Genomic DNA, 144,179 nt, shown 5'->3' on the forward strand with positions numbered 1-144,179 from the left:
TTCCTCCCCGTCACGCCTCTGACAGGCGTGTGACGTTCCCGCGGGGTGCCGCGGCAGGCGTCATATTGATCGCGGGGGGGGGGGGGTTGCGACTCGAGGAAGAAAGCGCTGTGTCTTTGGGGGGTTAATGGGGAGCACGCCGCTGTTTTCTGGCCCAGGACACGGGGCGGGAGGTTATTCCTTTCAATTTACTCCCCGCCCCGCCGCTGAGTGACAGGTCCATACAGGGCTTACTCTACTGGGCATTGTTGCCGGCGCGCTGGCATGTATATTTCATTCTCAGAGTATGTGCAGGTGTCAGGGCAGGGAGTCGGCATTTGACGGTCAGTAATAAAAATCCCCCCCCCCCCCTTTTTCCCTGTGAACGCGTGTGTCCGTGTTGCGTGTGCTGGCTGTGTGTTTCCCTGGCAGGAGCGGAACGATCCGGAATCTTTGGCGTCTTTCTCGCGTAGGTGGAGAGGCGGCTCGCTGTGGCAGTGGAGGGGTCCCAGGCGGATGGCGGATTAGCGGATGGGGGAGCACAAACAGCGTGTTTCACCAATCAAACATCAATACAGCGGGAAGGGGGGGGGCCTGTGGTGAAGGGGTGGAGGGGGGGGTTCTGCCAGCACAGCCTGGAGGGCGTGATTTGTTCCGTTCCATGTTCAACATGAAAGGCCTTTGTGCAGTGTGCGGAGATGGGATGGGGGTTGTTTGCAAAATCCAATCATTCTGGTCACTTGGTTTTTGGGGGAGGTGTCGGAGGGGGGGGGGGGGGGTGTACACAAAGGCACACAATCGTCCTTTGGTGGAAATGGGCGCGTCCGCTTTTCCAATTCGATTAAAGACAACGTTGTTCAGCGCAGATAAAGCTCCGTCCGCTTCCCCTGACCCCCCCTGGCGAGGCCCCCCGAAGGTCCGCGAAAAGCCGGTGAGAACATTGATAAGAGAAATGTCATTTATTCGAAGGGTTAACCTACATCCGAACGCTGTCGTAATCAAAATCAATAATCACCTCAGGACAAAAAAAAAACAGAAAAGAAAAAAAAACACAACAAGCTAATAACCGGATGTTAATGAGCTCTAGAGAAGGTCAAGTCTAAACAAAAGATTTCCCCTCATAAATATTTAACTGTGATTACCATTACAGGAACAGGTAATTAAGTCATCAGAAAGGAGGCTCGTTCAGGACAGACAATGGGCTTGGCGCGGCTTGATTAGCTCTCTCGGAGATTAGTTCACTTGAGTGAAGCATCCTTGCACGCAGGCTAATGAGCCTCTGAGCCGACCTGGGCGGGTTTGGATGCCCCCCCCCCCCCCCCCCCCCCCGCCCCAAACATCGCCCTGGACCGGAACCCGACCTGAAAACTAAACCAGGGTCAGGCTGTCATTGACTATGAGACCACGCGGTCGCAGACTGCCACGCGGTCAAACACTGCCGCTGACCTTGCCCTCGCACGGTCGCAGACCGCCATCGACCCCCGTGTCTGCGCCCCCTGGGCCCCCGCCACGGTGGCGGCCTCGCGATTCGTCTCGCCGATCCATCCTCCCCCGCCCCGTCGCTGGGAACGACCGCGTGACGAGGGGACCCCGTCGGTTCGATGTCACCACTGTCATCTCTGTCCAAATGATCTTTAACTTCCCGCAATCTTTCATCTCTCGGCCGTGTTTTCCATTCTGATTCCGCTCGGCGTTTCAAACGACATCACAGGTGCAGATGTTCCCAAATGCGAACAGGGACAGGCATATAACTGCACATAATCCTGAACATCACAGCACTACATCAGCATCAGCTTAACTGTCAAACATTAAATCTGAAATGTACAAAATATATTTATAAACATCATACATCATTCCACAAAAGACTACAACAGAAACTACAACCTCTGTCACATATATATTACAGTATATTTTTCCAAGCTGCAGAAAATAGGCACATTTGTCAACACGTGTATTAAATTTCATGCACAAACATACCAATGTATATATCATGCAATATGCGCCGTTTTGAGACGCGATAAAATATATTTAATACATCAGAGATTTTCCATTCTAGGGGGGAGGGAAGGAGAGAAATGGAGTATGTTTCCATTTGCAGAGGAAGCCTGGTTTTAAGGAGAGGGAGCACTCTGGAGCATGATTCAGAAACAGGGGAGTGCAGCCGTTGGCGGGGGGGAGGGGGTCATTCAGAGAGGGAGAGGGAGAGAGAGGGAGAGAAATCGTTTTCACGGCCATAGGGATCAGGTAAACTGGGATCCCATTTTCCGGCTGGAAGGATTTCTGCTGGTCTCTCTAACAGGTTTAGTGGCCCACTGGCTCATAAGATTAATACGCTTCTGACCCGTGGTATATTTGGTATATTTGTGTGTGTTTTTTTTCCTGAATCGGACTCGTTTTATTCGCGCGGTGATTTGTGCTTGCCTTTCTGGGACCAGGGAGGCGAGGACAGACACATGGGTTTTGGACGGACAGGGCCACTTGCAGGCCACCCTCAAGGTCACCGCCCCACTCGGGCAAAACACTATCTTGGCACTGACGCTGAAGTTCATTACTGTGTTCTGATCTCGGGGAGGGGGGGGGGGGTGATGTTTATCGATCTCTATACAAACATTGCCTGGATCTGTAGGAGAAGTATAGATTCAGCTTCACGCAAGAGTGTGTGTGTGAGCGTGTGTGTGTGTGAGCGCGCATGTGTGTGTGCGTGTGTGAAGTGTGCGTGAAGGACATTTGTGCCTCGCGTGTGCGCGTGTGTGTGTAAGAACGCTTTCATGCCTGTGTGTGCATGCTTGGCTTCTTGTGACACGAAGCAGACGAGACGTCAAAGTCAATCACCGGTCCTCTGACCCACTTTGGCCCCGTAATTCTGCAGCAAGCTGCACAGAGACAGTACTACCGTCTTTGATTCAGTGCAACAGGGGACTGAGTCCATTGCATACCGGCGCTACTGCAGACATTGTAACAGCAGCACATCATTGCCTTCCAGCGGCGACGTCCGGCTCTGATATGATCAAAGCACCACTGCATCCCTCTCAAAGCTCAGCAAGCAAGTCAGCCAAACCGACGAACAAGCAAAGGCTCAATAAAGAGAAATCCCTGCTTGATAATGAAGTGAATTAAGGGACACTGGCCTTGTCACACAGGGCTGATAAGGATCAGCTGAAGAGCTAATGCATCGGAGCCTCTCCCAGCCACTCTCATCTGTTATTGGGCAATCATATCCCTCCAGCCGGCCTCCCATTGGTCCACATTACGACAGTGGGATTATGGTTCTTGCATTACTTAGCCGTGTTCAATTCACCCCGCACACTCCAAACCCTATGCAGAATTACATGATCTCCAATTAAAATAAATGTTGCAGGGAAACTTAACAGGTCAATTAGAGTAACCTTTGAGTAGAAAAAAATGTGTTTTAAATCTTACGGACAAATTTATACCGGGCCTTACACGAATGTAGAGGTTACATATGCAAGGTGTACGTATCCTGCTGGTAATATTAATGTTGTTTCTGGAATAATTATGCAGGTTCTGATTGGCGGCAGGGCTAAGATCGGAGAGGCCGCTGATAGAGAGAGAGGAGAGAGGCGCGGAGTTAATAAATAATTGGAGGAAGATGTTGGAGGATGTTGCGGCGTGATGAATTGAGCCATCAGGCTAACGGGGCCGGTGGAGGGGGCTGCCATCTGCCTCGCCATCAAAATAATGAACTGCGTGTCGCCAGCACGCCTCAGCCCTCCAAAACAGAGGCGCGTAACGGGAGCGGGTCTTCTAGTGTGTGTGCGGGTGCGTGCGTGCGTCTGTGTATATGTGTGTGTGTGTGAGTGTGTGTGACGGTCTGCCCTGGAGCGCAGATCTGGGGACTCCTCCGAACAGACGTTTCACACCTCATTGGCCGCCGAAGAAGCGCCGCTCTCTGGGGCTCGCCCCGCCTCGCGTTCACGGGACCGGAGTGCTGATTCGACAGGTTTCATTGGCAAACCGTGCAGATTCGCACACATCACAGAAAGAGAGTAAAAGAGAGAGAGAAAGAGGGAAGGAGAGAGAGAGAGAGAGAGAGAGAGAGAGAGAGAGATGGAAGGAGGGAAAAGGAGGAGAGAGGCAGAGGGAGGAAGAGATAGTGAACTTCAAATCCTGTCATGTTTAGTCAGGCAAGCGTGATGAACTTTTTTGACTGATTTTTGTTATCTCAGCTGCTGGTTTTGCTTACAGATAACATTTTTAAAATTACTTTCTGTATTCAACCTCTAGTGTTTCATGTGAAGCACCTGCCTTTAACGTGGTGTCTCTCTGAATATGGCGGGAGAATGCAGCTGTCCATGAGAGCATCTGACAGCTTTGTCAATAAAACGCCAAAAGCAAGCGAGGAGAGGGCTTGATTGGGGAATCCCATCATGCTTTGCCCGCCGCTCAGGCCGGAGCGACCGGCGACTCCCAGAGCGCCGGGAGGCTGAGAGCCTAATCCCCCTCCGCGGAGTGGCTCTCATCGATTTCAGAGAGAAGGAGAACAAATCTGTGGAAGGACAGCAGTTTCGCAGCGGACAGTGGGCCCGCAATCGGGGCAAGCCATCAGAGGAGCGAGGGAGAGAGGGAGGGAGATAGAGGCCAGAGAAAGAAGGGGATATGGAGAGATAGAGTGGGGGGCTTGGGAGAGAAAGAGAGAGCGAGACGTGCTGTTTCAGTTTAACCGTTCTCTCTCCAGAGCAAAGCGGGATCGTGGAAGCCCAGACAATGAGAGGTGAGAGCGTTGCGTAAGAGAGGTGCAGAGACGGATTCACCTTTGAGTCGCCGATATCATCTTTACAATGGTGTGAGAGCGAGAGGGAGGGAGAGAGGGAGGGAGAGAGAGAGGCGGGAGGGAGGGGGTGCGTGGGACAGATAAGCACCCAGCTCTGGATCTGATAAACACGGCGAATGGATGAAGAATGGGAGATTACACAGAGCGGGAAGAGAATGAAAGGATTGCTCTGGGAAGAGGACAGAGGGGCTGGGGGGGGTTACAGGGGATTCTCCTTTAAAAGGATGCGCCCGTTGTGCGCCGACTGTGCCAGGCAAACTGAAGAGCGCATACTGAAGGGGGGCTGGCGGCAAAATTAAAAAGAGAGAGATGAGAGGATTACACACATGGAAGCAAAGGGAATGGGAAGCTCAGACACACGTCACCATATCCCCTCCTCTCTCTGAATCTCTCTCTCTCATTCTCTCCTGGCAATATCCTGAAACCGTTTCTGGATTGGCCCGCCATGTGATGTAATTCTGACCCCTTTATAGAACCGCGGTCCAAAGTTGCAGAGTGGAAGGGTGGCTGGACCGTGGCTATAGCCAAATGTCCCAGGACTACTGATCATTCCTGCTTCCTGGTTTCCTACAGGCATGTCCCTGAGGAGCACATTTCCTCCTTTGGGAATGTTGAGATGGCAAAGTATGTTCCTGATATACTAGAGCAGTGTTTCTCAACCCTCTCCTGGAGGACCACCTGCCCTGCATGTTTTAGATCTCTCCCTGCTCCAACACAGCTGATTCAAATGATCAACTCGTTATGAACTCCTGAAGCTGCTTAATGACAAGCTGATCATTTGAATCAGCTGTGTTGGAGCAGGGAGAGATCTAAAACATGCAGGGCAGGGGGTACTCCAGGAGAGGGTTGAGAAACACTGTACTAGAGCATGTGTATAGTAAGCTGTATATGACAAACATTTGGTTATTATGCCAAGGATAAACTATACAAACTGACAAGTTAATTACCACAACCTGGTAGCAAGGAAATATTACAGCTTCCTATATATAGATACTATATGGACAAAAGTATTTGGCCACACCTGTTTTTCAGGGTTTAGGCTAGGCCCCTTATCTCCACTGAAGGGCAATCTTAATGCTTCAGCATACCAAGATATTTTGCACAATGCTATGCTTCCAACTTTGTGGCAACAGTTTGGGGAAGGCCCTTTTCTGTTCCAACATGACTGTGCCCCAATGCACAAAGCAAGGACTATAAAGACATGGTTTGATGAGTTTGGTGTGGAAGAACTTGACTGGCCCGCACAGAGCCCTGACCTCAACCCCATCGAGCAACTTTGGGATGAACTGGAACGGAGATTGCGAGCCAACGTCAGTGCCTGACCTCATAAATGCTCTACAGAATGAATGAGCACAAATTCCCACAGAAACATTCCAAAATCTTGTGGAAAGCCTTCCAAGAAGAGTGGACGCTGTTATAGCTGCAAAAGGGGGACCAACTCCATATTAAAGTATATGTATTTGAATACAATGTCATTACAATGTAACGGTCAGGCATCCGAATACTTTTGTCCATATAGTGTATATGAATAGATTTGAAAATGCATATAGCAACATAGAAGAAATTCACTATAACAGAGAGAATTAAAACCATGTGCCATCCAGAGCCAGAAACATTGTGTCCATGGATGTGTAACGTGATGAAATGGGAACTGGTTGTTTGGTCGCTGGGGAACTTGCGGTCAATCCAGGGAGACAGAAAGGGTTGGCCGCTAAGTACAGAAGGACAGCACTGAGCTTACACAGACGGATTAGACCAGCTCTGTGTTAATCACAGGAAAAGGGAGTCACGGACACACAATACCCATCTGGCAAGGTCAACCAAATACATCAATTCCCACACTCCTCCGTAAAGGAAGGAAAATAAAACTGCGCACACGGCCACAGGAATGCCACCAGTCACTAGATGGTTTTCATTGCTTCCAGTTCTTTGTTCCGGCAGCTACGCCGGGTGAAAATGAAACGGTCATCTCCTATTGTGCTAATCATTAGCCGCACGTGGTGCTGAAGCACTGGGCTGTTTGGACACCGACTTTAATTCTTGCATTTCGAATGCCTCCGCTTTGTATTATTCCATGTGTGAAAGTCGGCGGCATGGGCTGACAGTTCATTAGAAGGCGAGACACTACTGGTGAAGGTTGAGCTTCACGGACGTGGCTGTCATCACGTTCAATCCCTGATAATTATCTCACTTTCACATGCCAGACTGCAGTACCAGTACATCCTCCAGTCACTACACTTTGATTTCCAGAAGGCTTTATGAGTTGTGTTGAGCTATTGTCCTAGATTAACCCCATTGTATGACAACTTGTTTTTAATTGTTCTAATAAATGAAACATATAAACCTGCTACGGTGATGGTGCTGACTTGGAGCACTGCGCATTGAGGTGTTAGCAGTGAAGGTGCGATATCTGTTTGACCCCCCCAGTTGTACTTAAGTCCTTCTGTGATGTGTGTTCTTGCCTTAATCGGACCCGATGGTCCATTGCATGCTTGTGTGTCATTTCTTTGTAATGAAGGTTTTACGTTTTATTCATCATCTCGTCACTGAATTACCTATCCTGTTAAGAGCTTTTGATTGGTACATCCTTTTATGTGCAAAAACAGAAAAAAAAACTCAGAAATGATCACAAAAAAAGCCTTGCTATATGGACAGGACAGCCCAGTTGGGGGCCTCAGAACATTAGTGTCATACCCCCGTTACTGGTCACATCCTCAGTCAGAGAGAAGACTCTGTCTTCGTCATTAGGGAGTGATGTCATCAAAAAGAGAGATAAAGACAACATGAGCTGAAGGCCTGATGTCATTGTTTCCGGACACCTCATAGGGGGTTTTAATGACCATCTCCAGGAGGGGGGGGGGGGGGGGGGGGGGGGGGTCAGTGTGATTCAGAGAAGGAGCAGGAGATCACACACACACACACAAACACACACACACCTGCTGACCTCATCATTTCCTCCCCTTTTTCACCTATTCACACAAAACCAGAAGGGAATGCAATTTCACAGCTGGCCATGCTTTCAATCGTGTGATCTTTAAAAATTAGTTTTATTCTTCAGTAGCGCATGTCTGAAAGGCAGGGTGACTCAGTTCTAGCTCTTGTTTCAGATCACCTGAGACACTAAGACCCTGAATATAGGAGAAATCAGCACTGGTATGCTCATACACATAGTAATGTGGCTTGATCAGAGGGAGCTCACCCCCTTCAGGCAGTGGTAGTTGTGACAGGCAAGGTGAGATCGCCCCCTTCAGGCTGTTAGAAACATGGAGGTCACTGTAGACAGGCAGACGTGTCCAAAAAGATAAATTCACACTGAGACGTCGTCATGCCAGAGGCTGGCCACTGGCTTTTTCAACATTTTACACAGGCCTGAAGACACTGGAGAGTATTTTCCTGACTATAGGCTTAAGGAGAAGCGCGTGTGTGTGCGCACGCGCACACACACACACACACACACACACACACACACACACACTAATCTTCAGCAGTACATGCAGTGCTAGGGGCAGAGGACAGCATAGTGAAATCAGGGCGATTCCCAGGGACTGTGAGAGGAATAAGGAGGGAAAATCTGCCTAGTAACCATGAAATTTACAACACGACTACAAGATTTACAGTAAATCCTCAGGGGGATTGAGCCTTCCCACTTTTAATGTCTCCAGTCTCATTGGAGCAGTTTAAGCATGCCAGTTAGTTCAGATCTGAGGACTAAATTTAAGCTTCTGAGAGAGAGTGATAAGAGTATTTCAGACAGGACCTCAGGGAGAAATATACCTCTGTTCTCTGTGATGGACATGGTTCTTACTGTGAAATATGGACTTGTGTTTTCTGTTCCGGACATGGTTCTTACTGGGGAGGATCACACTTCTTTTCTCTGTTATGGACATGGTTTTTATTGTGAAAGATGCACTTCTGTTCTCTGTGATGGACATGGTTTTCACTGTTCTTTGTGATGGACCTGGTTTTCATTGGGAAGGAAAATTTCTGTTCTCTGTGATGGATATGATTCTAACCATGACGTATGCATTTCTGTTCTCTGTGAGGAACACACTCTCAGAGAGGGCAGAGCAGTCCTCTTTGAGCTCAGTGAGGGACGCGCTTTGTGACGTGCCCATGATCTGTGAAAGACACACTCCTTTGGGGGGGGGGGGGTGCCTGTTCCTTCTGTGATCTGTGAATGATACATTTCTCTTTTGTGCTCTGTGAGGGACACACCCTGTGAGGAAGTCATTCCCATTCTCTGTGCTCAGTGAGGGACAGACTTTTTGAAGGCGACATGCCTGTTCTTTCTGCGATCTGTGAAAGACACACCTCTCTTTTGTGCTCTGTGAGGGACGAACCGCGAGGGAGTCATTCCCGTTCTCCCTGTGCTCTGTGAAGGACGCGCTCCCGTCCTCTCTGTTACAGAGCCTCCGCGGTCCCGCAGAGACCCTCACCGAGACAAAGGAAAGGCCCTCCAGTGAGATCCGACAAAGGAAAAAAAAAACACACATTCAGACACGGGCGCGTGTGCAGAGAATGTATTATTGATAGGACATGTTCAGTGGCAATTACAACATATTTTCATTGTTTTTTCCTCATGTGCCAGACTGGTTGCGGATCATCGTGCAGATCAAAACAAAGCAAGCGACTATGCCTTCAACATCGCGCGCACACACACACACACACACAGACGGGATGAACAGCGAATGCCCAAAAGGAAGCAGAACCGTCACAATAAGCGAAACACGCACACGCAGACAAAAAGAACTGTTTTATTCCCGATGCGTGGTGAAGGAGAGAAAGAGGAAGTGTGGAAGGGCCCTGCTGCTGGGTGCTGCTGGTATCGTCTGGTAGGGGTTCCCTCGGATTGGTTTCAACAGACGGGCCTGCTTTCTTGCACACTGGAACCGGACCGGACGCTTGGTCTGCTTCCAGATGTCGCAGGGAATGAGTGTTTTGTGTTGCGTTACAGATCTCCTGTGTGGCGGTGAAGCAATTACACCCCCCCCTGCTCCAACCCCATGTTGAGTAGCTAGGTTGGGAGGGAGCAGGGAGTCGCGACCCTGTTCTCTCTTCCTTGTAGAGCAAGGGGAGAGAGACAGGGGGGTGGGATAGAGTGCGGTGAACCTGTTCTCCTGCTGGGGAGTATGCAGCGGGTGGCGGGCAGTGAACCTAATTCCCCTAAAAGAAGGGAGAGGTAGACAGGGAGTAGTGAGAAGTAAACCTATTGACCTTTACAAGAAGGGAGAGGTAGACAGGAAGTAGTGGAACGTGAACATATTTTCCCTTTACAAACGAGGGAGAAATAGACAGGCAGTAGTGGGAAGTGAACCTATTTCCTCTTTGTAAAGAAGGGAGAGGTAGACAGGGAGTAGTGGGAAGTGAACTGGTTCCCCCCTCGCGGAGTAGAGAGAGGTGGACAGAGAGCAGCGGGTCGTGAACCTAATCCCCCCCCCGGTGGAGCAAGGACAGGCAAACGGGTAGCCGGGGATCCCTCCTTCTGGCTGCTTTGTTCTGAGTCTCTGGTCTGGTCTCCTGGGTCGGGTGTGTCTCTGGTCGTGACTGTCCTCCTCCTGGTCAATAACGGTAACGCCATCGCAAAAAAAGAGGCGCGGCTGCTCCTTGATAGCGCAGGGCGCTAACCTCCTGTCCTCATCTTGTTCTGTGGAGAAAAAGACAAGAGAGAACACTCACAGGGTGAGAGAGGGCGGGATGGACAAAGAGAGGGTGGGAAGGAGGGAGGTCAAGAGGGAGGAAGGTATAAAGGGAGAGAAAGGGAGGTAGAGAGGGGGAGAGAGAGCAAAAGAGAGAGACAGGAAGGTGCAGACAGAGGCATAAGAAGTGAGAGGGAGGCAGGGAGAAAGAGAGAGGAAAGTAAGGAGAGAGTAGGGTTGTAGGATAAAGAGGGAGAAAGAAGAAGGTAGAGAGGGAGAGAGGGGAGGTTAGAGGCAGAGAGGGAGGGAGGGATGTAGAGACCAACGGAGAGCGAGAGAGGAGAGGTATAGAGAGAGAGAGAGAGGCAGAGAGAGCCAGTGTGCTCCATGCTGGCGATAAGCGTGGCCACCTATTCCTGTCACGCAGGCCTCCCTGTCGATATGCATTTGATACAGGCTATTGCATTTGATATCAGGGAATATAACTCCCACAATGCCGAGGGCCGTGATGGGCTGACGCAGGGGAGGGAGGGAGGCCGAGAGAAGGGGAGTGAAAGAGAGATGTTAAAGAAGCATGAATTGAGAGGGGGAAGTGTACAGAGACCGGGGGGGGGGGGGGGTGGAGGGATAAAGGCAAACAGCAATTAGACTGCTATGCTTATTTCACCTCGCTACCCACCCACCATCGAGCGGTTCATTTTCAAGCTCGCATTAAATTTATCCCCAGTCGATGGGCCTGGTGTTCAACAACCTGAGCGGGATCTATTTAATTACCCGAACGGGGTAAACAACTCCGATCCCACTTCGCTGAGTTTAAATCTTTCTGCCAGGCTGAAGCAGGCTGAAGCAGGCTTCGGCAAGGCGGTCACACCCCGCTTAAAAAGACCTTTCAAGAGACGACGAGTTCAGGGAAAGAAAAAAAAAAAAAAAAACTCCTCGGGTGACAGGCGGGGGTCTGATCCAAAGGTCGAACCCGACAAACTCCAGCGGCGGTCAAGGGCAATGCCGGCGCCATCAGACAGTCTCAAGTCTCAGACAGGCCGAGGCTGCGGTCCCCTCGAGCCAAGAACCCTGCCTTTCAACCTCCACCACGAGAGCACGGTTACATAAATGGATTATGGAGAGAGCAAAACGCGGGCATGTAAGAGCTGTCTGATTACAAGGGCAAGGAGAAAGGCACCTGTTAAGCACTTTCCCCCGTAACTCTCAGTCCAAACACTGGTTTTAGCTCTTGGCTCATTGCTGGCCGGAGCAATTTCAATAATCCTTACACTTCCAGCGGGCTCTTCAGAGGGAGAGAAAAAAAATATCCAAATAAAAAATTAATTTGGGTTAATTATAATTAAATTTACTGCAATAATGCATCTACTACTTTTATGTCTTAATGATGATGAATTACTCAAATCAGTCAGAAAGGCAGAAGACTGGAGGCTTGTAATTAATTACATAGGCTGCAGATGTCCCGTCTGATGTGCTGTTATTTATACCAAGTTTACTTATGGTGTTGATGGCAATTCTGAGCGCGAGACGGAGACACATCTCCCGGCATTTCCTGAGCCTTCTGTTTCTGGCCAGAAGTTTAGTATAGTGGTAAGGAGCAGGGCGCGCAACCGAAAGGTTGCTGGTTCGATTCCCCCCTGGGGCACTGCTGCTGTACCCTTGGACAAGGTACTTCATTCAGAATTGCCTCAGTAAATATCCAGCTGTACAAATGGGTAACGTAAAAATTGTAACCTATATCAGCGTTTCCCAACCCTGCTCCTGAAGGCACACCGTCCTGCATATCTTCTATCTATCCCTGCTCTACCTACCTGACTGAACTCATCAGTGGCACTTTTGATTAGCTGAGCACACCTGATTTAGTCAAGCAGGAAGGATACATAGAAGATATGCAGGACAGTGTGCCTCCAGGAGCAGGGTTGGGAAACACGGACCTATATAATTCGCTCTGGATAAGAGTGTCTGCTAAATGTCAGTAACGTAATGTAGTGAAATGTGCCTTTATCTTCTTGGCCCTGTGTTCCCGGAGGAGCGAACACCTGCAAGAGTCCTTGCGTCGCGGGGGTGACCCGTCTGAGCGACAGCCTTGACGGGGGCAGAGGATGCACCCCCACAAACCCCTCCCTGACTACCCCACTCCGTGATAAATCACGTTTTCAAGTGAAGGGGATTTCAATCTGTCCTTGTTTTAGCCTGCAGCGCTTTGGGTACTCGGGGTTTTTTTTTTTTTTTTTTATTAAGTGGGAGAAATACGAGGGACAGCCAGGCCTCACCGTTATCTCGACACAGCGATAATGAAGGTGGTAATTATTGCCGTGAGATTAACACTGCAAGTGACGGAGCCTGGGCTGCTCCTCCAATCACACCTTACATCTCTCTCCGCTCCTCTTAACGTCTCTTTATCTCGCCCTCTCTCTCTGGCTTTGCATCTCTCCTTTCATGCTGCTCACCTCTTTCTCTCTCTCGCCGCTCCTGTGTCTCTCCTTTTCTCTCACCTGACATCACTATCTCTCTCTCTCTCTCATCTCTCTCCATAGATCTCTCACACCTCATCCTTCTCCTCCTCTCATTCTCTCAGTATCTGTTGCCATTCACATCTTGCATATCTCACTTCTACCTCACACATGACAAACCTCGTCTCAGGCTGCTGTCATACCTCACACCTTTCTCATTATTTCACATCCCTCTACCTTGTATTTCTAACACTACCTGTCCCTCTTTACATCTCTCTCATACCTCTTATCTCTCACATCTCCTCATCCTCTCACCTTTTCTCCTCCTCACCCCTCTCCTCTCGTATCTCCCCCTAACCCCGCACCCCCGCTCTCCTCCTCCTCACTCACACCCTACCTCTCAAAGCTATCTTTCAGGGAGCAGCGGAGAGCAGTTAAATCTTTATCAAAGGACGACGCCTCCCACAGAATTTTGATTGCACTGAAACACGTTTTAAAAAAAAGATGACTCTATAGATGCACGCATCATCTGTTTTAGTAGACAGAGTAGGATTTGGATATTATATCACATGAATGCACACGCAGAATGTTAACAAGATTACAGGTAGGGCTTTGCAAAAAAAAAAAAGAAAAAAAACATGAATAAAACATCAGAATTTACATGAAGCGCACTTTTAAAACCGCCAGATCCCGACTCCGACGGGGTAATGAATGTCTGTTTTTACACTAATACCCCAGGGAGCAGACAGGAGCGGCGTCTCCCAGGATCCTACAATCATAAAAATCTAATAAAAACACTCATCTCAATGTAAATACTATATGGTTTAAAAACCCATAATGTATATTACAGAAAGACGGAGGCATTAGGAGAAACAAGTGCTACCAATAAGCTGGGAGCGCGCCGCCCTGAACCATTACCGCGAACGCGGCGCCTCAAACACTCCGAAATTGCTCGGAGTCAGAAGACAAAAGTATCACGACTGCCTCGGCCGGCCTCTCCTTATTACATTAAACGCAGACTTATGCAGTACCAAAAGCAATCGCTGTCAGCAGCTATTATGGAAATGGACCTTCACACTGCGGCAGTAATTTACAAAGGGCTCCAAGGTGGCAGTGGCGCCGTGGAAACCGAACGCACGTTCCTTAAACGCCGGGCCCCCGTCTGCGTTCCGGACCCGGGTCCAGGTAAAGTGGCTAAAGTGCCTCTCATTATGCAGGGCTCACTGTGCGGCTGTTCCGTGACCCGCAATCGGTTAGCATCGGTTACAGCCTCCGCGCTTCTTTCTGTGATTCAGAGAGACCTCTGCAGATGTTAAGCCTGCTCATATGGAGAATGCAGAAGGGCAAAATTTGCATGTGTAGAATGCGCGCGCGCGCTCGCACCCACACACACACACGCACGCACGCACACACAAAGGCACGCACACAAATACACTCAAACACAACCCGAATAGTTAACAAAATAAATTATAATGCCAGACTGCACAGACTACATTTCTCTGCCTCAAACAGAGGCATAGCTCATCTCCAGTTATGCATCTACAATATCTAAGGCAGCTATGAGTGAGAACGAGGGTCTACAACTTACATGTGTGTTGCCCATGACTGAGCCTCATCCAATCTGGCATTCTCGTTAAGCTAAGGGAAATGACAAGTTGTTAATATTGTTATTACACCGAGGTAACAACTAACGTAGGGAGCACAGGAGAGGTGTGTGTGGATATATACATACATAAAGGCACACACACATACGGATGGATACACACACGCTAACCCAGGTGCAATGCACTCTACACCCACCTGTTTGGCATCGTTGACACACTGCAGGTAGAGCGTGGCGATTTTGGAGCAGGAGAGGGTCTGTCCCGCGTTCTCTCGGTAGCACTTCAGTATCTGTCCCTGCAGGTCAGCGCAGACGGGCTTAATCTCATAACGCCTGCCAGAGAGGAGGAGAGGAAGAAAGAGGGAGAGAGAAAAGGAGAATGAAACAATCCCAGTGCTAAGGACAAACAAGGCAGATAAAGGTAGATTACAAGTAATAACAATGTTATGACAATAAACATATTCAGCTAAACAACCAAAAATAACTACACCACAGCAATGATTATTACAGCAAACACATTTAACTAATCAAACAAAAACAACTGTAACAATGACAATTAAAGCAAACACATTTAAAAATAACTGTAGCAATGAGCATTACAGCAAACACATTTAACTAATCAAACAAAAACAACTAACAATGACCATTACAGCAAACGCATCACAACTTATCGAACAAAAATAACCATACCATGACAATGTTACAGCAAACATTCAGCTTATACTAAATGATTACTATAACAGTGCCTATAACAGGAAACAAAGTAGATTTCATCAAATAGCGACACTATTCATTACTGAATGATTATGTAATGGCAAACAATCAACTATAAACTGACCCAATACCATCAGTGTAACTCTACTTTTGTCTGCACCAGCTCAGCATCATTGCACTAAACTTTCCAGTCTACAGTGAAATGCTAGCACCAAACTAAAGTGTAGTTTGTACCAATTTATTATCGTCAAACTAAAGTCTATTGTCTGTACTGAGATTAGTACTGGAAAACTCAATGGTCTGTGATGGGCATAAACACACACTGCTGATCTGGGCACACACAGTTAAAATACTTAAAGCCTTACAGCTAATCCCATTTTGCCACTCTCTCTTCGTTCTCTGCCCAAGGAAATTATGAATGCATCTGAACCTTTTGGCACAGTCGGCGAACGTGTTTGATTTGCCCCGGGAGGTGACAAATCTCTCTCCTCCTGGATGTTAAGAACGCCGCCCACAGTCCCGCTCCATTACCCAGGGTGCATTGCAGGCTGGAGGCACGCTTGGCAGAGGAGCTGGCGCGGTTCCCGCTGCCCTACTGCCCTATTTCCACGGCTAACTATGAATCAATCCGCGGGCCAATCAATCACGGCGCTCTGTGGGGAATTACAACTTCAATTCTGAATGATCCCGGTTCAAACGCCAAAACGTTAGCAATGTGTAAATGGCCGGACTAAAGCTGAAAGGAGTGGTTTCTGCTGCAGGGTGATAATGGCTTCTGTGAGTGTGGTCAGGGCTGTGTCGGGCCCGGTGAGGAATCTCTGTCCAGGAAGCAGTGTGTGTGTGTGTGTGTGTGAGTGTGTGAGTGTGTGAGTGTGTGAGTGTGTGAGTGTGTGAGTGTGTGTGCGCAGGAGAGAGAGAGAGAGAGAGAGAGGGAGAGAGAGAGAGAGCCATATATGTTTAAAAAAGGGCCCAGCCTTACCCTTTACATATATGTAAAACAAATATATACACAGCCCTCTTACAACACAGTCACCACTGCATCCATCATCAGCTTGCTCTCATCCCTTGTGGTGAAGACAGATTCACCAGCTGCCGTTTCTATCTTCTCCTTAAGTTTTGTTTCACTGCAGCGTTTTCCAGCCCCTTTGGGGAATCTCAGCCAGATCGCGCTGGCTAATTACGATTCTTGGGCCCTTCGCGGTAAAGCCGAGTGCGGCGTGCTGATATACAGGAGCTTTTTTCATCGGTGACGGCTCTCTCGTATCTCTTCAGGAGGAGGAGGGAAGCAGGCCGCATTGTTCCCACACTCCTGCGTCTTTCCACTGGGGCAGAGAGGGCCGAGCTCTCCTCAGCGCCGGAACAACAGTGGCGTCACGGGCGCGTGCCAAAACATCTGCCATACAACATTAACTCTGACTGCAGCGCGCGGCGGGGTAGGGGACGGTGCCACAGTTTAGGGGAAAGGAAGAGGTAACCCTTTACTCGCCGGGCGCAGTGGAATCCTGGACTCACTCCTTCCCCTCCTTACATACACACCAATGGACACCGACCCGCCACTGCAACAACCGTTAAGCAACGGCCGCGCAACCGTCTTACAATCTACCCCTGGGCTGTGCCACGTGGGTTGTCACTGTGTTGCAGAAACACAAGTCTGCAGCTGCATTAAGGTCATTTCTCAGCACCAGGTGGGCAAATAATATGTCTGGAGTCATGGGGGTGCGGAAGATATAGCGTGTGACCTCAGCGCTAATGTTGAGTGTGCCTATACCCGCTGGTGAGCACTCTGGTCTGTAAAGCCAACCCTGGCTAAGCCGAACTCCACTCTTTCACATAAGCAAGTACAGGCACAATCTTGCTGGGGTGAACGAGGCTTCTTCACCGAGAGATGACCGGGTGAACATCTGGACATCTGCTAGACAGAACGACTTCCTCATGTCCGTTGCACAGAACACAGGGGATTTTGATGGTAAAACAAAGTAATATGTTGCAGTTTCCATGAGGCTGTTGGGAGCTCTGTGGCCGATATCAGATTGCCCACTCCTGAGGTGGGGTACAATACCACACTGTAGTGACCAATCCCCGGAGGGGGGGGTCTGGATAAATTTAGTTGCACCGAGCATCGAAAATCCTCCCTTTCCCATGAAACGAGAGACCACAAGTATCCGTAAACACTTGCGAATGATCTCTCGAGGGAGTCAGAAATACAAAAACCACCATTTGAACTAATTTTTTTCCCTGATAAGTACCCTGGATAAGAGCTTTGGAAAAACAAGCATGCCAATTGTGCTGGTGTCGGCTCTGCCTGGTCTTCTGATCGGACCTCATTTGGAGTAACACCCTGCTTCACAAACGCTGCATTAATCACACATTTAATCATGAGATCGCCCTTGAAATCTGAGAGCTCTGATGAAGAATGACCTCACTTAATGGTTTTAAACTACGCCGAGTTCCTCTTTGCCTGGGTGACAGAGTAGGTTTACTTCTGCGCTCTTCAGTCAGGGTCACGCTGTGTAAACAGCCCTGTAAATACATTAATTTTCGGAGCAAGCTGAGTGGCTGTCAATCAAAGCATGGCATTTTCCACTACTGCCCCCTGGAGGCAGATTTCTGGACATTTTGTTACAACGGAAAGAACTGAGACAGTTGGTGCAGTCCAGATGAGGGACAGAAACAGAACAGAAATGAGGCCGAACAAGAGAAGGCCAATAGAAACGGTCCATATCTGTGATGTGACAGTCGCATGGCTCTGTACAACAGGAAGGACAGATGGCTTCCACACCATGAGACCCGTGTTCATATCTGTTGCAGGTTCTTTCTGATTGGGAGATGTCTGAGGTTCTTTCATATGTACAGTAAGGTGGTGTTTCTGCTGGGACTCTGATATAACAAAGCCATAAATCATACCGAAAGAAACGGCAGAGATATGTCACAATGGGATGGAACAGGCACTGAGATGAGATGGTTATCGGGCAGGAGGCACCCGGTCATAAAGAGTAAGGAAAAATCTAGAGGATACAGAGGACGAAGGGAGAGAGCGAGGGAAGGAGAGAGGGGATGGAGGAAGGAGGGAAAGAGAGGAGAGAAAGACAGAGAGAGGGACAGAGGGATGAAGAGTGAAGGAGTACACAGTCCCATGCATTTCAGTACTCTACAACCCCATTTTACTCCACAGAGAGCCCCCTAAAAGATGGAGATGTGCCTTCAGGTTCGACTGCAGGGGTTTAACCTGTAAACTGGTTAATGTCCACGCCGTAACCCCTGACGACCCCCGCATCTATTTGTCATCGTTTTACAGACACTTTGAGGGTAATGGGATTAAGAGGTGACCCTTCAGAGGAGCGGGTCTCGCTTAAAACTCCCGCTGTCCTGAAAGGCTTTCTGTCCGACACTAAATAAGTACAAATGATCCAATGAAAGAGTGTGTGTGTGTGTTTGGGGGGGAGGGGTTAAAAGAGACACCGCCGCGGCCGTCGGCTCCCAGGGGACAGGGGTGACCCACCTTCCCCGGCCGGCTTGCCGACCTCTGCGGACCTCCAGGCCTCCCCCACACAAATGAGAGACTCCCCCCTTCCTCTTCCTCAAATCTGTCCTTTTTAAGGATTCAGCAGTAACGGCAGCAACAGCAGCTGAGCCAATTAAACGGTGCTGTCTGCCTACATACCGCGCAGCGGGAAGCCAGCGCTGCTAAAACAGACATGATGTCCTTGAAGAGAGCAGATAGGGTCTGCGGGCTGTGGGGTGGAGGTGGGGGCGGATTGGAAGGGTCAGGATTCTCGGACGAAACGGCCGAACACGAACGCATTCATCTCGCATCGCTCACGAACGCTGCCCAAACGTTTATTGCGCCTTTTTTTTTTATCTTTTTTTTCACGGGGTGGGGGAGAGACGGCCGAGTTAGAGGAGGCTGTAACTTTTAATACGCTCTAATTAGGAAGCCGTTCTCTTCCGAAATGAAGCCCAGGAGAGGGAGGGAAGTTTCGGAGGGAAGAGCCGCGCTCGCCTCGGCCGTTTATCGGGTCGGCCCCCTTCTTGCTCATTCCGTCAGTGATGAGGCCGATATTTTTCATTCTTATCTCTGGGGCCGTTTCAACTTTTAGGCAATCTGAAGACACTGAAGACTTCAGATGGAATTTATTACCATTCATCTTAAAACTGTGATAGCATCTCATCCTTACTCTGTGGCATCCATCTGTATCTTTAATCTCCAAAGGGGAGAGACTCCAGCGTGGTCATTATGGCGCACACGCTAACGCCCACCCCCCTCAAGTTACACGGCACACAATACACGCGTGAAACTCAATTAGCCTCTAAAAGCTCCACGCTCCCGCTCTCTGTGGCTCTTCCTGTAACATCAGACCCTGCAGACGATTCATTAACAAACAGACACGTCCTCCTCCCGTGTAATCCAATCAGAGCCCTCGTAATGCGCCCATGTAATCCAATCAGCCAATGGGAGCCCTCGTAATGCAGCCGCTGGTCACATGATCCCAGGCTTAAGCATAGAGGGTCATGTCATGCTAATGGCAGGCTAACTCAATTTTAATGTACCCGGAGCCTCGAAATGAGCCCCTCTGGGTTACGGATCGATTTTTCACATTTCTTCGGAGAGAATGATCCCAGCGTTTTGCGCAGGCATGTCATGTTAATTATATTATAATGTGATCTGTTCACCAAGGCCGGTCCTGAAATTCACCCTGGACTCCACCCCTCCTCTCGACTCCCAATCTTCTGTCAGGCATTCTTCCTGCCTCCCTCTTTCAATGTCAGCTTCATGAGGAGTTATGGACTAAGGCTGCACTTTTCTTTCAGTGCACTTTATATACATGTAGGTGATGGATACCAGCAGTTTCCCTCACTAACATTATAAGGTTACCTTACGTTGTAAAGAGTGCTTTCACAATCTCGATGCCATGCTCTGGGCACTGGTAGCTAAAAGTCTTTATGGAAACATGGCAGGTCGTGTGTAAACCCAGCAGTGTAGAGTGAACTTCAAACACATTTGGGCTTGCTGTTTGGCTGTCCTTAACTTAACTCCTAATCTCAGGCAGAACTCATGCTGTGGTTCTCTCTCATTAGGAGATGTATACACATCGGGACAGACCACAGGGAAGGAGGAAAAAAGAGCTTTAGCACAGGAGACATCAGGTGATGCTTCATAAACAAGTGCCGAAAGACTCATATTCACATGTGGTCAGAAACCAGCCATCATGCATCATCAACATGTGCCAAACTTGTCCTTTTCATATGCAGCCACAAACTAGCCATCAACGCACTCCAAGCTCCTCAAGCCTATTCTAAGCCACTCTCTCGCACCTTCAGCAAGAACCAGACCCTCCCAATATCAGGGGGGTTTAGGCTTCAGGTGCATCAGTGGAATGCCTAGTCAAAGACAGACTCCTCCTGAATCACATGCCAGTAATTTAGATGTTACTTGTGTCTAAACAATACAGTGACAGCTAAACTATAATCACTTTTAAAAACACATGCATTTCTAACCCTTAATCAGAGGCCCGCCACTTCAAAGATCTGCGGCACACAGAGTCAAAGAGGACGACACGGAATAATACAGAACTGTCTGTACACGAACTGTGACTCTGAAGTCACAGCTTCAGATCTGCAGTTTAAAGTGTGCGCGCACATAGCGAGGAGACTCAAAGGCCGGTCTGAACGCAGACGTTTATCGGCTGCTCTGTGCCGTTCCAGCGCTGATCTATTCCACGGTGTTTACCGAACAACAAAGACGGCTCGCCGTCAGAGGACAGGAGACACGCAAATGTACAAATTCCTAACATAAACGTTTTCTCAAATTATTTATGACTAACAGCGCCGCTGCGGGTGGGAGGCACCAGGCCGCTTGTTATCATCACTGCCGTTTTTCATAGGAACCGTTGATTTCAGCTGCAAGGAGGTCTCTCGTCTGCGGAACATTGAGCGGAGAAGTTTGTTTCAAACCGGCTGGTACCGAGAAGCAGGCCATGCGCACTGGGCACGCTCAAACCAGCAAAAATGCAGCAAAAAATGGGGGTATGGCTCCTGGAGCAGGGAATTCTGGGATTTTGCTGCAAACCTAGCAGATGATGACATCAAGAAAGAAATTTTGGGAATTCTCGCATTTTTCCCCACATTCCAGGAATTTTTCCAGCATTTTCCACAGGTGAAAATACAGGGGCGTTCTCCCTCAGGCCTACTGGGCTGAACAAATTCCAATGAAGCCTTTTTCAAATGCTTCACCCAATTCTTGCGCAGCTTTCTGCCACCACCTTTACCCTCCCTGGCAACTGTGAAAGAGAAAGGTTGCTCTCAGCTGATCTACGCTTAATGAGGATGAACAGAACACTGTGGCCTATGTCAACCTTGTGCTCAAGCTTAAAGGGCAAGGAGACCTCTTCCTATCTTCCAGGAGACCTCTTCCCATCTTCTGGGAGACCTCTTCTACCTCAGAAAACACAGTGACTCAGACATTTCTGGGTGCGCAGATCAATCGGGGCCGCAGAACTTACTTGAACTTCGCGTTCACCTCGTCGGCGGCCTTGTGGTAGTTCTCCGTGGTGACCTTGTAGAACTTTGCGCTCTGGAAAAGAAGAAAGGCAGATGGACCGATCAATGTCCTCATCCCTAAATGCTCACAGTGTGCCGACACTCCAAATCACACTCACAGGTACAGGGCGTTTCACCTGCTTCCTGCTAATTTGGCTGCGAACACCCCAGCAACCTCAGCATGTAAAAATATCTGAGGTGGCATATTGTTTTGACTTACCAGCCCCCAGCAGAGATAGTTTTGTGCGTTAGAATATGACAGATGAGCAAATCTGTTCTAGCGGAGGCCCCCTTTACAGAATTTCAAAGAAGCACTGATGATAAATACAAATCAAATTTAAAAAGGACCTCACAGACGCAATGACACCCAGTGTTCCGAGACCGAGCTCCGCTGATTTGTTTTTCCAAAGTCTTTGAAAAGTCTGCATCCTTGATGCTCTCGGGAGTCATCTCCTTATATTCTGCCCTTGCTGAGAGCAGGGGGTACCAAGGATGGCCTGGACTTCGGCGGAGGGTTTTTCTCTCACGCGCTGAAAATTAATAACGGGGTCCAATCCCCCCCCCAAGAGCATGCCCCATTTTCAAAGCTCCATCAAAGCTTTACGGGTGCCGAGATTGAGGGCACGACACCATTATTCTGTTCGATTTGTTTTGTTTGTAACGAATTAGAGGCAGCGGTCATCTCCTCGGCTCCGTCTTTTAGAGTCGCGGGATGGGGCCGCGTGAGCGGGAGAGGCAGCACGGGGAGGTCAGGGGGGCGCTATATTCAAGCAGAGGGCGATAGGTTCAAACCTCAAACCCCTCTGTCCCTGGCCCCTCCTCAACCCCCTCCCCACCCAGAAGCCAACATGGCTGTTGGGTTAATTCTGTACCCTTGAACACCTGATGCGAGTTTACTCGTAAAAAGTACAGCTGCGGGAGTGTTCTTCCAAGTGTTACAGAAGGCTGTACAATTTATTGTTTATTTTATCACTTAAGGCTAATAACATTTTAGTTGCCTGCATGCAGGGACCTTGCGCAGAAATAAGCATGTGTTGTGTGTATAGTTTGAATTCATGTTGTTTGAAGCACCTGGAGGGGATGCGACCACTCCACATGACGCATGGTTTGGGACACAACATTACATGGCTGACACCTAAACAGCTTCCAGAGAAGGACAGGCCCTTCTTGTTTGGGACACCATCACAGACATTGAGACAATTCACTCCCGCTCCCATGTGGACTTCCTGCAGGTCACTTCCTGTATGTGTATGTGTATGTGTGTGTGTGTGTGTGTGTCTGTCTGTGTGTGGAGGCGGAGGGCAAACTGAGCCTTTTGGTCACTTGACCCCTGCCCACTCATGTCTGACAGTAATCGCATTCGAACTTCCATTTATCTCTCTTTTATCCGATCAATAGAAATGAACAGAACAGCTGTGGCGATCAATAGTCATTTTTCATAGTGAGGAAAGTAAATAAATAAATAAATAAAAATAACCCCGGCGTGTCGCGGCGGCGGAGATGACGGGCCTGCCCTTTCGGTAACGGCTCCAGCGCCGGCTGGGTCAGAGAGAGAGGACCTCTAACGTCAGCGCTGAAGTGGAGGATGCCTCTCGGCCGTTCGTTATCTCACAGGCCTTGCTAATTCCGGTTTTCGGCGTGCCCTTGAGTTTTCAGTGACTCCGCGAAACACTCGTGATTTTGCCTGTTTTCTCCTTATTTTCCCCTGCACTGCGCTTCGGGAAGCCGAGGACTAAGACACTCCGGGCTCTGCAGAGTTCCGCTGTGGTTTGCTCCAATTCAGCACTGCACTCAATACAGGATGGTCATGTGTTTCACAGAAGATACAGAAATGAAATAGAGCCCTTAATTACTTCAAAGTAGACCATAAAATACTACAGTCGATATCTCATATTATATACACTTTATTGAGCAATATTATTATTTTTCAATATACTGTATAAGCCACTTGATTGGCAAGTGCTTCCTTGTCCCCTAATAAGACATTCGATGCCTGTGACAGCACAGTGAAAAGGTATAGCTGACTGAGTTTTAATGTGAACGGCTGGTATATTTAATAATGTAATACCAGGGAGGTGGAATAGCAGGGAGCTTTTACAGGACTGTCACTACTGAATGTCCTGGTGCGTACAGACACCCCCCTCACACACACACACACACACACACACGCACACACAACCAGTATACGCACGCACGCACGCACGCAAGGAAGCACACACACATACCCCCACCAGTATACGCACGCACTCACGCAGGCACACCCACCCACCCATACCAGTATACTCACATACACATAGGTCCCGACAGGCCTCGAACCCTCAACATTTCTATAGATGCACTGAAAATTTTGAAGGAAAAAAAAAAAAAAAAAAAAAAACTTTCTACCTGTAAGTGAGATGAAAAGTTTTCTATTTTGCCTCTTTGAGAAAGTCTCACCGCTTGCAAAATTGAGCGTGCGGCTATCTCATTCCGCTAAATCCTGCGCTCCTCAAGAGTCTGTGCATTTCGTGACGCTTGCCCCTGAGGTGACCGAGAGAGACTCCTCACTACGCTACCGAGGCACAGGGAGCCTCCGTCGCTGCCTGGAGACTGGAAGAGAGCGAGATTCGACCCGGCAGGCAAAATCGTTATAATCAAAGCCATGTTTGATGTCATTCCTACAATGATATGGCCACGGTGTACATTTGGAGCATTAAAGAGACTCAATACAGACCCAGATAAATACCAGTTCCCAGACTAAATCAAAGCCCTAATCCGTCCGCGGCCAATAAGGGACGTGCCAGGTGATTTCAGGGACACCGCGGCTTTGATCAGCGCCGGGACGAAGGGGGGGGGGGGTGGCCCGTATGGCAATCTGCGACGCGGCTGCCCACGATGTCGCGGTCTGTGATTGGCCGGGGGGTCGCGGTTGGAGGCCCTCACTGGCTGATTTGGAGGAGTGAAGGCCCTCTGCCAGCAGGCTCGGACAGAAAGTCTGATCTGATGGACTGTGAGTGAGCGAGAGACGTGCCCTTTTATTCTTCTACCTGACTGAAAGACACAATGTCACACGCCCACACTGTTCCTGCTTCTGCCTCACCTGTGTCAGCATGTGTCTACAGTATATGACTGCACACGTGTGAGAAAAGAGATAACGTGCCCATTTATGTAAAAATGTGTGTTATGCATGCAAAACTGTATACATATGTATGAGAAAGTGAGATTATGACTTGATTCTGTGTGAAATTGTACATGTACTGGTGTTTGTATGTGAGAATATAAGTGTGTGTGCTTATGAGTGACTGTGCATGCTTGTGTGATCCGTGGTGCGTCTACGCTTATATATTTGTGTGTGACTGTGTGTGGTGTGACTGTGCTCATGTGATTCTGTATGGTGTGACTGTGCGCTTGCGATTAAGCGTAATTCTGCGCGGTGCGAGTGTGCTTGTGTGCGGCTGTGTGCGTTGATCTGATGAAGTGTGGTTCTGTGTGATGTGACTGTGTTTGCGTGAATGAGCGCGACACTGTGTGTTGTGACTGTGTGTGTTTGTGTGACTGCGTGCGAAGAGCAGCTCCTCTACGCGCCGCGCGCACACACACACACACATCCCGCCTAAACCGGCGCTTTCCCTGCTGTACTGCAGAACAAAGCGCTGGGAAATCAATAAAGATTTTTTTTTTTCCCCCGGATCAATAAATCCAGTTAGAATCCTCAGGCTGCAGTCACAGGCAAGGTAGTTTCATTAAGTTGTCTGAGTTTGGACTCATAACATTTCATTTTCCCATTCACTGTTCTTCTCCCTGACGGCCATCCTGTTCCAGGCTCTGCTGATCTGGATGCTGGAGAAGCACTGTGACTCTGTGAAAAATTAATTTTCTTTCCCTGTATTTAATAATTACACACGGTATGATCTTCACTAAAATCAGACCTTTTTTACGTTTCCTACAGGGGTACAAAAGATCATATTGTTAGATCATATGTAAAATCCTACAGTTAGCAGTTAGCAGTTATTACAGTAGCAATTTGTCTACATTACCCACAATGCCAGTATCCGTTCTGCTCCCATTTCCCTTGCTTTTGCACAAATAAAAACTGATCTACGGAATAAATCATTTACTTAGCTTGACACCATTGATCCATGTGATATGAGTGGATTGAAGCGTCTGACTGGTTCACCTTTTAGCAATTGATATGAATGGATTAATGCCAGTGACTGGTCCTTATACATCCTATAGTTTTTTGATGCTGTGAATAGATTAATGTGACACTGACTGATACATGCCCCCTGGCTGTTTAGCAGTATGTATGGATTAATGTGTGTTATGGGTTCATACACACCCTGGGGCTGTTTAGCAGTATGAATGGATTAATGTGTGTTACTGGTTCATACACGCCCTTCGACTGTTTAGCAGTATGAATGGATTAATGTGTGTTACTGGTTCATACACAACCTGGGGCTGTTTAGCAGTATGAATGGATTAATGTGTGTTATGGTTCATACACACCCTGGGGCTGTTTAGCAGTATGAATGGATTAATGTGTGTTACTGGTTCACACACGCCCTCCGGCTGTTTAGCAGTATGAATGGGTTAGCGAGTGTGACTCGCTCACACATTCCCCGGTCGTGCCACACGGCGCAGAAGCGGACTGTGTAATTGGGTAACACGCCTCTTATGTGATGAGTCCTAATGAGGAAACAATTACCATCTCATTACTCTAATCATGTGAGGGAGAAGGCAGATATATTAGACGAGCTAAAAGAAAGTGGAAAAGGATGAAGTCTAGAGTTTAACACGTCATATTTTAAGAAGGGAGGCAAATAATCAAAATACTCAATCATGTGGATACGGCAGGCAGTAAGCAGAGGGTCACGTGTTCACAGCCTGTGTCCTTCAGGGTGGAGCAGTGGTTTGGATATTGGACTAGTCACCTGGGGGTCAAAAAAGTACATGTGCATCTTTAAACACTGTTTCTCCATTGTTTCTCTATTGATCGGATAATTCCCACTGCGCATTAGGGTTACTTAATATGTAAGCTGCAATCTTGCATGCACTGCCGTGGCTGTTCCTGTCACAGAGCAGCAGGATGGATTCTCTGGGGAAAGCGTTTTGACCGCAGAGTGACCGCTTTGCGGCACAGGGGAACGGGACCGTCAGAGGCGTCCGCCGAGCAAGCCGGGAGCCATTTGTCATCCGTGTCCGCGCTCCCTATCGGCCCCTTTCGTCCCCGTTTCAGTGCGCTGGCAGGGGGGGGGACGCCTGTCACCGCTCAGGGCAGGGGAGGGGAAACCCCGCTGCGGCTGCCATTCCGGCTCCGCGGCGCGACAACCATTCCGGCTCTGCGGCGCGTTAACAAAGGGCAGGGGCGGAAATCAACGCAGGCACGGCAAGCCGCGCGAATGCAAATGCCTATCAAAGCAGAGGCTCTCGGGTCTCTCAGACAGGTGAAGGCAAGCGCCCTCTTCAAAACACATCCACTGCGCGTAACGACTCCATCTGCCCTGTGAAAGGGGACTCGGCTCGCCAAATGCCTGTACATTTACAAGAGGACGGGTCGGATTACCGTGTAACCTAATTTTGACAGTCAGACGGATCTTGCCCATCCGACTTTTATGTCTTGGCTCGTGTTTGGAAAATCCAATCAAGCGCGTTTTCCGCGGGACTCATCAGACCCAAAGCGGCCGTGTCTGAGGAGCCGGGTCTCCTCTGAGCCGAGGGAGGCCGGCATCTTATCAAACCGCTACGGTAATCTTAGCCGGAGCAGGGACGCCGCCGCGCAGAACGCGGCCGAGGGGGCTGGGCTCCGGCTCTGCCTATCTGATGATTAGGCCGCGCTAATTAAATTAATGACCCCGCCACGCGGAGGCGGGCCCTCCTGCTGCTGCCCGCCTTTCTGAAGGCCGCTGGAGATAACGGCCTTTGGAGATGGGAGCCGAGCCCGGCCGAGGCTCGCGGGATTGTTTCCTGCGGTGTTCTTGTGCAGAGATGCGGTAACTGAGGACACCAGCTGAGAACAGGCTTTGAACGCCGATGATCACAACACTGAACTTACACTTAGAACTCCACATATTACACTCAGTATATTATACTCAGAAGTCTGAACCCACAGTGTACTTACAGCCCGAAAGTAACAATATGCTAAGAACTCTAAACTCACAAACTGACTTAGAGAACCAAAAACTCAAAAAAGGCAGTTAGGATTCTAAAGTTACAAATACACTTGAAAGCACTCACAAATGTTCTTAGCACCCTACATTTACACTACATTCATTTAGCTCTCACCCAAATAGAATTCCAGTGCAACCTACCCAAGCTGTTCAAGCAACAGTGCCAGACCTGGTTAACAACACTCCCAACCCAGAATGTGCATGTACAACACCGTAAACCTACACTTTACATCACACGTAGAAACCCAAACCTATACTTAAGAGACCTAGTCAGTCTGCAGTTAAACTCAGGCTGCACCCAACACCAAGAGCTCACACTGTGTATACAGCGGTCAAATAACATTCAACACAGTATGAGCCACACAGAATTATAAAGACCGTGCGTAGCATTCAGGCTAATGTAGAGAGAGAAAAAAAAAAAACCTCTCATCCAATACGGTGACCCAGGTGAACATGCGCTAATGCTTTCCCGAAGGAACTGTGCGCTAACGATAAAGGTATATCCCTGCTTCCAGGACTGCGGAATTACTCCCTGCGGCCCCTGGCGTTTTTTCCCATCATCGCCCACGGAGACACAGAAAAATCCAATTCCATCAGTAGACAGAGAGAGAGAGAGAGGAGGAGAAGGAGGCAGGGAAAGGATGAGAGAGAGAAAGAGAAAGAGGGACAGATTCCGAAAAATGCGGACAAAATGAGAAACTCTGGGACATATTGACAAGGGTGAGATTGTTTTACAGCGGGTATTGAGTGAGAATGTAATACGTATATATTTATATATATAGTTTCAGATGTGATTTGTCAGGCCGGCCAATGAGACGGCGCGGTGCGTTCTGGTGTCAGTGCTGCTGAGGGGCTGTCAGGGAGGGCTCTGTGATGAATGGGCAGAGCGGAGTGAAAGAGACATGTAATATACACTGGCTTTATTCTGCTGCTCTCTGTCACCGGCCACAGCCCCGGGTGCACTGACGGAGAGAGATACAGCCACAAAGGCATGGGGAGGAGAGAGACAGAGTAATACAGAGTTCGGGGGGGGGCAGGGGGGCTGGGGGATAGAGAGAGAGGTGCTTATTCAACACCTTCCAAAAAGAAAAAAAAAGATCACAAAAATTGCTACAGTAACTTAGAATAGGTCCACCAGATGCCCTGCAGTACAAGGCCCTGTGACCCCCAAAAGCACAGCCATGAACAAAGCATTGTCACTCAGCTGGTCCTCAAACAACAATAACCACCAGTGTGGTGTGATGGTAAGCAGTAGGACTGGTACCCAAATGGCTGCTGGTTCGATTCCCTGACGGTGCACTGCCGTCAGACTCTTGGGCAAGGCACCACAACTGCCTTGGTAAATATCCAGCTGTTTAAACGAACAAAATTGCAGCCTATGTAAGTTTCTCTGGATGAGAGCATCTGCTAAAGGACAATAGTGTAATGTAACGCAACCTGCGCTAAGAAAAGCCAGCTTCAGGGCAGCACCACTAGCTGATAACTAGGGTTAAGCCTATAATCTGGTTGACAAGACATCCTTGAAAAAATGTCCTCAACAAGGGGGCTCCCGAGTGGCTCAGTTGGTAAAAGCACTCATTCCGAGTGCAGACTGAACACTACGGCCCGGGTTCGATCCCGACAGTGACAGTCACAGGTGGATCACATTGGCTTCGTTCCGCCAGGGATAGGGGTGGGTGCATCGGCAGGGGCTTCGGTCCCATTAGCAACAGCGACCCCTGCTGGTCGATCGGGCGCCTGTGGTCCACGTGCCAAAGCTGCATACGAAATGTCTTCCTCCGACCCATCTCTGTGCTAGCTTAGCTTGTGGACCGCAGTGCAAAAAGAAGCAGCAGCTGACATCACGTGTCTCGGAGGAGGGCACGTGCTCGTCCACACTCTCCCGGATTGACAGTGGGGGCTCTGCAATGGGACTGAACATCGATGACAAATTGGGCAATCCAACAATTCAGGGAATTGGCCATTTCCAAATTGGGGAGAAAATGCAAAAAAATATATATCCTCAACAAAATGTGCTTAATAAAACACGCTCAATAAAACATCCTTCAAAAAACACAAAACTTAACTATATGTCACTAACAGTGAAACTGCTTGAGGCACAATGAAGCGATGGGCCAATAACTGGCTCAGTGACTACAGTCCAAAAACCAGCAATGGCTGGGGCTTCCGAACAGCTCAGTGGTTAGGGCGTTCCCTGCTTGCCTTGTACGAAAGCCGAGCTCTACAGCCTGGGTTTGGTCCCTTTCTGCGTCATTTGCCAATAATGACCGGGAGCCCAAATTGGCTTCGTTCCTCCAGGGCAAAGGGGTGGGTGGGTCAGTCAGAGTCTCCCCGTCTCGCTGCTCCTGGGCGCGCTTGGATTCGTCAGGTTGCCTGCGCAGCTGCGGCGCGCTGTGGCCTGCAGTGCTAAAAATGCCTGCCGGCTGCATGCGAGCGCGCGGGAGAGCCGCATTCGTCTCGCCTCGGCGCTCCCGAGACGCCGCAGCGGCTGCCGCAGTGAGACGAGACCTAATGCACAACCGGCCATTCTGAAACAGGCCTGCACGAAGGGGGGGAAAAAAAAAAAAAAAAAAAAAAAAAAATTATATACATGGCTGTCAGTCTGCGATGCACTCCCCCCCGATACACCATGATTCGGAATCCCTCAAAAAAAAATTAAAGCCAAAAAAAAAAACCTTTCTCCAATTCCTCAAATATGACTGCTAAACCCGTACCTCCCAGGAGAGTAGCGCATAGCTCTGCTGGAGGCCTGGGATGTTGCAGTCACTGTGCACCGCACACAGACTTGAGCGCTCCACACAAAAGCGCTCTCAAGCTGCTGCCCTCAGGTCTTGCATGATTATTTACATGTTTATCTGCATATCGCACAACCACTTAATTGGCGTTACTGTGAAAAAATCATGTATAATGTAAAAACATGCACATTGTCACTTACTTAGGCTTCCCTAAAACTCAATGACAAACAATTATGACAAAAACAACACAAACAATTAGCTAGCGTTTTTTTTTATGGGGAGTGTGGAAATGTATGGTAATGACAGCAAATACTGTTCAAGAGAGAAAAATGACAGAGAGAGACATCATGAGACAGAAAACAGAATTCTGGCAGGAAATAGTGCGCACAGTCACGAAACGAAGGTGTGACATCACTGTTCCCGCTCTCTGATTGGTCCACATGACCTCCCCATCTGAGAACAAGCGCACAGAGAGAGAATGGCACAGCGGAGCATCTCGTTGGTCAGGCTCGGAAATTGTCAAGAGAGGAAATGAATGTCCATTCAAAGCTGAGAACACAAGCCAAGAACCCAAGGAGGGAAAAAAAAACAGAACAGAAATCGTTTCAAACGAGCAGCTCGTTTCTCTCTCTCTGAGCAGGGTTTTGCTGCACCCTATTGGCTGGCACTTAACTGCGTGGGCAAAAACTTTTCCGAGAGCCGATTGTGCAAATGGCTCTAAAACACAAACCTCTACGATGGGTTCCATCAACATTCCGGTAGCTTTTCCGTGCCGAGTGTTTGATCTTAACTAGGCTTTGATCCCGGACTACGAATTACCCAATGCATCGGAGTCTATTCTTGCATTTGAACAGAATCCCGCCATAATAGCTGTTATGGGTTTACTGTCGACTCCACAAGCTTGTAAAACGGCGCTCACAAAAGAGCGAGCGACTGAATGACATTAATGGCTTGTCCTGATGGTATTTATGTAAGAGAGGTGTTCAATTTTTAGTCCATAGTAACGCCCGGCCTGTTCTGTGTAATGCGCCCTCTTTCTCACCGTTGCCACGAGAGAGAGGCTAAAGCTCTGGAAAGACCGAAGCCAGAGCTGTTATTGTTCGCTTCCTCCATTAACGATTAATCAATGAGTTCTCTGGGGTGTGACCTAGACGCTGGCGGTAATGGCCACGAGCTTAAGAAACTACCGCTGGGGAACAATGAGTCTGAGTCTGTATTGTCCTCGGAAGTCTACCTTTGAAATACCTCTTCTGGGTCCAGCACACCCACTCCGCTGATTTTGGGGAGGTCTGTCCTTTAACTAAGGCCCCCCGAATCTTACCTGTTTTGAGGTGGTCTGTCTCTTTATGAGGTAGCCCTGTACTCTGTACCTGCCTGGTTTTGGGGGTATCTCTGGCCCTGTCTTAAGGCGTGAATGTCATCCTGCAGTCCCTGGTCCTTGCCGGAATGGACTGTGTGAATGAAGGTGGACAGCCCACCTGTACAAACTCTTAGCCTCTGTCCCATAAGATTAGGTCTGGGAGAGAGCACTCCCCGGTCGTATAGCACTGACCTGAGAACAGTGCTTTTATGTGACTGGAGATTTAAATAGTCTGGATGGCACAGCAGAGCCAGGGTGCCCGTCTCTGGGCATACTGCAAGGCAAAGTGCACTGTTCCCCTTCCTTGTGTCCAAATGTGTGGGCACAGTGCGGATAAGACATGGACATGGCTTCTGCATACTAGTTGCAGTATAGGCGTGGTTTGAGTCTGGCATGGGTGTGGTGTGGGTGTGGCTTTGGCTAGTATGGGTGTGGTGCGGGGGGCGGTCCAGGTCGTACCCTTTCCTCCAGCACAGAGGTCTGGGGAAGGATGCTTTAAGGTGTGGGATGGTGTGGGCGTGGCATGGATGTGACACGGGTGTGGTGTTAGCACAGTATGGGCGTGCTATGAGCGTGGTGTGAGGCGGTGCAGGTCTCACCCTCTCCTCCAGCTTGGCCACTTGCTCCCTGTAGAAGGCATCCTGCTTCCTCAGCTCCCGCTCCCTTTCCTCCAGCTGGTGGGCCTGGAGGGTCAAGAGGAGAGAGAGCGGTCAGACCGTCTGCGGTGCACACGCCGCCGCCACCCCGGCCTTTTAAAAACACAGCCCCGGGGAGCACAGGAGGGGCCGTTAAACAATCCGTCGTAAGAGAGGGCTGTCAGACCGTCGGCGGTTCAGAACATACCACCAGTGCGGCCTTCTAAAAACCCAGCCTAAGGGAACACGGGAGAGGCCATTCAAAAAAAAAAAAAATCTACCATACACCTAATAAAAAACACATTAAAAAAAGATGAACATCTTCCCCATATACTAATCCCCATTGGCTCATGCAGAACATAGAAATTGCACAAATAAAATAAGAAATAAAATAAAATCTAAAAACAAATAATCAAAGAGGCAAGCAGACGTTTGAGGGACTCCCCAGTGTGTAGAAGCTCAGTTCTGCATGAGGAGCAAGGAGGAAGCTGCAATCAAACACTGGACCTGCAAAACCCCCTACTGAGACGTGGGCCTCACCTCCAATTCAGACTTCAAGCTCAGGACTTCATGTTTGTTTCCAAGAGGCTGAGATCAGCTTTGCTCAGAAAAGTTTGCCTTTCAAAGACTGTCATATGGAGCATCACATTTTGACAGCAAGGCCAACCTCAATTTTACTTGGAGGGAAGTAAAACTGTGTTTGATCGTGTCTGATTCTCAGACAAACTTGAGTGGGCTCTCCCGTAAAAGAGCGCCCAATGCACCTGACAAGACATTAACCTTAGGAGAGCGCCGGCTCGGATCGACGTATTTATCCGTCGGTCTTGCGAGAGCTATCACACAGAGTCTCTTTAGCTCTAATGTGACATCTTTCGCGAGCTTCAGCGTCGAAAAAAAATCCCAGACATTATCAGGAGAGCTCGAAATTAAATTCTGAGATACAGACGGACACGTGTCAGAAGACGCCCGGCGAGATTGAGTATCGAACGTTTTTTGGAGAACAGTTCACGGCGCCCCTTGTGGGAACCAGACTGGGGTCAAGTCTGAGAGATGAGGCCAGGAGAGGAGCCCGCCCCGGTGTGGGCCGGCAGTAATTGGAGCCGCGCCTCTGGGCCCTGCCGAACCTGGCCTGTCACGTCACATGACAGCGAAAGGGCCCCCAGGTGGCTTCAGGGGCCGGGGGTATGAGGCAGGGAGGGACACGGGCAGTTAAAGGGGCCCCGAAGGCGTGCCTCCTGACAGCTCCAAGGGCAGCAGGTTCATCGAGGGCTTTATGTCCGCACATCATCCCAGCCATTTCTGCGACATGGCGCTCGGTGAAACAGGATATCATCAGCCCGGTACAATAAGGTATCCTATTAATTTACTGCTGCTCTCTGTCTCCTGGTCCTTTTAACTTCACCCTTCAATAATGCAATTTGGTTTTCACAGCTCTCCTTTTTCAGGCTCCGACCCCTGCTCATATTCCACCGAAAAGCCACAGACTAAGCAAAACCGACACTTTAGGTTTTGCCCTAACGATGCGTCACCATCGTTAGTGCGTTAGGTTAATTAGCCGATTGATGAATCATGGATTAGCGTTTTGCTTGTACTCTGCAGTAATTCTACGACAAACGTCCAAGACTAAAGCAGATGCTTCATTTTTAGGAAACGGTTCAATTCTGCCTCTCAAGGGTTTTGTGGCGTACAGTCAGAACACGTCACTGTGCTACTGACAGGCTCACACACACGGTGCAAGCTGAGTCAGTACCTGACACAGTGCTAAGTGCAGCACAGACAGAACTACCACACAAAGGCTGCTTGCAGGCTAACTCGGTGATGGACAAAAGAAGGACTAAAAATGAATACGGCAGTGCAAATGAAGGAACTGCCGCGCGAAAAAGAACAGCACTGTGAAGGAAAGAAAAAGGACAAAAGGAAGAGTGGTTTGCATGCACGAGGAGAGGGGAGCGCCTCCTTCCACCTGTCTTACCTTCCGCTCTAGCACCTGAAGCGAGGGAAGAGAGAGAGAGACAGCAATTAACAAAGAGAGAGATTCAGATTTAGTGCCTGGCTTCTGCCCACCCACACACACACACACAGACACACACACACACACACAGACACACACACACTCACAGATGCATGCACAGACGAACACGCGCCCACACACAGACACAGATACACATGCATAGACACATGCACTCACGTACACACGCACACACACACACACACACACACACCGACACGCGTATGCGTGCGTGCGTGCGCGCGCGCACACACACACACACACACACACACACACAGTCGAGGGCAACAGTGGCAACAGCTCTGGAAGTCACCATCCTATTTAGCCCGGTAAAAGAAATAGGGGAAAGAGGTAAAGATACGCATCCCCCATTAAAAATCTCACTCAGATAATGGTCATCGCTCATCACTGTGAGTCTGCACACCATACACTTTGAAATCTGCATTTCAAGCAATCCCCCAACTGCTTCACAGATTTGATACCAAGTTTCTCCAGGTTCAGCAATTCCTGGCTTTGAAGATTCAACACAATTTCACAAAGTCATATAACAGTAATGTGGCACCAGAGAAATACAGAAAAAATAACTTTATAGGCTTTATATTCTACGCTTTAAAAACACAGACAGTCACAGTAACTACAGGAAGGAATTACTACATATGTAATAAAGCACTGAAGCAACAAAAAAAGGTATTGGTAACCACAGCCTAGCCATAACAAAACAATTACAAAGCACTGCTTTAACGCAGCCAAAAGAATTACTGCCTACCATACTGTGACAATACAGACTTGATTACTAACCACTGCCCAATCATAACAAGCACTTCAATTGTGCCCATTCAAGTCATAACAAAAATGATTTCTTTCCAGAGCAGTCATAACAAAAAAATTACTACAAACAGCTTTGACACAGCAAAGCTATTACTGCCTACCACGCAGTCATTGAAACTTTATTACTACCCATAGTGTAGTAATAACAAATAGCACAGATGATAAGTAACCACAATACATTCATAATAAATACTTTATAACTACCAACAGCCTTCTCACTAAAAAGAAATTGCTATCAACAGGCTGGTGGAAACAAAGACTGTTCCTCTCCCCAGAGTATCCATTATAAAGATTTTTTAAAACAGCAGGCAGTGCTTGTCTGCTGCCCTCTCTCTCTGAGTGGCATTGTACATTTATAGAGCAGGATTCATGTGCGGGCCCTCCGATGGAGCTAACACGCCTGCACACGGCTTACTTAAAAGGACTCCTTTTTTATTGCTTTACAGAGCTGGCAGTGGAAGAGGAGAGAGGGAAACGCTCGTGTCTGTCACTCATGTGTCAGGCTGTCCTTGCGTCTGCCGTGCACACGCTCCTAACCGCTGGAAAAACACTCTCCCGGTCTGAGGGGCAATCAGGGACCTGAGAGAGGAGGTGGGGGGGGGGGGGTGAAGAGGACCGCCAATAATAAGTAAACCGGCCCTTTTTCTCTACGCGCCCGCCCTTAACGGGACAGGATGGCGACCTTCAGACGCGACCGCCCTTACCTCCTCAGTGGGCTTGTTCGAAAGCTACCCCATCGTGCCGAAACATCACGCCGGGCCCGTTGTGATTTTTTTTTTTTGTTTCTTTTTCACCCCCCATGAATTTTAATACCGGGGCAGCGGGATGGAGGGGAGCCGCGCTTACACAATGCATCACGGCCCGCATATGGTGTAGTTCACCCGCCCGCTCACTTGCACGCCCTGTCGGAATTACTTTCGTCCGATTAAACGCATTCAGCCTCCCTGCGAGATAGTCTAATCACATTTAACCTCAGACAAAAGGGAACCTTTTACGATGAATAACGCGCCTTTTGTTCTATTAATAAAGAGAGGGCCGCAACAAAAGGAGCGGGTGGAAGTGAGCTAAAAAGAGGACAATGCAGGCAATTCATCATCGAGGCGTTGTCATTGTGCAGGAATATGGCCCTTGCGGCTGGGGGGGTCCGCACCACAGCCACTGATCCGCTAAAGAGAGCGGCGGTACTCTCAGTCCAAACGCGCGGGCGGCAAGACAGCCATATCGGGATTTTTGATCCAAAAAATAAAAGGCAAAAGTTTCTGCTCAGCCTCAGCTTAAAAAAAAAAATTTATAAAACAGGTGAATCTCAAACTCACCATTAAAGAGAGATTGCTTTTGGAGAACCGTTAAGAGACCTGATGGTCAAATTACAAGTCGTTTTAAAGAGATGAAGGCGGGGGAAATAATAAAACCTTACTGAATCTCAATTAGCAGGAGTGGAATAATTAAGAACTACGCTTTGTTTTTTTTAATTAGCTGATTGCTGCAGTTTGGCTGTGATACCGTGCGTTGGGAGGACGGGACCAGGCCGCATTGGGAGCTGCAGCAGAGGAGGCCTTTTAACTCCAGAGGTAACACAGGAGGGGTTACATAACCGGAGTGGGCGGGAGGGATGGAGGGAGGGAGGAAGGGGACAGCGCAGCTGTGGCATGCCGGCCGGCCCGCGGAGAATTCATTTTCTCCACTCTCGCCGCTCCTTATCTGATAGACGGGGTGCCCTGCTGCGAGATCAGCCGAATCTTTCAAAAGGGGGCGAGGCCGGGCTCTTCAGAGTCAAGTGCTTCCCCTGACCGCAGCGAGGTAATTAACCCTCCGAGGTCAGATGCTTAAAAAAAAAAAAGAAAAGAAAAAAACAACAGTCATCAGAAATAATAGGGTCAAAGTTGCTCAAGAACGCACATACATCATAGCCACGCGAAAAACTAATATTGATGCAGTGGGCCGCGAGGTCCTGCACGTAGAGGTCAAAGTTCAAGTGAATGTTGACAAGCCCGAGGTCAAGGTTGAGACGGAGGAGAGGACGGCGAAAATGGGGTCGAAACCCAGCAAGGGCAGGAACTGTTCTGCACCATGTCATATATACTTAGCAATAGCATTGCACCCACTATGGCAAAACACCCAATGGGCCCTGCAAGTTGCCCTTCAGTGCCATTCAATACTACAGAACAGAAAGAGCCCAGGCTTTTTCTGCTAGCAGTGCCCTGCAAAGTGCTCTGTGCCAACATAACTCTTAAGGGGGCTGTACCCTGCAAATGTTCATTTATTGAGGTACATGAAAAAAGATCTCACCCTCAACAGCCCTAATGTTAACTTTCAACTACTCTGGCAGCTTCTTACCCACTGTCTCAGTTATAACAAAACACTTGAACACTACAACCAACCGCTTCTTGGCAGGCAAGGGAGTTGGAACAGGCATAAAGGGTTTATAGTAACAACGGGAGAGCACTGGGGACAGACTCCCTCATCTGGGGATCCAGACAGCTGTAGTATCATCTTCACTCGGGCATCAATCAAACCAAACGGAATATCGAGGAAAAATGTGTCTGGAGTCCTGAGCGATAGCCAATCAAATCGAATAACGCTGACGTCCAAAAGAGCTCGGGGGCAGCGGGAACATCTGGGGGCCTCGCTGCCGTGACAGCAGAGGTCAGTGAGTAATTGGGGGAGATGCTCACAGGGGGGTCAGAGCCTCTGACCTCCAGGAAGGGAAGGCCAGACCCTGTTTAGGCGAAACTGTCCGCCTAGGTGAGAAAAAATGATCCGTCCCTTCCAGAACAGGGGTTCGCTTTCAGCTGAGCCACGTGCAAATTAGCGCTGGTGCTGGACGGCTGTCTTTCCCTGCCGAGGGGGTGTCACACAGACGGCAGACGGCAGACGACTCCCCCCCCCCCCCTCCCCCCCGGCCGGGCTCGGCCTGTCCCGGCCCTCTGTGCTCACCTCAACCATTACTCACTGCACGACTGACTCAAGAGGCTGGCTCAATATTGAACTCTCACCTCAGGGGCCTCTATATCAGAATAATAAAACCATTAAGAGCCATTACGATCCCATGAAACATATGAATGAGCTCAGGCAACATGCTTTTAAATATCTACTGCGTTTAAATTTGGAGTCAAATCTAAAAGCAAAGAGGACTGAGCTCAAACGCGGAAGCATTACGCTTGCGTAGGCCTCCGAATGTCTGTTTACGAGACGGCGGCCGTGAGGCTTTGAGAACTCCCCGTCTCATCTCCGCTTAATCGATTCCAATCTTTGCGTTTATGATTTAATACAGTGATACGCGCGGTGGAAATAGCACAAAGGAACCCAAGGGTTCTTCAGATGGAGAGGACGGGGAGCGGCGGGTCAATACAATAAAACAGGCGGTGGACCAGGGCCGTTTTCGCTGCCCGCTTAACGACCGGCCTGAAAAAACACGCTTTCCCCGTCAATGTCGTCTCTCCTCTCAGCTTTGCCTTTCCAAAGCCTCTGGGAGCTCGCGTGAGCCCCCGTTCCCCCAGTTTTTTGGGGGGAGTCAAAGCCTGCCCCCAGCAGGCTGCAGTGTTTACCGAGGAGCACAAAGGAAAAACAAACCACAGCAGAGGTCTCCTTTTGTGGGGGGGGGTGGGAGAGGCTTGGAATGACCCGAGGAGCTGGCCTGGTGAGATCAGGGCAGACATCTACCCCCGGGGAACAGGTGAGCGGGGGAGAGGTGGAGGCGAGGGGGGGGGGGGGTGCTCCCTCCACGGCGGCCCTGTGACACTGGGCCTCACGCTGGCGCAGATGACGCCGGAGCCATATGTCTGACCCGGGACGGGGCGAGAGGCGGAGCGGCACCTGCCATGCATATTCATCCCCTCCGCGGGGTCCAGAGGGGCGGTGCGGGGCCCTCGCCCTCGGCAACCGTCATTGGTGAAAAAGTTCACGTCGCTCCGGTCGACAGCTCTGTGAGAAAGCCTTTTTTTCCTCCTCCCTCAACCTATCCTCAAGCTCACGCTTCCCTGCCTTACTCCTCCCCCCCCTCAGGTTTCCACTGAGCCAAAGAGGCAGGAGGGAGTGTGGATGCCATGGAGGTCACACAGGAAATGGCTGTGATTGGCTGAATGTGATTACGTAAAATATACAGCGGTAGATTAGCCTATTGACAGATCGGTACACCAATCTATTGCTAATGTATTGGCACTGCACCACACAGTTTAATTAGGCAACCTACACAGGACTTTAGAAAAAGGGAAAACGACCTCTATGCTATGGAACCACAACCGCCTTTATCACAGACGCCAACTTTGTGTTCAGCTTGTTGGAATGGACAGTTCCCTGCCCGATCAGGCTGAATCCAGTTTGCATCCACCTGACCCTGACCCTCTGCGGGTGACCCCCATCTATATTCTACATCTACGGCTTCACCACTCACAGCCCTGTCAGAGACCAGAGAGGCAACATAAAGTCAGCCAGGTGTCAGCAACAATTCCTTCCTCCCCCATGAGCTGACTGACTGGCTGGTGAATAAAGTGATGAACCGTATTTCCGTCTTCCTCCATCTTTTAATGACTTAGCTTTTAATTATTAAAAGAATAATAAAAAGAAATAGCTAAATAATGTAAACACTGAGGCACATGCCTGCCTTCTAGGCGTTCCCAAGGGACAAAGGCAGACCTTCAGTGATGTTCTCCCTAAAACCTGCTGAAAAACTAAGCACCAGCAGGGGCTTTAAACACAGGAACTTCCCACCACATCGGTCAAAAGTGAGCCAGTACGCTGGTTTTAACAAGGTACCACGCCAGCACCTCGCCCCAGGGAGAGCTGGGCAGAGAGAAGCAGGAAATAAGGCAAGCGGCCAGAACAGAGTGACCCGCACCGTGTGCCTAAAAGCGCACAACATAAAGCATCGGAGGCAGCAGCATCCTTCCCTTCCGACCTCAGGGCTTTGCCTTCTTCCCCGGCTCAGAGCGAGGAACTGGCACCTCGTCAGGCCCTGTGCAATTATCCGGGCGCTTAGCTGCAGTGGTTCTGCTCGGCAGGGTGTTATTCAAGCCCTAAACAGCAGCGCTCTCACCCCTGTCTTTCGCTCGCTTACTCAGGGAGACTCTCAATCTTTAACTGAGCCGGTAGAGGAACGAGCAGCCTTCTGTCCTGTTGAAATGTATACAGCAAACAGAGCGGGTTGTTTTGGGTTAAAATTTCGCACAAGACTAATCAAATCCTATGAAAAGAGTAATTTATCACATTCACAGTTACCGCAACACAGCACAGTTGTGATAGTACCTTATTTGCTCAGTAGATTCCCGTATCCTAAGCAATTCACACGTTCACCATCCATACAGCTGGATATGTGGCGATGTCATAATCAAGGGCACAACTGCAGTGCCCCACCCAGGAATCAAGCCAGCAACCTTCAAGGTTATGAGGCCTGCTCCTCACCACCACGCCGCACTGCTGTTCTGTCTCCAGAGCTGTCATGAATCTCATATGCAAATGGGTTACCTTCTGAGAACGGCACTAATGACAAGCCCTTTGGGTATCTGAAGACGGGCTCTGATTGGACAGAGGCATCTTGGCCGAGGAACACAGGATCTTCTTGAGGCCTGAGCGCGAGAAGCGCTCCGTAATCAACCCGCAACAATGTTAAAAACACAGAATAACCCCACCCCTATCCCGAGGCCTCAGCCCCTCCCCTGGCTGAGGTGAGCAGCGCAGGGCACGTTGCAGGGGCTGCCGGGCTGTCCTGGGGTGCGCTGCCCGTTCCTCCCCTGCCCTTTCTGCAGTCCCCACAGCACCTGGCGCAGGCACTTCATTACAGAGTCATTGTGGGACGCGCTTCTGTTAATTAATTCCAAATGAATGTGCATCAGCAAAAACCCAGAAAGCGATTAGCTGCATTTAGCCTTCGCAGCCTCGCATACACATACACACGCACGCGCGCACACACACAAATGAATACGGTGAGAAAACACAGGCCTTTCTGGCAGGTGCTGGTGCTTTTCGAAGCTTTTTCCCTTTAAAAATAAAAGTTTAAAACAGAGGTGCATTAGCATGCTTCCTCTCACTCGACCGCTGCTTCTGGGCCGTAAATTGACGTTACGAGCTCGCCGACGGAAAGAGGCTTTTTCTGACACCTGTATCCATCCATCAATCCCCGACCGGACGCACCCCAGCGCACTGACAGCTATCCCTGCCAATTAGAGTCCGGGGCGAAGCTTGGCGCCCGTGCCAAGAAGAGGCTCGTCCAATTAGGGCCCACGCCAGAAAGGAGCCCGTCCAATTAGAGCCCGCGGCCAGGCACCAGAATAACGGCAAGTCATGCGATTGTCCCGCACGTCACAGGGACCGGCAAGCGCTTCCCGGAAACCTCACAGAGACCAGGCTAACGGCTAACGGGAACCTCACAGAGCAGCCAAACTCTTTTACAGAGACCACACAGAGACCGGCTGAATTCTTCACGGAAAGCTCAGAGGCCAGCGAGCGCTTCAAAGAGAGCTCACGGAGACCGGCTGAATGCTTCGCGTTAAACCTCAGGCCAGCCGAAGGCTTTAAAGTAACCTCACAGAGACCAGTGAAAATTCAAAAGTCTGACAAGGGGGAAAAAAAATAAATAAATAAAAACAACCAAACAGAGCGTACGGCCTGCAAAAACCTTACAAAAACATGCATAAAACAACAGAGCAAATAAGCAGCCTGTGAAGTCCCCTGGCTAACGAGAACGGGAGAGCGGACCGCTGTTCCGAGCCTGGAGCAGGAACAGCTGCACAGACGGGGGAAAACGGAGAAGGAGGGAAAAAATACACAGAAGAGCTTCAAGGGTTTGCAGAGAAGGTACCACCCTGCTTCAGAAGCAGCTTTCAAGGAGGAGCTAGGGAAAACACCGAATGACTGCTCCTCTCTTCTCTAAATGAGAGACAAACCACAGCAGGACTTACGAATTCTTGCGAGAGCTGTTTTTTTTTGGGTTAAGGCCTGTCTTATGGGCCTTATCTGTAGTCATTTTAATCCATAAAGAACATTCCTGTTTATCTTGGTTATGGCTGAAGACATGAAGTGAATTCACATTACAGTCAGTTTCTTGGAGGGGAGGAAAAAAAAAAAAAAAAAAAAAGCTATTTTCAAATACCACCTACAAGTACATCCAATTCACAACCCAGCGAGGCTCCTCTAATACCTGGGAAATTAAATTGTGGGCCATTATCAGACAGGCCCAGTCCTCTCCATCTAAAAATGCAACCACATTTGAAGGCGCGCAGATTTTCAAGGGACATTTGCTCTTGCTAGCACTTTTTTTGAGGAGGGGGGTTATTTTCTTTTCATTTAAAGCTTTACTGAAGTAAATTTCACCCAATCCAAGCCACCTCAAAAAAAAAAACGTTGAGAGCCAAACAGATTGATTTTAGTGTGTAAACATCAGAAGGAAACAGCCATTACGGGTCCCGTTCGAAAGGGGGGTGAGGAGAGGAGGGGGGGGGGGGGGCGCTCGTGAGTGCGGGAAGGCCATTTCAGAATTGTGATTCAAAGACGGAGCCGTCCGCTGGCTCCTGGTCGGCCGCTCGGGGGGGATTAGAAAAACACAGTCACAAAGAGAGCTGGTAAACCTGCTGCCCGGCAGAGTATGGTCTAATTCAAGACAACAGGTGGCAGATCTTATTCCAAGGACTCTGACAAACTTTAAACATGTTAGAAAAACAGCGACTGGGCCAGGGCCGAAAAGGGTCTGAATCGCACAGGGGAAAAGTCCCATCAAAGGAAGAATTGGAATGATTTGAATGCCTTGATGGGATTTTTCTGACAACACAGCAGAATGATAAAAAATGAGTCACCCTGGAGTAACACTGAGCGACACAATGGGTTGGTTTGAGCCCGGATAGCACTGCTTTTGCTGATGTTTCAGGTGTGCGTTATTACCACCCCAAGAGGGGGGGGGGCGGTAAAATTTGTTCCAAACAGACATTTGTGTTATGCCACATTGCGCTCAGCTTTTAATTAGTGCATTCCTCTGAGCCTTGAACAGGATGCCACTGGACACAGAATGACATAGGATATCATCGCTGTGCTGGTGATCCATTCATCCCTGGCCCCTCCCATTGCGGTCACATGACCATACCACCACGGCACTGAGGAGAAGGGCAGCCCTCGCAAATCTATCATGACCAACAAATACTGACCGCTGACTGATCCCTGATCAGCTGTGCGCCACGCAAGACTCATCCCGGGAGAGAGCCCACACCGTGCAGGATTACAGACACTGAAATGCTGGAGAATGGGAGACTCACAGGAAGAAGTCACGTCTCGTCATTCCAATACCCAGTATTAGTCTCTCTCCATCAGGGCATAAAGGAATTTAACTGCATATTAACGTATGATGTTGAGTAAAGTGAGAACCTCCAATCTCCTCGATATCACCAGAATTCCATCGATCAGCTCACAGCAACGATCATAATTACTGCTAATGTATACTGGCAGTGCTGATCTCTGAGGACCTGGCGGATCATCCCAAAAGACCAGCAAGATGCAAGACAGAGGTTAACCCACTGGATATGGTGCAAAATGACAAGTTAACCCAGCTGATACGATGGGCAGGACGAATTACACCGGTATTTCCCAGCAGATGCCCAAATAACAGGCTGATATAAAATAACAAATCTGCAGCTGAGGACACTGCCTCCATCACCTGCCATTTTTGGCCTACGGCGGTGATAAATTAGCTGCCTTCTGCGTTTTCCCGAACACGCGTTTTGAGAGTGTTTTTCGGGGGAGAGCGCGCCCCCGCCCCCCCCACCGTAAATCCCGCCGTCGCGCCCGTCCCTGCGTGAGGGCGGATGGCCCTGCGTGTGATTGAAACTCCTGCCTGCGGGTTTGCTTTGGTCTCGCCGGGATGATCCGGGCCCGTGATTGATTCGACGTCAGGGGACAGAGCTCTGCCTTCCGGCCACAGTCAGTCACGGCCCCGCCACGGCCCCTTCCATAACTTCATTAAAGAGAGGACAGCGCTGGAAGTGGAGGGAGAGGTGCATTGTGGGAAGGGTGCAGTTTTTTTAGTTATTAGCGACTTATGCATTTGGTGAGCGGCGTGGCGAAACCCTAGTCCCGGAGCGCAATTCGGTCACATTCCAGCGGTCTCAATCTATACCCACCTCCTCCAGGGCAGGGACAATTATGCTAAGCTTTGTCCCTGAAGGCTAAAATTCCCACGGTGCACCAGGAGCACAGAAACCTACGCAGGGGATAGGCGTATCTCCCTCACATCAGCTGCATGGCTCGTAGGCATGAAACTGAGTTGCAGGAGTATATGAGAACAGTGAGACAAGAGACAAGGGGACCCTGCTGTCATACCTACCCCTATCCCTGGCAGAACAAAGCAAACCCGTCTGGTCTCTCAGGGAATCCAGTCACTGTCATCTGATGAAACGCCTGGACTTAAAGGCAGTTTTTCCACATCTCCTTGCTGCACAGCCTAGATGACACCATGAGTGCATGCTAACCAAGGCACTGATGAATTCAATTAGGCCACTGAGGCGCTCCGTCGGGCGGAACGAAAACCAGGGCCGTCTCGAGACTGGATGAGCGGAACGTGAGTTTAGGCTCGCCCAACCAAACAGCGTGTCAGCTCAGCACTCGTCCAATCAAACAGCTCTTCGATTCGGCGCTCGTCCAATCAAACAGCTCATTGATTCCTTGAGGCAAGAAGGAACTGGGGAGCAGGGAGAAAATCAGGTGCCTCTGTACTGCACTGTTCTGGGAATATATTACCTCTGTCTAAGAAAAAAGAATTGTTGATGATGATCAAATGACCCTGTGAACAATAATATTAAGAAAACACTAGCCCACACCATCTGTGTTGACCTGCATATCTACCTGTAATGCCATGGTCCAAATTTGAACCCTTCCTATACATAGACCCAGCACCTAATAACATTAAACCCCAAATAATGCCATGTTGCTCTCAACAGACCATTATTAAGCATGTATGGTAGCACATGCTTACTGATGAAAGGTAAATGTTACTTTAATGGGTCCTTCTCTGCCACCCTGTGAGAGCTATTATCAGATTTCAGCTTGCTCTAACACTTTAATAAGCTCTATGTACACGTTAGCATAAGTGCTGTGCGCCATGTGCATGCTAAAACATTACTTGCTGTACTTGCAGATTTTTTAAAACTTTTTTCTCTATCTTGGCTCTCGATAAGAATTTTACACGTTTGGATATTTTCATTCTTGCTGTTGCTGTTATTGTACCTGTAATACATATTGAATACATTTCACCAAGATGGCCTTGCAAGTCGCTCTGGATAAGAGCATCTGACAATAAATAAATAATTACGGCCTGAGATGTGTAATGGCATCGCCATGTCTACCGGCTGTGAATGATCCGCATCGCAAAACAAAGGCAACATCCTCGATTTGCACATGTAACTTCCCGATTGCATTCCTGTTGCGAGTGGGGTGGTGAGATTCATACCGCAGTGAGAAAACCTTTGTGAGGTGAGAAGTCTACAAGGCAAGACTATAAGCTATGAGCGACAGCGCAGAGAGACGCACCTTAAATAGGCAGTGATTAGAGTGCTGAAAGAGTGGCCTCCAGTTTATGGGTGCTGCCATGCAGTGTACAGAGTCAAGCAGGCACTGATGTTCAGAGGTATAGGAAGAACCAGTCCTGAGGTTTAAAAACTTACAGGATGAAACAGGCCCCGTGGCTAAAATGTATAGGACGATTCATGCCAGAAGACTGCGCCATATAGGGTGAACCAGCATCTGAAATAACTGTGTAAGGCAAGGTAGTCTAGGCCCTAAGCCTGTGTCTCCTGATCAATCCCCCTTATGCCAACCAACCTCACATTTCCTGGACCAGAGGGAGGCCAACCTGTAGGGCTAGGCCATCGTGAGGCCCCTCAGAGCTCCATGTGTGGCCCCTGATGTGAGTGTGAAGGAAAAAGGAATGGAAAAAACATTCATTAAAACATTCATTAAGCTGGGTTAATCAAAAATGCTGTGCAAATGTGGAGTCTGGTCATCCCAACAGCAGAATAAAAACAGCAATGCATGCTACGCAAAAATTCCATCATCTCTCCCTCATGACAAGTGCAAAACAAAATAGATTTCATACATAAATAAATACACTTAATGCCTAAAAAAAAAACAACATCTGACAGTTCTCAAAATACTGCATGAATCAGGTTCTAAAATTAGGAAAATATTTTTACCGTGGCCCCGTGACAATGACACAGGTGAATTCTGGCCCCTGCTCCAGGTTATATTTGAGTGCTCCCTTGCCCTGCACTTTCCTCCTCTGCCAGCTATCCCACAATTCCCTCCTGTCAGACACTCACTTGTTCATTCTCAACACACTCTTACTTCAGCCCACTTCCCCTGACATTTATATTACCGTGTCCGTTTTATTACTCGCAAGGATGACACAATAACTCATTCCCGGTATTTGTTGCTCCTCAAACACGTAGAGAGCGGACTTGCCAGCCACGATCCCACAGGCGCATTAAAGAGCTACAAACTGGCACCAAGTCGCCACTACCGCTCTGACATGCATATTTGGCATTAAGTTTTCATGGGTCTTGTAAACAAAGGGCCTCCCGGAAACACAGGACTGATCGATCCACAATAACCCATTGTCACTCTTTTCTAGCGGTGAATTTCTAAGCAATGCTGAATGTAGCCTGTCTCTCAAAAACCCAGACCAAGCAACTGGTTGGCTGCACCAGACCTCAATCAGTCTGGTCTCTAAGGAGCTCCCATGTTATGGCTGAGTGGAGCATAAAAACCAAAGAATCTTAATTGGACAGTCTTCAAATATGTAAGCTAACTTACAGCTAAATCAAGATCACTTCGAATCGACAGGTTAAAATGGAACACAAAGGTAATTGGATCATTTCTGTGATCCAATTTTATTTGTATGAGAGCAACTTTATACAAGAAAAGGTGGAATCAAAGGATATAAAAATGCCATGACAGAAAGCCACCTACACCAACAATAATGAGGCTTCATGTATCACAGAAAAATATGCAAGCCAAACATATTAGGCAATGAAGTTATTAAATTAAAACCATTATCATTCAAAACTAGCGCTATGAAACCAATTCAGTTGGGAAAGCTACTTCTTGACACAAAAAAGCAACTTCTACAATCATGACAGCCTGACATCAACGCTGATCAAAAACCGTTTTAACAAGTACGGGAAAAGTCCCATTCCCAAGTTAATGCCGAAAAATAAGTCAGACTCTGCGTCTTTTAAAGCAAAAAGCCCATTTTGAGTTGAAAAGAACAGCGGGATTATGAAAGACCTGACAGGCTTGACAATTGAGTAAGTAAAACCGCATGGAAGTTCCTGATAACCCTCCGAATTCTATTAAACCGAGCCACTCGGAAGGAAGTCTAAAGAGCGGGAATAATCACATGCTACACTCTCAAAAAAAGGCTCCTTCTCTTTACAGACCTGGAAACGGGGTGTGTTTCGAATTCGCACACACTGTCATTCTTTTAACTGGCTGTTTTCCCACCCCGTTTCTGTGACCTTGGAGACTACTCTGGTTTAAAAAGATACACACAGTGGTTGAGGTTCTTAAAGAGGCAAGTCAGACACAGATGTGTTGACCTGATCACTGCTCCACACTGCTGCCCTGACCGCTGCTCCACACTGCTGCTCCACACTGCTGCTCCAACCGTTGTTCCACACTGCTGCCCTGACCGCTGCTCCACACTGCTGCTCCGACCGCTGTTCCACACTGCTGCCCTGACCGCTGCTCCACACTGCTGCCCCGACCGCTGCTCCACACTGCTGCTCCGACTGCTGCTCCACACTGCTGCCCTGACCGATGCTACATATGTTTCCACCAACAGCCATTTTGGAAACACACTCCACACTTTGCAGTATACCTCATTGAAATTAACGGAAGTGTGCGAGAATAATGAAGGCGCAGACACTTTGTTCATTTGAATGCGAAAAGAACATCCTCATTTGTGCCTGCGCCCTGGAGACATCCATTAAAAACCAACCAGGAACAAACACTTCTGTGGAAACGGGCTGGAGCGGGCTTTGGCTGTGGGTTCCACGCGAGGGAGCCCCAACTGCATTCCCCTCCGGCAGCCTGTCCCCCCCCCCCCCCCCCCCCCCCAGCCTCCGAGCCACAAGAAAAAGATTAATATTTCCATCACAAAGACGAGCGCGTGAAATGAGCTATATAATCAATATCATATGTTTGTACACAGCTTAAACTCTCCAGGGAACGCATTCATTACTCCACACAGATTAATCTGTCGTCTGGTAAAGCACAGATCCTCTACTGAGGCCATTTTCCGGAAATGAGACTGAACATCTTGTTACGATAGGTTTTTGTTACCCTCCGCATTGTTCACTTCGGAAGCAGATGCAGGTGGACAAATAAAGCTTTATTCGCCTGAGAAATCTTTCAGTAAAGGCAAAAGGTGAACATCAGATTTATTTATTCTGGCAAATAGCGGCTCTGTCTTTACCACCCATGCGTGTTTTTTCAGGATCAACAACTAGGGAAGCATTTTTCTGCAGAGAGCAAACATGAGCAACCCCAGCTTAGCCCTGTCAGATCACAACACCAAAATGGTCCAACAGCTAAACATAATTTGAATGCTCCAAGATAATCTGAGAGGAGGGTATTTTCCTCCACTATAATTTAATGAAGTACTCTAGTTCACTGCAGTGTAATGTCTCTGCAGCACAAATGTGTTTTTTTTTCTCTCTGGAGAGACTGCAGAGTTCTCTCGTGAGAAGCCCTATAATTTGCTGGGCTTGCACAGCAGGTCTTCAACTCAAATGACAGCCAATAGGAATGCAGCAGGCTATCACAGCGACTCCTTAGCCCAAATGACAGCCAGTAGGCATGTTTCAATTTCCCACCCTGAGTCTCGGCTCAAGAGACTGCCAATAGGAATGCAGCAGCCTGTCACGCACAGCCAATGGGAAAGCAGCAGGACCCACAGATCAGTGGAAGACATTATGAAGTGGCCATGTCGGGTAGGACCGGTGTCTGACATTCATTCCTCTGAGTGCTGCTGAGCTCGAACTGAAAACTTCAATCAAAAGCCCATTAACACACCGACGGCCATCTCCCATCTCCCTGAGAAACAGAGATAATACGTCAGCCTCTAAACGATGCCGTTGCCCAGGCCGGGTCTTAATGACGGTTCATTCCGTCATTAAGGTCTGCTCTGGGATCCTGTCTCACGCTCCGCTGTAAATCCAGATTATTGCAGACAGCCTGCAGGTCACAACAGATCCTCCCCGGTCAAAACGGCAGCATGGATTTCCGATCTCGGGCAGAAATCTCCTGACATTTCTGATGGCCTGCCAATGTGACCAGCCCCGGTGCTGGGGGTTCAGCTGAAGAGTTTCATAAGCTAACAAGAGATTGAGGGAGGGTTCTGAAACAGCCTTTCTTTTCTTGCACTTGTTCAAGCATCTTTCAGCCATATTCTCTGTACCTTTGGCGGGCAAGGGGTAGGCTCGTGGCTGTTAGGGCTGTTAAAGGTCCAACTGATACGGACAAGAGAGAGACACATCCAAACTTTCTGAGCTGCAGAGGGTCATGTTATGACGAAAGATCTCTCAATATCAAAGAGGAACTGGAGGAACTTTAAAGTTTTCTAGATAGAAACACCAAACACAAAAACAACATATTCTTCCAGTTAAGATGCTTTTAGTTGTCAAACAGGCCCAGCTCCTTTTTGAATATCTATATTAACAGGTCATGCTAGGCTTGAGAAGTTCAAGCTCTTTAAAGGAAAAAACAGCGTATGTGTTGGTTGAAATTAGCCAAAGGCAATCTCGTCTGTGTCTGTTCCTGTGCCCACAGGTGGGCGTGGCCAGTTGCCCGACAGGCGCATGCTTACGTAAAGCTGGGCGCGCAGACGCTCGTCCTCAGCGGTGACCCGCTCCCTCAGGACGGCCCGTTTGATGGTCTCCTGGTGGGCCGCCCGCTCCACCTCCAGGATCCGCCCGACCTCGTCCTGAATCTGAGCCTCTGCCTGGGCTTTGGCCTGAGCCTTCTCCTCGTCCAGCCTGCAGACAGAAAGACAGATAGACAGACAGACACAGGGTTAATCCTGGGCCTTCTCCTCCAGCCTATAGACAGACAGACACAGAGAGACAGACAGATGGCCCATGTTTAAACCTGTCTGTAGACAGGTGGACAGGTTCAAACATGGGCCTTCTCCTCCTCCAGCATTCAGAGAGGCAGACAGACAAGACAATGTTCAAGGTGGGCCTTCTCCTCCTACAGTCTGAACACACAGACAGACACACGCAGAAGGGGTTAAACCTGGGCCGCCTCCAGCACATTGACAAAGAGACAAATAAGTGGACAGACACACACACACAGACATGTGCACAGACGTCAGGGCCGTAGATGCGGATTACAAAGAAGTCTCCAAATTGAGAAAACTCAAAATAAGGACCGTGACGCATTTCAACTGTATTCAGGCAGTTAAATTCACAGCTCTGATAACTGAGGTTCCCTACCATGCACAGACAACAGAGAATTACCATTTATTTAATGAACTGAAAAAACACCAGCCGATTTAGCTGTGAAATACGAACATCTAACTTTTAGAAACATTTAGCTACATACGCGCCTAGCAGCAGCACCGCAATATTTCGCCACAGACAGCCTTAAAAATGATCTAATACCCAAAGCGATGTTATTTTTTCCAGATGAAACCTGAAACTCCTTTACAGAGTTCAGGCGGAGGGATCATTCTATCACAGGGATTTCACAGTTGCTTAGCAACACGCTTGCCTCTCGCCGCGCACCTTGATTCCCGGGGTAAAGCCCAGCAGACACAAACCGCGATCCGCAACGCTCCGCTTTTTCATCAATTACCCACAAAACTTAGGAGTGCTTTTGTGGCCCCCCCCCACCCCACCCCCACCTTCACCCCTTCCCCTCTGGGAATCACGTGGGACGACTGGTGGGGATGATATAATTACAGCGTCACGGCCAAAAACAATATTGAGCCGTGATTCTCGCTGAGAAATCCCCCTTGACGGCTTGGGCGAGGGACAGAAGGCCCCGCTGATGCCTGATAGGATGGAAAGGTCGACATGCCACGTCGGCAACAGGTCTGCCAGACCAGGAGGCAGCACGAATGACAAGGCTAGCATGGGAATACTCCATTTTGGGGCAGTCCTTCAATGTGTGGCTAACCCCAACCCGTGCGAGACCCCCAAAATAAATACGACGGTTGACAAAACTGAGAGAATACCATATTTGGTTTACACTCTGCACACATTCAGTCCAACTAAATTCAATTCATTGATGCTCAACATTCAACTCGTGCAATACAGATGAATTGATGTATATTTTTCTCCTGCTGAGGTAGTAAAAAAAGTTGTTTGCAAGAAGCCTCAAAAATGCTTAACGTACAGACACAACTGCGCAAGTAATAAATTCACACTGCAAGAGCTATCAGGAGAGTATATGACCTTGAGGCTTCCCTTTTTAAATTGAGAATACAAAGGGTTTCTCGTGTGAAAATTCGTTTAGGTATGCGTACAAGCGGGCGAGCCTGAGACCAAAGACCACTTTTTGATGCAACCATGTTTCTTTCAACTGTAACGAAGGACAGACGACAGTTAGTCCTAGCCCAGAACACCAACATGGGGGTGAGGAGTTAGGGACAGACGGCAGTTAGTCCCAGCCCAGAACACCAACATGGGGGTGAGGAGTTTGGGACAGACGGCAGTTAGTCCCAGCCCAGAACACCAACATGGGGGTGAGGAGTTTGGGACTGAGGAGGACAGCAGTGCCCCCGCCTGTGTCTCGAACGGTTCTCCGGGAGCGCACGCTGCCGTAAATGAACCAGATGAATAATTCACCTCAATCATCCCCAGCCTTGTGCTCCGGCATAATTCAGCGCGTCCTCCTGTCGTCACTTGCGTTATAATTACGCTGGCATTTTCAGCGCCAACACGGGGGGAGCTGCTGATTTGGTGACAAATTCACTCCCTCCGCTCAGACTTCTCGAGCGAGCGTGCGGACGGTCTGTCTGCTGCATTCCGAACAGCGGCTTAATCAACACAGGGCCCGACGGGACTCCGAGAGAGGCCGTTTCCCATCGCCCGCTGGAGCTGTGCCATGTTGAGGTTTTCGTCCTCGTTCCCGTTCCCCTGATTTCCATCTCCACCAATGAGGGTGCGCTGTCGAATACATGCGTGTTGGAGCCTTCAGTCTGTGTGTCACAACACAGGTCTATATACATACACACACACACAGACACACAGACACGCACACCTTCTCTTTGTTTAAGCTGGCCTCAATGCCAGGACTCAGTCTGCCTGCTTTACGCTCCTGCTGAATGTGTTGGATGGCCATCAGCAAATGAATTACACAGACTCAGCCAAGTGTGGACTTCCTTTGCTGTTGCTGTCAACCAGCACTTACTGTATTACACAAAGAGAATGGCTATCACCGCGCCTGACTGCTAACACGGTATTGGATAGGGAGAGGACTGGCTGTGAACACGATTTTAAGCAGACAATGGCTATAACCTCAACTGACTGCAAACACAGTTTTGAGCAGACAATGGCTATTACCGCGATTGACTACTAACACTGCTTCAGACAGACAATGGCTATCATTTCTCTGACCACTAACATTTTACGCCATTGAGTACATCTGCATTTGAGCCTGAAATAAATTCATTTTTTTCTGGACAGTAGGTCAGGAGAGGGTCAAAGAAAGCATTCTGGCTGGAGGTAACAAGCATTTGTCAGTCGCTCTTTTGATCCATCCACTTGGTCTTTGATGTTTCCAGCCCAACAAATGGCTCTTCGGAACTCTCTCCTCGGCCTTAAGTGTTCCAAAGACCTACTCAAGGTGTCCCTGGACGCAATAATGTCATTCCTGCGGAAACAGCAACGCATTCCGAAGGCACTTCTGGGAAAGATTATAAAAGATTACAGCATGAGAGGCCTTCAAAAAGATGTTCTGCATTGCAACCCAACCCTGCAGCCACACAGGAAGCCAGAGGTTGTGCTGCCATTTACCGCCAGGTTTGCGTCCAATTGGCCCTGCATTTCATAGGAAGCAGAGGTGCATTCTGGGATGGTGAAGCCCCGGTCGGAAGTCACGGCAGTTGTGCTCCAGCGGACTCGCGCTCCAGCGGACTCGCGTTAACATCCTCCGGGCGCTCGGGACAAAGCGGCTTAAAGACGACATGCAATATTAATGGCTGAATAATGTTCCCGGGCGGCCGGGATGAATATTTCATGGGCGAGGCCGCCGCCCCCCTGGAGGCTGAAGCCGGGGGAGACGGAGGGGAGAAGAGGAAGATCGCCCGCGACTGCGGGCCCCGCCAGAGGGGAGGACGCTCTCCGTTCCGGTATTTAACCCGCGAAAACGTGGCCCTCTCCTCGGAGACGGGCAGCTTTCCCACTCCCATTCATCGCACACGTTTCCACAGGGCCGCTGTTGGAGAAGCGCCGCCGTACAGTCGTTCAGGAAATGAGCACTCTCAGGGAGAACGGGAAAACAGAAGCAAAGCAGACAGGCTATGAAGAAAAAAGCTTTTCCTTCCCTTGTTACGACGTTAAAGATGAAGTCACAGACAACCCTAACCCTTACCCTACCTCGGCCCGTTTTCAGCAAAATTCTGGACCAACAAATGAAAACTGTTCATGTTGTTCAGGCACCTTTCTGCAAAATAAGTGCTTTAGTCTTAGTCTTTACTATTTTAAGTCTTGTGATTTTAAAACGCAACTCTGGATTGAGGACACTCGCAACAGAGAAGAGTTCACACACATTCTCCCCAATCCTCTCTCGCAACGGAGTCATTTTCTAGCGGTAAACAAAACCGCTTTGACAATTTAACATAATCTGGGAAAGAGGAAATGGGGAAAAGAGGGAAAAAAAAAAAAACACACACGAGGAAGGACCCGCTGAAAGGAAACACGACCGAACCCTTCAGCTGTGAAATTATCTCCAGAGCTGAGGCTGGGGGGGGGGGCAGGCAAACATCGCAACGACTGCCGCGCCACTGAAGAGGTGCCGTGGGGACAAGGCTCCGTTGCCCGCGATGCCACCGTCGAAGCACGAAGAATCCGTGGCTGACTGCGGGGGTCATTTGCATACTCTAATTACGCAGTTACACAATCACCGCAAACGGAGCAAATTGCGCTGCGTTTTCCTCTGAGGCAAATCGGGAAGGGGGGGGGGGGGGGGGGGTCAGCCGCTCGAACGCTCCCCAGATGTAATTTTCCGACTGGGTCCCGCCCACCAGCATGCGAGCACAACAGCGGGGCCGATAATCAAGTGAATAAAAACAGAAATCAGGGGCTCCATAACAAGCGAACAGCAGCGAATTTATGCACCGGCGGGGCCGGTGGCCAATCACAGAGCATCTGAAGGTCAAAGCCATCAGCCTCCTATTCAGCTGAGGCTATACACCACGACTCTACACCAAACGGAGCTGGGAAAGCGGGAGGCAGTCGGGGATGCAGACATGGATTTACATCCCTCCCTCTAACCTGAGTGTGTGTGTGTGTGTGTGTGTGTGTGTGTGTGTGTGTGTGTGTGTGTCAGACCTGGGAGTAAAACTTCTGCCTATTGTGGTGACTATTACCGACTGCTCTCGCCCTTCGCTACACTCCTACTACAACCAAATCCTTGTTTCAGTGAGTATCCAGTTGTCAGATTAACTCATTCCACATTCACAGGTGGAAGTGACTATCACATTTTTAATCCTTCCACTGTGGTTTCTTAAGAGTTTACAAACAGAGATCTGTATGTGTCCAGCAGACCCGGGAGAAAGAGTCCAGGCTACTGTGTTCTACATTACTACAAACCACACCCTTATTTTAGTGAGTATGCAGTTGTACACATGGGTGACGTGAGTTTATGTAAGCTGCTCTGAATAAAGATGTCTATTAAGCAAGCCTATAGCAATAGTAATAATTATTAGCAATAACTAAAACAGGTGTGTGCATGATTAGAAAGCTCTGTCACAGCTACACTCACTGAGACAGTGAGCAGGAAGATGCAGGAGATAATGATTGGAGACTGCTTGGGGACGGCTCAAGCCAGGTGACTGCGACGGGGGTCATCAGTCCCCGACTCTGCCGCGTCTGGTTACAAGAGCATGTGGCTGTTGGATTAGTGATGTCACACATTACACTCACTCGCTCGCTTGCATACGAGCTTACTCACTCTCTCACTCTCACTCACTGTCTCTCTCTCTCTCTCTCTCTCTGTCTCTCTCTCTCTCTCTCTGTCTCTCTGTCTCTCTCTCTCTCTCTGTCTCTCTCTCTCTCTCTGTCTCTCTCTCTCTCTCTCTGTCTCTCGTGTCCCAGGTCCGTGCGGCAAAAAAAAGGACGGTCATGCTTTTTTTCAGCTTTTCAGAGGGAGAGTATTCGGGGGAGGGGCTGCGACCTGAAGGGCCGTCTTTTCCCTGCCGAAAGTGTAATCCGCTCGGAGCGGCGCGGCCTCCTTTATTCTCCCAGAGAGCTTAGCGCGCGTTTTCTGCTGACGAGGCGGAGCGCCGCGCCGCACTTTAATTCTCCCCTCTGCCGCCTGTTCCGCTCCGCTGACTCACACAGGAGTCTTCAGCAAATCTGCTCCCTACAGCCGGCGCCTACAAATGAGCTCCGCTATCCCACAGTGCCCCTCTCTCTTTCTCTCCCCCCCCCCCTCTCTCCTGTCAGCCTCGGTCCCCTCTGCACACCCTGCAAAACTCACAAACAGGGGGGGGGGGGGGGGGGGGGGGGAGTACACCTGTGCCAGGTGGAGTATAACTGCACTAGATGGCATATAAGTTATACTTCTACTAACAAACTATGTTAAGTGGAGTACAACCATGCTAAGTGGTTGTGTAACTGTGCCAGGCAGAGTATAACTGTGAAATACTACTGTGTGGGTGTGCAATTTTTCCAGTGGAGTATAAGGGTGGAGCGTAACAATGAAGGGGGCAGTATACCTCTGGTAGTGTTTAACACTTCAGGGGAAATTACTCTGTGCAGGGATGGATGCAGAGATGTGGGATGGATTGTGGGTAATAAAAGGGATTGTGGGTGGAGCACAATCGGGGTGGGGTTGAGGCAGGTTCCTCAAAGGCGGATTCCTCCAAATACTCGCCAAGCATGACCCCAGCTGGCCTGCTCACCTCTGACGCCTCTGTGCGCTCAAGACTAATGCTGTCCATTAGCAGCCAGCTCGTCCAGGCTCGTCTGCAGAGCTGCGCAGGGCTGCGGAAGCACAGCTCCACCAGCAAGGGGCTGTTTGGCCCGTTCATCATCCACAGAGGGGGGGGGGGGGGGGGGGGGGGGGGGGGGGGGGGGGGGGGGGGGGGGGAGGAGAAGAGGGAGCGGGGGACAGGGCAAAGATGAGAAGGAGAGAGGATGAAATTTAGAGCAGGAGAGAGGGAGGAAGATAGAGAGGAAAGAGGAGGGAGAGTGAGAGGAAGAGAGAGGAGCAGAGATGGATGAGAGGGAAAGAGGGGAAGAACAGACTGAGAAGAAGCAAAACAGAAGCTTGGAGGGGGAGAGAGAGAGAGACGGGGAGAAAGAGAGAGGGAGGGAGGGAAGGGAGGGCACAAAACCGGAGGCAGAGAGGTGAAGAGAAAGAGGCCAGTCGGCACATAAATCACGTCCTGAGCCTGTCCGAAGACTGCTACACACGCAGCTAAAGTCGAAAGCAACGCCACCCCTCCAAAATCCACCAGGCGCAATGCCTTATTCCCATTCACTTCAGTATGACACGCTACGCCAGGGGGCCGAGTCATCGATATCGTGCCGAATCCGCTACGCGCGGCAATCAGACTACACCATGTGACAGGAACCAAGCAGCGTCGCAGGTCCAGCGCAGCAGAAAAGACGCGTCCTGTACATCTCAGACTGGCTCCGGCTCGCCCGGCGCGCCGGTCAAACATCGACCCCGACGTCACATAGCTGTCTGACCGCCGCCGATCGGGAACGAAATAGGGTCCATTAAATAATAACACATTTCAGTCACGCTCCGATCCAAATTGAGGGGAGGGGAAGGGAAAAAAAAGTGATCTGTTCTTTCATTTATTTCCATTAAAGATGACTCTGAACCACTTATCCCAGCGCGCAAAGCGAGTGGAAAAAAGACGAACAACTGCAATATCAAGACATAAATGTAAGGATGACAAATGAGGGTAGCGGGGAGAACGATTTCCAATCTCAGCCAGGCCCTGAGTCCGAGCATGGCTGGGGTGGGGTGGGGGGGTCACGCTGGTGACCCCGACACCGACCTTTAACCTCCGCCGACGCAGACAGGCCACTTACGGGACGGCGTGGATAATCAAATTGTTCGCTAGGTCGCCGTTATAATTGACTTGAATGGTCACTTTATTACCATTAGCTTCTGCTCTGTACTGATGTACTGATAGGAGAGGCAGTGGCTGCCTCATAACAACACAATAGCATGGAATAGCTTTACGCTAGCAGATCACTTCTCCCCAGTCACCCACGCCAGAGACGAAACTTGCGCATTTCCAAAAATAAAGAAATAAAACATCAAAGAACACATAACGCAGCTCTCACAAAGGCAGTTTAAAACAGATTATGATCAAAAAAAAAAAAAATCAGAGACATAAGTGGAAGACAACATTAAGGGAAATATTGATTTTGTCCATCCAAGCACGACATCATGGTCAATAAAGCTCCCACTGCCTCCTCATGGCGTTGCCTAGGAGATGGGCCGGGGCGAGTCGCCTGCCTCCGCGGCCTCGACAACAATCCCATAAAAAGCGGAGAGGCGCGTCCTCCATTTTCTCTTGTGGCTGCGGCGGAAAATTAATTCTTTATCAATAGCCATTTGTCCGAGCCAGTGAGAGTCCGGTAGGATGGATCAGAGGGAAGGCTCTCCACTTCCCTCCTATTCCTTAAAGGCCTGCACCCCAGAAAAGCAGACGTGAGAGGCAATGCTCAACGGGCCTTTGGGTACAAACTGCGCTACTCCACACTGACTCCCCAAATTCTGTTTTGCCTAGATTCCCTCAATGGCTCGACTGGGGCAAGGGACCGCATCTTCGAATGCAGGAAAGCTAACTCTCGAACCCTTGACAAGATGCGAGAGCTAATCGCCCCATCTCAGGCCAAAAGGCACCCACTGCAAGGGATACGGCACAGACCTGGGACCTGAAAAACAAAATCACAGCACAAAGCAAGGAATCCCCTCTTCTCCTGGAAAGCACATCAAATGAGATAATGATGAGATATAGGGGCACAAATGTCCAGTGTATTACTTAAAAAAAAAAAAAAAAAAAGAACTGAAAGGCCTTTAGGGTCACTTAAAGAAGGTCAAATGCCTTTAGGAATCAAACTGGCAACCCTTGGGATTTTTACCACTATGCCACACTGGAGCCCAGTAAAGCAGGCTCGTTCAACACGCAACACAACAAAAAGGAGCCTCTCATGTTCCCCACGCACCCCGTCGCCCTCAACAGAATATCAGAAAAAGTTAAGTAGCTACCCAGAGCGGGGAGAAAAATCCGGTCTTGTCCGTTTTTTTCAATTAGCAGGATGAATACGACTTATCTGGCTTTCGCTGGCGCACTGAGAAATGCTGGGAAAAAAAGGGGAAAGAAGAGAAAAGAACGAGAAGGAGAATAGGGCCGTTTCTAAAGCGAGGGCCCCGCCATTCTCTGGAGTGCGGGGAAAGTAGGCCACGGACCGCTCCACTAAAGGGGGTTTGCGCCTGTTTGTCGGGACGGCGGGTCCGGCCCTGTTGCAGGGATGAAAGGAGGCAAGCACAATGCCGGGCCGATTCATCATCTCCAGCGGTTAATAGATGGCTCTCTCCTGAAAGAGGAAATTAATTTGCAAACGAGCCCTTTCTACACTAGGATTAATTGGATGGGGGGGGGCGCTTCAAATACGGGGGGGCTTCAAAAGAAAGGGCGGAAGAGGTATTTTGCCGTTGTTCCGAAAATATTTGGGCGCCTCTGTTTTCTTCTGGGTGACGGAGGGAAAACAGCTCTCTTTCACTTCACGGGCTGTTAATGAATGTGGTGAGATTCATGATCCAAGCAGCTGATGATTCACTCACTGTGTGCTCCATTGATGAACGGCTCACTGAGGTGTGACAAAAATTAGCCTAGTTAAGACAGCAAAACTGCAAATGGCGCACCGGTGGTCCAATCAAAAAAACCAAAACACAAAATGGAGCCGTGGCTTATCTATGAACAGCAGGCTTGCAGGAAGATGCTGCATCAGAATATGCGGGCGTTAGCAGCAGCGGTGACCAAAACATCCATATGCCATATGCCAAACATCGTGAGGGCTGTCATATCGGTGGCATTGGTGAACAAAACATCACTTCCGTGAGCTCAAGTGTCCGTTCTGCACTAGCGCGTATCCAAAAGTTTGCATCGGGGCACAGTGAAGGCATCAATGAGGGCAGCGGTGATAAAAAAAACACTGAATCAGTGTTCGTGGTCAGGTTATCATTGAATAAAACAACCAGTGCGAGATGAGGGCAGCGGTGAATAAAACAGCACCTCGGTGTGCAGTGAGGGCAGCGGTGAATAAAACAGCACATCGGTGTGCAGTGAAGGCAGCGGTGAATAAAACAGCACATCGGTGTGCAGTGAGGGCAGCGGTGAGTAAGATCCTGCATCGGTGCACGATGAGGGCAGCGGTGAATAAAACAGCACATCGGTGTGCAGTGAGGGCAGCGGTGAGTAAGATCCTGCATCGGAGCACGATGAGGGCAGCGGTGAATAAAACAGCACATCGGTGTGCAGTGAGGGCAGCGGTGAATAAAACAGCACATCGGTGTGCAGTGAGGGCAGCGGTGAATAAAACAGCACATCGGTGTGCAGTGAGGGCAGCGGTGAATAAAACAGCACATCGGTGTGCAGTGAGGGCAGCGGTGAGTAAGATCCTGCATCGGTGCACGATGAGGGCAGCGGTGAATAAAACAGCACATCGGTGTGCAGTGAGGGCATCGGTGAATAAAACAGCACATCGGTGTGCAGTGAGGGCAGCGGTGAATAAAACAGCACATCGGTGTGCAGTGAGGGCAGCGGTGAATAAAACAGCACATCGGTGTGCAGTGAGGGCAGCGGTGAGTAAGATCCTGCATCGGTGCACGATGAGGGCAGCGGTGAATAAAACAGCACATCGGTGTGCAGTGAGGGCAGCAGTGAATAATACACTGCATCAATGCACGATGAGGGCAGCAGTGCGCAGCGCCGGGGGTCGGCGGAGTGCAGCGTGCAGTGACTCAGTGACGGATGGCGGCGGCCCCGCTCCCCCCGCTTCCCCTGCAGATGGCCCGGCGCTAACGACGTCTCCGTGCAGATGTTCCGCGGGCGCTAATGTATGGCCCGCGCCGTCTCTCCGAGAGCTTGCGGGAACTCGGGGTTATTTTTCACGTCCGGGAAAGAGGAGGGGGAATGAAAAAAAAAAAAGCCTGACGCTGGTGAATATATTCACACCAGCCCGTGCAGCAGATGAGAGGCGGTTGGCTAGGAGACAGCTGCAGAGGGAAAGGGCCCTGTTTTCTCCATGCCCTGAGAGCGCCGGAGGGAGACGCTTCACTCTCACGGGTATCTGGAATTTGTAAACGATTACAGCGGTGGCCAATAAAATTGTACTGGGTTTTAAAATTGGACCATAATTCCTGCAGTTGAAAAGGACATCTTAAGCACCTTAACTGGGTCCGAGGGCCGTCTGGGCCCCCTTTAAAGGGTACGGAGCAACACCCCTGTGAGCAAGGCAAAATCGACTTCAGTCCGGAACATTTTTATGGATTTTCACAGCATCAGTGGCGAGAGTCATCTCTTTTGTGACAATTTGGGAACCTTAAAGCAATTCTGAAAACATGCCGATTTAACACACACAATTTTAATGAACGACTTCAGAGGACAGCGAGTGTGTGGCTGCTCCAGGCACAGATTCCTGCGGGTGCCACTTCATCTGTGACGCACGCTCACACACTTCACTGTAGCGCAACGACACTAAATAGACAAAGGGCATTATTCTCCCGATCTATCCATCTCCATCTCCATCCATCTCTCTCCCTCTCTCTCCCCCTCTCCCTCTCTCTCTCATGGGGCCTCCGTCTCCCTCTCCGTTTCGCCACGGCGCAGACAGGTGCTAACCGCGCTCCCCCTCGCCGGGAAATGTCACACTTTAAACAGCGACGGGAGCGTCGGTCTCCTGCCAGAGGACGCTCTACCCTGGGGGAGAGCGTCATTTATCCTCCCACCTGTTGCCGCGTCTTTGTCACTGTGGGGTTGCGGCTGGTGAGGGTCACGCGGTTATGATGTCACCGCTCTGCGCCGAAAAACAAATCCGACTCAGCCCCCCGGGGTGGGGGGGGGGGGGAGGGGTCTGCTTGTCAAAATCTCAGAAGCAGACCATCACTGGTATGGCTGCTACGGAGACCCACGCATTCCGTACTTGACCGGCCAACGGGGAGGCAGCAGGCGGAAGTTTTTCGGGCGATTTGTTCGCAACTCGTCGACATCTTTGTGCCACAAACCAACGCTGCATGCAAGATAAGTCACAGAATTGTTTTTTTGGTTTTTTTTTTTAACAACCCTTCTCCTTCGCGTTAGAAGAGGTCGCCTTAAGCCATTCACATTTTAATATGCATTCGAAAATGAAAGAGCCGCGCTGTGAATTCGTAAAATTTCGAATCCCAAATCGTCTCCCTGCTCCGGCGCCTTGACCTCCCGCCCGTCTGTTTCACCGCCCGAGGAGAAACGCGGCTTTCGGGATCCCGATACCCTCACGGACTCGGCGCAGCAACAAAAATGAAAAAAACTAATTATCTGATTTCAATCAAATTTCTCATAAAAAATACATGTCCTACGGTTTCGTCAGTGCTGTGAGGCTGTATCTCCTGTTTCGCCGGAGCTCTCTGGTTTGCTGGGATGTCTGACGCCGACCTCTGCGACCCCCCCCTGCCCGCGGTGAAACAGGGGAACGAGACGCCAGCCGCCCTTCAACGGCTCAGGAGCTGGCACGCAGAACCCTCACGGAGAGAGTTCCTCTTTGCCCCGCTTCCCGGGAACACACTCACTGATGGAGGCCAGGGCTCGGCGGCCTGGGAAGGGGGAGGCGGCCAGCACAGGGAGAGCAGGGAGCACAGAAGCTCCCCGTCTCCAGAGGAACTGCCATCGAGCAGAGACGTTCACACCCGCACCTGAAAGGTGTTGGACATTTCGCGAATAACCCTGCGTGGGCTGCCTTTCCATTTTATCACGTTTACCTGCCAGGGCAATCTCCCACCGACGAACAGAGAAGGGGGAAGCGATCATACGTAATACTTAAACGTCGGTCGATTTTAAGAAGAAAGAAATTCAGTGGCGTGATGAGAGGTCTGCACGTGCTTGTGTGCTGGGACTCACCTTTTGCTTCTGTGCTGTGCTTATGGGCCTCTGGCTGCATCTGCCTCAATGTCTACTCTGTGCTCTAGCTCACTGACTCAGTGTGTCACTCTGTGCTGTAACTCACTGATTCAGTGTGTCACTCTGTGCTCTAACTCACTGACTCAGTGTGTCACTCTGTGCTGTAACTCACTGACTCAGTGCTCCACTCTGTGCTCTAACTCACTGACTCAGTGCTTCACTCTGTGCTCTAACTCACTGACTCAGTGTGTCACTCTGTGCTCTAGCTCACTGACTCAGTGCTTCACTCTGTGCTCTAGCTCACTGACTCAGTGTGTCACTCTGTGCTCTAACTCACTGACTCAGTGTGTCACTCTGTGCTCTAGCTCACTGACTCAGTGCTTCACTCTGTGCTCTAGCTCACTGACTCAGTGTGTCACTCTGTGCTGAATCCTGCTGCGCTGTGCTCTGTGTTGTTTCAGTGTTTCATTCTCTGTGTTATAACACATTGAGTCGGTGATTGTCTGTCATTGTGCTGTAAACCACTGACTCAGTGTCTCACTCGCTGACTCAGTGTTTCACTCACTCACTGACTCAGTGTTTCACTCACTCACTGACTCAGTGTTTCACTCACTCACTGACTCAGTGTTTCACTCACTCACTCGCTGACTCAGTGTCTCCCTCACTCGCTGTCTCAGTGTCTCCCTCACTCGCTGTCTCAGTGTCTCCCTCACTCGCTGTCTCAGTGTCTCCCTCACTCGCTGTCTCAGTGTTTCACTCACTCGCTGACTCAGTGTCTCCCTCACTCGCTGACTCAGTGTCTCCCTCACTCGCTGACTCAGTGTCTCCCTCACTCGCTGACTCAGTGTCTCCCTCACTCGCTGTCTCAGTGTCTCCCTCACTCGCTGACTCAGTGTCTCCCTCACTCGCTGACTCAGTGTTTCACTCACTCGCTGACTCAGTGTTTCACTCACTCGCTGACTCAGTGTTTCACTCACTCGCTGACTCAGTGTCTCCCTCACTCGCTGACTCAGTGTTTCACTCACTCGCTGTCTCAGTGTCTCCCTCACTCGCTGACTCAGTGTTTCACTCACTCGCTGACTCAGTGTCTCCCTCACTCGCTGACTCAGTGTCTCCCTCACTCGCTGACTCAGTGTTTCCCTCACTCGCTGACTCAGTGTCTCCCTCACTCGCTGACTCAGTGTCTCCCTCACTCGCTGTCTCAGTGTCTCCCTCACTCGCTGTCTCAGTGTCTCCCTCACTCTCTGACTCAGGGTGTCACTCACTCGCTGACTCAGTGTGTCACTCACTCGCTGACTCAGTGTGTCACTCACTCGCTGACTCAGTGTCTCCCTCACTCGCTGACTCAGTGTCTCCCTCACTCGCTGTCCCAGTGTCTCCCTCACTCGCTGTCTCAGTGTTTCACTCACTCGCTGACTCAGTGTCTCCCTCACTCGCTGACTCAGTGTCTCCCTCACTCGCTGACTCAGTGTCTCCCTCACTCGCTGTCTCAGTGTCTCCCTCACTCGCTGTCTCAGTGTCTCCCTCACTCTCTGACTCAGGGTGTCACTCACTCGCTGACTCAGTGTTTCACTCACTCGCTGACTCAGTGTCTCACTCACTCGCTGACTCAGTGTCTCACTCACTCGCTGACTCAGTGTCTCACTCACTCGCTGACTCAGTGTGTCACTCCCGGAAGCTGAATCACTCACCGCTGGTGCAGATCCAGCTCCCTCTGGCTCCTCTCCTCCTCCAGCCCTCTCTGCAGCTCCTCTGTGATCCTCCTCCGCAGCTCCTCCTCGTCCACTAAACAGCGGAGAGCGAGAGAAGGAGAGAGAGAAAGAGAGAAAGATAGGAGATCAGCGTCCTCAGGGAGCGCACCTTCCCCCGGGAGCCCTAATGGGAGCATTAACGTTCATAGCCGGGACTGATTATGCAGCAGCACAGAGGGGTTATTCCCGCTGCCGGAGGAGGTTAAACGCTGTTTATTGCGCAGACAAGCCGGGACGGAGGAGAATAAAGGCAAGATTCCGAGCCAAGGTGAGCCCTCGCTTTGAAACGAGCCAATTACAAGCCTCGGAAGTTGGCTTAAGTTCGGAAAATCGGCTGCCTTTTCTGGGAGAGGTTACCGCGGCACCAAAGCCCTTCCGGGGATGCGAGCGGTCTCTCTTTGCCGGAGTTGTGGCCACGGCGGTAACGGACGGACCTCACCGCGTCGGAGGGGTCAAAACTCTCCCCCTCCCCTCCCGCTCGGCACAGCGCAAACGATTCGCCGAGAGACGGTCCCCGACGTGCCCTTTAACGGGGAACGCAGCGCTGTCCCAAAAGTGTGAGTGCGAGAGTGTGTTTTTTTACACTCCGTGCAGCTGTGTGCAATAATAACTCAGCAAGAATGTGAGCGCATGTGAGTGCATGTGACCATGTGACAGCAGCCGAGTCAGTGTTGGATGCTTGTTGTCAAGGTAATGTGGGGGTGGGGGGGTGGGGGGGGCAGACTCTCGCTTCAGAGTCAGAAGACTGGGTGGGATGGGGGGGGGGGGGATGTTTGGGTTTGATTTATGATCAGCTGTACCTGCCACATACCAACAATCTATCAGCCTTTAAAACATCATCCGTCTGACCTTTATTAAGGTTCAAAGCAGAGGCTGTGTGTGTGTATTAGTCAGCGCAACGCTTTTGAACTCCATTTAAAAAAGACGCTTGCACTAGTCTCTCGCCCTTCCCGTGACCTCCGAGTACGCCCGCTAAAACAGACTGGCGCTCCAGCTTTGACAGCACTAATTTCCTCTCACTTGTGTGGCACTTTTAGAAATGGGGAGTTCAGTGTCATTATCATTATTATCATATTACTATTACGCCCTCATCTTTTCTTCATCCCCATCACTACTATCAGCTATGGGGGAGTAACCAGCCTTGGCAATCAGTTTGATGGAACGTGAACAAGAAGCGGTGTGTGCGAAGTACTCCAGTTCGCGCCCCAGTAGGCAGGAGTGTGACCTCTCTGGGGGAAAATGGAGCTGCCGTCGCCATTGAAAAAGTCACACCGACTGCCGCCTCCGGTTTTTGATCCAATCACAGTCGAGCACCCTGCTGTTATATTCTGTCTGGGGAGGGAGGTGGTGGGGGGGGGTGGTGTGGAAGCATTTATGAGCTCTGAGTCCATTATGAATCCAAATCCTGCCAAAGTCGAGCAGCAGTGGAAGTGGGCATCTGGAGTGCTTGCCGCGGTAGCCGGCTTAAGGGTGAATTCCCAGAGTGATTCATTTAGGTGGGGTAGCTCTGCACAGTAGCCTGCGCGAATCATGCTGGCTGCCCCAGAGAGGTGCATTAACAGCAGCAGAGATTGGGGTAGAGATGGGCGGGGGGAGGCTGTTTGTTTTAAATAATGGAGGTTTTAAAGGCAAGCCTCTCCCTGTCTCTGTCTCACCGTTCTTACCACTCCCTCTGTTTTCCTCTCCTCTCTCCATTTTTCTCTCTCTGTTTCCCTCTTCCTCTTTACCACCATCTCCCCCTCCTTCTCCTTTTCGCTCTGCCTCTCTGTCTCTTTCCCTCCCTCCCTACCTCTCTCTCGCTCTCTCTCTCTCGTGTTGTCTTCCTTTTTCCCTGTCTCCATCTCTTCCCCATCCTCTCCTTTTCTACCCTGCTCTCTCTCATTCCCTCCCGCCCTCTCCCTCTCCTTCTCTCTACGGACCCTCTCAGGCCTGCTCGGTAGTGCACAGTCCGGCTCTGCAGACTGAAAGATCCAGGTCCCGGGGCCGTCCTGGCGCGGCTGGCTGCCCGCCCCACCCTGCCCCCCCTCCCCTCCCCCCCTTTACAGAAACGTTCACGCCGCCACCGCAGTCCAGCGCCTCCTCTGTCACAACTCTGTCCCGCTCCCCCAGACCGCCTGCCCCGCAGGGGCGAAAACATAATTCCCAAACGCATTTACACCAGCATTAGCACAAAACGCCGCTATGAACTCAACCGCCGCTGAACGTGGCTGTGAATTTCAACGGAACTGCAACTCCGGGGCTGCAAAAATACTGGCACATATTTCAGTCTGAAACCAGGATTGCAGCGGCTTTCCCACCTGTCTGATGCACTGGCTCCACACATGAAGGCGTGCCTGATATCAGAAATACCAGCTCCACACAGACACACATGCCTGATATCAGAAAGAGCAGTTCTCCAGACAAGACATGTTTGACACCAGAAAGGCTAGCTCCCCATAGACCGACATGTCTGATATCAGAAAGACCAGGTCCCCAGACAGACATACCTGATATCAGAAAGACCAGTTCCCCACAGACCTGTCCAATATCAGAAAGAGCAGCTCCACAAAGACAGACATGTCTGATATCAGAAAGCCCAGCTCCACACAGACAGATATCAGACAGCTGGATGTGTATGATATCAGATCAAGAGACCAGCTTCAAGAAAAAGAGATGTCTGACATCAGACAGGAACGACAGCTTCCGAAAGAAAGCCATGTTAGATACCAGATACAGAGCGCGTCTCCAGTAAGACACATGTCTGATATCAGACAAGCTTCCATACAACAGGCTGTCATGATTCTAGGCATTAGCAAGAGAGATGTACTCCTCTTCCTCTTTCAGTATACTCCCCCCCCCCCCCCCAAATGAACGTAATACTGTCGTCAACCCCCCGGCTTTGGCAGAATCACAGTCACATAACCATATCAGTCCAATCGTCACAGAACATATGGGCATTAGCATGTCGAGCTGTATGGAAATGCAACCATTCCCATTAACGGCACAAAACCAATTAACAGCAGTCACTGGGCGGAAAATATCCAGATGTTGGGAACCAGCCACCTAAGAGGTGACGAAATTCGCTTTCACGACAATGATGCACCCCTGCGATGAAAAACACACTTCTCGTGCAACAGTTCCAGGACTGGCCTGAAGGGGGCGCAGTAGCTATGGGAGTGCGAGGAGATATCTTACACCAGAGACGTCTTTTTGCATTTGGATGACTGCTAGAGTGTCACGTGGGTTTAGCTTTGCAAAGGTGACCTACCGTTACACAATACATGGCAGGGAATGGCTGAAGTAGACCTTTCAGTGACTCTTTTTGAGCTCGAGCTTCACGTTGCCGATCACAGATGACGGACGAGACAAAGGAAAGCTTGCCCAAAGGCTGCATTTCAAACAGCGCCAACCCCGCTGGGATGAAATTCAACACCGCCTTGAGCGCGTTGCTCAACTACGAGAAAAGCGTTTTGATTAATGCCGCCCTCGGCCCCAGCTGAAGATAAGCGTTTCGGTATGTGGGGTCAGCACCTTACACTGAACCTTGAAACCGCTTGGCACTCCGGCCGGATGTAATGTGTCAGCGCCCCCCCCCCCCCCGCTGAAATAACTCTCTGGAGGCGCGTGCAGGGGAACGGTCTCCGTCAACGGCATTAACCTCGGCCTCGTCAGCCCCCCCATCTCGGCCAGAGCGCCCTCGCTCTCGAGATTACAGGACGGATCGAGTGGAGGAGAGAGAGCGGGAGAGAGGGAAAGAGCAGGAGAGAGAAAGAGAGAGATGAAGGGAAAGAGAGGGCAGGAGAGTGAAAGAGAGGGGGAGAGAAGGCAAGCGAGAAAGGGAAGGGGAGGGAGAGCGGGAAAGACAGGGAGAGAGGGAGCGAGAGAAGGAGGGGGAGGAAAAGTGAAGCAGCGAGGGAAACAGAGGTGGATAGAAAGAGAGAGAGAGAGAGGGAGTGAGAGAGAGGTATAACAGATCTGAAAGGGAGGGGGCAGCGCTAATCGGAACGTCCATTAACTCGGGGTTCAGAAGGGGAATTATCATTTGACACATTAATTAATGTGTGCAAATAAACCTCTGCCACTCCATGCACTCCATGCTCCACACGCTTGGCATGTTTACAGCCTCTAGAACAATCCCCTCTCCTGAATATCAAGCGCGCAAAAAAGCTGGCGATTATTCATTTCATTTCTCAATTCTCTTTCTCCCCCCCCGCTCGAGTCAAGCGGGAGGCATGTACTGGGTGTGATAGCGTATTAGCATGCGGTAGCAGTGTTCGGTTATCACCCTAGAAAACGCGCGGTGATCAGGTGTTAAAGAGCGGGATGTGCAGGTTTCAACACCACTGCGACGGATTCCGTGGCTGCAGCCTGTTGTGGCTGAACTTCTAAGCCTACATGATGTCCCCTCCCACCGTCAACACCCCCCAACCCCAACGGAGACTGACACTAACATGAAAAAAAGAAATGCAAAAAAAAAAAAAAAAAAGGTTGAAATCAAATTCCTGGCGCCCACATTTTGGTGAGATCCGCTCGAACTGCATGACGTGAAGGTTCCTCTTCCTGGTCCATTGTTGGTCCACGGGTCAACCGTTGTCGAGCAATAGCGGTCCTCCACACTGTTAATTACCTCTCAGTGCGAGAGGTTCGGCCCATCCACAACCTTCTGCTTGACACGCCACAGCTTGCCGATATCTGGTCAAGCTTGCATGTATAAAAACAGCCCTTTAAATAAACACGTGGGGGCCGAGGGTGACATTTATTAACACCGCCACTCCTCCACACTGCCCGTATCTGCTTGTTACCGTGACGATGCCCCGGCCGATAGTATATTTCATTGCTGGGCCGGAGTCGCATTAATCACACTGCATGCTGGGTAGCGAATGCTGGGGCGCGTGACTCCATGTGTCTTCTCTGGGATGTTGATGCTTGATAAAAAGGGAATTAAAGATAGCACGTGATAACAAGTCGAGCGCTACGGGAGGGTGTTTGATTCCTGGCCGTGAAGCAGGTCAGCGGCATTCCTCTACCCGCCAGAACCCAACAGAAAGACACAGCGGCTGTGTCTCTGCGGCTCTGCCACGGAGACTGCCACATCCTTCACTCCACAGTGACAGTCACAACGCAGGGAGAAGGAGGGACAGAGAGGAAGGAGAGGAGCTGAGGGAAGGAGAGAGAGAGAGGAAGGAGAGAAGCTGAGGGAAGGAGAGAGAGAGGAAGGAGAGAAGCTGAGGGAAGGAGAGAGAGAGGAAGGAGAGAAGCTGAGGGAAGGAGAGAGAGAGGAAGGAGAGGAGCTGAGGGAAGGAGAGAGAGAGAGGAAGGAGAGGAGCTGAGGGAAGGAGAGAGAGAGGAAGGAGAGAAGCTGAGGGAAGGAGAGAGAGAGGAAGGAGAGGAGCTGAGGGAAGGAGAGAGAGAGAAATGAGAGAAGCTGAGGGAAGGAGAGAGAGAGGAAGGAGAGAAGCTGAGGGAAGGAGAGAGAGAGAGGAAGGAGAGAAGCTGAGGGAAGGAGAGAGAGAGAGAGGAAGGAGAGAAGCTGAGGGAAGGAGAGAGAGAGAGAGGAAGGAGAGGAGCTGAGGGAAGGAGAGAGAGAGAGGAAGGAGAGGAGCTGAGGGAAGGAGAGAGAGAGGAAGGAGAGAAGCTGAGGGAAAGAGAGAGAGAGGAAGGAGAGGAGCTGAGGGAAGGAGAGAGAGAGAAATGAGAGGAGCTGAGGGAAGGAGAGAGAGAGGAAGGAGAGAAGCTGGGGGAAGGAGAGAGAGGAAGGAGAGAAGCTGAGGGAAGGAGAGAGAGAGAGGAAGGAGAGAAGCTGAGGGAAGGAGAGAGAGAGAGAGAGAAGGCCTGGAGGGAAGGAAAGAGAGGGAGGCAAAGAGAGATGAAGAAGCGTTGAGGAAAGGCAAGAGGGAGGAAAAGAAAGAGAGGAAGGGAGAGAAGGAGGAGTGAGAGAGGAAGGAGAGAAGCTGATGGAAGGAGAGAGAGGGAAGGAAAGAGAGAGAGGAAAGGAAAGAGAGGACAGAAGGGCTGGAGGGAAGGAGAGAGGGAGGGAAAGAGAGAGGAATGAGAGAGGGGGGAATGAAAGAGGAAGGAGAGAGGGAGGAAGAGGAATAGAGAGGAAAGACAGGCGATGGAGGGAGGAAGAGGGAGAAAAAGAAAGGGAGGAGGAGTGAGTGAGGGAAAGAGAGAGAGACAAAAGAAAGGGAACAGAGAAGGAGGGAGGGAAGGAGGAAGAGGGACAGAAAATAGAGGGAGCAAGAGAGGAAGGAAATAGACCAGGACAGCCACAGAGAGAAACAGAGAGACAGAGAGCTTTTTACGTTGATGCATTCGCCGATACGCAGGATATATGCTAGGGTCCCATTTTTCAATATCTCAGATTGCAGTGAGAATATGACTCAAAAAGATAGCTGCAAACAAAGACAACTATGTATCAAAAAACATCCACATATACAACCCAGACAACTATGTATCTAAAAACCTCCATATATATATAACCCAGACAACTATGAATCAAAAAACATCCATATATACAACCCAGACAACTGCATAACACCACCACACTAAATGACTGCTGTATTGTTGTCTATGATATGTGACAACACAGGTATTACAAACTACTGAAGTATGGAAACTATGGAAACCAGCCTACTTTCCTGTTCTCCTAGATACATTAAATGTGTTTCCTTAAAGATTCATGGAGATTGTTAAAACCAGCGTCCCTGCAGGAACATGCTACCCTATAAAACCCTGTATAAAAACGATCCAACAATAAACAGAGTAGGAAGTCAATTAATCAAGAGCTAAAAAGCGGCACCGGCCCACAGCGCTCCAGAGGGCTATCGGTTCAAATCCCAAACGGGTCAAGGGATGTTATACCCTTTGGCAAGGAGCATTGGGCTAAAATCCAGCTTTGTGAGACCACAGTGAGCTCCACCACGAGGGAGCTTTACTGGGAGAGCTGAAAGTACCCCTCCGGACAAGATCGCCCGCCGTCCAACGGCCGTTCATCTCCCAGCATGTCAACACCCCGCGTTCCACATTCCACATTCCGCACGCTTCCCGATTCCTCATCGGGGGGGGGGGGGGGGGGGGGGTGTGGGTGACGGGGTCATACGAGCTCCCTTCCCGCAGGGGACGTCGCCCGGGGTGGCCCGGCGGGTCCGCGGGTCACCCGATGCCGGGCGGGTGGCATTCGCGGCGGGGAGGGTGGCATTCCCGCGCGGAGGGGCGTAAATGTCGACTGATTGCGATCGCCGCCTCTCTCCGGTTTCACTTTCCCCGCGGTGACCCGGAGGAAGGCACTGGGGAGATAACGCACGAGATGTGGGCCGCCATTAACCCAATACGGAGGGACATGGGGGGAGGCCTAATACCTGCCGTCACTACCTGTCTCTCACGTTCCCTCCTCTGAGGGTGCTGGAACCTTCTCGCCTCTCTACACGGTAACAAAGGGGCCAAACTGGCCATCTTCCTTTGTCACAGACTGGAACGGAATCCTGAGCGGACCGCTCTGTCAGACCTCCATGTGACTGAGGGCGGGGGGGAGAGAGAAGGAGGGGCTGTTTATCTCTCCCTCCTCTCCCCCCCTCCTCTGAACTTTGCAGCAATCTCAAAGTGGGCTGGCAGGTGATGGTGGGCTTGGGGTGGGGGTGTTTGTGTGTGTGTGTGTGTGTGTGTGTGTGTGTGTGTGTGTGTGTGTGTGTGTGTGTGTGTGTGTGTGTGTGTGTGTGTGTGTGTGTGTGTGGGGGGGGGGGGGGGGGGGGGGGGGGTGCACCTCTCTGTCAGAGCAGGAGTCCTGCGTATGAATATTCATGCCCGCGGATGCTGGCGTGGGAGGCTCAGCCCTGACCAGAGAGCAATCAGCGCGCACGTGACTCCGGCCTGATTTACAGACCAGAGTCCAGCTCTGCACCCCGGACCCGTGGGCGCACATAATCAATCACCGCATTAAGGTCCCGACCCCCGCGGATATTGAGGTGACCCCGTGCAGCTCTTAATGAGATTTGTAACCATCAAACTTTAAAAAAAAAAAAAAAAAAGTCTGTCATAGGCAGACTTAAGTCTGTTTTTTCCAATGATGTTGCCAGGCATTACCACTTGTACAGCGGCCTATTGAAAATACTCCTGTCCGTAACACCATTGTTGAATATTCAGAAAGAAGGCTTTAAATATTCACATTTCACACAGAGGCTGTCCACCTCGAGATTAGAAATTGATAACAAAAACCTTTTAACCCGAAACAAAACCACTTACAACAAAATTTGAACCACATGATTAGGTGTAGCAATGTGAAAAGGGGTGCGTTTCAAAAATGTACCAATTTGCCTGGCTGTACATTGGATGATAACTCGCTCCACCTTACTCACCAGCTAACTTAAAGCTGCAAACACAGTGTGATTTCCTACTCAGCTTTCCTCTCTCCTGAGCCACACCTCCTCCCTGTGATTGGAGAGGCTTTGTCGCCGTGGCGAGGGGGCCACGCCCATGGCGTCCGTAGGGAAAGGTGAGAGAGAACAGGAGGGGGTTAAACTCTTTTAAGAGCATGGCGTCTGCAGGCAAGAGATTGTGCCAGTTGCATGCCGCGCTGACAAAACAAATGGTAGGTCCGCCTTGCTAAACCTTACATGGGGGAAAAAAAATGACCCACCAAAAGATTAAGAGGTTTCACCCGCCCACTGCAGAGGACCCCCAGCCCCCTCCAAACCGCTGCTGTGCAAACCTCATCCATATCTGCTTCACGGTGGAGTGCAATGGAAGCCAGAGCCGTGTCATTCTTCTACAGAGGAATGCCCTTCAGGAACAAGGTCACCTCTTCATATCCATAAGGGAGGGCCGCTCTTTTCAGGGGGGAAAAAGACAGAGAGGAAACAGACGGTCTGGAGAAAAAGAAAGGGAGCAGGAGTGAGTGAGCGAGGGAAGGAGAGAGATGGTAAGAGAGGGAATGGAGAGGGAAGGAGAGAGGGTAAGCTTGACCTGCGATAGGGAAGGGAAGAGCGAGAAGACATGGGGCGACGGCTTTCAAACGGCAGGTCCTGTGGGCCGGCGTCCTCGGAGGAGAGGAGAGGACGCGCTGCCACGAGGCAGGCGACCGGGTCCGCCGCCATGCCGCGTCCTCATCGGCCCGCGTTCCGGAAGACTGCCTCGGCCCTCTCGCTTTCGTTCGACAGGAGAGAGCCAGAGAGAACGCCAGGGAAATTAACCCAGGAGCAAGGCGACAAAAAAAGATCCCGCCGATTTGAGGCTCTCTGCTCCTCAAGATGAACCTTTTCTGATGCAAATGAAGGACAACCCAGACTCGGCGACACACCGTATTAATTCCTCATTTCAAATGTCAGGGATTAGCCTTTTTCCAGCCCGTACGCCGCACACCGATACGATCCCCGATCCTTGATTTCTTGATTTTCCCGCTCCTAGGAGGCCTCTAAAATCCCCATTCATAATTTTGCACCTCACAGAAACGGATGACGCTAGCTCTGGAGAAACGTTTCATTAAACTGAATTGCTGCGCCGTGGCTCTGAGCTGTGTTACATGTCCTCAATGCCTTTGGGCAATATGGACGCTCTGTCAAAGAGTGTTATTGTCAGGTACAGGGGTGACCCTCGACACGGTGGTGCAAGACAGTTTTGTGGAAGCAGTTTCCTCTTCAGAGGTCACACAAGCGATGATGCACCCGTTCATCCCGTGAAAACGCGGGGGCGTAGGTTTTTTTTAATCATGAGTCCATGCACCACGGATTCGATTGCCGCTACTAATCGGCCGTTGCTAATTGCGTGCTTAATTGCACTGCTCCTTGGATAGGGCCGCATCAGATCGGAGAGAGAACCTCCCGCTTGCCACCCACTCCCCCATGCCCGTGACCTCCGTTTGTCACCGCGGTGATGGGACGCCAGCTCGCCCTTTCACGACCTTCCCCCTCCGCACTGGCCGCGAGCGCCTGCTACACACTGCTCGGCAGTGTGATATGATGTGCCGTACTGCTGGTCAGTGATCAGTGTGTCTGATCGGTGTCGGCCGTGGGAGGCGCTCTCCCCCATTTCACGAGGGCCAATGAAGCTGCCTATGTCCAGCCACAGAGCCTGTCCGGCTGCAACATTTACAAAGAAAAAAAAACAACTCAAGGGGAATGATAAATGTCTGAAACCTTCATGAAATAAAATGCAGAATAAAACAATTTACATTTACATTTATTTATTTAGCAGACGCTTTTATCCAAAGCGACTTACAAAAGTGCATACAGCAAGTATAGCGACAGTACGGGGACAGGATGTGTACAGTTCCACAATGAGACAGTTCTCAGCTGAGAGCAAGGTCTGTTTGAGGACACAGTACTATTAGATTTGTACAATTACAGCCTATAGGGCAACTAATACGATACACCTTCAAACGGCGGACTTCAACAACAATCAAAGTTAAAAACAAAAACAACCGTCTGCGTTTCTGCAGTGCCCTTCTAAGATACAGATTTCGGCCAACCAATCCACCGATGTGTGGCACCTGCCTGACTGAGGCACGGCAGCCGTTCTGCATTAACAACACATCTGCTGATAGATGAAGGGGGGGTGATTTATTTTAGCCAATTACCCCGGGGGTGATTAGATGGCCAGATTGAAAGCTTCTGAATGGGATATTGGCCGGGACACTTGCTCTGTGGCTGTGGAGACCAGAGGATCTAAGAGACGGTCATTCACTGAGACATGCTGACCAACTCCAGCCATTCATTTAACCACACATTAAATGCCTACCTAAAAGGTAATCTGCAAACTCCACCAATTCTGTTTCTTTAAACTACAGCTAACCGCGAACCCAGTAACCGTCAGAATGCCAATTAAAACAAGGACACAGACCCCAAAATGGCAACAATGTTTCCTCCAATCCTAAGATGTAGTTTGCACTCCCACTCTGTAAGTCACTCTGGATAAGAGTGCCTGCTAAACGACCAAATTGTGAATGTCAAATGTAAATGTAATCCGAGACCAGCTGAACATTCCGGAAGGCGTACAACCATCTTGGCGACACAAAGGTGTGTGAACAGAGCAAGAAGCAGTGGCATTGACAATGTTGAAGGGAAGGGACCCGGCCTTCACCCCACCTCATACATGGCCAGTTTCACCACACGCTTGTGTCACCATCCTATTCACCAATGAAAGGGGAAAAAAAATATGAATCGAAAGCACAGCGGCAAGTGTAAAATATGCATGAGACGAACAGCCCTAAATCTCAGGTTTTAACAGGGTATAAATCCTCTCAGAAGGCAGCGTGCGACAGTGTCAGAGCCCAGGCCGAACGGACTGCTTAATTACCGCATTGATTCATGAACTTTATTACTTATTATGAGGAGAAATTAATTGTTTCATTACCGGTTTTGCAATTACACGCTGGGCGTATTAATCATCATGAGCCAAACAGGACGCATTCTCAGAAAGCAATTGGAAACTTTGTTTAAAAAAATACTTGTGCATCACCTGTTAAGATTATGAATCAGACACAAGGCTCTGAGAAGCTGTGGCATCTGGCTCGGGGGTGGGGGGGGCTCTGGGTGTCCATCAAAGGCAGGGACCAATAATATTGCCGTATGACTTCACAGTAGAGGCTGGCCCAAGATGAAGCAAAACCTCATTACCTCTCTGACGTCACTGCGCAAATCACAGCACATAGAGACAAATGCTGCTCGATCCCATTGGGGGAGGCGCTCTCACTCGCTAGCTCTACAGTCCTTACAAAAACGCTTTGCTCTGAATGGCGGTTCAATTGGCTGATCTGCGTCAGGTTTTAAGCAGTGAAATTCTCCTTGCGCAAGGGGTAGTCATTTCTTTTTGACGACACTATCTCCCAGTTGATAAGTGAGGTCATGTGCAAGTCTGACATGTTCTCTTTAACAAGGCCCTTGGCATGGTGACACAGCAGGCTGAGGCTTAAAATGTCCGTCCGAAGGGCGTCTGTCCCTTCCATCAGAGTGAGGCCATATGATAAAAGAGCGAGCTGTACAGAGACTCAATTCTCCACATCGCTCCAAACAAAAGAGAACAAGTGGACTCAACTGCAACCACCCAACCCCTCTCTCCAAACACTGGCACTCGGTAAACTCAGAAGTGCAACCACTGCCTGACCACCCCACTCAGAACGCAACAGCAAATTATACCTGAACCATATAGAACACAACCGCAATGAACCGCAAATACTTCCAGAAAACTCCAGGTAAAATAAAACCACTCCAAAGCATATTACAGTCCGACAAGCCAGAACAGACCACAACTGCTCCAAACCACAAGTACCACTAGATAGAACACAACCACTTTGAAGAGCAATCGGTGTGACCATCCCAGAGAGCTATGTTAGGTTGGGGTTGGGTGGGGTGGGGTGGGGGGAAAGCGGGAGCGTGGCATTTGTGAATAGAACACAAGGCACGGGCCAAGCTGAATCAATTTTCGGGGCCGTTAATGTCCCCTTCAGCACTGCGGCAAAGCGAGCTCAACTACAGCAGTAGTGGCTGATAAGGTGTGCGTGTATGCGTGGGCATGCAGAGTCCAAAATCCTATGCGCGTGTCTCCATCGTTCATGCCCGACTTAGTTTCAATAGGCAGGGGACTGATTGTTCAAGAGCGCAAAAAACGCCATACGCGGCTGTAGACAAGAAGTGATCGTTATGTTTTTTTTTTTTTTTTGTGAATTAATTAGCGGATGTCTCTAACCAAAGAGTCAAATTAAAAACAGGTGCCGGAACAAACGAGCGCTGACCCTCTGTAATTGATTAATGTAGGCTGTGCGCCGCTTATTTAGAACGGCCATCTCTGGCTTGCTTGTTCCTCTCGGCTGTCGGGTTTCATTCTTCTGTTTTTACGAGGCGAGCTTCGTTTTTTGATCTGTCACATTCTTGTGTAAAGGTAACAGTACAGTGTGTACGAGTGTGCGTGTGTGTGTGTGTGTGTGTGTGTGTGTGTCTCTCTACATCTATTGTGGGAGGGTCTGGAGTGTTTTCCCAGATGCCTAATTCAGAGAAAGCCATACATCCCGAGCCTCATCCTAAAGTTATGCTATACTAACATAGCATGCATCAGATGTAGAGAAATGGCATCGCCCAAACACTGATCCTTATTTGGCTTCGGTCATTTGACAAAATGGTTTGGGTGAGGATAAGGCTTTGATTAGCTGATTCTGGTTCAGTGCTTGAGTCAAACGGAATATAAGAATCAATGCAAGTTAGAGATTATATAGCCGAGAGAAATTCTAAGAGTATGTGAACAAGAAGGTCATCGGGTATGTGAATGAATGCTAAAGTAGGAGATAAACGAAGAGTTTATGAATAAGAGCATTAGTGAGCAGGTAACCCCATTCATATCAAGTGCCACCATTCACAGCATTAAGCAGCAGCTAAGTAGAATATCTGTGCTGTGATTGCCAAGGGTGTATTTAACCTCACACACAGGAAACATCAGTAGCTAAAAATAAGCTAAGGAAGGTAGTTATTGGTAACTAAGGATACGCTAAGGAAGGTATCTGAGGAAGGTAGCTAAGGAAGTTAGCCAATTAGTAGCAACTGCCAAGGCCTTCTGGTATTTATGGAAAACGGTTTTACACATCAGTGCGCATGTGGTACAAACGCTGAGAATTCACTTGCTGTGTTGATGGTGCAAAATCACACAGTACACCTCCTCTGAAGTGGTGGGGAAGGCTCCGAAAAGCTGGAGAAGTACCACCCGACTTGTCGGTGTACATTTTGTTCAAGATGGGAGGGCAGCTCAGAGAGAATGAGAGTGTGTGTGAGAGTTTGTGAATGAGCGAGCGAGTGAGTGAGTGAGTGAGTGAGAGCACAGGACTGCGACAGTGAGTGTGTGAGGGACAAAGTGAGAGAGAAAGTATGTGTGCGAGAGTTAGCGAGTTAATATATAAATATAAAGGTCGTACTGACTCACCAGGTGGTAGCAGCGCTGGGGCAACAGCTTCTAAAGCAGGAGGTGGTGAAGGCATAATGATTTCAACAGCAGGTGGGGGGACCTCAGCTTCAACAGGAGGTGGAGGAGGGGCCGCAGCTTCAACAGGGGGTGGAGGAGGGGTCACAGCCTCAACAGGGAGAGGTGGAGGGGCTACAGCTTCAACAAGAGGAGGTGGGGGGGCAACAGCTTCAACAGGAGGAGGTGGGGGAGCGATGATTTCAACAGGAGGAGGTGGGGGAGCGATGATTTCGACAGGAGGAGGTGGGGGAGCGATGATTTCGACAGAAGGAGGTGGGGGAGCCATGATTTCAACAGGGGGAGGTGGGGGAACGATGATTTCAACAGGAGGAGGTGGGGGAGCGATGATTTCAACAGGAGGAGGTGGGGGAGTGATGATTTCAACAGGGGGAGGTGGGGGAGGAGGAGCAATAGCTTCCACAGGTGGGGGTGGAGGCAAGGTAACAGGTTCAACAGGGGGAGGCGTGGGAAGCGGGGCTAGAGGTTCCACTGCAGGAGGGGGTGGTGGAGGTGGGGTCATAATGTCAACAAGGGTAACCACAGGAGACGGGGCCATGGGTTCCACAATGGGTGCAGGTGGAGGGGCAACAGGTTCAATAAGGGGAGCGGGAGGAGGGGCAACTGGTTCAATGGGGGGAGGGGTGAGAAGGGGGGCTACAGGTTCAACTACGGGAGGGGGTGGTGGAGGGGGGGCCACAATCTCAATAACGGGGGCTGGAGGAGGAGGAGCCACAAGTTCCACAATGGGAGTGGGAGGAGGCGGGGCTACAGGCTCTACAGGGGGAGGGGGCGGGGCAACAATCTCAACAAGGGGAGGCGTGGGAAGGGGCGCTACAGTCTCAACAACAGGAGGGGGTGGGGGAGGGGGGGTCACAGCTTCGACAGGGGGAGGTGGCAACACGGGGGTCACGGGTTCAAAGGGGGGAGGTGGCGGCAACAGAGGGGGCACAGGTTCGACAGGGAGCGAAGGCATCGGGACCCGTGGCGGTGACCGCGGGCACACCGGGGGCGGGGACGTCTCCCTCATGCGGTTGATGACGTTCTCCGACAGCTGTCAAACGAAGAGAGACGGACGTCAGCAGGTAATCAAAGCCCGGTTCACCAAAGAAATGCAGACAAGACTAATGCAAGCCTAATGCAAATTTACAAGTGAAACCAACAACATACTTCATCATTCTCAAACTGCCAATCTTGCAGACAACTTCCCTTTGACAGAAGTTGTCTTTTTTTCAGACTTTCAAAGTAAAAAACATCCTTATTTATCCGGACGACACAAATAAAGCTGGGTACGTAATCAGAAAAACCACCCAATGTTCTGAAGATTGAAAGGTTGAGCTGTTGGTATTAAATAAAGTAGGCTGTCCCATTTGATAACCAGCAAGATTCTTTTTCTCTTAATTTTTTTCAAAACCTCAAGGTCATGAGTCAGGGGTGGGAAAGGACAGAGTTCAAGGTAAAGCTCACCTTTTTATTTCAACCATCTACGTTACTGAGACCTTGACCTTTTAATGCTACTTCATGTTGGCATCACAGCACTCAGAACCACGGGCAAGACACACACCTGCTCCCATGCACTGGCTCGCCAAACTAAAACTAGGTCTGCGTGTTGCGGAGGAGCGAATACAGCCACAACAAACGAGGGTACAGGTACCGTCTCTGACAGATCAATTTTCCCAAGCACACCTTGAAATCGCCGGAGGTGGACGTGGTGATGTTTGCCAGCTTTGGAAGAACCGGGCGCACCACCTGCGTAAGGACGTCACAGTCGCGCAGAGTGTCGTTTTTGTGAAACAGATCAGGGTAAGGAATGTAATGTAGGTGGCATACAAACTAACACCGCTTTAACACCTTTGGGGGGGGAGAAGGGGACAGCGGTGCGCTTCTGTTCCCAGAATGCATCCTCCCACTGGCGAACCTAATACTGCCAACGTCTTATCCGACATGCTTCATGTTGCTAAACTGAAGCTATATTTAGCCAGTTAGCAAACGCGCATTGCTCAAGAGTATTGCGAGAAACAGCAAAAGGGGTAAACAAAGAAATATGCATGAAAGATCGCCATAATTTTTCTGTTGACCAAGCAGCGCAACCCCATGTAGTTGTTGCGATTTCTTGTACAACTTACTAGATAGAAGCCTAGCTAGCTAGAAGGGCAACAAATTGTAAGCCTGGCGTTGCAAGCTCGTTAGCTATGTAGAGTTTTTCATTCAGATATTATACATTTTGCACGTTTTCCAACAATTAGCTAACTGGGTGAGACAACATGGGCGGTGACGCTAGAGCTAGCAAGCGAGCTAGACATCTGTCAGTCGGTATAGCAAGCTAAGTAGCGAGCTAATTGTTACGAGGGTGGTTAATCATACCAGTAGCTTGCAAGCTAGTTAGGAACAACACGTGAAATTCACTGATTGCGTAGTTTACACTCCAGAAGGGTAATGGTTGTAGGTAAGCTAGTCACAATAAACAAACTTTGTTCTTTCTCGTCTGCTCACTCACCCTAATGCCCTTCACAATCGTAATGTTGTCATTCTCGTCCGATTCAAAGGAGACGCGGCGCGTGCTGTTGTTGCCTCCCATGTCTGCAGCAATACGCAACTGGGATTTCTAGATAGCGATGCGTTAAACAAAATGAATGTTATCGATGCACACTTAATTTTGGGGGAGAAATCTCTCACGCCTCCGCCAGATCACCAAGGCCTTGCGCCTTGGCAGACACAGCACAAGCGTACAACCGGCCCTTGCCCTTACTACTGTGAAGGCTAATACAATCGCTGCTCCCATTGGAGGAGCGGGATAGACTTCCTGAGCAAAATCGCACTCTATTGGCTAGCCGTCAGGGGTTACGGAAGCAGTGATACGAAATGAATTAAAGTACAGTGTGTTCTGCTAGTACGTTCAATTGTGAATCGCATGGAGTGCTTTGGTAGTACGAATGCGCAAGCAGCACATTGTCGTGTGCGCTATGTGAAACGAGTTTGTTTGCTTTTCTCTGTATTTCATAATTTTAAAGGACACCTACAATGTAATACAGAATAAATGAAATGACGGTGTTGTGCATTCTACCTCAATGTATTGTGTGTATCAACATTGCTGGGTGGGTGTGCATTGCAAACCGCTACCTCCACTGGTGTATAAACATTTGTCAGCTAAACAAATTTAACACCAGCATAATGTGTAGCCAGAAATGTCAGGCTGAACTAAAGACGTTCAACTGCGGCGTTACAGCGGTCACCCCTTATTTATATATGTGTATGTATGTATGTTTGTATATATACGTATATATGTGTGTGTAAAATTACCATTATCTTGAAACTGACCTACCCCAAGTACAAGCTGTGCACCTGTCTCTAAAGTTCAAGTGTCTAAAGGGCATTAGGTTTATGTGGGTTATAAATACATTTCTTGGAATTTTGTACATTTTTGTATGAAAAGAATAACCAACGTTCTTTTAGACAGCTTCAAACGACATTTTTAAACGTCAAATAAATGACCTTAATTAAATTACATGTAGTATAAATTGTAAATTTTTAACTATGCAGTTTTTTTACAGGACAAAAAGCAAATGAACTTGGGAACACATTCGAAAAGTAACATTTTCTTCTGTTTTGCTCAGAGGGGTTGGATTTTCAGTGAATGTGATATCAACCAGTAATGATGCAGTCTAAAAGTTTTTTTATAGACAAAGAATGCTCTGAAAGGGCTAAATCTGGACAAACAATAAAGTGGCAGTGGATTTTGATGATTATGTCCACCATTTCACTCAAGAAAAAACGACTTGGAGGACTGAGGTTTGAAGTGTAGCAGAAGAATTACCTCCTCCTCACCCAAGGACTAGTTGCTTGCCAATACTGCAACAATAACCCATGGGCTGCATAATGCTCTCAGTTTCAATGACAAACATTACCTTTTTCAACAGATGCAACTTAGGTGTCTGGCCTACTGTATGTGCATGCGGTGTTCAGTACAAGTGTTCAATACAGAAGTGGAGATGGTTGTTGGTCCTTTTGAGGGCTTTGTACAGTAGGTAATAAGCATGAAGATGTTGTGCAATTCTGAAGTTGACTTAACAATGACATAATGGTAAATACCAAATCATGTTTTTTTTCAAAAATAATAGCACCTGGGTACGAATATGCATTCAAGAGGAACGATAGAGGTCTAAGCCTTCATAAAACCTCTTCAGGAAAGCGTATTACATGAGACAGGCTGTTTAAAAGTAATAAGTCTTGACTCTGTGTGTCTCTTTTGTCCTGTGCACAGCAAGATAACTGGAATCTGCAGAAAGGGATTCTCAGGTGGTGATGGGAAAATAAGTAAATAAATAAATAACACACAGACAAGCACACCGCACGCGCACGGACACACACACACACACAGCAGCGCCTGTCTCAGACACACACATTCTGCAGGAACACAAAACATACTTGCCTTTTCCTATTTCTCTGGGTAATGGGATTTCAAACGTGCACAATGCACTTGTGCTTGTGACACAAGGAGCCTGTGGAATCACTTACCTCCAGACCTGCCGGATGTAGGAGGAGAGATTACATCGTCGCCATTTACTCAGGCCAGCTAAACCTCCGTAATGCACTCGCGCAAAGCCAAGTGTCTTTTTGCCCACATCCGCTGACAGGGGACAGTTAAGTGGCTTTCGAAATGACGGGGGGAAGCTAGCTGCAACTTCATTTCTGAAACACGAGGGAAGAGTCCACGGCAGCGTGAGGTGGCCATTCTCCCAGTGAATGGGCTGAGATCTGTTTCGCTTGTATGACTGTACACTGAGTGGGTGTGATGAGCAGCAATATGCAACAATCTTACACATTCTGTTGGTTACTGTGCACTTTTTTTGTCCATATGAAAGTGCTGCCCAGATTATATTCACTTACTGTAAGGGTGTCTTGCAAGCCCTTATAGGCTGGGCATTATATGCTCAAAGCTTGTTAATAAACCATTTATTCATTCATTCATTAGTTCATTCATTCACTTGTTCCTCCCTTCCTTCATCCATTCATTCATTCATTCAGTCAGTCAGTCAAGTGGCCAGGAACAAAATATGAAACTTTGATCAAATTCAAAGAAATATGTGAATGCTGTGATTCTACAACAACACGGATGGTACTTATATACTCACATGTGCATCTCTTTAGGAAAAGTTGGACTCAAGCAAGAATATAAACCAGGATCCTATACCAATTATACTTTTACTATTTTTAAGCATGGTGTATGATGTCATTTAATGAGCACATCACTCTCGCATCTGTTCCGGGAACATTGGAACCAAATGACAAATGGTCTCTATCTGATGAATTGTCGAGTGTTTCTGCAGGTTTCACACCTTGATGAAGGCAAGATTTATGCTGAAACATTAGTGTCATTAAATCAGATCAGCAGGGAATGAACTGAATGAGTATGTGATGTCCTTCTCATTAGCATTAAGAAAAAATGTAATGTAATGTAATAAAGTGGGGTAACATAACCAAATGTAATGGAACATAATGTAATGTGACACTGTACAGTTCATAAAATCTCACAATGGATGGACAGGCTGAATGGCCCTACACTTCAGTTCCTGACGAGTAATGTGAAATGTTCTTTGTGGATTTTATTTCTTTACATTCAGTGAAAGTACACATAAGCTCTGTATCAGCGAAATGCATTTCTTTGCAAGAAATTTTGGAGGCACGATACTATAGAGGATACAGAATCTGATGGTGACAATATTGCGTGTGATGGGACTCCAGTGAATTATGTGACAGATATTAATCTTCAGTATTTGAGCAATGTAGCTGGAAACCCCCGTGCAATAAACCCTGGTTTGATGCCTCAACTCTGTGGTGCATTAACCTTCATCAGTGTCACCCCAAAGGCTGAGACATCCGTGTGGAATGCACAAGAACAAAAAGCAGAAATTAATGAGTTCTGACTGTCTTCCTCCCAATTTAAATATGTGAACTAGCAATGCGGCCAACTACATTTTACAAACCGCCGCACCAGAGGCCAAAGTACCCTCCCCATAGATACTTCCATCCATCCTGATGGATCCTCGAGGCCAATAATTACTCATATTGAATAAATATTTGAAGTCATTTAGTTCACATTTTCCGCACAGGCAAGTGTGTCTCTGGCCGTCTGAAATATGACCTTTGTTTTCTGTCATTGGGAAAAGATGGAAGATTAGCTGGAGAGATGGGAAGATCGCAGTGGGGTGGGGGAGTGGGGGCTTAAGGTGGGCGGGGGGGAGGAGGGTGATAAGAACTCCAGAAATAACACCCACCCTGGGCAGGCTCCCTACAGTAGGAGGAAGTGGACCGGCGTGACATTGGGATTGTGTCTTCGGAGCGGCGGTCACAAAGATCGGCCACGACGTTATCTCAGCAGTCAGCGGCCGCATCAATCGGCATGCTGATGGCCAGATCGACCCTCCCCCTTGAATCGATGCGTCTGCCTCTTCTTCCTCCACTCGCTGCAGCAAAGATTCCCCCGGACGCAGAATAACAGCCCCCCCAAAAGCAGCACCGGCTGCACAGAGCACATTAATTACAGACATTTCTTCTCCATAGACAGCGTCCTTTGTGTCTCTCTGTCTGTCTGTCCGTCTGTCTATCGTTGGAGGGTATGTGGTGTCTCCCCTGAAAGCTGTACATCCCCAGCTCCATCCCAAAGTAAGGCTACGACAATACAGCATTTATCTGATGCAGAAAAAGAGCATCCCCCAAGCACTCATCCTTGATCGGGTTCAGTTATTTGACAAAATGGTTTGGGTGAGGATAAGGCTTTGATTGGCTGATTCTGGATCAGCTCTTGCTGGATTGGACCTTGCTCAGTGCTCTGTATATACAATACATTATGTTATACTGGGATTTTATTACAGCCTTTTTATTTTTATTATATCCTTCAAAATACAGTGTCCATAGTGTATGTAATATAAATCCCTTATTGTGTTTTTCATTCTAGTTCTAATCTACACTGTACATTATATGTTCAGCCAGTACTGCAAAGTCATGCATTGACTCAGTATCCCATTATCTTATAATACCATACCATTATCTTATAAAAAGTAAGGGTAATTGTATATATATACAATTATTTATGTACAATCCAGACACTAAATCAACATTCCATCTGGACCAGCAAGTTCTTAACCTGCATATCAAAGCCAAAAATAATCATGGAATATGGATTTTAAAAACCCAAAAGTGAATTTGAAACAATATCTGAAAAATGATTATTTTTTAATTGGGTTTTAAGTGTTCATACAAATGATACACCACCTAACACACGTTGTGAGTGACTACACAAAACAATGACATAAAATAATCATGAATCTTAAAGTAATTGTAGTTGTATTGTTGTATACATTGACCCAATTGATGGAGTCTATCTATCCTCTATCCTTTTGTTGGTGGGAGGGAAAAAGATTGATCTACTGTATTAAGATGATGGTAGATCTTGGAAGCTGGCTGTTTTTTTTTCTTGCTTATTCCAAAATTTTCTCTAGGAAAGGAGGGGAGAATTTTATTCTAACAGTGTCATGGTGGGTTTTGGAGGAGCTTTTTTAACTGTAAATATGAAAAATATTGGGTTTGGAGTAGATGGTATTCAATTTGCAATTCGGAGAAAGGCAGGGTTGATCCATTTTCCAGTACGTGCTTCAGATGAGTGATACTTTTGTCATGCCAGGACTTGAAGATAAACGGGCTGTTATTGATAGTGATGTCAGAGTTCTGCCATGGGGGGGTGGGGACTGAGTGCAGTGCGATACTTTACGATCAAGCATTTTGTTTGCCTTCCTCCGTGCCTCATTTGCGGCCCTAACACATGGGTTCTGGTAGCACTGTAATGATATTACTTTGTTTACGAAAGGCAGATCAGAGAAGGGTGGAGGGATCATACTGACTGTTCAGCAGTGAGCCGGGGAGGGGTATTGTGGGTACCCTGGGCCAACAATTGGAGAATAAACCGTAGCTGGAATCATATGCAGTAAAGACGGAATTTGGGGGGCAAAGGCCATGTTTGTTTTTTTTTGTCTGAAATTTGTTTCCGGGGGTCTTGCTTTTCAAGTAGAGTCTGTTGATGGGACTGTGCAGTGATTTGAACCAGGCTGGAATGAGAATAATGGGAAACATGATGATTGGGTCATTGATTTTAGGGAATGACTGATATTCTAATGATAGATACATAACCCATTAGGGAGAAAGGGAGAGTTTTCTAGCAATCAAGATCAGCAGAAATGGTTTTGAGGACTAGGGTATGGTTGAGATCTATGAGATCTATGCACCAAGGCACCTTATTGAAGATTTTGTCCACTTGAAGGGGAATTCCTCAGCTACAGGATCCCACTTGAATGAATTTGATGGTAGTATTTCTGACTTCCCATATGGAAATGAAAGATATTATAATTGTAACGGTGTAAATAGTTAGGTTTAAAGTTTAAACTCCTGCTTAAATTGGGATAACCAATCATTATTGTGGGTAAGATTTATTTTGATTGGTGAATAGTATTTGAGGCTTTTGTTATATGCATAGGATGGACTTATGAGTACCCAACAGCAGAGCGTCTGATGCGTGCTACAGAAAATGCCAGCAAACTGGACAACGGTCAGTCATTTATGTTGACTCCTAGTGTGGCTGTATGACCCATTGTGCTCAATGCTCCATCCACCTTGTCTCCTGCTCAGTGTATTGGAAGTATCATTCCAATGTATGTATACATTGAGCAAATTATTTATATAAATGCAAAATTTATTGCAATATCCCAAAATGGCAATAATTTACATATTTTAAATATATTTATTGAGCTAAAAATATATTCTCTAAAATACATTCTCAAAGTATGATTTTTTTTGTATGGGTTAGTCCAGTTAATTTTGTACCCAGAGACATAACAACAGCTGTTTATGAATGTTATTGTTAAGAAAATTATTGTTTTTAAAATATACTTAGTGTGTTGTAAATATTAGTCGTACTTCTGTTAATAATTATTTCACATTTTTTAGAGACACTCACTGACATTCACTAACTCAGTAAAATGAGTCCATAGAGAAAGCAAATGGATGTTGATTCAGAGAGAGAGACAACAGCTGTGCTTGAAATTACAATTACATTACTAGCTGAAGCACCAGAAATTACCGTATCTCACACAACCCCTCCACATTGAAAACTAAAACAATTAGCTGGCCAGAACATTTTCGTATTGACAACTCACCATTCATTAGCAATTTGTGTTCAGTTGTACTGCAACATCAAAATGGTTGTTGTTCTCAAACACTCATTAATCAGGTTCCACATCTGTGATGCAGTCTATATAGTGAGTACGCTAAAAGCAAGATCAACAGCATTAATATGCATCTTGCTGTGTCCCTGCTATAAGTAGAGAAGATATTACCATAGATGAATGTGGGACATTCTTCTTTCAAACACCCCCTCCTCATTACCATTTGAATTCTCCTTTTTTATCCCTTGCATTGGGAAGGTTGACTGTTGATCACAGAGGTAGGCTAATGCACTGCTGGTTGAGTTTTTCTTTCTGGGTCTTTTCAGTTCTGAATGATTCATTTCCAGCAGCTTGAGTCCTCCATTCTGGTCACTCCTGAAGTGCAGAGCTACAGGAAAATCAATGCACTTCCTCACATAGACTCATCGCCCATACAACTAAAGGCACTTTTTTGTAATGTAATGTTGGTGCCATCTTTTGAATGCAACCTGGCACACTAATTATTTAGTATAGGGACTGTTGATTTGCTGAAAAAAGTCATGCAGTGATTTCCAGTTCTCCATTACCTCCAGCATTACAGCTTAAACACTTGCTGATTGTTTGGATATTATCCTGAATGGTATATCAACCTACTAAACTACTAATTCTTATTATCTAAATGGTAGTTGCATTATCATATGCTGACAAAACCTCCTATATTCCAGGTTACACACTGACAGCAGAGCATACATGGCTCAAACCCTATAATTACAAAACTCCTGGGGACATGAGGCAAATTACAGTTACAAGTAATGCCATATGAAGAGGCAAGTTACAGGTAAAGCTACGAGACAGAAGGAAAGGAAATGACGTGGTATTACAAGAGCCAAGTTACAGTTAAAGCCATGAGGTGGGGGGAAAGTTACAGGTAAAGCTATGAGATGGGAAACAAGTGAGATTCCCATGGGTCATGGATTGGTAGTTTTCTGATATAACTCTATCCAAAGAGCAGTGTTGTCTGGCCAGGATATGGATGAAGAGGGAAGTCGTCTTAGAGGCTGATATTCACCTTTTTCACCGGAGCAGTCCATGCTGATTAAAAAATGATGTGGGTGGCAGCTCGTCTTCAGCCATTTGTTGTAGACCGGAATGCAAATATTTGGGAATATGTCCAAGTGAAGGACAATGAATATTTATCCACAATAAATAAGAAAAAAGGGCATATACTTTAAGGGAAGGCACCTATTATTGCAGCATTGCATTGTGACCTTTGCTTTGATATTCACTGCTGTGTTCGCTTATTTGGAGGTTGCAGGGAAGAAGGTTAAGGTGAAATGGAATGGGCTGCTTGGTGTGTTGTCCCAATTTGCATGATTAGACAATGTTTGGACACGACTAGCGCCTCAGGCAAGATCTGGACCTTATCTTTCACCTGGTTTCTCTGTGCAATCAAATTCTTTTCTATGCAAACAAGATTCATAAATAATTATCTTGCAGCAAATGAGAAACGATGCAGACCTTATGCATAAGAAATGCACAATGTACCCACATCAAGTATGCAGTACCTACATTATCTTGGAGAGGGCCACTGTGAGCTGAGGAAAAATCATTTGACAGCGGATGAAATGGGAAGGCACCCTGTGGGACAGCAGTCAAATCTATCCAATTTATGATACCTAGACCAAAAAGAACCGCTTTTTGATAGAATCGCTATATTAACTCTGAACAGCCCGAGCTGCATCTGATGACTACAAAACCCACAGGACTTAAATACTCAGCTGCACTGTAACACCAAAACCAGTGATTCATGATTAAGTATTTTTATTTTTAGTGTGAGTCCTTTGAAATAATATTACACATGGCTTTAAATTTCTTTCAAATTCATCAAATGATGCTTGATTCGTGCTGTAATTTGTTTTCGATTTCCTCTTTTTTGACTCCAGTACTTTTTCAAAACTTTATTGCGGAATAAATAAATAATAAAAATAATTAATTAAAATAAAAATAATATACATTTTATTTTTGTAATGTAATGTAATGTATTTCCGCATATATAATTACCCTGATAATTACACGGATCTGAAGTCAAGCCTCCACCTCTCTCGACCGGTAATTCCACAGTAACTACAAATCCCACTGCAACGCGGAAGAAGCTTTCTCAACCGCTCCTGCTCGGGAATCGTCCGAAGAAAGCTTGTGATTGGGCGTCTTCTCTCTTCTCATTGGCCTGCGGTAGCCTCTGTGGTAGGTTGTCATCCTGTTTGGGTGCAGCAGCTGAAAAATGGCAGCTGATACAGGGAGATACAGGAGTGCAGTGAGTAAAAGCAAGGATCCCTCGGGGTTACTGATCTCCGTTATCAGGTATGGAAGGCGAATAGTTAAACACCGATTCAAGGGCTTTACTCTCGATGTTAAAAGGCAATCACACGTCTTTTTTTTGAGGAAAAATACGCTTTGTGTTGTGCTGTCGGCCCGGCTCCAGAATCACATCCTGTTATGTCAAGTGTTTTAGCTTCGCAACACCCATATTTATCTTGACTAGCTCCTGAACTTGAAAACACAAGAGCTAGCTGTATATAATCAATAATCACGAGGTATTTAAATGGTATTCGGTTGTTTGGCTCATGTGCCGTTTATTTTGTGCAGAGACCGTCATTTTGACATCTAGAATGCAAAGCAACGGCGCAAACACACCCAGCTAGCTTGGCTGGCTAACTATTGCGAGTGCATGATCATGAGTGGAAACAAGGAAACTATGCTTTCTTACAATGTTCCAGGTAGCTAGCCCTTAATTTATGTTTTGCGAACGTACTTCTCAGATGCCTATCCTGTAGAATGCAGAAACAAGTCACTTTTGCGGCAGATCAGTGCATGCCGTATTGCGCTTAATAACTTTTTTTTATTGCTAATTCAGAGTTTATATTTCGTTGCAGACAGAATTGTAATGTCGCATTTTGCCTTGAGGACGGTGGTGTGTTGTAGCGTGAAATTGCATGTGCGCTGTTAATTTCAGCGTCTGCTGCTCTTCCTCCGTCTCCTTGCCCCGTGCGGCAGCCCCGGAGCGGATTCTCCTCGCGCGTGCTGTCATTGGCCATCTGATTGGCCAATTCTCCCGGGACATAAACTATGCGTTTGAGTTCACTCTCGGAGCTGCCGCAATATATGGCTGTTCCCGGCGCGCATCTTGCATGCCGAAAGGAACCGATTGAGATGTTCCCGTCCATTTTTTCCCTCCCATTGCGACAAGTGACACAATTACGACGCGCCTACGAAGGTGTCCTGCTCGGCTTGGGATGCTGCTGCAAGTCTCTGCTATGATATGTATATGCTCGAATTCTGTAATCAGCTTGCTGAACTGAGAACACAGCAGGGAAGTTTAGGTTTAACGTCTAAATTGAGTCCTTGAATGTATCACCAAGTTGTAGTGCAGTTAGCTATCCCTGTACCCACTTTCCTTATTGGGTGCTTATCCCTGTTTTTCTTGGCTCTTGTAATTGTTTCTGCTGGAGTTTTTGGTGACACAGAGTTCTGCAGCAAGTTGAGTGAGGGTGTATGAATAAACTGTTTTACTGACGCGGCAAAATGCTTGCTCTTCCCAGAGTGCCTGCCTTCTCTCATTCTGTGGGGATGGAGATAACACTCCCAAAAGCACTGCGATTTCAGCAATTTGAGCTTTTGCCAGAAGTTGGCTAGTTAGTTAGTTAGCCTTTTCAGACCCCAACAGTGCGCCATTCAGCCTCTAGTAAGACATGGAGTGATTCAAACCGCTGTGTATTGGGAGTTTTCTATTCCCGCGGTGCTGCATTGGAGTGCTATGTCTTCGGGTTCTTTTCAGCTCAGCAGCTGCCTTGTGAGGAGCTGGCAGGCAGCAGGTGGTGGCTTACGTTTGACCTTTTTAGCTGTGAATGGGGGAAGGAGCTATAGAAACCGTGTTGTCACCCAGTTACTCACTCACTCACCCACCCGCACACCCACCCTCTCTCACTCACTCACCCACACTCACTCATTCACCCACCCGCCCATCCCACTCACTCACCAAGTCACTGAGTTGTTCAGGGCACCTTTGGCAGAATAAAAAGACAGAAAATTACTGGCAGCCATTGTCCTCTTCTTCTGTTGTTTCTTCAGTTTTGTCATTTATGTAGTCTTTTATTAAATGGGGATGCTGCTTCAGGAGAGTGCTGCTCTCAGTGTAATTATTCTATGGTGGCAGCAGCGCAGATGAACAGGCACTTTCTCATTTGTCACCAAGAGGGATGACTTTTTTCATCAAAGATTCAAATTTTCTTATAAATACTGGCGAACAAAAAATGCTGATAATGACAAAGTGACTGGCGCTGTGGCTAGGGTGCTGTTTGACCTGTCAAACTCACAGGTGCGGCTACCCCTTAGAAGGGATTGAACCTGAGCACACCAGTCACACTTTAGCTTGTGTAAATGCATGAATAGTAGATCTCATGTGAGCCCCCAGGCTAAAGATGTCCACTATGTTAGGTGAATAGAAAGGCTGTGGTTATTGCATTGACTATTCTTGCCATGTGAACACAGAGAAAGTGTTCATTGCTATGTGCATGCTTGTACTGTGACCCGAAGGACTGTGGTCATTGCTGTGATCATGCTTGTGTTGTAAACAGAGAGTCTGGTCATTGCTGTGACCATGGCTGTACTGTCAACAGAGAGACCGTGGTCGTTGCACTGACCATGCTTGTATTGAGACCCTGGCCATTGCTATGACTGTTCTTGGGTTGTGAATACAGAGCCTGTGGTCAATGCTGTCGATCTGTCTTTATTGTGAACGGAGAACCAGGGCTCATTCGCAGTCATTGCGATGAATATGCCTGCGTGCTGATCATAGAGCGTGTGGTCATGTCTGTTTTTTGCCTTGGCCTTCCCTGCAGGACCCTGTCCAGCAGCGATGATGTCCAGGACCGGGAGACGGAGAAGGGTCGCCTGGAGGAGGCGTACGAGAAGTGTGACCGCGACCTGGACGAGCAGATCGTCCAGCACTACACCGAGCTGACCACCGCCATCCGAACCTACCAGAGCATCACGGAGCGCATCACCAGCTCCCGCAACAAAATCAAACAGGTGAGAAGCACCCAGGCACGCACCTGCCAGAGCAGCAGCTACTTTATCAAAGTGGGGTTGGCAGTGTAGCATAGTGGCTAAGGAGCAGGACTCGTAACTGAAAGGTTGCCGGTTCAATCCCCCATGGGGCACTGCTGTTGTACCCTTGGGCAAGGTACTTAACCAACAACTGACTCAGTTTACATTCAGCTGTATAAATGGATAACATTGTAAATGCTTGTAATTGATGTAAGTCACTCTGGATAAGAGTGTCTGTTAAATGCTTGTAATGTAATAATGTAATCAAACAGGTGAGGACCATCTCCTCACGCTTCTGTCAGAGCAGCAATAACTTTCACAGCAGGCTGGAACATGGTGGGATTTTCTTGGGAACATTTTAGGATCATGTCCACACATATACACTGCAGAGGATTAGCAGCCTTCGCAAAACTATCTGCATACAAGACGTCAGAGAAACAAACCTGTTCGCATCAGCCTGTGGTCACCCAGAGAGTGGTTGCCTCGGGCGTCCGAAAATGAGCTTCTGTGTTCAAAAACAGCCTAGCTTGCCGCAAACCTTACAAGGGCTGCTCACCACAGGACCGCAATCCATCACCAGTCTATCCCTGCGTTACCAGATAGTTAATGGAGCATGTGGGGAAACATCAGTCTCCTGAAATACCTTTACATCTTCTTCTCCTTATCCTGCTGTCACCTGTAGTGCAAAGCCGAACTTAAAGTAAGCAAAACTCAAGAGCAACTTTAAGCTTTATGCCCTTTGGGCTGTGCAGCAAAACAAGGCACTTTTCAGGCCTCTACGCGAGAACACATTGCTGGCAGAGGCATATAAGCGCAGTGCGGACGTCCGGATGGATGCTTTGTTAATAAAATAAAGCAAGGCGAATGGCAGGCGGTGTCGGGCGACATGTTAAACGGCCGCCGGATCCCGTGTAGAATCTTCCTCCGGGGAGGGGAATTTGGGACATTTACAATGCGCCCGACACCCTTCGCCTGAGCGCGCTGTTTCTTTCCCACACCCCCCTCCGTCTGATATTAGGCTCCGTGATGGACTGCCGGCGTCACCGCACCTCGTTGCCGTCGCTGTGGCGCCAGAGCGGTGCATTTATTCTGTCAGAGGTTCTTTTGCTTAAAGTCATTGGAAAAATGCTTGCCGGGGTTTTGAGGAAAACATTTTATAAGTTTTGCGCAATATATTTTACATGCACGCATTTAAAAAAAAAAAAAAAAAAGAACAATAAAGCCCTGCTGGGTGAAGAATGGTTTTAATGGCACACTTTTTGATGTTCTATCTACGCCAAAAAGGATTTGACTCTGTACGGTGTGTGAAGGTCTGTGCCAGTTCTCGCAATCACCATTTCGAACAAAGTTTGAAAGTTTGTAGAAGTTACTCCAAAACTCTCATATTTGAAGTAGATGTTTCACCTTGTTGATGACACAGATGTGGCCCTTCCCCCAATCGCGAAACCGGATCACGAAAGGGAAGGACTAATTATTCCTAGATATGTGTATATGTGTATAAATGTATTTGGCATTATAACTGGATTTTGCATTTGAAATGGACAGTCTGATATCTGTATCTTTAGACAGCTGTACACTACTGATGAGTTGGCTAAAAAGACAAGCAGCGCACCGCTTCTGCTTGGTCCTAGAGTAGCACATTGTTCAGGATAGCCATTGCTCCCCAGTGTAACCATAAACTATCCTGGCTCCCTTTGATCAGGCTGGAAGAGGCACAAGATTATGTTTGATCACTTTAAAGGCGATAAATATAATGGTACAGTAAAGAACTACATTTCCTCTTAACATATATATTGCCCAACTGGTCATTTGTCATTTTTTAAGGGTTTCGGTAATTCATACCGCCACAGGTAATACTTCATGATTTGCATGGCTTGTTGCAGCACAGACGTTGCATGGGAATACATGTCAGAACATCATGTTAGTATCTTGTCTCTGACACACCGCTGTGTACTTTTTACACACATCTGTACTGGGAAAATCTGGCTTTCACTGTCAGGGCTCCCCAGGGTCCTTGTGCCGTCAGTTATGATCCCCGTCTTTTTTTTTTTTTTTCTTTTCTTCTAATCTGTCATTCTCTCCGCCTCCTCATCCAGCTGGCGTGCGGGTCTGTGACGGCAAAGTCAGAGCGGCACTCTAGCTGCGTGAAGCAGAGGGGCCCAAAGGAGCCGCCCCGTGGAGTTCTCTCTCCCCCCGTGTCCTCGTGAGGTGCGAGTGACGCATTGCGGTCGGCTCAAATCCTCTTGGGCCTTCTCAGCACCCATTTACACCCCGTGACGCCCCCTCGGGGAAATCAGCCACACAGATGTGCTCGTGCTGTCTTCCATAAATGTTCAGATATACCAACAAGAGGAGAAACGGATGATGTTGTAATGCAGGAGGGACATTGAGATGGAAGAGAGGCCAACGCTGAGAAGTGATGGTTGACAATTTGGTATACCCGAGGATTTGCAGTGATGTAACGCGGCAGGAAAATTGAGATTGACGATAACAAGAAGATAAAGAAGAAAGTACATACAGTCCAAGGTTGGCCGTTTAACATGCTGCCCTACGAGATTGCAAATTCTGTGGGCTTACATGAGTTCAGATGCTACAGAGGTTGATGGTGGTTACATTTTCAGGAAGCCGTAAAAAGGACATTAGCGTTTTATCACAGATTTGGCCCTGCTGCAGTGATCCAGCTCAGATGGGCACGAGCTCAAGTATGTCCAGACAGGGCTTTCCGTAACCCCGCATGCTCGGCACACGCTGCCTGCCCTTGGAGAGAATCAAAGGGTGAAATTGATTGTAATTGGAACGCGTGTATTCGTGCTCTGAAGCACGGCGTTGACATGGGGGGGGGGGGCGGGGGGGTGGTTTGTTTCATTTCATCCCGTTGCCTTTTTAGATTTAATCAGTCCGTTTGTTATGCAGATTGTGTGTGTCGCGCGACGGGAGCGGGAGGCCGTGGCTTCGCTAAGCCAGCCCGGGCAGGTTGAGATGATGTGGTTGCTGCCTGCTGGCCCTGGGCTCTCTCACAAAAGGGCTGTGAGGCCTTGTGGAGGCTGGCGGAAGTGTGTAATGTTCCCCTTCACTGAATTCCTTTTTCCCCTTGTGGAATTGTGTTTTGGCAACTCTGACTGCAACTCTGCTCTTTTACCTGAGATGTTAATGTTAATCTTTTAGTCTCTTTCTCTCTCTTTCTCACCTGAAGATAACCTTCTTCCCGATAAAGTCAGCGAGGAATGACTGACCTATATGCTTTAATTCTCTCTGCTGTTAAAGGAGAACCTGCTTTCCTGTAGGATCTCTGTGTAATGACCCACCTGTGTGGGGTGTGTATCTGCAGGTGAGGGAGAACCCGCTCGCCTGTGTAATGACCCACCTGTGTGGCTTTAATGTTTGCAGGTCAAGGAGAACCTGCTGTCCTGTAAGATGCTGCTCCACTGTAAGAGGGATGAGCTGAGGAAGCTGTGGATCGAGGGCATCGAGCACAAGCACGTCCTCAACCTGCTGGATGAGATCGAGAACATCAAGCAGGTGCCCCAGAGGCTGGAGGCCTGCATGTCCAGCAAGCACTACCTGCACGCCACCGACATGCTGGTGAGTCTGACTCTGTGTGAATGAGTCTATCTGTGCGCGTGTAAGTCAGAATAGCAGTGCGTGTGTGTGTGCTCGTGCGTGTGTGTCTGTGTGTATGTGAGTGTGTGTGTGAAACAGAGTCTGACTGTAGGTGTATTTGTGATTAAGTAAGTTGGTGACAATGGGAGTCTGCCTGTGTGTGTGTGTGTGTGTGTGTGTGTGTGTGTGTGTGTGTGTGTGTGTGTGTCAGTGACAGGGTGGGCCCACAGGAGTGTGCATGTGGTCAAAACAGGACCCCAGACGCCTGCTCTGGAATAGGAGGACAGCTGTATCACTGCATGCCCGATGTGACAGATCTCCGCCTGTCAAAGTGGGAATCATTGATTTACAGCTACACCCCCCCTCCCCCCCCCCGCCCCTCACAAATTCTGACACATTGAAACACTCCCAGTTAACCGCACCCGCTCACCCTGTGTGCCTCTCTGTTTCCCCCCCGCCTCTCTCCGAATATTATCTTTGTATTCCGCTCAGATTAATTGATGTAATTCTGCCAGGCGACGCATGCTTCAGGTCTCTGCATTTAAATTGAAATTATGACTCTCCTCCGTGTTGATTTGATAGCGGAAGACGGGACTCGGTTACCGGTCTCATTATCGCCGCGGCGCCACTCCACCTGCCCGGGCTAATGCTGTCGGATTCGCTCGCCACTAGAATTATTAGCGCCGCCGCCCCGGCGAGGGTGACCCGTTTTTGGAGAGCGGCGGAGAGACGCCGCGGCATTAAACAAAAGCGGCCCCCGATGAAAGATTATTCAGATCCGAGCGAGATTATTGGGTTTTGAATATTTAATGCGCCGTCTTTCCGGGTGTGAATGCCAATGCGGGCGCGTGTTTTTTTTTTTTTCGCTCCGCGGGGTTGGCGCCGGCGACAAGCTGCTAAAATCCGGACAGCTTCATTTAACAAACGCATCATCTGTCGACCACGTCTGCGTTGCAGATAAATAACTCAGGCGTGGCGTCGGGGCTGCACTCCGGTTCAGCATCTGGAAGTCTATTGTGTTTACGTTTAACATATTGAACAGCCATGTTTACCTTTAACGTATAACACTACTATGCAAACAGCGATGTTTATATTTTATGTGTAACACCGTCACAAGATGTTTGACACGTGTAACAGCTATGTTTATATTCATGTCACTCTGCGTAGCGCAGCTTTATATAACATCCATGTTTATAGTTTGCATGCTTAGCGCTACTGTGAGTAACAGCTTTAGGTATTGTTTGTAATGCCAATTTCCTTTGATACGGTTTGATTTGTCAGCGGCGAGATACTCTCACATCTGTTGGGTTCTGAAGCAGTTAAGTTTTCCCTGTCTGCACCCTTTGGGTTAAGACCACCAGGCCACAGCACCATGCCCAAGAGTGTTCAGGAGCTGCCAGGGCAGGTTGATGTCAGCATAGATTATAATACAGGCTGTTGCATGTTGCCAGTGTTAAAGGTGTATTTGTTTTATGTTATGTTTTACAATAGCATACACCGGAACTAAGACTGTTGTAATTTATGTCCCCCTTGTATAAGAGTTAAAAGTCCACATGCCAGTCTTGATGACCAACGGCAAAGTGGTGCGGTTTATGCTTTGACAAGAAAGAAACTTTCCTTAAAGCTTTTTTAAGTTACACTGTTCTATGAGCGATGATAATTTTAGACATTTCCTTATGAGGCTGGACTAGTCTAGACTGGGCTGAAGAGACTTATTGTGTCTCAGTTTGTATTGGTCCCTACCAATACAAAAAAAAAAAAAAAAAACAATTTGCTCCCTCACGCTCACTCTCTCTCTCTCTCTCTCTCTCTCTCTCTCTCCTTCACTCATTGTAAATGCTGCAGTGCTTATTGCTGTGTTTGTCTGTCATCTCGGTCCCCTCGCACTCACTCTTGCTGAGAAAGACCCAGAGGAGACAAGAGTGACAAACTGTCAAAAACAAAGTTCCGTGCTGCATGCCTTGGCTCCATGCCAGACACACACACACACACACACACACTCTCAGGTCACACACACACGCCAACATACTCTCTCAACACACACACACGATGGACACACAATCATACGCGCGCACACACACACACACAGACACACACGCTCGCACGCGCGCCCGCGCGCACACGCCCGCGTCTGTCCACCCGCCCTCTGTCTCATGTCCCCCTCTGAGCCTCTCCAGCTGAAGGGTGCTGACGAGGGGTCTCCAATGTGCACGAGGCTTCATTTCCCTGATTAGTTTGACAGCATGAGCTCCCTAACGATGTTAACCAACCCATCTTCTCTCGTCCTGCCTGACCGGTAATGAGACGCTCACACGCACACATGCACACAACACACACACACACAGACACATGGTTATTTTATTAGCCGGGGGGAAGGATAATGTACCGCATTAGTGTGTTTCTCCGCTAACATAGGCTTCATTTGCATCTACACACACTTGACCCCAGGACCCCTTTCTCTAGCTGCAGAGATGTAACAAGCAGCTGCAATGGCTCTCCTGAGCACTATCATTTGGCCATTAGCACTCTCTAATAAAAAAAAAAAATTCATTTAGTGTCATGAAGATTTATTAAATATAAACATGCAATACCGACAGCTAATAATGAAAGTGGAGTCAGAGAGAGAGAGAGAGAGAGAGAGAGAGAGAGAGAGAGAGAGACTTAGGCTGTGCCTGTTGGCCAAACATTGTGCCACGGATTTTGAGGAGAATGGTGCTTCTTCGGGCAAGTAATTCAAGCATTCAAACATGCATTTTTTTGCAGCCAGTGATGGTCTCATTGCAGCAGTGAAGATGAGGTCTGCCCAGACCATATGTTGGTTTTCCCAGCTGCGTCTCACTGTGTCGGACCGTGGCGGTTTGATGCTTTCCGACCACGTCCCGCCCACAAGCGGTCAGGAGAGCGTTCTGTACGTGCGTACATGCATCTTAAAACATTTTAGCGAGATTTAGCACAACCCATTACGCCGTCTCCGAGGATCTAATTGTGTCTGGTCGCTTCTTTTTATGGCCGTGGAGATGTCTGAGTGCACCCAACCCGGAGAGCAACAGTAATGAAGTGCTCCACTTAAAAAAGCCCGTAGGCTCAATTATGCGTTCAGCTCGGGTTCATAAACTGCATATTATTTTTCACGTAGTCATAGATATTATATGTGTGCTTGATACTTTGTGTGGTTTACCGTCTGTGAGCAGCAAAAATGATGCAGCGGATGCAGTTGAATTTATTAGGGTGTTTATTTGTCTGGAAGATGCTCTCATTCTCAAATGGCTTACGTTTTAGCATGTTAGCCATTTCCGCAGCTGGATATTCGCTGATGCAGTTCAAGCACCTCGCTCAAAGGTAGAACGATCTTGTATCTGAGCCTGCAGCCCGCTGGTTACAGGGTTCACCAACAACACCCCACTGAGGACAACATGTGTCCAGCTGTGCTAAGGGGGGTTTAGGTTGTAGGGTGGGGACCAGGTGTTTCCAGGCATAGTGTGATGCTCCCAGGTGTCACTGATTGAGTGTCTGGGAAATTCAGGGTATGCTCAGGTGTTTTTAGGCATGTTCAGGTGTGTTCAGGTGAGATGTGCATGCCCAGATTTCAGTGATGGAGATTCGGAGAGTTCTAGGTCTGCCCCGATATGTTCAGGGGAGCCGTTTGTTGCCAGGCATCAGTGGTGGAGTCTCTGAAGGGCTCAGGGTCGGGTCATGCTAGTTTAGGTGTTTTCACGTGTGCTAAGGGTATGTTCAAGTGTGCTCGGGTGTGAACAGGTCTGCCACCTGTCCCCAGGTGTCAGTGGTAGAGTCTCTGTAGGACTTAGGTCGTGCTCGTGTTGTTTTAGATGTGCTCAGGTGTGCCGTGTCTCCCCAGGTGTCGGCGGTGGAGTCTCTGGAGGGCCCGCTGCTGCAGGTGGAGGGGCTGAGCGACCTACGTCTGGAGCTGCACAGCAAGAAGCTCAACATCCACCTGGTGCTGATCGACGAGCTGCACCGCCACCTCTACATCAAGTCCACCAGCCGCGTGGGCCACAAGGGCAAGGACAAGGACAAGGACAGGGGACGTCCCACGGGGTGAGCTGTCCCTCCCGACTGCGGCAGGGCAACGTCTGAGGCATCCATTAATTGTACATTCCTCCCCTGGCCCAGAAACGCTGAAAAGTCCAGTGGACATAGTGTCAAAGCCCAGAAACTTTGCAGGTTCCAGTGGTCATACTGTCAAAGCCCTGAAACACTGAAGAGTCCAGTGGTCATAGAGTCACAAGCCAGAAATGCTGCAGACTCCATTGTTCATAGTGTCACAGCCCAGAAACACTGTAGACTCCAGGAGTTATAGAGTCTCAGTCCAGAGTCAGTGCTTACTTTCACAGGGTAACTGCTCAAAGTCATTACAGACTACAGTGGGGTCACAGTTCAAAAACACAGCAGAGTCCCACAGTTACGGAGTCAGTGGTCGGACTTCATCAGCTGGTCACAGCTCTGACTCAGATTTGATTCCCTGATGATACCCAGATACTACACCCCCACCACAGATATCGAAGTAGTCTTAAAAGTGCGCCGGCACTGATAAATAATGGCCATATCACCTCCCATAATGCCTTCTGCTGTGCGACACCTCTTGCTGCAATCCATTACACAGCCATTTGGACTGATTCAGCTCCGGTGATTGATCTAAGTTCGGTGATTAAGGGTTTTGTGGCCCCCAGAGAGGCGTCGCCCAGCGGCGCAGCGGGGTGTAATGGGTTGGCACGCGTCCAGGGTGCAGCGCCGCACCTGCGAGCGTAACGAAGGGAGAGGGCCGCACCTCCGCCCTGGCGGGGGATCATAAAACCGCAGCGCATGCCGTGCTCACAGAGCAGAGCGATAATCTGATACATTCCAAGATTACATTACATTGCTTTACATTTGTTTAGCAGACACTCTTGCCCAGACCGGCTTGCATTGCATTGCATTTTTTTTTCCAGGTCATACATTTATACAGCCGAATATTAACTGAGGGAGCTCTGGTTCAGCACCTCGCCTCAGGGTACACCTGCAGCGCCCCACCAGGGGACCAAACCAGCAACATTTGGGTTACAAGCCCTGTTCCTCACCACTATGCCACAAGCCCTGATCTTAAAATATCCCTGACCCTATAGTAAAAATATGGCTGGCCTTGTAGCCACTCAGTTCAGCAGTGTCTAAAGGATTTTAGGACTGTGTGGGTTTGCAGAGAGCAGCAAAGCCAGTTTGCTCGGGGGGGGGGAGGTTGAACACCAGCGGTACAGTAATTGTAATGGTTGTTTTTCCTGGACAAGCAGCAGAGATGATTGAAGTCTGAGTGAAAAATGCACAATGCCTTCCTGCTCCTATGCTAATATTTGTTTACCAAGACCCCATACATTCCACATTTGGCTAATGCAAGTCAGCGACCCCTGTGCGTGGAGTGTTTTCTGCCGTTTTATTCCATCCTGGAACGTGGGCACGCTCTCCTGCATATCAATTGCAGTGTTTACAGTCCGGTAATTACTGCTTTGCACATAAAGAGCTCTGCTGTGTTAAGCGGGGTCAAAAAGTTACAGGTTCCACCCCCCGCGTCACTCTACCTTTCCTTCAGCTGAATCCTACCCGCTCACGCTGAGTTGGTAACGCACGTCGCACCCCGAACTGTGTGGGGTCAGAGGTCAGATGCGCTGATGGTGTGCGGTGCTAAGAGACTGCAGACTCCCAGCTGAGATCCGGTGAGGAAGCAATACGGACTCCAGTGCTTACAGAGTCACAGTCCAAAAACACTGCAGACGTCCGGGGTTACCGAGGCACAGTTCAAAAACACTGCAGACTCCCACAGTTACAAATACAGAGATCAGACTTAATCAGTTACAGAGTCACTGCCCAGAGTCACTGCAGACTCCAACAATTAGAGAGTTCACTGCTAACCACCACAGAGTCACAGCTCAGAGTCATTGCACTGCCAACGGTTAGTGGATTTTGCCGTATTGGGCTTCCAAATTACATAAGAATGACTTTAAAAATTAGAAATCAAGCAATGCCGCTTCCTGCCTATAAAAACATTTCCTGTTTTTATGAAGGCAATAAAATGCTTCACATTTCCTATACATACCAACCCACTCAACAAATTTGTCTGACATAAAAAACATCACATCACAAATCAAAGACCTGGGGCAAGCAACTAGTTAATTTAATGCAAAGCCATATAAAATACCTTCAGGCTAACATGGGCAGAGACGAGGTAGCAATTCTCTGTTCAACGTGACCACAAACTTTCCAGACATTATTATGTCGTGTTTAAATAAAATCCCACATCCAAAGGTTATATATAGATTATTTCTGTATAGTCTGTAAAAAATCATTACATGAGAGCTAGTTAAAGAATAAATATCCTGTCCTTAAGACACAATTATTGAGCGGCTGTAATGGTAATACTTTAGCATTGAATTACACTGACCTTTCATCCGGATGGTGGCTAATCGCTAATGCCATTATTAAAATGACTCCGAGCAGCAGTTTTTCGGATTCACAGGACCTATTACATTCACGCTTTGAATGAAACATAAGCCCTGGGTTTCGATCCCATGCCTGTCGATGATGAGGCTCCTCATGGAGAAGGCATTCATCAACCATGACTGCAAAGTACATCCTTTTTAATCAAGGAAACTTCTTCCAGCACTAGACTGTTATTGACTTATTTAAGTTCTGTTAATTTGTTTTATGTATAATGTCATCATGTTACCCTGCTTTTCCTTGGATACATTTCACACACGGGTGGCAGTAATGGTGGTCATGATGATGACGGGTGACACACTGCTTCCTGTCTCACAGCTCAGCGTCCAAAGACACTCCCCAGCTCCCCCTACTGGATGTCAGCAGCCTCTCCACCCCGCGCAAGTTCATGGACTCGTCCCAGTTCAGCACGCCGGGCAGCTCCAGCAGTAAGTCAACAATGCTCTGGCCCTGAGAGGGTAGCAAGAGAGAGACAGCACCCTCAGAACATGCTACCCTTTGTGCTATTAATGTAGTTGTTATATATGTATAGTAGTGTGTGGGTGCCGTAGATCATGAAACCATCGGTTTCATTAAATCTGCTTTGGGTTCACACATGTTAATGTTAAATGTCACCCTGACCCTGTTAATGTCACATCCCACTTAATGTCCCCACTCTCTCTGCTCTGTGTATGAGGCACAAGATGGCATGTGAAACAGTTTATAAGCAGGACCTGTGTCGGTGTTTATGTATGTGTGTGTGTGTGTGTGTGAGAGAGAGATTCATTGTATGTCTGTAATGCCAGGCATAAGGGGTTAACGGAACTCTGGTGACATACACTAATGTTGGGTCTTCCATGTTATGGAAACAAGCCATGTTGGCCTTTTCTGTTTTTTTTTTTCCCAGTGGTATGTGATAAAAAAATATATGATTTCATATGCAATCTAGTATTACTGTACATAGTGTACTGTAAATCAGAAGCAACATTTTGGTTGTATTTCATGTAGTTCATATTGCATTACAACCTGGCAGATGTCCCTTGTCGTTCAGGAAAGTTTATTTTATTTTTTCGTACGTGGCTGTGACAGCCCGGTCAGATGTCGCTGCTGTTGTTTCCTGGAATTTTACCTCGCGGTGCTCCCCAGGGGAACTGGTCCTTGAAATAAATGACATTTCGCGAACGTCATTGACACCCCCCTCCCCGTCAGAGCCGCCTCTAGAGAGTCCTGGGAAGTCTCAGCTCAACCCCCCCCTCCTCTGTGCCCCCCACCCCCTGTACAGAACTTTTTACCTAATTGGAGTCTCCCTAATTGTGTCTGTTTATGGGGAATGTATTAAACAGGTGTAAAATGCTTTTCTTTGTAATTAGCGAGGGTGCTTTTATGAGCAGTTTTCCCTGTATTGTGTGAAAAGCTTGCAGTTTGTGGTCACCGGGCCTAAATGATGCTGGGGAGCTTGTATGATGGAGCCTGAGTGTTTTTCATTGGCAGAGAGCTTTTCTGGTTTTAAGTGCAGCTTTGTCTAATGGCCTGGGCATACCTAATTTATTGTTGGTAATTGTCGTAATTATTGCGCAAACTACAGCTGAAAAGCTGAAGTCCATTAACTTGCCATAAACATTAGCTCCTTTTTGATTGCGCCGTTTCAGGGGAATTAGTAGCTACATCAGATGAAAATTGGGACAGCACCACGTGTGAGCTTGTTTAACCTGCTTTGTGGAGCACCGTCAGGCTGACATAAACAGGGAGTAGGTGGAGATGTTGTCGTGACAGGTGGAGAGGTAGGAACGGTAACATTCGGAGTGCTTCATTATAGACCCTCACGTTGGCCTGCGGTGCCACAGTGACTTTTAACAAAGGGGGTGGGGATGATGGTTATGAGGATGATGATCGCCATGGTGACTGGAGCCGTGTGGGAGCTGCCGGAAGGGACAATGATGATAGTGATGTTTATGATGGACACGGAGACGGTGCTGACTGTGATGGAGATGGTGCTGGTCACCATGGCGATGGCATTGCAGAGCAGGGTCTTCTGGAGATGATGATGGTGCTGATGGTGCTGAGGGTAGTAGGTGTTGCCATAGTTACGGCGTTGCAGTGTGGCGTCTTCAGGAGGTGATGATGGTGATGGTGCTTATGATGGTACTGATCACTATGTGTATTGGCTGTTGCAGTTCGAGAGCTGCAGGATGTGATGTTGTTTATGATGATAATAATGGAGATGGTCTTGATGTTACCAGTGGTAGTCCTGATCGCCATGGAGACAGTGGTGGTGAAGAAGATGGTGGAGACAGTGCTCATGGTGGTGATCGCCACGGTGATTTGCTGTTAAAGTGCAAGAGCTGCAGGCGGTGATGCTGTTGATGATGAAGGAGATGGTCCTGATGCTACCAGTGGTCGCCACGGTGACGGTAGTAGTGAGGGAGATGGTGGACACTGTGCTGATGGTGGCACTGATCGCTGTGGTGATCGGCTGTTTCAGTGCGCGAGCTGCAGGAAGTGCGCGAGGACCTGGAGGTGGACCCGGAGGAGAACAGCGGGGAGTTCATGGGCATCCTGATCAAGGGCCTCGCCAAGCTCAAGAAGATCCCAGAGACCATCAAAGCCATCCTGGAGCGCCTGGAGCCCGAGCTCAAGCAGATCGTCAAGAGGTCCACCACGCAGATCGCCGACCACGCCTACCAGAGAGGGGAGAACCTGTCCCAGGACAATCAGCCCAGGTCAGACATTGGGGGGAGGGAGGGGGTGGGTGTCCTTAACTCTGTAGAGTACAGTGCCTTAAAACCCTAAACCCTTGTATGTCTAAATTTCCCTGCGTGTACTTTCTTCAGATCATTGTACGAATATATGTATTATTGTACGTCAGCTGAATTTTCTCTTACTCTCAGACAGCAAGAAGTATATATAGGAGCTACAAATGTTCCTAAGTCAGACGCATAGCGCTTTGGGTGAGAGGGGCAGTTCACCAACATTGTTTCACTTAAAAGTATTTGCCACTAGTGTTTTATCTGAAATATTAGTGAGGTTTCCCGTTTTGCGGTTTTCTCATTCAGAAGTTGAATTCAATCCCCGTTATGAATTGCCACAGTGAAAGAATGCGTTTTTTCCCCCTTTTCTCATTTCCTTCTCTGTGTTAATAATTCCAGTGTTTTGCGAAACGGGAAGTTCCACACAGCAGTTTTAACGCCTTCATTTAAAGAAATCTTCAAAACGATGAAATCCAAGAGCTACAACCCATTTGCTCCGGTATCAGAAGCGACGGGACAGAATAAAAGGGAAATAATGAGAGCACTTGAGAGAGCAATTACTCTGTGCTGAGAGAAATGTCTTTTTTTTTTTTTCCTCCACCTATATTCTTGACACAGTATCTCATCTCCAGCTCTCTCTCCTCCCATAAGTGGAGGCGGGGCTGTCACAGTGGCTACTTTCACAAGGGGGATTATGGGTAAGGAGGAGATCTTGGCCCTGGTGCGGTCCGGTTGGTCCGAACACATGAAGAACAGCAATCGATCCTGGGCTGTTAGTGTTGTAGCTCGCTTTCTGCCAAAGCTGAGTTACTCGCTCTGGGATTTGACGCGACCTCGGAGCAGAAAGCTGCCGTGCGCCTCGCTGTATCTAGATTGCTTTTTAAGATGCGCGTGTATATGTGTGCACGTGTGTTTGCATGTGTGTCAGTGTATGTGTTTCCCCCCCCCCCCCCCCTCTTTTTTGGTGGGCAAGTTAATATAGGTGGCTGTTGCTATGGAAACCCCCACACAGACACGGAGACAGTCTTGTATAGTGCACATGAAAGATTGCGGTGTCGAGATTGCGCCTCGGAGGTGATAAGACAATTTCTTTTCGAACGTTCCCAGTGTTGACTTTGCTGTCACTTTTTCAGTTTTGTATGCAAAAACACCAGTGTGCTACGCGTTGTAGCATGTGCCTTCCTTTTCAGCTTGTCCAGTGTAGTTTACGCTTGTTAAAAGCCATCCCTCAAACGTCTTAAAAAAATCAGACCCAAGGTAAGTGTCTGGTTGGAAGTCACATGTGAACTCCCAGTAAGTGGTCACTACAACGCTTACGGATGATTGGATCGGCCATCCAGACCAAAGCTGGGGACCAAAGGCGGATTGGCTGCCACAGTGCTTCCCTGCGTGGCTCTTCAAATTTGTACTAAGTATCTCCAGCCAGTGCACCTCTGGGGTTTTCTGAGCTGAATAGTTGATTAAAAGATTCCCTCAGAGAAATAAAACAGTTAGCGTGAGCCAACGGTAGTTTTCAGTGCTCTGTGTTTACCATGGGATATAAGGGGAACGGTAATGGGGAAGGCCTTAAAATCAGATGGGCAGCAGAGTGCATTATGGGAGTTCTGTGAAGGGCGAGGGGAAGGAGGTTAAGGATGTCACTGCAGTAGCCTTGAGTGTGAGATAAAAAAGACTTGACAAATGAGTGCAGGGTGGAAGGGGGGGTGAGGTGGGGGGCAATTACATAGCTTTTAGTGGAATTACGTTTTTCAGAGAGAGGTTTTTACCGCTTTCCTGAGAATTTCTACATCACAGTGTCCTAATTGGAATGCCGGAGTTATAGCTGCCATTACCATAGAGCTCAAAGCGTTTTATCTGGAGCTTTTAAGCCTTGTTAACTTTGGGTAATTATTCTCTCCCGTGGGGGGGGCAAAAAAAACACAATACTGCTGTTGATGTATGTCTGAGAAACTCAGTTTGTGTGTACACAGGTGACGGGGGAGAAAAAACCTCAGAAAACATCCTGCCAAAGGATAATGGTGATCAGCATTCTTAAGATAATTCATGGGGTAAACCAGATAAACCTGGGCATTGTGGGTGAACTGGAGAGACATGGGCATTTTGAGTGAGTTGGAGATTTGATTTAGAAATGCAGAAACAAAGCACACATCTGTAACTCGTGGAGCTGTTGGGTGAAAAGTTTTAGCGCTGCTAGGACAATACATAGCATGCCTATGTAGTCTTGGATTCACATCAGCATTCTTTTCAAACTGTTTTTTTTTTTTCAATTTGTCATAAACAAAGGCTCAACAAACCATATTTACAAAGGGGAAAGTAGCCCCCAGGGAGAGGGAGAGGGAGAGGGAGAGGAGGAGAGAGAGAGAGAGAGAGAGAGAGAGAGAGAGAGATAAAATGGGAGAGAGAGTGTGGGGGAGAGAGTGAGGGAGTGAGACTGAGAGTCAGAGAGGTAGCAACAGAGAGAGTGGGGGAGGAAGAGAGAGGGAGAGAGAGACAGAGTCATAACCTTGAAGGCTAAAAGCCCAGGCTGATTGTCACAGTCCAGGAAGCATGTGTATCCTGTCTCACCGGGCCGCCCGCTCCTGCCGTCTGAGAGAGCGCTGTAGCTCTGTCTGCTCCATCAGGGCCCCCACCGGACTTCATTAAAAACCTCAGCTGGGCAGATCCAGGTACCGCGGAGTGAGTGTGCGTGTGTGTGCGTGTGTGCGCGCGTGTGTGCGCGTGTGTGTGTGTGTGTGTGCGTGTGTCTGCCTCACTCCCCTTCACTGACCGAAAGGTCAGGGGATACAGAAATATGTGAACCGGGAGCGAGAGATGCTACACCCCTCCCACGTCCTCCCCCTTCCCCTCACTCCGGGTGGAGCTTCGCCCCTCCGCTGAAATGCACCATCCCGAATCGGTCTGGTGAATCGGACCCGATGCATACGCCCAGCGGGTCCGCCCCACCCCCCCCCCCCCCCCCCCCCGAAGGGATCAGTGAAGCTTTGATCATTTTCCACAATTGCACTGTGAGCACACAGAGACCGGCAGACGCTCTGAAATCAGCCGAAATCAGACTTCCCCCATTTCAGATGGGTCAGCTGGGGGCTGGCGGAAAGGGCGACACACACAGACAGCCTCTGGATTCAAACTGTGAAACACATTCACACCTCTGTCAAACAGCAAAATTACAAGCAGATCTGCTGTGGTCCAAATTAGCCACCTTTGGGTGTCTCCTGCAGTTTGTGTCTGTATATGTTTCAGTGACCGCCGTCAACCAGCCAGTTTTTTAATAATTGATGTTCAGTTTACCTGATCTCATAGATTGCAATGTATACCGTATTGAAGTCTTAACGCACTGTGCTAGTCTGAAGTTATTTGAGTTGTTTGGAGTACTGCTGCAACGCTTTCTCTGAACAGCAGCCCCATGGAGTCCTGACCCCCCCCCCCGCTCTGCCGCCCTCTACAGGCTGCTGCTGGAACTGCTGGAGCTGCTGTTCGACAAGTTCAACGCGGTGGCGAGTGCCCACAGCGTGGTGCTGTCCCACCTGCAGCAGATCGTGGTGTCCCCCAGCGGCACCCAGGAGGGCATCAAGCTGTACGAGCAGGCCGACGTGTCCGCCAAGATCCAGACCGTTCTGCAGGTGAGGCTCGCATGGCATGAGCAGATGGGATTGTCTGTTTATATGGAGGCCATCAGAGCTGTCATTAGGGTGAGAGTTTCTCTGCTTACACGGGTGAGGCTGTCCATTCATGTTCGTATTGAGTCAGTCCAGACTCAATGTGAGACCATTTGCTTCTTGCATATGAGGAGGTTTGACCAATGTTGTACCAGCTTGGTATCCTCAGCTCACATTGCCTTAGGTCACATTTGTCACAGATGGAGAAGCTGTTTTTGCGCTGCTGTTGTGCTGTAGTATCATTTAAACTGATAATTCACAGAATGTGAAACTCAGTCCCCCTACATCAGTGTGAGAAAACCAGCCGGCCGGTACCTGCTGCTGCTGCTTCCTCTCCCCACATAAGTTCACGCCGTCGTCTCCTGTTTTAAAGCGAGTGAGGGACCGAAGCTCTTGGCGTCCGCGTGTTTAGACCGTGAGCTGGGGAGCGTTTGCGCTCTGCGTTTGGGTTCCTAACCTGACTGGTGTGCGAGCGAGCAGGTGTTTTTGGTGACCTCCCGTGCCGAGTCTCAGTGAAAGCTTGCTCACTTGGCTCCATCTGTCTGTTACTTGCAGGAGTGCGTATTTGTAAAAGCCGCTCTCCAGGAGTAAGAAAGCAAAGGGAAGCTGTACAGCTTCATTCTGAGCTTGTCCAGCTTTCACCTGCTAACCCATCACTGGAGAGCGGTGTGTCTGAGGGTTGGGTGAATCTGGGCACTCTGGGTCATTAGGGCCAGGGATGGGAGGCCACACATTACATTCCATGCATTACGTTATCGTCATTCAGCAAACGCTCTTATGCAGAGCGTCTTGCATAGGTTACAATTTTTACATTTTATCCATCCACTACAGCTGGATATTTGCTGAGGCAGTTGTGGGTACCTTGCCCAAGAGTACAACAGCAGTGCCCTGGCAGGGAATTGAACCAGCAACCTTTTTTATGACCCCTGCTCCTTACCACTACAGTGCAGCATTGAGGTAGGATACAGGGAAACCAAACTGTTGCCCAGTTATCAGTCATCGGCCTTCACTCATCAGTATTCACTAATCGATTCTTACTGTTGCCCCCTGCTAAATCCAAAAAAGGACATTGCTTTCACGTGGGTATTATTTAAAAAGCTTAGAAATATTTATATATAATCTATATCAATCCACATCACCACACCATCCTTGCCGTAATCAAAGGGATCTGTTGTTTATTTTAACCTTTAACCTAAGACTGGTTTAACCTTATTATCTGGGGTTTTTAAACTTAAACTTGACATGCCACTTCAGATTAACTCACAAGCACGATGCTTCGGAGATCACAACGCAAGAAGAACATGACAGCCAGGTGCAGGGTAAATGAGCACCGGGCTCATCAAACAGAGATGAAGTGTGTCGGCTCGCACATTGTGCCTAACAGGTGAAAGCTCCTCTTTAATGAACCCCGCGTACGAGTGAAGCCACTCCTCCCCTGCTTTCTTTTTCCTTCGTCTTCTTTTTGCGGATTTTGAAGCCCTGGAGTTTTAGAGGTTGTTGATCCCTTCAGTGGAATTAGGACCGTCAGTGATTGGAGGGGAGTGGAAAAAGCGGGTGTAATTATCTATGCCCACTGAGGCTCGTCCGGTCTGCCCGGCGTCCCAGGCTTCCCCGGGGCCGTGGCCCGTGGGGGCGCCGCTGACAGGGATGGCCAGCGTGACTGACAGCCCCGAGGCGGGCTTTCTCCCCCCCACGGCTCGGAGTGCCGGCTGCTAATCCGAACGCCGGCGAGCGGAGATGCCGTTCTGCCACCACCTCTGCCCAAACACCCCCCCCCCCCACACCCCACTACCCAGCGCATGCACTCAGCGCTTTCACATGAGAGAGCGGGGAATCTTTTTTCCCCACTTTCATCTGTCTCTCTCTCTCTCTCCCTCTGTTCTTCTCATTCCCCTCCCCGTAACCTCTCTCTGAGGTCAACTTTTTCCTTTTTCATTTATTGCACAGGGAAAGGTTGAGAGTGAGGTAGAGAAAGGGAGAGAATAGATATAAAAAAGAAAGATGGGGTGAGAAAGAAGCAGGGAGACAGTATGTGACAGAGAATGAGTGAGATAGGAGTGTTAGAGACAGAGGTGGACTTCCTCCTACATTTTGAAAAATATTCAAAAATAAGGAATTTATGTTTCAGAAAACTTTAACAAATTGCAAGTAATTTCATTTTAATTCCAATCAGTGACAAAATATATGCCCTGCTAGGGGAAAGACCAACAGCTCTAAAAGGGGCACAGTGCATTTCAGCCTGCCATAGCCTGAGAGATAGTTAATAAACATGTGGTTCTGTGTTCTCACAGCTTATAGTATTGAGGAGTGTAGCTGTCTGTCACTATAAAATCTCTACATACATTGAGCTTTTTAGATTTATAGCTGTTGCTTTGCTATGTGTTTGTCTTTCATTTTTTATTGTAACATGCTTTGGCAACAATTACAGAATGTATTCCATGCCAATATGAACCAACGTTTAATCAAACTGAGTTGAATTGAGAAAGTTTAAGAGAGAAGGAAGGAGATTGATGCGTGTGACTGATAGTGTGTGAGAGAGAGGGGGATAGAGTATGTGACGTGGAGAGAGGAAGAGAGATTGAGACAGAGGAGGAGGCAGAGTGGTAGATGCAAGTAGGGAGTATGTGAGAGAGAGAGAGAGAGAGAGCGTGAGTGTGGCTGAGTAAATGGGGCGATTCTTAATCCATCATAGAATTGGGGCCCCTCCCCTCAGAGTCACACTCGCTGCAACCGTTGGCTGCTTGCGACCCCTTTCTGTTCCCCTCGCTGTGTAAGAGGCCAGCACTCTGCCGGCTGTCCTATCTTTGCCGCACGGAGGACAGCGGACGGTCGCTCTCGTTGACCGTCTGTCCACCCCGGTCAACGACTCCCGATTGGCTGTGGAGTGGCTCTGCCGGCCGTGAGTAAGGAAGTCACAGGAGCAGGCTGAGCTGTAAGGAGCCCTCGCTCTGACGACCCCTGGAGTTTAGAAATGGCTTTTTGGAATCGCGGTTTGTGTTTGCGAAGAGGCTTCTTGTGTAGTACGGCTTCAGGGCATGCTTTGCTTCTCTGAGGAGCACAGTGAGGCCCCAGAGATGGAGAGAGCTGAAAGGAGGGTGTGATAGAGCAGGGGCAGGGGAACAGGGGAGCCTGTGTCCCTGGATTTAGTTACTCCTTAGCATTGTACAGGTTGCACCAAAAACAGGACCAAAAGGCACCTCGTTTGCTTCCTGGCATAAACCAGCAACTGTTTAGATGGTAACTCAGTCAGCAACTATGGTACAGAAGACAGAGCAGGTGAGGTTACTCTCTAGAGAATTATTAATTCATTTGTTAAGTAAATATTAGATTGATCTGGCTTCAGTCTGATCAGGTGATTGCACTGGGAAGCCAGTTTATTTCTGCCGCTGTCCCTGCCATCAGGTGACACGGCTGTAGGGGTTGGGGACAGTTGGGGAAAGGGCTGTCGGCTGTGCTGTGGGCAGGTGTTCGGAGAGGTGTCAGAGGAAAAGGCCCGTTAGTTAAAAAATACATAAAGCACAGAAATGCCACGGCACTCTTTATGGTGGCGTCTAAAACATGTGACCCCTGATTAAGCCTGGCGCCGCGGGCGCAGCCTCACCTGCGGCACAGCGGGAAAGGCGTTTCCGCCAATCCCTCTCTGCCGGCGGAGCAAAGCGGGATGTCCTTCAGACAGACACGCGCCGAAGCGAGGACCCCTGGGTAACGGCGCTCACGGCGGTCTCCCGGTTCAGAGCTGCAGCCCTCGCGTTGCCAAGCCACGGTTGCCAGCACCCTCCCCCCCTCCCCCCAACCAACGCCAAGATGCGAGATAATGTAATCTCTTGATTAGAATACTCATTATGTGAAATGAGCTTTTCTTATTCAGTCACTCTTGTTATTTTTCTTTCCCTGCTCGATTTTATCTTTTTGAAAGCGTCTTTTTCCTTTTTTTTTTTTTTTTACTTGAGCGTGGGTGACAAATCTCGCTTGGCAGCGCACGCTACGCCACATAATCAAGCATAGCGAATTCTTTGTAATGGGAGTTGTGTTTACTCCACACACGGCAAGGCTTGCGCATCTGTGTGGTCTTTCGGGCCAGACGTCTCTCTCGCAGTTTAGAGTTCAGCCGATACACGCCCTCAGAAATGGGAACGGTGGCGCTCGAAAAAAGCCGCCGAGTCGCTTTTTCCTTAAGAAGTACGTTGTCGTTGTTATGAACATTATTTATGCGACACTCTGTAACCCTGACGGAGGTATGAATTCAGTGAACAAACTGCTATTTATTACATTCGCAGATGGTACAGCAAGTAGTTTCTAAGTTTGTAACTAACTTTGCTTTTTTTTGCAGTTTAACAGTAGAATCAATCATGAACGCAAACCAGTGATTATTTTACATAAGTACAGATGAGACGGGTGAGTCTGCACTCTCAGGCTTAGCGGTCAGGATGAGAAAACACTTAAGTGGGTGGGAATGAAAAAGAGCCTGTTGAACAGAGCTGGAAGGAAGAGAGTGACTGCTGCTGGACAGTTCATCTGATCACCGAGGCGCCAGATGCACTCACTGTGGATCCATAAAGCACACAGGCCTGCACACAAACACACAGACTAATATAGGAGGCAGTGGTGTGGTGCAGAGTGATAAGGACCCAAAGGTTGTAACACAGCGGTTTGCTAGTTTGATTTGGCCAGTGCTATTGTAGCTTCAGACAAGCTACTTAACCAAACATTGCCTAAGTAAATGTCTGCCTGTAGATATGGACAACATGTTAAAAAGTTGCAAGTTATGTAAGACGCTCTGGATACAAGTGCCTTCTAAGGAACTCTAAATTAATGAGGCCTGGGCTGAAGGAACATTTTTGCCCGGAAACACATGCCCCGTGACATTTTTGTTACACACCTCTCAGTGATTGCGCATTGTCCCCTGCGTGGACCCGCCAGGGTGGCAGACGGGTTTATCTTTGAAAGGACATTGTTGTTATAGTTGTGAACAACTTTAAAGTACACATCCAGCTAAAGGCTACGCCATGTGTAAAGACTAAAGTGGATTTATTCAAGGAAAAACTCGTGTGGTCAGGGTATTCATGTGTATTTTTCTGGACAGAGGCATGCACAAAGCAAATTGGTAATTTAATGCATTTAAAGCATTAAGAGGTAGTGGATGTCAATGACTGTGTTAGGCCGAGGCGACAAAGTGCAGTTTTAATCCCTGTCTGAAAATGCTGGTAATGTAGCCGCGCTGTGTGTTAAGTGTGGGGAAATGGATTTTTACAGGGGAGAAAAGCGGAATTGGATTGCCATTTAAAAGTGTGACACGATACTGGACAGTGTTAAATTCTATTACTGTCACCGACACCGCCTCTGACCGGTGAAAGCGATCACTTTCCGAAGGGGCCATTTTCGAAGAAGGAGCCGTATCGATTATTAATGTGCGGCACAGCGGAGCGGATTTACATGTTAAACGAGCGCCGCTTCACGCTTTCCTTGGTTTGATTTATGACCGCTCTCCATTAAAAAGCTGTCCCGCGGTCCCCTGCCGATCCCATTACGAACGAGGGGGGTGGGAGGCTCCGAAAGTGTGAAGCTGCATTAAGTTGAGACTTTGATCCTCTCTGACGCCTGCGTTTTGATCAAGTTCTCCGTCGTCGATCTGGCTTGCTTATGTACGAGGTCCCTACATAGGAACTCCGTGGTAAAATGCTGTAGTTTATCTTAGTTTGCTGTAGCTTAGTCAATCACAATCACGTGCTCCACCTCCCCCCTCCCCCGGACGCAGGTGAGGTCTGTCCCAATACAAACGCGCTTACATACACTTATGATTTTTAACATTGTTACGAAACAATCTTGTGTGAGCCACGTGTAAATGATTTTTTTTAGATATCGTACTCTTTCTTATACAAGCCAACAATTACAGCTGAGAAAAGTTTGGATAGAATCGGGCTCCTTCCAAGACAATTTTGAGACAGTCGATAGGCTACTGTTCTGCGCGTACTGCATCTCTAAGAATTTGGTGGAAAACATCCATGCTCTGGATTTGTATAGGGCTAAAAAAAGAGAAAAGAGAGAACAGTCAAAGAAAAATATTATATTTACTTTGAAGACAGAAGGAATGAAAGAATGGTAGAAAGACGCAGTGTTTCCAACTTCGATGCGGCGAGGGAAGGACGAAAGCGCGGCTTTGGGCGTTATTCGGCTTCATGAATGACACATTTAATTCCGTGACCTGCCATCCCATGTCACCTCTGGAAATTGCCGTTTGGTCACCAAAACTTTGCATGACACGATGTGTCTGGGCAGCAGGAAATCGCCGGTGGCAGTTCCTAATATTGGGGGAGAGCGCTGGTGTCTTTCTATTAAACTCGAAGGACAGCCACTGAGCGTTGAGCGTTTATCAGACCTCAGATGCGCCCTTAAAAGACGGACCTCCCGCACGCATCTGCTCTCTGCCACAAAACCCGGTATCTCCATCGGGAAAGAACTCGTCTGAAGCCCTTCGTCTGATGACTAATAATTACCCCGATCCACGAGACGTGCGCATGAAGGAGTCGGCGGTTTCGGATGAATAAAACAGCGCTAAGCTCGGTTCATTAATTCGACCCGGTAACCGCGTGTTCTGTCGCGCTGTTTGTCTGTTCCGTCGCCGCAGCCAGCAGCCTCGCTGCATTTTGTCACGCGTTGGATTTGATATATCTGCGTGTTAGACGTGCTTTAAGCGCATTTTCCTACATAACTGCGTGCTGTATTTGCTGAGAAGCCCCAAGGGCCCGTAATGACTTTTGGAACAAAAAGCTTTTAGCTTTAAGGCACCGAGCGACTTGAATGATCTATCAGCCTGCCTATAACGTGTTAGAAAATTGCATCTTGTGTAGAGATGCTAAAAGGCTACTTTTTCTAAGGGACCAAGTATTTATTATTTTGTTTGATGGTTTGGCGTGTGTTAGATTTTTTTTTAATTCCTTAATCATTTCATGGCTAATATTATGACCCCACAACGGGCAACACAGAGAATCAAATGCAGTGTCTCAAGGGGTTCCCCTCCTGCAAAAACAAGTAATTGCAAATAAATGAATATGACAAAATAAATAAGACTCTTTATATTTATAAAGAGACTATATAATAAGACTTTTCATGACTGTGATATCTGGAAGATATTAGGTTACAGCTGAACTGGGGAAACGGACTACAATGACTCCAGCCCCTTATTCTCAATGATTTTTTTTTATAAGGCTTTTTATAAAGCTTTCAATGGTCTGAAAACACTATGGACTGAGTGTTTGGAACCTGTGAAAATATAGCCTTCACATTTCCGCTCACAGTTTTCCCTCATTAAATTCTGCTAACTTCCTTTCCCTCAGGCCATGAAAACCCACCTATTTTGAACCTCAGTGCAGCGCCACCTACAGGACGTAACCGCATTTGTTGTGCTTTCGGGTTCTCACTATGGGGAAGCCTAGCTTGAGCGTTTTGTCAGATAGCCTGCTTGTGTATGAGAGCCTGTTGCAGGAAGGAGGAGGTGCGCAAACAGACACACTGGAAGGCATGAGAGGTGTGTGTGGGGGGAAGTATAGTAAGTGTGGACCACTTAGATGATGAGAGACTGGTGCGTTGACTGCAGTTGGGTGCAGTTTTGTGTAGCACCTCAGAAGGGCTCCGTTTAATTAAGGGTCCTCCCTTAAACACACACACTAACACACCACACTGTGTCAATGAAAGCGTTCCTGTGATGTCCGTTTCTTTTTATGCAAATGCTTTGTTATTATTGTTATTATCTTTCTGCTCAGTAACTTTTGTGCCGTTGAGTCGCCTTGCACACCGTGAGTCAAGTCTTTGAGAGCAAAACAAAAATAAAATCTTGAAGAACAAGAACAAGGCAGATCAGACGCTCTTCAGAGGCGGCGGACCTCCTTATTAGCGCCTGTTCGTCCTTGGCTGGTAATGCAAAGGTACTGTTGTGAAGGTGGCAGAACCAATCACTCTGAGTGAGAGAGAGACTACAGTGTGCGGGGGTGCTTAGTCAAGGTCAAAAATGCCTGACAGACACACGCACGCACACACACGCGCGCGCACACACAAGCACGCAACCACGCATCTATTATTTCAGTGTTGACGGACCACTGTGGTCCTCGGTCTGTTGTTATGACAAACCTGACACATCGGAAGGATTAATTAGTCCCTTCCTTCGTTTGTGTCTTCATAATTAATTCAGGGGAAAAATTGAGATCGATACACAGCAGTCTGCCTGCGGTCACAGCAGGGATGCTGGTCACCAGGTCTCAGAAGGAGACATGTTAGGGCAACAATTAAGACAATAAACTACCTAATACCTAAAAATACCTCATTTTTATGGTGTTTGTTTTGCAGCTGTTTTTTTTTTTCCAGCTCAGAGATTGGATGACTTTTGTTTGACACTCAGTGGGCGTCTTGACAATGTGTTTGTCACCAGTAGCTTTTGTTCCAGTTAGTTTTATCCGTCTTCCACAATGAAATGTCTGTCTCTTAATCACCAGTTGCATGAAGCATAAACCTGCTTTCAGCTAAATGGCAAATCAATCGACAAACCAAGAGAAAGAGAGAGAGACTACAAAGAGAGAAAAAATGTTACCTGGCTTAGCTCTGTGCTCTTGGTGGAATAGGTCTTCTGCTAGAGAGCAGAACTTGTCCTCCATGCAAACACCATCAAAGAGTTTTTACTGCAGTTGACATTTAAGATACTTTTGCTTACTTGTATGTGTCAGTATTTACATAGCAGGGAGCATGGCATCTGATCACATTCCTGCTTTCCTGCATGTGTTTTGTGACATACAGTATGTAAAAATTCGGCTTTGAATCAGTAGCTGTCTAGCTGAAACTGAACCTGGGTAGAAGTCAAGGGTAGCCAGTTTCAGTGTCTGCATGGCTGCTTGTCTTTGGATGCACTTTTTTCAGAAGTTGCCCTCCATAAGAGCGCCTGCCAAATGAGCAAATGTGCAAATAAATGACCAGTGCATTTTTAGTGATGTGCTAAAGCCCACCCTTGTGTAGAAATCAGTGTGCAGTCAACAGGAGATCCAGTATTCTGGTCTGAAATAAGATATTTGCAAAGGCACCCATACGAAAAATATACATATTGAGAAAATATATTTTAGAGAATGTATTGGTTAGCTCAAATATATTTATAATATGTAAATTAGTGCTGCTTTGGTATATTGAAATATATTTCTGATTGCCAGAAATATGTTTTAATTTTATTTGCAATATATTTTTGGGCTGAACAATATAATTCTCAGTATATTAAAATATAGTTCATTTTTGCATGAACAGTCACAATTACAGGCCAGATATTACACAAGACTATTTACAGAATAGTTGAGTTAGATTGGCTTGCTAGCTAGGCAGCTACACAACCGCAGTTCACAATGGCATTTTGGCCAAAGGGCTACAGCTCTTCCTGTGGCTAGTATATGTTGTAGAAGTGCTCCATTTCAAAGTTTTGCTGTGCTGTTGCGTTCTACCATTTGATACGTCACGAGTTCTTGTTTTCAGGTCGCAGTGTCTTTGATCGCTGTTGTCAAAACTGCGGCAAGAAACGGTGCACTAACCAGCGAGTGTGAGCATTTTCCTGCTCTCCATTACATTCAGTCATTTAGCAGATGCTCTTATCCATAGCGACTTGAAAAAGGGCATACATTTTAGGCGAAGCCCATTTGTCAGCCAGGGCTTCGACCCCCCTCGTAAGACGGGAAACTTCGTCAGACGGGGGCCGCCCCCGCTTCCCCGAAAAGAGAAAGGGGGGGGGGGGGGAAGGGAAAAAGATGGCAGCTCGGCTTCGCCTGAACCTTCTCGGATGAAGATGAAAGCGGCTGGCCGGGGCCGTGATGAATAAATCATGGACCGCCCCGAGATTAATGAAGACAAAGCAGACGAGTGTATGTTAATGGAGAAATATCCGAGCCTTCCCCGCGGCTGTCAGCGCAGGGAAAACAAGGCTGAAATGAACTGCCAGAGAGCAGCCACAAGACAATGATCTCTTTTAATTAAATCTGATGCGCCCAGATTCTGCCGTTGTTCTCTTAACGTTTTGATCAACTTGTCACTTTTTTATTTATTTTTTTTTGTAACCCTGTCATATTTACATATCGCCAGTGCTTCTTGCGGTGAGCAGACAGCTTTGATGATGTCAATCGAACCCGTCCCCTTACCCTGTGTCCTGCTATTTTGCGTTGTCAGGGTTCTACAGGCGATAGCTGGGGAGCTCAGGATGGGTTAGGATTTAAATAGCCAAGGTGCTGTGGGGGAGTCCTCTTCCTCTGAGTTGTTTTCAGACAGGAGTCTGCACCCGCTAGCTCTCTTCTGTCTGTACATCGGCATTTTTCTGATTCCCAGTCTGCTTTAAGCCTCAGCGGCGATTTGTTGAAAACAGCGACTTTTTTGATGTAGTGGTTCTTCCAGTGAGCAGAGGTGAATAGAGAAGTACTGGCTGCATATTTATTGGGTTATTCAGAAAGACGGGTTGAGTGGGTTGGGCTGCTCAGAGATTCTGTGGTTCTACCCTGAACTGTCATTTGAATAGAACAGAACAGCAGATGTTGCTGTCCGTTGAATATTTGCAATGGAAACAGATCCAGACCTATTCAGCAGTGGGGCATATGTGTGTGTTCTTTGTGAGCGATTCTAAAGGGTAGGTTCTCTACTATCTTTTTCTGCATACATTAATTGGGCTTGCCCGGTCTTCGGGGCAAATATTTCCCCCATCAGCATCGCTCTTGCGAAAGCGACCTGTTCTGCCCTCTCAGACTGTCATTGGTGAGGCGGGACGGGCGAGGGCGAGGATGCGGAAGTCTCGCACCCCTCCCTTGCTCCCGCAGACATTCATCTGTGTCCTCACAGAGGCCTGAGCACTGGACCAGGTCCTCAAGAAACGTACCTCTTTTCAGCAGCAAAAGTTCTTGCCATTGTTTCAACCTGTACTGGAACAATGGCAACAAAATATCCACATCTTCGAATAAAGATGAGACAACCTTCTCTCTTTAATATGGTGATATGTGAGTTAGGCACACATAGAGTTAGGTCGTAACATTGTATTTCCAAAGAAGTCAGTGCACTGAGCCATCTGAATGTTCGTGCTTGCCACTATGACTGCTGACCTGTTGCTCTTGGAGATGCTGGCTGGTGTCCTGCACAGACCTGCTTGTCTCGTAATGATTTGGCCACTCCTTGTAACTTACTGTTGCATGCATACTTATTTCCTCTTGTTCCTGTTTACCTGTCCAGGGACTACAGATTAAATTTAGCTTTATAGCTAATTTTGGGAAAGTACCTGCCCGCTGGCCCTGATAAATAAACAAATAATAAATCAAAACGGTCAGTTAGTTAAATTTATTTGCTATAGCGCATTTTACAATCAAAGTGCTGAACATGTAGCATAGTGCATTTTCTAAAGAGAATCAAAGGAGCCAATTGGGGGGAAAAAACGGGAAAATTGTTCTCTGACCCTGTGAAAAAGTAGACTCCTCGAAAATAGTAAAAAATATTAACGTTGGGATAACACATATACAGGCATCAGTTCATTGCAACTGTTCCAAGGTAGAACCTAGTGAGGTAGACAGGGTATGACATGGCATGTAGGCTTTAGGCAGGCTATGGATGGGGAGCCTCCATCTGACAGAGGATGCAGCCATCACCGTCAAAACCTGATAATTCAGCCAGGTCCAAAGCCACCTCCAGCAGCGTTTCTCCAGCCTTGGAGTGTTGCGTGTCCTCGTTTCCATTCCCCTCTGAGCCTCTGCTTAATTAGGTTTGGTTGAGCTGTTAATTGATTCCAGATCTGCGTCTGACATACTCTGACAGTTGCTCGCAGTACGTTCCTTTATGAAAGAAATAGCATAATTGTGCTAATAACAAGATTAAAGTAATGTTTTTTTTTATCTTTGTGTAGATTTATCTTATCCTTTCTCTAGCCTGTGATAATTAATTGACCAACGAATTAATCTTGATCAGTTAATTAAGGAAACGTACACAAATCCATTTCACCGATTTGATTAAAACAAAAACTAAGGAACGCGTAAAGGAAGCAGAAGACGCACCTTTTAATCTATTCTCACAAACACAGCCCCGACAGCATATTTTTTTTTTGTCACAGAGGGCTGTCAGGAAATGTCAGACGCAGATCAGTATTCAATTAAGGGCTCAATCAAATCTAGCTAATGAAGCGCACAGATTGAATATTTGCGTCCACAGTGGGTCATGGAATGCTGACCTGCAGTCAGCTCGCGTCGTCTGTTTATGTGAGCTCTTTTCCTCTCGTAGCTTTCTGCAGCCCGCGTTTTGTGTTGCACCGGAGAGGAGTCTATATGTGGGACTCAAGCCCAAGACCTGCTGGGAGCTCCAGAGCACTGTGGCCTAGCTGAGAGCCACACTGGGGCTGGTTGCTGCGGCGTTGCTGTGATGCAGCCCACTCGGCCTGCGTCTGTGGATTGCAGGGCTCAGCGGAAAACAGGAATATTATTAGGGAACAGTATTATTAGTGTTATTACAGGGAACAGTGTTATGTAGACACCCCTGTGATGTCACTGCACTCAACAGTTAACAGTGGGTGTGTGTGTCCGCTCTCCTCCATCTTGTTTCAGGTGCATTGATTCATTGATTCAGTGTTTCCTCCACGGTGGCGTACGTCTGGAGAGTGTGTGTTCCAGGGCATCGCAGTCTCACTGAGTTGCGGCCGTTGTTTTCCACTGTCTCCCGAATGCATATCCGTTCCTCTGGGGAGGGCCCTCAGATGATTTTCACAGGGCGGCGGTGGGCTGAGAGCAGCCGAGAGGTTACGGGTGTCATACGCAAGGGTGCCGCGTCCCGGGGACCGCCCTCTGCGGCACGCTTCTGCAGGGACTGCGTGGGAGCGAGCCGTGCCTTAAATCTGCGAGTCCCCGAAAAGCTTCAGGCAGGACTGATTACAGGCCAGGCGCCCGTGATCTGTGCAGTCTCGGGAACCGAAACAACAAAGGCATTCGCTGACGCAGGCCGTGCCAAGACAGTCTCTGGAAGGGTCGGAGGAAGAAAGTCATGATCATTTTGATTATCTCGATTTGATCCTCAGAACACGAGCGCTCAGTCCTCCGATGTAGGCTCTCTCAATTAGGCAGGTTCGTTAGCTTAATTGGCTGAGGAGAGCCTCTTTTGCCTCTGTGGTGTGCTGGGTACCTCATTAAACTACACACACCCTTAAAACCCAACAGCAGACCTTTTGAGGATCGCTTGTTCAGATTAATCACTAACATTTCCACGTCTGTGTTGCACTCTCTGTAAACAGGAAGCACGGGAGAATTGGCCCGATTTGTTTTTGGAGGGAGATGAACATCAACACACAGTCCTTTTTAAGAGGACAGCCTGCCAAATTGAAATAGCTACAAATTAATAAGAAAACAAAATAGAGAGCGCACGCACAGTCTCTCTCTAAACGAATGAGAAAACAAAGTGGAGCACACACACACACACACACACGCAAGTCTACACGGACACGCGCACAAACACGTCTGCACACACACATTCGCACAATCCCAGTGTATTATCTGGTGTGAAAAGCGGTTTCCCCTTGGCTTTTAGTCTCCCTGTTCCGTTGCTCCGTAGTGGAACTTGTCATGAATATTGATTTATAGCCTGTTAAAACACTGCAGCTCTCAAAAGCAGATAAAAGTGCAGCTCAGTAAAAATAGAGGAGGAGGAGGTACAGGAGGAGGAGAAAGTTTGGAGTGAAGGCGTTTGGGGAGATGGGGAGGTGAGTCAATCGTATTGTCTGAACACCCTTATATGAGTTGAAGACCCTTATCTAAGTTGCTGCAGAGCATGTTTGGGACATTTGTTTCGCCCACCCAGTCTCACCATCATCAGCAGTTTTCATTTCTTCAGACAGCGATGGAAAAAAATTATAGATGAGCCACTGACTGAGAGTTCGGTGAATAAAACAACAACCCAGCAGTCGGTTCTCTGGAACGAACACACTTGCACAGGTAGGCCAAGGTGATTCTCACTTTCAACAGAGCGGTTTATTGGACAGTCAGCAGTCGTCTGCAGGTAATAACGCGATGCATTTATGCGAGACGGCATTAGAGGGCCCAGGTGGGGGGTTAATTCAGAGAGCCTGGGCGTAGAGTTCAGGGAGTGCGTGAGTGCTCGGGTCAGGTGACGATGACAGTGACTTGGAGGAACTGCACGGGGCTCATCCCAAAGCAGGAGGTGTGCGTCAGACACCCCAACCAGCGACCCGGCGTCCCTCCTCCCTTACGTGTTTTTACATTGTTGAGCGGACGGCTCTATCGAGCAGTGGACGCGCCCCGCCCCCATCGCTGGGGCGAGCTCACCTCCTGTAATGAGGCGTCTGATGGAATAAAGGAGATTTTAATAAGATTTAATGTTGTTGATGCGGGTGGATCCCTGGCCTTCTGGCATCGACACACACACACACACACACACACACAGCCACGGCGGTAATGAGGATGCAGGAATAATTCACAGGTTCCACGCTCAAACATCAATCACATTTTGTCTCTAGGGGAATAAAAAAGAAACAAAACCAAAGAAAAAAAACACAAGGATAAAGGAATGAAAGGAAACCAGTCAGAGCTACAGACTGGAACAGCGATTCAGGGCTCTGGGTGCTGGCCTGTCATCAACGTGTATGTCCTATTTAAAGGGCAAAGCTGAGCAAACATCTGGCTTTTTAACTATCTTTGATCTAAGCCCCAAAAAATGTCTGTGCGGGATATAGCACCCCTGGGATTCTCGACCAGAGGGTTATAAGCTTGATTCCTGGTGGAGTTGTAGCATGAATGTAGCAAATCCAGAACCCTGTGTAAAGGTGTTACAATATGAGTACACCTCTGAGTGCTCTGAAGTTCTCTCCACTCTTTCTTTAAGTTTGGGCTGAGAGGGAAACCAACCAGTGGCTGCCTGCAGCTGGTGTCTGCTTCTCAATGAAGACGTGCTCCACTGATTTCAGTGTTATCTAAAGAGAGAGAGAGAGAGAGAGAGGCTCTGTGTTTCTTCTCCACCGATTCCAGCCTGTCATCTTCAGAGATGACCTGAAATAGATTTACAGAGCTGGTAGCCCTCTGTTGGCTTGCTGCACCAACCCCAGATTTCTCTCTGGGGTGGAAACCAGGAAATGTTTGAAACCAGGAAACTCGAATGCACTTGATTTGTTGCAGCTCTCTCTCTCTCTGTCTCTGTCTCTCTCTCTCTCTCTCTCTCTCTCTCTCTCTCTCTTTCAAATTCAGGCATGGTTGTTTCAGTGGTAATGATATTGCCAGACCATGTTGTAAAATGTCAACAGGTCAGTAATGAATGGCATAGAGAATTAGAAAATTTCAAACGAGAACAGACCAACAATAATACTATGAGCAGTGATCTTAACCGTATGACGATTAGTTAGCCTCTGTCCCTCCAGTTATGGCATGCTGACACAAATTGTGCAGCAAGTATTCCTGTCCACCCCTGTGCTCGGATGATGGCCTTTTTTGGACTACCCAATTCTTTAAAATTAGGAATGATTCTAGTACAGTTTTCAAAGTAACGTGTGGTTATATCTTTTAGTTTTTCACATTTCCTTTCTCCCAGTCTCATTCTCTCCTCTCTCACTCTTTCTCTCTCATCCTCCCTCTCTCTCCCTCTCTCTCTCTCCCCCTCTCTCTCGTCTGCGTGGTTAATTGCTTCAAAAGTTCAGTAACTTCCCGTTAATGTGGTTTAAGTAGGTTGGAGCCCTTCATCAAGCGGGCGCTGGCATTTAATTAAGTCGGGGGTTACGTGCTCTGCTCCCACCATCAGTGTATCAGATCGTCATTAGTAATTAATACGCTGACAGGACGATAAGTCGGCTCGCTCTCGCTGCGGTCTGAAGGATCGCCTCAGACGCGGGCGCCTCTCCGAGCTCGGCCCCCTCTGCCACTTTAATTACTCCATTAAAAGTGAGATGGATTTCCATCGCGCCTGTCATCATTTCCTCACCGCCCCCACCCCCCCGCCACCTCTCTCTCTCCCCTTTAGAAATAGAAACCGTAAATTGGAGGACTGAATTATTAACCGATTAGAAATGTAAGGCTAATTTGTAACATATGTAGCCGGCTGTTCGGGATTGGCCCGAGCAGACTCCGCGATGAGAAAAGTTAAGTATACCCTCTCAGCGTTAAATATTTGAATGGTCGTAATTGCGTTTGTGAAATGGTATGGTGAAATGTGTCTCAGAGGCCATGGGGACAGAGCAGCTCTAAATTTATTGCCAGATTATGGATTCATGGTTAAAAATTCCATTCAGTGTTAGGGAGAAGTAAGAGTTTTGTTTCAATTGTATTGCACTGTTTGCTTAGCAGACTGTCTTATTCAGAGAAACTTACATAATTAGCATGTCAGCCGTTTCTACAGGTGGTCATGCTGAAGAAATTCGGGGTGAGTGCCTTACCCTAGGGTGCTTGCCCTAGCAGTTCCCCACCTTGGGAACTGAAAAGGCACCCTTTGGGTAATGACACATGTTCCTTACCGCTACACCGCCCTGCTGCATTTATAAGTCAGTCTTGTTAAGAGCAACTGCTAAATGACCAAATGTTATGTCAGTGCTGCCCAATGATGGACAAATGTATAGAGACACGCTGGACTGTAGAGCACGCCCTGGCCTTGTGGCTTGGATGCTAAGATGAGCTCCGGGCCTTTGAGCTGCACTGGCTCCAACATTGCATCTGCTCCCACAGTCGCTCTGTTGTTAGCATTTGGTCCTTTTGTGATGTAACAATACCAGCGGACCCTGATTGGCTGGCCTCCTCCGCAGGTGCTGCTGATGGACTACCTGGATGTAAAGAACACCCGGAGCGCGGCGGAGCCCTCGGCCCAGCTCTCCTACGCCAGCACCGCCAGCGACTTCGGAGCATTCTTTGCCAAGAAGCGGCCGCAGAGGCCCAAGCAGTCCTTGTTCAAGTAAGAGAGAGGGCCGCAGTGGCACACTATAAGAAAGACACTATAAAGAAAGACATAGAACCTCTCAAAAAAGGACAGAGAGGGGCAACAAGACTGGTTAGGGGTGTCAACCATATAAGTTTTGAAGACTCAAAACACTAAATTTCATTAGTGTAGAAAAGAGGAGAGTCAGAGGAAGGGTGAAAAAAGTTGACTGCAGAAACTATTTTGAACTGTTAAACTTCTAGTTCTGTCAGCAGAACAAGAGGACATTAATTAAAAGTAAATGATATTAGTATTTTTTTCTCAGAGTTATAAATGCATGCAATAGCCTGCCAGGATTTGTAGAGAGTAAAGCAGAGGCACTTAGCGTTCAGGACCAGGCTTGTCACAGTCCTAGATACAATGCAGAATTATTGGTGCAGACACAATGATTCAGCTAGTCGGACTGAATGGTCTGTTCTGCTCATTAAACTTCTTGCGTTGTTGTGTTGTAGATTTGAGTCCTCGTCCCACGCCATCAGCATGAGTGCCTACCTGAGGGAGCAGAGGAGAGAGCTGTATAGCAAGAGCGGAGAACTGCAGGGTGAGTGACAGAGGACTGGGGCGGTGGAGGGTGCCAGGGGGGGTGGGAATTTGGGGAGAGGGAGATGGAGAGGAGGCGAGAAATGAGACTGAGGGTTCAGAAGGAGGGAGGTAGTGAGGTGGGTGAGGGAGGCAAAGGGGGAAGGTTTGGGAGGGAGGGAGGTGGAGGGATAAAGAGGGAGGAGGAGGAGGAGGAGGAGGAGCAGAGTTAACGCTTTTTGGAGACGGAGAGAGAGGAGAACGAAAAGCAGGAGACAGAGAAGAGGGCTGCAGGATGAGTCAGTCAATCAACAAAGCTTGCAGGAGAATCGTCCTTGTGAAGTCATTTAGGTAGGACCTGCTTACGAATGTGCACACAAACACACGGGCACACACACACACACACACACACACACACACACACAGAGCACTCTCAAAGGCCAATGCTAAAGCCCGAATACAAGAGAGAAACACAGTCCATGGGGACTCTCCCAAATCTATAGTCTCTCTGCTGCCTTGTTTACGTCTCTTACCGTGGAACGACCTTGCAGTTCCGGTCAGCAGCGATGCGTAGCAGTTTTGATTACTCATTTCTCTCTGACTCAATTCCTCTGGGGAGGGAAGGGCCAAATGGAGTTCATTTTTGAACGGTGGCCACTCTTATATAAGAGCTATATGGCGCTTCATTGTTCAAAAGAAATTTCTGTTCGCAGAGGTTGAAAATGGACATTAGCAAAGTGTTCTCTTTCGGCACTCTGAGGTGACCTCAGAGTCACCTGAAGTAAGGTCAGTTCCTGAGATAACCTGAGTTAAGATCATCCATGGAGTCCGGTAAAACAAAGTTTGTGTTCCACCTTTGAAATTAGACCTAAATATCAGATGTATATAAAGTCCCTGGTCATCTTTAAGCTTTGAATATCTTTTAGGCTCTGTGTGCCAGTTTCCGTAGAGCAAAGTAGCTAAAAATGATTTGAGCTCCTAGCAGGTAAATAACAAAGCTACTTTGCCATTAGGACGAGTGGGATGTTTCTGCTCACAGTGTCTCTATTAAATCAGCTGTTTGGAAACGCCACGCATTCCTGACCAGGTGCGCAGTGGAATATCAGAGCGTGAAGCCTATGGAGAGTTCAGGCGGGGAAACAGAAGGCCAAAAGTGCGTTTCGCGGTTCATACCCTCTGTGGCGGGCAAAGTGGGGCGAGGCAGAGCCGAACGGCAGGAGCCTCAGAGGTGCCGAATGGAAACGGCTGGTATTTCCATCACAATGCCCAGCCCGGGACAGAATGTGCAAATATGTCAGGAAGATGAGATTAAAACGAATAAAACCATTTCTTAAAGAAGTGGGGAAAAAAAAAAGACTATTGCTAGTGATGCAGGGGGGAACCTCATTATTATTTATGGTTTGGTCATAGAAGTAACAGCCATGTATGAATTTTTCCGAGGAAGCACAAGGATTGTGAAAGTACGGTGCACTGGTGTTCAGAATAGAAACAATGGCTTTTTAATCAAGATTATTCCAGAAACCGGGAGGCGTCTGGGAGCAGAAGGGGCGCCGGTGCCGGGAATGGTAATGGACGCGTTGGCGAATGATGAAATGACAAGACATTATTTAACCACGTAAGTGCCTGGTGCCACAGCTGCGCCGTATCGCACAGGAATTATTTAAAGAGGTGATGGATATCAGGCTTATTTAAGTTGATTTGTTTTACCGCCTGCTGGTGACGGCAGCTCAGAGCTGCAGGTTGTCTGAGAGTGAATGCTTTGGGTGGAAGGGGGTGGAGGTGGGGGGGGGTTGTGTCAGACTGGCTTCTCAGACGGTATTTCATCCACTTTTTGGTTACAGTGATAGCATAGTGTTATCCTTGTTCTTGTTGGATCAGCACAAGACCAGCTCACTTGTATTGCTTTGATTTTTCTTTTCCATTTCCCTCTTAGACTTTTCAGTTACTCAAAAGGTGTCATGGTCAGACTCCGCCCGGGGTGGGGTTTACGTAATAAGTGATGTCATAGTGAGGTCAGATTTCAGCGTGACCGCAGCAGGATTAGATGAGATGCATTCATGCATGCATGTGTTGATTCATAACTAAAACCAAAACTGAATAAATATGGCCGCACTGATTGCAAATCTGCTGCACATCAGAAAAACATTTTGTTGTCCAATAAATCAAACCTCTCGGCCAGCTCGGCCATTCCCAAAACTTTAGTTTTCAGTCCATAAGACTCTCTCTGGTCTGCAGTTATAAACAGAACTGAACGTTTAAGCTTAATTACTGTTGCAGTTGAAGAATCTGCGAAAAAGTTAATAAAACCCAGTATTTATTTTAACTGGTATTGGGCTAGCATAGATAGATGAAGCACTAGTATACACTAGTATAAATTAAAAATCATGGTTTGTAACTCTTAATTCTCTTAATAACATGTCAATTGTGTCAGGTGTGCCTTGGAACAGCAGCCAAATGTGTGTTCTGGGAAAAAAAAAGCTTGAAAACCGCTCTTCCAGATGAAGATTTTTATCCTTTTTGCAAGGAGTATTTATCTCCGCTGCTGTGATTGAGTGGCCACAGAGGACAAGGCAGATCATTCTCTGGATCATTGTCTCTGCGAGTGAGACACAGCGCGTTCGACGTTGTCTCCGAGTTGGACGCCGCATGTTTGATCTTGTTGGTGGCTGAGACACAGCATGTCCGGCGTCTCCACGAGCAAGATGCTCCGTGTTTGATATCGCCTCCGGGTGGGACGCCGTGTTTGATGTTGTTGGCGTGATTGAGACACGCGGCCCGTCCGATGTTGCGTCCGATTGAGACACAGCGTGCGCGACGCCCCCCGAATGAGACACCGCGCGTTCGGCGCCGCTTGCGATTGAGACGCAGCTTCTCCGATGTTGCCTGCGATCGAGGCGCTGCTCCGTCTGACGTCTCTGCGAGTGAGAAAGACGCCTTCGTTCGTTCCCCTCTCTCGGATGCTCGGGTAGTCGGAACATTCATTAGGGAAGGTGGGGAAAAAAAGAGAAAGCATCCAGCGCATCAACATCCTAATTACAGCTGTCTCTGCTAAAGCACACGTCTGACAGTTAAACTGATTAAAACTAAATTCAAGGAATTGATTAGGTTTCTGTGTGCTCACACCTGTGAGCTGGAGCTGGATAGAGTGTCAGTCTACCTCAATTTAGCAGTTTTGATTTCAGATCCAGGCGTGCTGCGTAGTCAGGGTGGAAATTTGCGAGGAGAAGACAATTTAAAAGAAGAAAAGAAAAAAAAAAAGTGAGTGAGGAAATGAAAAGGTGGAAACGTGTAGGCGGGCCAGAGTTTTGAGAATTAAGTTTAGAATGAACAAGTTTTGAATAAAAATAGATTCTTGAATATTCCAGAGAGTTTAGAAATAAATAGTTTCCAAAATGAATCAGAAAGTTCTGAAATAACCAGAGATTCTGTAATGAACTGTAGATTTCTGAATGACACAGGTAGTTCTTGAAAGAAATAGAGGTTCCAGAATGAAGACTCTTGAATGAAACGGAGGTTTTCAGATTTCACTTCCAAAGGTTTATAGACACAAAATAAAAGAACATGGTGTACAAAAAAACAGATGTTTGAGAGCACTCAGTCTAACCTATATGGTGCTTTGTTCTCAGCTTATATTATTTTTACCCATAATCGTGGGTTGGGCAGTCAGTAACATATCTGATGAAGCAATTTAAGAAATAAGGAAAATGGTCCTCGTCTCTGTAGGACAAGGAACCGTAGGCTGTGTTTTGCACATTAAATGTGTTCTCAGGGCAGCTTTAGAGAAGTTTCTGCATGGAGTGGCCTGTGAGCCCGCAAGTGTTGTTTTACCCACTACCAGAAAAGAGGTGCGAATTAAAAAGTCTCGCAGGAGGAAGGTATTGACGCGTGTAGGTGGACATTAGACTCCATCGCGGGGCTCTGTCTGTAAACAGCGCAGCGCGGCTCCCTTCCACTCATGAGAAGCAGCCCTGACATTTTTATAATGGAGATCCTGCCCCTGCCGTCTGGTAAAGGTTAGCGCGATAACGCCCTGTCATCTTGACACAAAGAGGAGAGGAATTCTCTGGCACGTTAGAATCGGCGTCATGTCACAACCGTTTCCCCCTACCCCCCCCTCCCCAAAATCCCCTCCCCCGCGCGTTTGCAATGTCACGTCCAGATTTGGAAGAGACCCGTACGTGTGGAGAGCTCGGAGATATCGGTCTCAGACATTAAGCGATTCTCTCTTTTTTGTTCTGCCCCCCCCCCCCCCCCCCCCCCCCCATTTCCTTTTTAATGGCAATGTGTAATCGTTATCTTATCTAATTCTGCCTAGGCCCCTTCATCGGCATTCAAGGTTAACAAGGGTATTCCTTTTAACAGATTTTCAATACTTGACCTTAGTGTTATGATTCGTCTCAGAGATAATTGCAGTTTGAAATCAACAGCGAGTTCTCAGGAGGAAAGTCGATAGGTTTTCTTTTTTTTTTTTTTTTTTTGAAAATTAAACCGAGGGAAAGTATTTGATAAACGCCAGCTAATCCAGCCAATCAGCGCGGTGATTGATCGCCTGTCTGATTCCCTCGTCTGGCTCCCCCGGTGTCGTTAAGCCTCTTTGATTGATCCGTGCCCTCCGCGCGCAGATTATGCCTGTTGTGTCCGTCGCGGTTCGCTGGGCCGACTGGCCTTGAATGATTTGTCAAAGTCCGCGCTGCCGGGGAGTGGCGGGGCTGCCGGGCTCATGACAGCCGCCGCCACCTGGCTGCGTTTGTCGTTGCGATCGTCCGCCGGTCGCGCCGCTAAAACGAGCGGGCCTTCAAGGCTGCGGGCGGCGCTTTGGGAAGCCCCGGCGCCTCAGCCCTCTTTCATGGGACGTCATGGAGAAAGGCGATCGCTCCAGGAGAAGGACTGTACAGTGCTAGAGGCAGGGGTGGGCGTGGCAAAGCGAGTAACGCGTGCTCCCATTAAAAGCACTGTAGATGCAGGTTGGGTCGCACAGTTTTTACGTTACACCTTTGCTAACTGTTGCGCTGTTTTTACACTTTGCCCTCATGCGTAGAATCAGAATCAGAAGAATCAGAATAGACTTTATTGTCATTGCACGGTGGGGGTACAACGAAACTTTGGGTGGTCTGCAACAACAGCGCACTATGGAACATTTATGTAAACACAGTACAAATAAGGCACGTGGCATAGAAAAAAATATACAAAATATACAATAAAATACAATAAAATACAAATTTAAAAAGACACATTCTAAATGAAAAGAAGTATAAAGAAAAACTTGTGCAATAATATGGCCTTTAAAAAAAAAAAAAAAGTGCACAGTGGAATTGCACAGTTGTATTGAGGTAGAGGGTTGGGGGGGGGGTGTCAGTGTTTGTTAGCAGTCCGTATGCACCAGGGGAAGAAGCTATTGGTTAGTCTGGTGGTGTGGGACTTGATTGACCTGAAGCGCCGTCCGGAAGGCAACAGGTCAAACAGGTGATAGGCGGGATGTGAGGGGTCTGAGAGAAGGCTGAGAATCGAGATCTTGACTAAGCTAGAGGCGGGAGCGAGTAACGTGCGTTCCCTTTAAACACACTGTGGATGGACGTCAGCTTCTGTGTAGAGGAGGCGGAGCCTGGGAAAGATCCAGCAGAGGCTGGAGTGACATGAGTTTAACCCCTCACACGGGGGGCAGGTGGGTGATAACAGGGTTACATGAATAGCTGTGTGGGGGGTTGCTGGTTAGAGCACAGGATTCTGGACCAGAGGGCAGCAGTGGGAGATAGAGGTTAGAGCATTTATCTGCATTTAGAGGGCAGCAACCCGGGGTAGAGTTAGGGGCGTTGCATTCTGAACCTGGCTGTGGTAGATTTGAATCTAGGGGTGGTGTGTACCTAGGTGTCCTCTGTGAGTAAAATTCCCTAAGTGATCCAGAAAGAGCACAATGCGTAAAAGAAAAGTTAATGCATTGAGTCTCTGCAGTATACATAAAATTGAATGATAAGGTAACAACTAGAATAGTTAAGTTAAAGGTGAAACCTTGCTCATGAAAGAACTCCTCATATCAAAGAGTTACATTATTTGAAAAGAGTTTGTGTTTTGTTGAGTTTTACGTTATAGGATAAGGAACGTTTTATATTACACACTGATGCACCTCTAATGTAGTAGGCCAGGTTTGGTACGTTATGTGTGGAAAATGTGATTAGGAGAGTAGGCACGTTTCAAGAGAGTTGGTGCCGGAGTACTTTCAGTGTGGTTTCAGAGGTCTGCCAGGGTGGTTCTGGGTAATTTACAGCCACCAATCAGGCCTCGTGATGTGGATCCCGGGAACACCTTCTAGACAAGGTAGGATTAATTTTTTTTTTTTTGCTTTTAGCAGGACCTCCTGTCCAGTGTAACTTACAAAGCTTACAGTGTTTATGTGTTATGTAAGTTATGTGTAAGTAAGTCAGGTTAACTAGTTCTCCCCAAGAGTACTATAGCAGTGGCCTACCTTGGAATTGAACCCTCTTTACTGGTATACCACACTGCTGCCTTTTCCATTAAGGCAGAAAGGCCCCTCGACGGTTTGCAGGGACATGGCTATGGAGGAGCGTTCGTTATCTCAGTCCTGACAGCAGACGTGGGGTCTCCTTTCTGTCTCAGTGTCTGATTTCACAAGTGCAGAGATGGGTGGCAATCATGTTCCTTTCTTCACTCTCTGTGTAGGGTCCCCAGATGGACACAGCCTATACCTGGGGTTGATTGTGTGAAAGGCACTGCGGGTAATTTAACTCTGTTCCCCACAGCGGGGGGCAAACGGTTGAGAGAGAGGCCCATGGGACGGGGGGGGCACAAGGCGGGAGGGAGGGAGCGCTTAAAAAGATGTCAGCGGTGGGCCGAGAAACAATCGTCACTTGATTGGCTGAGAAAATGATGGTTGCATCTGTCGATTGACACATCTCTGTCTGGCTTAAGAAAGATGTGATGCACTCCACCACACAAAGATATGTTTGTATGCCGTTCCCCACAAAGTTTGTCTTTTTAAAACGTCAATGCACGACTTAATACTGCCCATGCTGAACACATAGGGATGGCTTTGTTATGAGTTTTAGTGTTCCACAGGTTAAGAGTGTTCATTTCCTTTTGTACATTGCAAAGACAGCGATAACACAATCATACGCATGGCACAGTCCAGTTTCAGTGAGGGATCGTTGGGTTGTGTTGACACAATAAGAGGTCATCTGTTATTTCAGGCAGGAATGCTACAGCGCAGTTGAGAGGTGAGCGCGAACTCGCGTGAATGTGCGATTGGTCAGTCTGTCCGTTTGCACCACGTCTCGTTCTCATGAGTGAAGGAGAACTGTTCCTACCGGCTGGGATTTGCGGCGTGAGAAAAGGAAAAGAGTTCAGAGATGGACTGATTGTTGGTGGAGTAGATGGACTATTGTGGAAGGTTCTTTCCGAAGTGCCAGAAATGTGGGGGGAAAAAAAAAAAAACAAGCAACAGCATGGCCTGGTAGTCCAAGGCCAAGTGGAAAGTCGGCAGATTAACTTTCCTTGTAATGAGCCCGAAGAGGCTGCTGAGTCTTGGTCAGCAAATCGATGATATTCCCCTGGCTGCTGGCCGCTTCCTGTTCTGTGGTGCATCCTCCATTTTGATGGACGCAGTCTTTAATTGCAGAGGAGCCCGCCCAGAAGGTGTGGCCTGAACGAGTCAAACCACGCCCACTTTTGTCCCCGCAGCAGGAAGCTCAGTAGGAAGGTGTGTTTGCCACACAGAACAACAACGGAGGCGAGGCTTTAATTGTGAGGACCTTTACATTGTCTGAGCGCCGCGCCGCTAACATTAATCAGCCGGATGATTTCCTCTGCGGAGTGTCAATTTGTCCAAGGAAGGAAGTAAAACTCGAAGCTAATTACTCCGGTCGTGCCGCAGCTTCTGACTTATTCACGGCGTTTATTTCTTCTCCCGGCGCCGGTCCCCAAACACCTCACTCCTCCCGCTAAATTGAATAAAACAAATAAGAAGCCATTTGCAGAGGGCCGCCGGGTGTTTGCCTCTCTCTGAAGAAGGTATCGGTTATGTTTCTCTCCGAGATTCGATGCAAACCACCCTGCACGGGCCCCGGCGTTCAATATGCGCGCCTAGCTGGCGGTGTACGCGAGTACTCGTTTCCGATCGGAGGGCTTGTTTAAAGCATTAATTTAGTCTTCATTAAGCCTCTGGAACACGTCATAGCTCAGTGGGTTTTTATTTGTTTGTGTGTTTTTGTTGCGTGGGGGGGGGCATGTGAGAGGAGGAAGGACGTTTGAAGAAAGAGAAACTCATTAAAGGTAACGGAGTTTGGAGCGGGTCCAAAGTAAATAGCCCGCCTTGCGTAGCCCGAGCTCCGGCGCAGCTGAGAGAGTGAGGAGTCATTAGCCTTCTGAATCGGGGACGGCTCGATCCTGCAACAGACTCTCCCTGTGCGTCCTGGCTGTTTTCACCAAGTGTCCAACTAGGGGTGGGGAGGAGAGTCGGGGTCAGGAGTTGAGCCAGGGCCTCTCACCAGGCAGAGACTTGGAACCCGATGGCCTTGGATTTGTGGAAGGTTGGACGCGGCCGCTAAACCCTCGAGCAAGATGGTTTATCCAGTTACATCAACGAGTCAGAGAAAATGTAAATGTATCAAATTTGGATGCCACTGTTCTAAGCAAAAATGTAATTCAGTATAGGGCGCCCTGCTGTTAGTGAACTCTTCTCTCCACTGTGCAGGTTTTGGCTGCAGTGTGGTGGTAAGGAACAGGGCTCATAACCTAAAGGTTGCTGGTTCAATTCCCAGGTAGGGCTCTGCTGTTGTACCCTTGAATAAGGTACTTAACCTGAACTGACTTAGCAAAAATCCTGCTGCATAAATGGATAGTATCTGAAAATGTAAGCTACATAAGCTGGTCTGGATAAGAGTGTCCGCTAAGCGAATGCAATGTTAAATGTGTGGCTGAGGACAGGAATTCTAATTGTCCTCGAAAACGGTCTTCAGAAGCGCATCAGCGTGAGAACTGCACTTGAAACTGAAATTATTGCAGAAGGCAAGCCCTGTTTTAGGATCCAGCTGTGCTTTTTTATTAAAATTGTATGAAAACATTCAGCTTTATTAACATTGCAGTCTGAAGATGGTGCAGTTTAGATCTGGACGAGATGGGACCTTTGCTTTCGGTTTCCCCCCGAAGAATCACGCATTTGAAAAAGCACATGCTAGCATTTTTTAAATCCTCTGGTGTGAAAAATTAAAAATGTTTTATTACTTGTAAATAGCTCCGGGCTGGTTGTTATAGATTAGTAGGAGGAGGAGATTTTTGATTGGGCTCCAGTAACGTAGCGTGTTTTCTGTGTGTTCGCACTCCGTGAACACAGAAGCGCCCGCGCCCCCTTCGCAAATCACAGAAATAAGATCAGGAAGGAAAATAAACTTGCAGAGTCAAACACTGCGTGTATTTGATTGCCTCATATTCAGTTTGTTTACCAGTAATTTTATGGTGATGCCTATCTCTGAAATAACACCACGGTTTGAGGCTGTGTTTTTTTTTTTGTCTTTTCTTTTTTTTTTTTTTTTAATCTTCAATCAGCGCCGCGGTTGATAAAATCTCCTGGCAGATTCCATCAGTGTGAAACGATTGAATTGCTTTAGTGTTGAAATGACAGCGAGGCGTGGGGGTTGTGCTCTTTTTGAATGGTGCCCCGGCCGCACCGGCGGTAATTGAGTTTTCCTTAGCCGTGGGTGGCACCGAGAGACGGGCGCGGTTGCTATGTGGCGGGTTTCGACAGTCTGGGCATCCGCCGCTGGCGGACGCCGGTCGCTGTGCTGATGAGGAGACGGCCGCTCTGATTTCACACGGGCGCGCGGTCCATTCTCCTAACCTGCTCTCACACCCTCGGGGCACGTTCCGTATTGGGACAGCACCGCCACGCAGAGGTCAGGGCCTGTGGGGGCGCACGGGTTCAAATCTCCTGTATCACTGCTATTGAAATGCGACACGCTTGTCATTCACACCCAGGATGAAACCGTCTGCTATGCAGGTAACTAATGCAACCTGACGTCAATCCCCCCAATAAGCGGCTAATTAGGTGGGGGAAAGGGAAATGATTCTGATATGATTGCCTTGGCTCCGCCGCCTTTGAGTTGATTGGGTCTCGGGCCGCGGGACCACGGGCCCCCCGACCGCCGCGCCTCCTTCCCGAAAGGCATTCTAATATTTACGGCAACGGATTATATAGACAGTACCAACAAAAACCCTCTTCATTTCTTTGATAAGGTCAGCTCGGCTGTCCGTGAGTAAACACAGTGTCTAGTCTATAATGAAGGCTGGGGGGAGTGTGCCATGTCTGCAGACCCTTAATCACTGCCTGGGAGAGCGAGAGAGTTTGTATTGTGCTGCCTTTGTTAATTGTAATCAGTGGAGAGCTGTCATCAGCACAGCTGTCAGTAGCTTACCTTTAATCTTTCCGGTGCTGATTAGGGGGGGTTGGGGGGATTGGGGGGGCTGTGGGGCTTGGGGGGGGGGGGGGGGGTGTTAGATTGCAGGGGGTTGGCGTGAGAGTGCCGGAGGGAGCCGCAAAGCCTGGTTGGTATCATCAGATTCTGAAGGGAAAAAAAATCACCCACGCAGCGTAGCTCCCATAATGAGTACTTTTCATGAGCACGTCAACTAGCAACGTTCTGGCCAACATGCGGCCTTTGTCAGGTCCAGCACTGTGGCCCTCTCTTTGGTTGCAAACACTGCCTGTCTGCCTTTCTTACCATTTTCCACTTTCACCACTCACCCACTCACCCTCAGGAATTTGGACGTGTGTTTTAACAAAATCCATTGGCCCAAGAGACTCCACACTTGGTAAGTGTGGAGTGTGGAGTGTGGAGTGTGGACTGTAAGTGGTACCACTTACAGTCCCACCTATTGGCTTTAGGGGGACTCCAATGAGCAGTCTTTCTCTCATTGATGGAAGTGCTGTTGATGGATGAGAAAGGTACATAGGTGTCATTGTGGATATTTGAGTTGAATCGAGGGAGTGTTGGAAAGACGTTTCAAAAGAGTTTAGCATAATCAGTGGCTCAGCGGACTCATGTCTCCCGAATGAGAGGTACAGTATAATAGTGGCCATGTCCAGATTAGCTCATTAGTTCAGGGCATCAGAAATGGGGGAAATGATGGCCCATTTTAAGAATCGTCATTCTAAACTCCAGGCTGGCAGAAGAGCACCCATGCTATACCCATGAGTGATTTTATTGTCCTTGTGCAATAATTACCAGCAGTGTGATGAACCCTACGCAGCAATATAAGGACAGTTTGATAAACCTCAGTCACTAATCTCTGAGAGCGTGCTTGGCCCCACGCAGTAGTACCTGATTGTATGATGAGCCCCATGCAGTAATAATTGGCAGCGTGATAAAACTATACAAAGTACAAATGACAGGTTTAATTAGAACCCATTCAGTGATTATTGGCAGTGTGGTGAACCTTTTGTAGTGATAATGAGTGGCATTGCTGGCCTCACCCCTGGATAACGGGCAGTGTTGTGTAATACAGGACGTGGTCGTTGGGTCAGACTGGGTGTGGGTCTGTGGTGCCATGCCCTTGTGCTTTAGTGCAGTCCGGGTACTGCTGTCGGTAATCGCCGAAATCAATAGCATCGGCATCTGTAATCACCAGAACTTCCAGGAATGGAGTTCATATACCGTATATAATGAAAATGCGGTTGTGTCAGGGTATCTGGCAGCATAAGGCAGTGTGCTGAGGAAAGGGTGAATTCACTGTAATGTGATGGAGCTGGTGGGCTGTGAAGAGGCGCTCGGTTGCCTTTGTCGAAGACTCTGGAAGAGCAGGCGGGAATGTTCATAACACTGGATAACCCCCGGAAGGGAGCACAGATGGGTGTGCGGCCTACGCCACGCCCGCCGCTCCTCCCCTCCACTGGCTTTGCGCTGTTCTGAGGCCCTCCCGCCCGCCTCCAGGCGTCTCTTCAGGGCTCCGTGTGTAGGAATCTGCCGCTCGTTTTATGCGCCGGCGCTTGCGACCCCGAAGGCCAGAGGGAGCAGGAGGTGGCCGAGGACACCTTGAGAAGGCGAGGACAAACAAACCGTGTCAGACGTGAGGGACATCTTAAGAACGGCCTCTCGCAGCGGATGCCCCCGGCAACCTGCCTTATCAGTCGTCGCTGCCGTCCTCGCAGTAAAGTCCACATGCCGAAGTGTGTGTGGGGGGTGGGGGGGGGGGTGGGGGGGGTGGGGGATTTCATACAATCCGATTTCAGAGAAGCGACATATATTTTTGTCCTAAGCTGTTTTGTAGAAGCTCGAGACAAGAGAGGAGAATGCGTTTCTGATCGCTCTTGGCACCGCGAGCTCTAGAGGCGAACGAAGGCATAAACGGACATATGGCTCGCGAACGCGTCTTCCGGGCGGCGTCAGAGCCGGACAGCTGTGCGCTCGTCCCGGGCAGCTGATGCATCGCACCGCGTGACGCTCGCAACACGGTAATTAATCCAACCCAATTTACAGGTTTTTTTTTTTTTGGAAAATTATTATCATCCTGTATCTGCGGCGTCGCTTCGCCTCGCTTCTCCGACTCCGTGCGGCTGGCCAGGGATCGGATATTGTCTCCCCCCCCAACCCCGCCACCCCCCAGTTAATTTTAATAATAGAAGGAGATCATTAGGAGCCAATCGCACCCGGAGACGAAGCAGTGGAGTTATAGCCGGGCGGGTGTGGGCTCATGAATTATTGAATCCGCCTGGTCTCGTTAGCGTTGGAGGCTGTGCTCGTCAGACCTGCCTCTCTGAGTACCCAGCCCATCAGAATGGCAGGCGAGCTAGCCTAGCGACCTTTACCCTGCTCAGCTAAACACAAACTGGGCAAGCAGACCGACAGGCAGAACAGCCCAATACCCAGGCTGTTCACCGACACACTGTCCCCTCGTATCGCGAGAAACACTCTCCACCATTTCCTCATCTACGCTGTCCGGGGTCTGAACGTTTTTGACTCATGTAGGGACGTGGAAGCAAAAGGGCTTAAAGTTCCTATAACCACGTGCGTGACTTCAGACTCTTTCTGAGGATGTCTGGGGGAAAGAATCTTGGTGATTTCGATTCTGACAGTGAAAGTTCTTGTCCGGCGACTTGTTAACGCATTTTGTCCACAGTGCAGTCGGTCACCGCTCCCCGGTTTGATTGGCCGCCGTCGGCCTGCCAGATCACAGCGACAGGGCGGCGATGAGCCTGTCATTCACTGTAAACGGGAGATTATGAGTGTGTTTACACTGCTCATATTGTTCTGTCATGCCCTGCTGAGACATCCCCCCCCAATCTACCCCCCCCCCCTTCCCACCCCCAAACCCCCCCATGAATCTTCAGAGACACGGAGTCACAGACAGCACCGGAGCTGCGAGTCCCTCAGATCCTGCCGTGGACAGAATTCATTACAGATCAAACCGCTTCTTATCAATCCCTGGAAAGTTTAGCTAATGCAATTTCACTAAGTCACTGACTGGGTTGATTACTTTCAGGGAGGGGAGGGAGGGGGGGGATTTGCCTGTATAATGTGGAGAATCTCCATCTCCAGCCTGATCCTCTCTCCCACCATGGGGGGAAACGGGGGGTTCCAGTCGAAACAGTGCACCCATGTGCCTAATCCAGGATTATACCCCGTGCCTGGGGAAATCCCTCTCTCCGACACGGAGACACAGGCACACACACTCGCACACAAACACACACACAGACGCACACTCTCATTTACACAGACACAAGCACAAGCATAGTATACACAACGAGAACGTGCACACATATCACATACACACACACAAACACACACACACATACACACGCTCTCGGTGTCTCATATACACACACACACACACAGCCCCCTCCCACTCCTCCCCCGGTGCCCTTGGCTCCTTCGGCAGCGGCGGTGGCGTTGGTTGTGCGGCCCTGCGGTGATAGATCTGCGGAATTGACGCAGGCTCCCAGCTGCCTCCCGTCTCGCTCCCGCTGCGGACTCTCCGGGACGCGTGACAGCGCCCCCCCGTGCCCACCCTACCCCCGCCCTCCCCCTCCCCCGCTCCCCGCCACCCACTCACGGCCGCGCGCGCCTCGCCGCTGGTGACAGCTCCGTCCTCGGCTTCGCTGTGGAAACAGCCCTCGAAAGGTCACAGCGCCGAGCTGCGCGTTTCATTTGAAAACGGCGTCGTTTTCTCCCACGGTACACAGAGCGGCAGGGACATGAAACAGTGGCAGCACCACAGGACTGTCTGCGATGTCAAAACAGGAGCAGAGGCCTTGCATACTGCATATCAGTTAAAACGAGGAGCAGCTTCCCACTTTAGACCTCGCCAGCAGAACCAGTCAGTTTTATAGAGTGTGGTTCCACCTGTTGCTGTGATCAGGAGCTCTCTTATTGGGTCTGATTTTATTTTATGACAATGAGTATAAATGACACTGAAGTCTTCTGCAGGCTTCATATTCAGCAAGCTGCATGAAGCTCTGGCCCCCAGTCGCAGTCTGTCATGCTGTCTGTCTTTCCCTTCTGTATCTCTCTTTCCCTCTCTATGATGAACTATGCTTTCTTTCTTCCTAACTCTTTCTGTAATGTTTTTATCGTTTTCTCTCCCTCTCTCCCTCTGTCTGGGGCTATGCTCTCTTTCTTCCATACTCTTTCCCTCTCCTTCCCTCAATCCTGGACTATGCTGTCTCTCTTTTTAACTCTTTCTCTCTTTCCGTCTGTTTCTCTCTTGCTCTCTCTACAGTTAATGACATTCTCTCTTTTAGAGAGGACAGTCTTCAGTCCCCAGCTTCCGGTGTGTTTTATTGCTGAAAGTGATGGAAGTGCTTCACGCACAGCCACCTTGTCACCAGCACCAGTCCCCACATTAATGTTCAGAGTTGGAGATGAAGCAAACAGGAGCTCAAACAGTCTGAACTAAAACACCGTTGAGCTGGTCCACATCCTGGCCGGTCCACACTCACGTGGCTCGCTGGATCAAGAGAACGTGTTTCAGAGTTTTGGATATCTGCTTACCCCGTCGCATTAAACAAGGTTGCGAATGGATCGTTGGATTTTGATGCACGCAACTGGTGACTCTAGCGCCTAGCCTTTAGCGCTCCTCACACCAGGCACTGAATCAGAAGCAGTTTCCAGTACGCCAGAACATCGAACTGTAGATCGATGCCATTATAGGCTGCGTTTCATGCTAGTTTTGAGGTAAACTCTTCAGCTCGCACGTGTGCCTGTGTGTTTCTCAAGCTGAGCAAGGGAGTTCTGGAAGGTGTATATGGATATGACTCCCGCTAACTGACCTCCAGCTGTACTTAATCTTCTGTTTATGGCTGTAAACGTTTTAAAGACATATTCTTTATAGTAATTTATTTGCATGAATTTTTAATTCATGAGGGGATGAATATAATTATATAACACTTAAAACAGAAATTCATTAATCAAGTTTGCCAGTTCATTTGTCTGCATGGTAATGTTAAGCAAATTGTTTTCTAATGGTCATCAGCATATGAAAGTAAGCTGCCTGTACTTTTAGTTTTTTTTTTTTTTTGGGTTGATGAAACAATGTTCTTAGAAAGGCTATGCCTCATCAATCATCTTCAATGACTGGGACTCCTTTCAGGCTGTTTCCTTTCAGACTAAATTCATCTGTTCCCCGGTGCCCACCTCAGGTTGTGTGCCAGAACAGAGAACACTGAATTTGCAAAATCGGATCAGACCATTTTGCATAAGAATTTACTGTCATACCATGTGTTTAATGGAAGAGCTGAAACCTCAGGGTGAATGACTTTTTTTTTGTTTTTAAGTGAGAAACCTTTGTGTGTGTGTGTGTATGTGTGTGTATATATCTGTGTGTGTGTGTGTGTGTGTGTGTGTGTGTGTGTGTGTGTGTGTGTGTGTGTGTGTGCGCTGTGTGTGTGTGTGTGTGTGTGTGTGTGTGTGTGTGTGTGTGCGCATTCGTGCATGCATATGTGTGAGCACGCATTTCAGTGATGTGGATATGACAGAGCCGGTGAAATCTGCTCTGGGAGTCTTTCTCACTCCTCTCTCTTCCCTCCCTCTCTGTCTCCCTCTCCCTCTCTCTTTCTCTATTCCCCCTTTCATCTTTTTCTCTCTACCACTTCCTCTCTCTCTCTCTCTCTCTTTCTCTCCCCCTCTCTGTCTCTCCCTCCCTCTTCTTTTCTCTCTTTACCTCTTCCTTTCTATTTCCCTCCCCCTTTCTCTCTCTCCCTCTCTCCCTCTCTCTCAGAGCCCAGCCTGGTGAGAGAAGCAGCTTTGTTTTGGAGGCGTAATTGAGTCTTAATTAAATTGGCAGAGAGGAACGGCATGAGAGAGAGAGAGAGAGAGAGAGGGAGCGGGAGAGAAAGGAGAGAAAATTGGACGTGGGCTCCATTTCCACTTAGCAACAAGAATTGCTTTCCACAGCAATGAATTTCACAGAAACAATGAGGAAGAATGCAGACTGAAAGCTTTTAGATTTAGCAGAGAATCTTTTGTCTTTTTTTTTTCGGAAAAATGAGAACACAGGGCCGCGAGTATGAAGGGTGATTTATGGTAGTCAGTGGAAGGTTTTCCATTAAAAAGGCTGTAAATTGTACAGGCCCGGGAAACGGTGTATCAGACGAACAGTGGTGGTTATCTACTTGAGTATAGGTGTGGGTGGTAAATTAGCCACACAGTCATGGTGGAGTGGATCTGATATGGACCAAGCGAGGTTTTGAGTCCTGCTGAAACGACTCGAAAGGGGAAGGGAAGGCACCGGTGCGAATCCCATGCACAGGGAGTGCTCTCAGGTTCTGGTCCGGCTCACGAAGAGGGCTCGTCGTCCTCATAGACTTCTAAAAGGGATGACGGGGGGGCGAAGGCGTACTCCGGGAACGGAAAAATGAATTAACAAATGAACTTAGAGTGATGTTGTGACCGAGAGGGCCGCGTTGGTTGACTGGCCGGGGGCTGGAGGCGCGCTTCAGGACCCGCGGGTCGAGGGACCCCCTCATCGACGGCGCACGCGATTTCCCTCACGACTGACGCGATCGATTGCGTCGGGTTGGCCGGAGGTAATGAGGAGAGGGGGCTGCTTTCGGCTTCTCGGTCCTTCCGGCTCATCGAGCCGCGCGCCGATGATTTTCTCATTAACTTGCCCGGTGTCGGGTCTGCCGGAGGCCCAAGCTGCAAGCCCCCCCCACGTTAATCCGCTCATCACCTCTTCCCCCTTTCACAGCACCATCACTCCCCCCCAACCCCCCCCCAAGTCCTGCTTAGGCCCATCCAAGACTACTGCTGCTTGCACTCTGAAGTAGCACAAGAGAGGGGGTGGTGGAGCTGACAGACAGAAAAGTACAGGATATTCATTTCCAGGTGAAAATAAGAAGGCTAAGGGACCATTATCCTGCAAGTGGATGCTCTGTTTCACATAGCTGATTAGATGACCTTTAATCAGCGTGATATTAATATTAATTTGCTTAGCATATGCCCTTATCACAGGTGACCTGCACAGCTTCCATTTTGACACATTATCCATTTATAGAGCTGGAAATATTTACCAGAACCTCCGCCCTGCATGCCTAGG

General features: G+C 48.5%; 2 protein-coding genes across 2 annotated transcripts in view; one reads left to right on the top strand and one right to left on the bottom strand.

The window, feature by feature from the left end:
- Window positions 1-9,276: 9,276 nt before the first annotated feature.
- On the bottom strand, window positions 9,277-81,163 carry chchd3a (coiled-coil-helix-coiled-coil-helix domain containing 3a). The gene is made up of 8 exons (XM_036518012.1): window positions 80,917-81,163; window positions 79,222-79,473; window positions 64,446-64,528; window positions 50,269-50,437; window positions 32,555-32,638; window positions 21,678-21,748; window positions 14,661-14,796; window positions 9,277-10,415 (listed from the first exon to the last, which is right to left on the bottom strand). Exons 1-8 carry the CDS (start codon window positions 80,995-80,997, stop codon window positions 10,392-10,394), a joined length of 900 nt encoding a protein of 299 aa, XP_036373905.1. The 5' UTR covers window positions 80,998-81,163; the 3' UTR covers window positions 9,277-10,391.
- An 8,722-nt stretch (window positions 81,164-89,885) lies between these two features.
- Window positions 89,886-144,179, top strand: part of exoc4 (exocyst complex component 4) — a 132,630-nt gene continuing 78,336 nt past the window's right edge. Inside the window, exons 1-9 of the mRNA XM_036518366.1 lie at window positions 89,886-89,974; window positions 92,512-92,701; window positions 96,107-96,301; window positions 100,176-100,375; window positions 103,121-103,230; window positions 105,264-105,501; window positions 108,974-109,148; window positions 125,953-126,098; window positions 126,575-126,663. Coding sequence (XP_036374259.1) covers window positions 89,895-89,974; window positions 92,512-92,701; window positions 96,107-96,301; window positions 100,176-100,375; window positions 103,121-103,230; window positions 105,264-105,501; window positions 108,974-109,148; window positions 125,953-126,098; window positions 126,575-126,663 — 1,423 coding nt within the window. The 5' untranslated portion in view covers window positions 89,886-89,894. The remainder of the gene's footprint in view (window positions 89,975-92,511; window positions 92,702-96,106; window positions 96,302-100,175; window positions 100,376-103,120; window positions 103,231-105,263; window positions 105,502-108,973; window positions 109,149-125,952; window positions 126,099-126,574; window positions 126,664-144,179) is intronic.

This window comes from Megalops cyprinoides, chromosome 23 (genome assembly GCF_013368585.1).
Source record: "Megalops cyprinoides isolate fMegCyp1 chromosome 23, fMegCyp1.pri, whole genome shotgun sequence".
NCBI classification, from domain to species: Eukaryota; Metazoa; Chordata; class Actinopteri; order Elopiformes; family Megalopidae; genus Megalops; species Megalops cyprinoides.

Excerpts from the sequence above, each read along its gene's own strand:
- chchd3a (XM_036518012.1), bottom strand. The coding sequence starts at position 80,997 with ATGGGAGGCAACAACAGCACGCGCCGCGTCTCCTTTGAATCGGACGAG. Across the intron at positions 79,474-80,916 it reads CGATTGTGAAGGGCATTAGG|CTGTCGGAGAACGTCATCAA; the intron begins GTGAGTGAGCAG and ends TTCGTTTGACAG. Across the intron at positions 21,749-32,554 it reads TGGCCAAGCTGGAGGAGAGG|AGCGCAAAGTTCTACAAGGT; the intron begins GTGAGACCTGCA and ends CTTCTTTTCCAG.